The sequence below is a fragment of the Pseudophryne corroboree genome, chromosome 2 (assembly GCF_028390025.1).
Source record: "Pseudophryne corroboree isolate aPseCor3 chromosome 2, aPseCor3.hap2, whole genome shotgun sequence".
NCBI classification, from domain to species: Eukaryota; Metazoa; Chordata; class Amphibia; order Anura; family Myobatrachidae; genus Pseudophryne; species Pseudophryne corroboree.
In genome coordinates, this window is record NC_086445.1 from 41,549,955 (window position 1) to 41,694,133 (window position 144,179).

The following is a 144,179-nucleotide window of genomic DNA, read 5'->3' on the forward strand; positions in this document are numbered from 1 at the left end:
TTACGAGTAGAGTTGGCCTCAACAGAATTTGGACATGGCAATCCTGCCGTAGAATAAGCATGCTGGATAGTAAACCTGATCCAGCGAGAAATCATCTGCTTAGAAGCAGGACACCCAACCTTGTTGGGATCATAAGGAACAAACAGAGCGTCTGACTTCCTGTGACGAGAAGTTCTCATCACATAAATCTTCAAAGCCCTCACATCCAAGGACTTGGAAGTAATTGAGGAGTCAGTAGCCACTGGCACCACAATAGGTTGGTTGATATGAAAAGCTGACACAACCTTTGGAAGAAATTGCTGACGCATTCTGAGCTCAGCCCTATCTAGATCAGATGGAAAACAAGTAGGGGCTCTTGTAGGACAATGCCCCCAATTCTGACACACATCTAGCAGATGCTAATGCCAAACGTGTGACCGCCTTCCAAGTAAGAAACTTGACCTCTATCTCCTGTAAAGGCTAGGTCCAATCCGACTACAGGAACTGCAGCACCACAGTAAGATCCCACTGTGCCATAGGAGCCACAAAAGGTGGTTGGATGTGCTGAACCCCATTCAAGAAAGTCTAAACCTCAAGGAGAGCAGCCAATTGTTTCTGGAAGAAAATGGACAAGGCCGAAAACTGGACTTTTATGGAACCCAAGTGTAGGCCCACATCCACACCTGCTTGTAGAAAGAGGAGAAACCGTTCTAGTTGAAACTCCACCGTAGGAAACCTCTTGGATTCACACCAAGACACACACTTTTTCCAAATCCGATGGCAATGCTTAGACTTTACTCCCTTCCTAGCCTGAAGCAGAGTAGGAATTACCTTTTTTGGAATGCCCTTCCGAGCTAATATGAAGCGTCCAACCTCCATGCCATCAAATGTATAGCCGCGGGAAGTCTTGATAGGTGAACGGCCCCTGTTCCAGAAGGTCTTCACGAAGAGGAAAAGGCCTCGAATCCTCCAGCAATAAGTCCAGAAGATCCGCTTACCAAGCCCTTCTTGGCCAGTCCGGAACAATTAGGAATGCCTGAACTCTTGTTTCATGAGTTTGAGAATCCTTGGGATGAGTGGAAGTGGAGGGAACACATACACTGACTGGAACACCCTCTGAGTTACCAGGGCGTCCACCGCCACTGCATGTGGGTCTCTTGACCTGGAACAGTACCTCCGAAATCTCTTGTTGAGGCAAGAGGCCATCATGCCTATCTGAGGCACACCCCATCGGCTTGTGACCTCTACGAATATCTCCAGATGGAGGCCCCGTTCTCCTGGAAGGAGATCGTGTCTGCTGAGGAAGTCCGCATCCCAGTTGTCCACTACCGGAATGAAGATTGCTGACAGCACCACCGCGTGATTTTCTGTCCAGAGGAGGAATCTTATCACCTGTGACATTACAGCTCTGCTTTTCGTTCCACCCTGTCAGTTTATGTAGGAGACCGCGTACATTGTCCGACAGAACCTGAATGGCCTGATCTTGAATAAGATGTGCTGCTCATAGAAGGCCGTTGAACCCAGCCCTTAGCTCCAGAATGTTTATCGGAAGGATGGATTCCAGACTTGACCACATTCCTTAGACGTTTTCCCCTTGGCTGACAGCTCCCCATCCTCTGTCGAGAAGGTGAGAAGTTTGCAGCCACCAGAGGAATTAAATTCTGGCTTTCGGGCGTATTTGTTGGTGCATGTGAAGATGAGATCCCTACCATTTGACCAGGAGATCCAGTTGGAAAGACCATGCAAAGAACCTTCCGTACTGTCGAGCCTCGTAAGAGGCAACCATCTTCCCCATAAGGGGAATGCACTGATGAACCAATACCCGGGCTGGCTTCAGGACATCCTGGACCATGGATTGGCTCACCAACCCTTTCTCCACCGGTAGAAAAACCCTCTGCACTCCCATGTCGAGAATCATCTCCAGGAAGGAACGCCTCCTTGTCGGTTCCAAATGTGAAATTGGAAGCTTCAGGATCCACCCAAGATCCCAGGACAGTTGATTTGAGAGAGCAACACTCTGTAACAACATCTCCCTGGAGAATGTTAAGGTCATCCAGATATGGAATTATGTCCACTCCTGGACTGTGGAGTAGGAGCACAATCGCCACCACGGCGTACACCCCCGGTGTTACGTAGAAGCCAAGTGCAGTGTTTGGAACTGGAAGTGATATAATTGTAGTGCAACCTTAGATAGGTCTAGAAAGGCGGCCAGATTGCCTTGTGAAGGTACGCACCCCTGATATCCCGGGATACCAGGAATTCTCCTATATTTCGACCAGAGATCACCGTTCTCAGACTCCATCCTGAATTGAACACCCACCAGTAGAGGTTCAATGACCATAGGTTTGAATAGTAACCCCTGTTAAGTAAACGAGGTGGAACTGGAATACTGACATTTGTGTGTCAAAAGTTAGAATAGCTTCCAGACGTATTCTACTTTCAGCCTGAGAAGCTAGTAAGCCTGATTTGAAGAATCTGTGAGGCGGGAGTATTAGAAACTCCAGTCTGGACCCCTGGGCAGCCTAACGCTTCCCATGGGACCAGGCAGGATATCGCCTAGATGTTTTACTGAAATCTTTTTAGTCTCTCTCTCACCTGCTTGATTCCCAGGCAGTAAGGCCCACCATCAAAACGAAGGTTTTGAGAATACCGAACCTGAAATCCATTCCCCGGAACCTGGCGGTGCAGGTTTTCTGGAATTTCCCCAACGTCCTCTAAAGGAAGTGGAGGAACCCTTGGATTCATGTGTAAACTTTGCGGTTTGAAGGGATTGCGGGATAGGTGTAGGATCTAATTACCTGGTCTGTGCAGCTGCGGAAAGAAGATATGTCAACTTACCCACAGTTGGCTCGGATATTCACGTATCCCGAGCATCCCAACAGGGCCTCACCCGTGAAGGGCTGACTCACCATACCTTTCTTGGATTCTGTATCCGCAGTCCATTGGTGTAGCCACCGTCCCCTGCGTGTCAAAACTGCCAGAGCAGTGGTCCTTGCATTATGCAGGCCAGTCTCCTTCATGGCGTCCAGCCGTGAAGCCTGTAGAAACCTGTATGTGACATAGAAACAAGTACATGTAACTCCTACACATAGAATCTAAATCATCAAGTAAGAAGCCTGACCACGTTACAATAGCCCCAGAGATCTACGCAATAGTGGGTCTCCGAGTCACACCTGCAGCAGTGTACAGTATCAGAGATTAGTCTCAATCTGCTATCAGCTTTTATGGAGGTTGTACCAGGGACAGGTAACACAACCGTCTTTGACAATTTAGTAACTCTTTAGGGATGTGACAATGGATAACATCTCTGGGTGTTCTAAGGTTTTCCCAAATAAGGAGTTTAACGCCCTAAACAGTGGGAAGGCATGAGATATATATATATATATATATATAAAAATAATATTCCTTATCCCTAATAGCCTCAAACATATGTTGCCCCCCTCATGTGTTATGCAGTATATGGGCAAGTGTACGCTTATTAGGGTACGTAATTGGGGCGAGATTCACAGCTGTGGGATATTAATCCCAAGACTACTCAAAACTGCGGCTTCTTCCCAGTATGGGATATATGTGAAGAAATATACTTTAAAGCACACCCTATGGAGGTCACTGCAGGGGGATCTGCCACCGAAGCCTGAGATTTGTACAGTTTTGAGCATGGTATAGACTCCCCAGGAGAAGATATATATTCTGCAGTACAGGACAATGGGGGTCATTCTGAGTTGTTCGCTCGTTGACGATTTTCGCAACGGAGCGATTAAGACAAAAATGCGCATGCGCCAAGTATTTTAGCACAAAACTTAGTAGATTTACTCACGCCCGAACGAAGAAATTTCATAGTTGAAGTGATCGGAGTGTGATTGACAGGAAGTGGGTGTTTCTGGGCTTAAACTGCCGCTTTCAGGGAGTGTGCGGAAAAACGCAGGCGTGCCAGGATAAAACGCGGGAGTGTCTGGAGAAACGGGGGAGTGGCTGGCTGAACGCAGGGCGTGTTTGTGACGTCAAACCAGGAACGAAACGGGCTGAACTGATCGCAGTGTAGGAGTAAGTCTCGAGCTACTCAGAAACTGCTAAGAATTATTTATTCGCAATTCTGCTAATCTTTCGTTCGCAATTCTGCTAAGCTAAGATACACTCCCAGAGGGCGGCGGCCTAGCGTGTGCAATGCTGCTAAAAGCAGCTAGCGAGCGAACAACTCGGAATGAGGGACAAAATCCCTTAACATGGCAAAGTGAATTACACACACACAGGAAAAGAAGCCAGCCACAGCGCGCCCTAATGGGCTTTTATTATGATAACCCCACCCCCCCCACCCCCCTGCTGACTAGCTTAACCTTAACAGGGTAGCTAGTACATAAATTACACTCCCACTTGTTTATAACACCTTGTTACGGTAGTGTACTATGTGGAGGACAGCGCTTCCTGTCAGCGTATGTCTGCAGGGAGAAAATGGCGCTGGTGAGTGCTGGATCCGCTCTGAGGAGAAGCCCCGCCTCCTGTAATGGCGCGTCTTCCCGCACTTATTGTATTATACTGGCCTGAGGTAATTTGCAGCTAACAGTGGGATAAGTCCCTGGTAGCCATCTATGACCAGTGTAGGGTGATTGCGCTGGCTCAGGACGCCCCTCACAGAGTTGTACACAGTGTGCCTCTGAGCTCTCCGGAGCGCAGCCTGTCAGAGCTGCGCTCCCAACCTTGTGCCGCCATTCCCGCCGGTGACCCACTTTCCGAGCCGCCGGCGTTATACTCACCACTCTTCTTTCTTCTGGCTCTGTTAGGGGGTGGCGGCCGTGCTGCGGGAGTGAACGGTCGCCTCGTGGGCTTGCGATCAGCACCCTCAGGAGCTCAGTGTCCTGTCAGCGGAGATAGAGAACCATTAACTTCTAGAGTTGGTTCCTACTCTCCCCCTAAGTCCCACGAAGCAGGAAGGCTGTTGCCAGCAGCCTCCCAGTACCTAACACTCTTAGGAAAACAATAAAACTAGAAAAACTCCTAGGAGCTCCCCTAGCTGTGACCGGCTCCTCCGGGCACATTTTCTAAACTGAGTCTGGTAGGAGGGGCATAGAGGGAGGAGCCAGCCCACACTCTCAAACTCTTAAAGTACCCATGGCTCCCAAGGGACCCGTCTAACTCTATACCCCATGGTACTAAATGGAATCCCAGCATCCTCTAGGACGTAAGAGAAACATTTATCTCTGAATGTCGGGACTACATGGACCTCAAGACTATAATGTGTCTGTTCCCTGGCGGCTGCAGTACACGTGATCATGGTACTATAGACTAAGCACCAGGTCTCTCCCAGCACGTAGGATCACTGTACATGTGTTCATACATGAGCAGCCAGCTCCAAAATGGGACGACAGTCCCAGGGCCCTCCTTCATCTCTCCCCTCAGCAGAGGCCTGTACCTCAGGAAGCCAGCCTGCCAAAGACAAACACACTCATTTCCGACGTTACCTTTTACTTATGGCAGCCCGGTTCAATACTGCAACCAATAGCAACGTTATGACCTGATGATGAAATGCTATAATATGAGATTAATAATATCTTCTAAAACCATAAAACCAGCAGCAACTCCATACGTGCAATAATGTGTCTTGTCCATCGACAGAGCACACTTTCAATTAAATGGGCTTTCTGGGCGGTAACTGGTTGGCGATCATGTGGACGCAGGGAGCGGATCCTTCCTTGGGAGGGTCGTGGGTGCATAAGCTACTTCCATGCTTGATCGTAGTGTGCGGACGGAGATGGGACGCCATTTTCTGGCATGAGGTGGGTGAAGGCCAGAAACCAATCATGGCAGCTGCGGACGGAAAAACATGGGTCGGATGGCCTTCCACATGCAGACGCACAGATCTTTGTCACGCACGGGCGGGTTCACTCATTAGCATAATGAAGTAAGCAGCCTGCCGCGGCGGCATGGAAAAGCGACTGCGTATGCTTCCTAGTCATAGTCAGGTCTATAATTCAAAATAATGACTTATAACACATTACATAAATGCATTTACAGTATTGTGGGTTTGGTAAAGGGTGAAACGGGGCAGAGAATTTCATGTCATGGCCATCCAGCTCTAATACAGCATCATTTATTAAATAACATTCAGGCCTCAGCCATGCAGCTCTAATATATACGATTTCACTCCTGTTAATACTTTTACTGCACTGAAATATATCGTGAGTGTTAAAAGCGTCAGTTCTCGGGCTGTAAGTATGATAATGCTGAACGGGTGACAAATGTCAGAGGGAAGTGAAAGAATTGAAGTGTTTAATAAACGTCAGACTGCGAGAAGATAGAAAATGGGACATCACAGGGATAATTTACACTCAGCCTGTATTCCTGTCCTTGGGAGATGCACAGAGCTGTAACATGCAGCTCGTCCAGCAGATGCTCAGGGCTGCGTCACAGTAAATATTAAGCAAACTAGGAGATAAAAATAAAGAGACAGTCTTTCATTGTTCTCCTAGTTTGCTCATAAGTTGTAGAAAATATTTATGGGCAATTCCATGAAAATAAGGGCATTAGCCCTGGGTCAGATTTGTAAGTAAAGCAAAAAAGCAAGCAACTGAGAAAAACCATGGGGGGTAATTCAGATCTGATCGCTAGGGTGCGTTTTTTGCATCCTTGCGATCAGGTAATCGCCGCCTACAGGGGGAGGGGAATTTGCTGTGCAGGGGTGCGATCGCATGTGCAGGAGTGTGCAGTCTCTGCACAGCCCAGGACTTACTCAGCCGCTGCCATGATCAGGACCGGAGCTGATGTCACGAATACTCCCACAAATCGCCGGGTTCCTCCTGCGTTTTTTTTCCGGACGCTCCCTGAAAATGTTCAGTTGCCACCCACAAATGCCCTCTTCCTGTCAATCTTCTTGAGATTGCAGGTGCGATCGGATTTTTCGCACCATCCCGTCGCTCCCCGACGCTGTGGACCATCGCGCCTGCGCATTGCGGTGCATACGCATGCGCAGTTCAGACCTGATTGCCCGCAGCGCGAAAACGCACAGCAGTGATCATGTCTGAATTAGCCCCTATGTGCACTGCAGGGCAGATGTAACATGTGCAGAGAGATTTAGATTTGGGTGCAGTGTTCAAACTGAAATCTAAATTGCAGTATAAAGATAAAGCAGAATCAGCCAGTATTATTTACCCTGCACAGAAACAATATAACCCACCCAAATCTAACTCTCTCTGCACATGTTACATCTGCCCCACCTGTACTGCACATGGGGTGTCATTCAGATCTGATCGCTAGCCAGCAAATTTTGCCGTCCTGCGTTCAGATAGTCGCCACCTACAGGGGGAGTGTATTTTAGCTGTGCAAGTGTGCGATCGCATGTGTAGCCGAGCTGCACAAACTGATTTTGTGCAGTCTCTGCGCAGCCCAGGACTTACTCAGCCGCTGCGATCACCTCAGCCTGTTCGGGGCTGGAGCTGACGTCAGACACCCGCCTTGCAAACGCTTGAGCCCGCCTGCGTTTTTCCAGACACTCCCTGAAAACAGTCAGTTGCCGCCCACAAACGCCCTCTTCCTGTCAATCTCCTTGCGAACGCCCGTGCGAATGGATCCTTCACACAATACTGTCGCAGGGCGCTGATGCCCGTTGCAGCCGTACGAAGCACCGGTACAGTGCGGTGCATACGCAGTTGGGATTTGATCGCCCTCTGGGGGTCATTCCGAGTTGTTCGCTCGTTGTTATTTTTTTCTCGCAATGGAGCGAATAGTCGCTAATGCGCATGCGCAATGTCCGCAGTGCGACTGCGCCAAGTAAATTTGCTATGCAGTTAGGAATTTTACTCACGGCATTACGAGTTTTTTTCTTCGTTCTGGTGATCGGAATGTGATTGACAGGAAGTGGGTGTTTCTGGGCGGAAACTGGCCGTTTTATGGGTGTGTGCGAAAAAACGCTACCGTTTCTGGGAAAAACGCGGGAGTGTCTGAAGAAACGGAGGAGTGTCTGGGCGAACGCTGGGTGTGTTTGTGACGTCAAACCAGGAACGACAAGCACTGAACTGATCGCAGATGCCGAGCAAGTCTGGAGCTACTCAGAAACTGCTAAGAAGTGTCTATTCGCAATTCTGCTAATCTTTCGTTCGCAATTTTGATAAGCTAAGATTCACTCCCAGTAGGCGGCGGTTTAGCGTGTGCAATGCTGCTAAAAGCAGCTTGCGAGCGAACAATTCGGAATGACCCCCTTAATGCGATCAGGTCTGAACTAAGCCCTAGGTGCTTAATTAGGATCCAAACAGAGCTTTTCAGGTAAATAAATGAATAATGGTTTCCTGTCAGCATAAATGAAATGAAACAAAAACAACCTATCCCCCGTCCAGGGTACTGTTTCTTCATCCCTATCTAATTAGATGTCGTTTTCATCGGCTGATATTAGACCCGCGATCGTGCAAAAACACTCCGATCCCATAAGTTATCGTGGCTCCGGCGGGCCTGAGGTACCCGAAGCATAATCCACACTAAGTGCCGGCACCGGGGGGGGGTAGCGCGCTGCATTGGATTTAATAGGATAGACCCTGGCGATACAATTACCAGCGGCCATTGAGTGTGTACACGTCGGTGTGCAGAGCGTGCACATATAATGTATAACGGGAGACACAGATTACAGCTGTTTTACCACCATCCCCTGGAGGCTGCAGACTTCTAGAAGAATCCGTGGGAAAGATGATGCAAGAAGGGAAACGTCTTACAGTCCTCCAGCTAAAGGAAACCAGCTGCTCATTCCCCATCCTCCGGCCAACACAATAAGAGCCGGATGGGGACATGAGCCCAAAATAACGATTACATATGATATACAGTAATAAGTATCTTCTTGTGTTCCCTAAAAATAAAGGAATATTATTACAAAAATAACGTAAAAAAGAAACATAGGGGGTCATTCCGAGTTGTTCGCTAGCTGCTTTCATTCGCTGCGCAGTGATCAGTCAAAAAATAGGCACTTCTGCGCATGCAGATGCGGCGCAATGCGCACATGCGTCGTACTAATACAACGAACAATGTAATTTCACACAAGGTCTAGCAAAGCTTTTCAGTCACAGTGCTGACCGCAGAGTGATTGACAGGAAAGGGGTGTTTCTGGGTGTCAACTGGCCGTTTTCAGGGAGTGTGCGGAAAAACGCAGACGTGCCAGATAAAAACGCAGGCGTGGCTGGAGAAACGGAGGCGTCGTTGGCCGAACGCAGGGCGTGTTTGTGACGTCACAACAGGAACTGAATAGTCTGAAGTGATCGCAAGTGCTGAGTACGTCTGGAGCTACTCTGAAACTGCACAAAATTATTTTGTAGCCGCTCTGCGATCCTTTCGTTCGCACTTCTGCTAAGCTCCCAGAGGGCGGCGGCTTAGCGTTTGCACTGCTGCTAAAAGCAGCTAGCGAGCGATCAACTCTGAATGAGGGCCATAATGCGGCTGATGCAGATGTGGATGTAAATCGGACGCACATTACGCAGGTGATGCAGAAATAATGCGCATATCTGCTCATACACTGGGCTGTAGGTATCTGTGTCTGCTTTGTATGTGCCTGATGTATGTACCATCAGTGTATATGGGAACCTGCCCTATATTAGCTGCAATAGATAACAGGAGCATGGGCCTAATTCAGACCCAAACGCAGCCGCGCGTCTGTACGCAGTGGCTGCATTATGGTGGTCTCTGCACGCGCACTGGCCGAAGTGCGCATGTGCAACCTAACACATTCGACCGCATCCAGGAAGGAAGCGGGCGCAGTGTGATTGACAGCGACGGCTGTTCACGGGGTGGCGATACGGCATTGGTGGGGGAGGGCCGGCCAAATGGGGGCATGTCATGACCGTTTTCGGGGCAGCTGCATGATGTCACAAACAGCCACTCAGAGTAATAATATGGCGGCCAAACGCCTGACAGTTCAACCAGGCTGCGCTGTCAGGGGTCAACTTTAGTTCTGATGCGTCCGCAGTCTAATAATGCATCGGGAGGTGGCCTCACACATGCTGGGTGGGTAGCCTTGCCCTGAGGCCCCCAGCATATGGGTAGATGAACACAGATCTGGCTGCGTATACCCCCTATATCCAATGTGAGATTTGGGGAATAGAATGAGTGATGTCATGTGAGATTTGGAGAAAAAGGGATCAGCGATGTCATGTGAGATTTGGAGAAAAAGGGATCAGCGATGTCATGTGAGATTTGGAGAAAAAGGGATCAGTGATGTCATGTGAGATTTGGAGAAAAAGGGATCAGTGATGTCATATGAGATTTGGTGAATAGGATCAGTGATGTCATATGAGAGATGTGGATCAGGATCAGTGATGTCATGTCAGATTTGGGGAATAGAATCAGTGATGTCATGTGAGATATGGGGATCAGGATCAGTGATGTCATGTCAGATTTGAGGAACGGGATCAGTAATGTCATGTGAGATATGGGGAATAGGATCAGTGATGTCATGTGAGATTTGGGGAATGGGATCAGTGATGTCATGTCAGATATGGGGAATAGGATCAGTGATGTCATGTGAGATTTGGGGAATGGGATCAGTAATGTCATGTCAGATATGGGGAATAGGATCAGTGATGTCATGTCAGATTTGGGGAATGGGATCAGTGATGTCATGTCAGATATGGGGAATAGGATCAGTGATGTCATGTCAGATTTGGGAAATGGGATCAGTGATGTCATGTGAGATTTGGGGAACGGGATCAGTGATTGACATGTGAGATTTGGGGAACGAGATCAGTGATGTCTTGTGAGATTTGGGGAACGGGATCAGCAGAGCCGGCCTTAGGCATAGGCAAACTAGGCAAATGCCTAGGGCATTTGGTATGTTTAGGGGCACCAGCAGCTTCTGCTGATTAAAATGATATGCAGCATGCCTATATTCCTTGTGACTGCGGCTGTATCTGCATACGAAATGCTACGTTGCAGTGTATTCCTGGAAATCACTGTAATGTAGCATTTCATATGCAGATACAGCCGCAGTCGCACACAGAATATAGGCATGCAGCATATCATTTTAATCAGCAGAAACTGCTTGTGCATCCTAGCCACATAGTAATGCAAATAATGTGATGCATTTTCATAAACAAAAGGCACCTGACGTTAGCATAGCTGCCAGCTGACTCATGCCAGGCATCTCCTGCAGAACTAGCGGCGGTGCTAGGGGGCACCAGCCAAAATCTTGCCTAGGGCATCATATTGGTTAGGGCCGGCTCTGGGGATCAGTGATGTAATGTGAGATTTGGGGAATACGATCAGTGATGTCATGTGAGATTAGGAGAACGGGATCAGTGATGACATGTGAGATTAGGAGAATGGGATCGGTGATGTCATGTAAGATTTGGGGTATGTTCTATTACTATTACCCATCTCTCCCTGTAAATGCTGTAGGAGCACGGCTACGCTATCTTTAGGGTGAGGCTGCTGCACACTGACAGGCCCCAGCAATCTCACCCGGTACTTTATGTATACCCCATCTCTCGGTACCCCTGACTGAGATCAATACTGTGGTTAATATGGCATGTGTGGGGCTGGGTGGAGGAGATGGCTGGAGCAGGGCGGGCTGTGGAGATGGAACAGGACAGGTTATAGTGGGATATAAGCAGATGAGGAGAACTAATAAGGCACGCTATACGTGGCATGTTACACGTGGCATGTTGTATATGGTATAGTGAGAAGAGAAAATGGTGCACCTGTGAGAGTGGCGGTGCGGTGTAGTGCCTACTGCCGTCCAGATGTAGATTAACTACTTACCAGGCGCCGCACCCTCTCACCTTCATGTCGTGGAAACTCCGACAGACCTGGAACTCCAAATGGACCCGGAACCAATGACCTAGGGGGAAGGAGTTTGCTGAGTGCCAATCCTCCTAACTGCGGACCGAAACGCCCTCCGACAAGAGAAAAAGAATTTTCGGGCTAGGTGAAGGTCATCCTTGGCACTCGGCCTCAAAGCCCGAATTTCACCTATCGGTACTCTCGCACCAGGTGTAAATTCAAGCTTGCACCTGTGTGCAAGGTTCACCGTTCGCCCTGAAGGAAGGGAGACAGATAGGGACAAACACACGCAAAAGGAACACACGGACAGAGATGTTTCTCACCGTCACAAATCTTGCACTCTGATCTTCTCCACTTACAGGTCCCTGTAAGGAGGCAAAAAGAAAACAACAGCCGTGCAGGGCCAAGGACTAACCTAGTGTGCGTCCGCTACACTAGCTACATGAACAGAGCCCTAAAACTAGCTCAGGTGTGGGTGGTGCAACACAAACTCTATGCACAAACTTTAAAACAAACACTTTGCCCTGCACGGTAACAACACACATCACAATATCACAGTACAAGATTAACCGGTGCTGTCCCCTTAAATCCCCACCTGCCGCTGGCCAGCCCTTCCTTGTCCCTGAATACTATTGTGGCTATGAGTGTGGAGCTGGACCGCTCCTCCACACAGGGGAAAACCTACTTACTGTAGATTACTGGGGAGTGGGCGCCGTACAGCCTACTCACCTCCCCTACTGCTTAATTGGGCCTACTGCCCAGATCCTTGCAATGTGCACTGTAATATACTGGGCCTAATGCCCCTTAACTGCGCACAGGCCAGAGGCCTGACTTTTTCCCACGGGCCTAGCGTCCGCCTAACATGCGGCCGGTTGGGTGACTTGGGCCTAATGCCCAGGGTCACTTTATATACCTGACAGGGGAGTGGAGGGAGGGGGGGGGGTGTTACTGGAACTAGGGCCTAATGCCCTCCATCAGTCCCCTCGGGCCTATTGCCTGAATTATGGCCACGGGCCTAGTACCCGGGAATGAGGGCCATGGGCCTGGAAGGCCCGGCTAATGGGGGCCACGGGCCTGGAGGGCCCGACTATAAGTGGCCACGAGCCGAGAGGGCCGACTATATGCCCAAATGCCGAGAGGACCTGACTGTGCCTATGGGCCTAATGCCCGAACCCCGATGGTCTAGGGAGGAGGGGTGGGTGACAGGCGCCCTCACCGAGGGCCTACGTGTACCGGTGGGAGAGGCACCATGGGGGGAGCTTCGTCAGCTCTTTTCCTTTCCACCCCTGGTGTCTTCTCCGGTCCTCCTCTTCAGTCTTCTGCCGCTGGCCTGTCCTGGCCAGCGGCAGCGCCGCCGCTCTTCTGCGTCCAGCCGCCGCTGGACATCTTCTTCCTGGACTGCAGCGTCTTCTGGCCTCTTCCGCGTCCTCAGGAACTGCTCACCACTCTTCGGCGCGGCCTTCCGTCTTTTCCTGGTCCCGGCAGCGTCTGATGTCACTCACCGTGGGCGGGGCCTATGACGCGGCGAGCGCCGATTGGCTCGCCGCACCCACTTTCCATTGACCGGGGCCCCATGAGCTGCGATTGGCTCACGTACGGCGCCAGATTCAAAATCCCACCGCCGGCGCTTCCGATTAGCTGCCAAAATGGCGCCAAGTTTGAAGCGCCGCTGCAGCGGCGCTGTCCGTTGCCACTTCAGGTCCGGTGCAGGGAACCAATACGCAGTCCCTACACTGGACACCCGCCGCTGCACTGATGTGCCCTGTGATACAGGGCACATCTCCACACACCTAGCAGAGATAAAAGGTGTGTGATGAAGAACCTAGCAGAGATAAAAGGTGTGTGATGAAGAACCTAGCAGAGATAAAAGGTGTGTGATGAAGAACCTAGCAGAGATAAAAGGTGTGTGATGAAGAACCTAGCAGAGATAAAAGGTGTGTGATGAAGAACCTAGCAGAGATAAAAGGTGTGTGATGAAGAACCTAGCAGAGATAAAAGGTGTGTAATGAAGAACCTAGCAGAGATAAAAGGTGTGTGATGAAGAACCTAGCAGAGATAAAATTTGTGTGATGAAGAACCTAGCAGAGATAAAAGGTGTGTGATGAAGAACCTAGCAGAGATAAAAGGTGTGTGATGAAGAACCTAGCAGAGATAAAAGGTGTGTGATGAAAAACCTAGCAGAGATAAAAGGTGTGTGATGAAGAACCTAGCAGAGATAAAAGGTGTGTGATGAAGAACCTAGCAGAGATAAAAGGTGTGTGATGAAGAACCTAGCAGAGATAAAAGGTGTGTGATGAAGAACCTAGCAGAGATAAAAGGTGTGCGATGAAGAACCTAGCAGAGATAAAAGGTGTGCGATGAAGAACCTAGCAGAGATAAAAGGTGTGCGATGAAGAACCTAGCAGAGATAAAAGGTGTGTGATGAAGAACCTAGCAGAGATAAAAGGTGTGTGATGAAGAACCTAGCAGAGATAAAAGGTGTGTGATGAAGAACCTAGCAGAGATAAAAGGTGTGTGATGAAGAACCTAGCAGAAATAAAAGGTGTGTGATGAAGAACCTAGCAGAGATAAAAGGTGTGTGATGAAGAACCTAGCAGAGATAAAAGGTGTGTGATGAAGAACCTAGCAGAGATAAAAGGTTTGTGATGAAGAACCTAGCAGAGATAAAAGGTGTGTGATGAAGAACCTAGCAGAGATAAAAGGTGTGTGATGAAGAACCTAGCAGAGATAAAAGGTGTGTGATGAAGAACCTAGCAGAGATAAAAGGTTTGTGATGAAGAACCTAGCAGAGATAAAAGGTGTGTGATGAAGAACCTAGCAGAGATAAAAGGTGTGTGATGAAGAACCTAGCAGAGATAAAAGGTGTGTGATGAAGAACCTAGCAGAGATAAAAGGTGTGTGATGAAGAACCTAGCAGAGATAAAAGGTTTGTGGTGAAGAACCTAGCAGAGATAAAAGGTTTGTGATGAAGAACCTAGCAGAGATAAAAGGTGTGTGATGAAGAACCTAGCAGAGATAAAAGGTGTGTGATGAAGAACCTAGCAGAGATAAAAGGTGTGTGATGAAGAAAATCATTACTTTTGGCCGCAGATATAAATGAACGGAAGTATCCGAGCATAAAATAAAGTGCAGTAAATAAAATAACTCTGATCATTTAAAATTCTTTATGGGGATGTAGTTGAGCAGGATTATTTACTGAGATAGAGGAGTGGTGATTTCTAAGTGTTCCTGGCAGGGTGGGTTGGCGCTTGGGCATTTCCATTCTGCTGAAGGGCCTGATGCCTACTTTCAGGAATGTCTGAGAGACTCAAATGGTTTCTTGGAGCCCCCTGGAACTTTGCAGAGTAAACCTCCCGCATTTCACCCACTTCCTTAAATGGGGTGCATGATGCACTTTGAGGGTCCATGTGAGGGGGGCATATGCCACACAGCTGGTCGATATCAGGTCTTGCCCGGTCGTTTTATTAATAGGATGCATCTGGGGGGATCCGGTCTGAAGATCGACAGTGTCTAGGTCGACAATGTTTAGGTCGACCACTATAGGTCGCCAGTCACTAGGTCGACATGGATGGAAGGTCGACAGGGTTTCTAGGTCGACATGTGCTAGGTCGACAGGTCTAAAGGTCGACATGAGTTTTTCAAATTTTTTTTTGGGGGGGATTTTTTCATACTTTAACGATCCACGTGGACTACGATTGGAACGGTAAAGTGTGGCGAGCGAAGCGGTAGCAAAGCGAAGGCACCATGCCCGAAGCATGGCGAGCAAAGCGAGCCATGCGAGGGGATGCGGTGCACTAATTTGGGATCCCGGTCACTCTACGAAGAAAACGACACAACATCCCCCCCCCCTCATGTCGACCTTTAGACCTGTCGACCTAGCACATGTCGACCTAGAAACCCTGTCGACCTTCCATCCATGTCGACCTAGTGACTGTCGACCTATAGTGGTCGACCTAAACCTTGTCAACCTAGATACTGTCGATAAAAAGAACCACACCCGCATCTGGGGCCTTGTTGTGTTCCGCCTGCGCATCGTTTGGTGCAGTGTGAAAGTAAAAACCTCAAACGCGCCAGTCACATATGTAATAAAAGCAGCACTTATGTCTGTCCCCTCAATCTCATGTGTGACTAAAGCCAAGTTGGACTTTGACTAAACTTAGACAAATGTTAACATGTTATAAAGAGGAGGGCAGGGGTCTGACAGTGAGTGCGTTGGACTTTAATGTGACATTTACACTCTTGCACATAGCATATTATTATTATCCTATATATGGCACCACAAGGGATCCGCAGCGCCCATTACAATCAGTGACACATATGAATTATGCAGGTACTGTGGCTGATTATAACCAGAATTGTGGCTGAATAGGTGCACTCGTGCGAAATTGAGTCTGTATTCATTGCACATCCAGTGCCAGCTAAGAATGAGGTCCAGAGACTGGCGTACTGATCATTCCACGGATACTTGTGATGTTTTCAAGCATACAGTGAAAGGCTCTGCAAACACAATTCCACCTGCAGTAAACACTTTACTCCCTCTAGTGGCAGATAAGTGTCATGTCCGTCTCATGCTGATACCTACCTGCCGCTGGCCAGCCCTTCCTTGTCCCTGAATACTATTGTGGCTATGAGTGTGGAGCTGGACCGCTCCTCCACACAGGGGAAAACCTACTTACTGTAGATTACTGGGGAGTGGGCGCCGTACAGCCTACTCACCTCCCCTGCTGCTTAATTGGGCCTACTGCCCAGATCCTTGCAATGTGCACTGTAATATACTGGGCATAATGCCCCTTAACTGCGCACAGGACAGAGGCCTGACTTTTTCCCACGGGCCTAGCGTCCGCCTAACATGCGGCCGGTTGGGTGACTTGGGCCTAATGCCCAGGGTCACTTTATATACCTGACAGGGGAGTGGAGGGGGGGGGGGAGGTGTTACTGGAACTAGGGCGCCTAATGCCCTCCATCAGTCCCCTCGGGCCTATTGCCTGAATTATGGCCACGGGCCTAGTACCCGAGAATGAGGGCCATGGGCCTGGAAGGCACGGCTAATGGGGGCCAAGGGCCTGGAGGGCCCGACTATAAGTGGCCACGAGCCGAGAGGGCCGACTATATGCCCAAATGCCGAGAGGACCTGACTGTGCCTATGGGCCTAATGCCCGAACCCCGATGGTCTAGGGAGGAGGGGTGGGTGACAGGCGCCCTCACCGAGGGCCTACGTGTACCGGTGGGAGAGGCACCATGGGGGGAGCTTCGTCAGCTCTCTTCCTTTCCACCCCTGGTGTCTTCTCCGGTCCTCCTCTTCAGTCTTCTGCCGCTGGCCTGTCCTGGCCAGCGGCAGCGCCGCCGCTCTTCTGCGTCCAGCCGCCGCTGGACATCTTCTTCCTGGACTGCAGCGTCTTCTGGCCTCTTCCGCGTCCTCAGGAACTGCTCACCACTCTTCGGCGCGGCCTTCCGTCTTTTCCTGGTCCCGGCAGCGTCTGATGTCACTCACCGTGGGCGGGGCCTATGACGCGGCGAGCGCCGATTGGCTCGCCGCACCCACTTTCCATTGACCGGGGCCCCATGAGCTGCGATTGGCTCACGTACGGCGCCAGATTCAAAATCCCACCGCCGGCGCTTCCGATTAGCTGCCAAAATGGCGCCAAGTTTGAAGCGCCGCTGCAGCGGCGCTGTCCGTTGCCACTTCAGGTCCGGTGCAGGGAACCAATACGCAGTCCCTACACTGGACACCCGCCGCTGCACTGATGTGCCCTGTGATACAGGGCACATCTCCACACACCTAGCAGAGATAAAAGGTGTGTGATGAAGAACCTAGCAGAGATAAAAGGTGTGTGATGAAGAACCTAGCAGAGATAAAAGGTGTGTGATGAAGAACCTAGCAGAGATAAAAGGTGTGTGATGAAGAACCTAGCAGAGATAAAAGGTTTGTGATGAAGAACCTAGCAGAGATAAAAGGTGTGTGATGAAGAACCTAGCAGAGATAAAAGGTGTGTGATGAAGAACCTAGCAGAGATAAAAGGTGTGTGATGAAGAACCTAGCAGAGATAAAAGGTGTGTGATGAAGAACCTAGCAGAGATAAAAGGTGTGTGATGAAGAACCTAGCAGAGATAAAAGGTGTGTGATGAAGAACCTAGCAGAGATAAAAGGTGTGTGATGAAGAACCTAGCAGAGATAAAAGGTTTGTGATGAAGAACCTAGCAGAGAGAAAAGGTGTGTGATGAAGAACCTAGCAGAGATAAAAGGTGTGTGATGAAGAACCTAGCAGAGATAAAAGGTGTGTGATGAAGAACCTAGCAGAGATAAAAGGTGTGTGATGAAGAACCTAGCAGAGATAAAAGGTGTGTGATGAAGAACCTAGCAGAGATAAAAGGTGTGTGATGAAGAACCTAGCAGAGATAAAAGGTGTGTGATGAAGAACCTAGCAGAGATAAAAGGTTGTGTGATGAAGAACCTAGCAGAGATAAAATTTGTGTGATGAAGAACCTAGCAGAGATAAAATTTGTGTGATGAAGAACCTAGCAGAGATAAAAGGTGTGTGATGAAGAACCTAGCAGAGATAAAAGGTGTGTGATGAAGAACCTAGCAGAGATAAAAGGTGTGTGATGAAGAACCTAGCAGAGATAAAAGGTGTGTGATGAAGAACCTAGCAGAAATAAAAGGTGTGTGATGAAGAACCTAGCAGAGATAAAAGGTGTGTGATGAAGAACCTAGCAGAGATAAAAGGTGTGTGATGAAGAACCTAGCAGAAATAAAAGGTGTGTGATGAAGAACCTAGCAGAGATAAAAGGTGTGTGATGAAGAACCTAGCAGAGATAAAAGGTGTGTGATGAAGAACCTAGCAGAGATAAAAGGTTTGTGATGAAGAACCTAGCAGAGATAAAAGGTGTGTGATGAAGAACCTAGCAGAGATAAAAGGTGTGTGATGAAGAACCTAGCAGAGATAAAAGGTGTGTGATGAAGAACCTAGCAGAGATAAAAGGTTTGTGATGAAGAACCTAGCAGAGATAAAAGGTGTGTGATGAAGAACCTAGCAGAGATAAAAGGTGTGTGATGAAGAACCTAGCAGAGATAAAAGGTGTGTGATGAAGAACCTAGCAGAGATAAAAGGTTTGTGATGAAGAACCTAGCAGAGATAAAAGGTTTGTGATGAAGAACCTAGCAGAGATAAAAGGTTTGTGATGAAGAACCTAGCAGAGATAAAAGGTGTGTGATGAAGAACCTAGCAGAGATAAAAGGTGTGTGATGAAGAACCTAGCAGAGATAAAAGGTGTGTGATGAAGAAAATCATTACTTTTGGCCGCAGATATAAATGAACGGAAGTATCCGAGCATAAAATAAAGTGCAGTAAATAAAATAACTCTGATCATTTAAAATTCTTTATGGGGATGTAGTTGAGCAGGATTATTTACTGAGATAGAGGAGTGGTGATTTCTAAGTGTTCCTGGCAGGGTGGGTTGGCGCTTGGGCATTTCCATTCTGCTGAAGGGCCTGATGCCTACTTTCAGGAATGTCTGAGAGACTCAAATGGTTTCTTGGAGCCCCCTGGAACTTTGCAGAGTAAACCTCCCGCATTTCACCCACTTCCTTAAATGGGGTGCATGATGCACTTTGAGGGTCCATGTGAGGGGGGCATATGCCACACAGCTGGCCGATATCAGGTCTTGCCCGGTCGTTTTATTAATAGGATGCATCTGGGGGGATCCGGTCTGAAGATCGACAGTGTCTAGGTCGACAATGTTTAGGTCGACCACTATAGGTCGACAGTCACTAGGTCGACATGGATGGAAGGTCGACAGGGTTTCTAGGTCGACATGTCCTAGGTCGACAGGTCTAAAGGTCGACATGAGTTTTTCACATTTTTTGGGGGGGGGGATTTTTTCATACTTTAACGATCCACGTGGACTACGATTGGAACGGTAAAGTGTGGCGAGCGAAGCGGTAGCAAAGCGAAGGCACCATGCCCGAAGCATGGCGAGCGAAGCGAGCCATGCGAGGGGACGCGGTGCACTAATTTGGGATCCCGGTCACTCTACGAAGAAAACGACACAACATTCCCCCCCCCCATGTCGACCTTTAGACCTGTCGACCTAGCACATGTCGACCTAGAAACCCTGTCGACCTTCCATCCATGTCGACCTAGTGACTGTCGACCTATAGTGGTCGACCTAAACCTTGTCGACCTAGATACTGTCGATAAAACGAACCGCACCCGCATCTGGGGCCTTGTTGTGTTCCGCCTGCGCATCGTTTGGTGCAGTGTGAAAGTAAAAACCTCAAACGCGCCAGTCACATATGTAATAAAAGCAGCACTTATGTCTGTCCCCTCAATCTCATGTGTGACTAAAGCCAAGTAGGACTTTGACTAAACTTAGACAAATGTTAACATGTTATAAAGAGGAGGGCAGGGGTCTGACAGTGAGTGCGTTGGACTTTAATGTGACATTTACACTCTTGCACATAGCATATTATTATTATCCTATATATGGCACCACAAGGGATCCGCAGCGCCCATTACAATCAGCGACACATATGAATTATGCAGGTTCTGTGGCTGATTATAACCAGAATTGTGGCTGAATAGGTGCACTCGCGCGAAATTGAGTCTGTATTCATTGCACATCCAGTGCCAGCTAAGAATGAGGTCCAGAGACTGGCGTACTGATCATTCCACGGATACTTGTGATGTTTTCAAGCATACAGTGAAAGGCTCTGCAAACACAATTCCACCTGCAGTAAACACTTTACTCCCTCTAGTGGCAGATAAGTGTCATGTCCGTCTCATGCTGATACTGGAAGATGGACAAACACTGTGCAGGGACACTATGGGGGGAATTCAATTGTTCGTGTTAATTATTTGCAAGAAAAAATAGGTCTCTCTCTCAATTTTGGAGTCCAAAGTTTTTTTTCAGTAATTCAATTAATACCCAGTAGTTTTCGTACAAAAACACAACACATAGGGGGGTCATTCCGAGTTGTTCGCTCGCAAGCTGCTTTTAGCAGCTTTGCACACGCTAAGCCGCCGCCCTCTGGGAGTGTATCTCAGTTTAGCAGAATAGCGAATGAAAGATTAGCAGAACTGTTACTAAATAATTCCCTGCAGTTTCTGAGTAGCTCCAGACCTACTCCTACCGCCTACTGGGAGTGAATCTTAGCTTCTTAAAATTGCGAACGAAAGATTCGCAATTTTGCGATAAGACATCTCTGTGCAGTTTCTGAGTAACTCGAGACTTACTCGGCATCTGCGATCAGTTCAGTGCTTGTCGTTCCTGGTTTGACGTCACAAACACACCCAGCGTTCGGCCAGACACTCCTCCGTTTCTCCAGCCACTCCCGCGTTTTTCCCAGAAACGGTAGCGATTTTTCACACACTCCCATAAAACGGCCAGTTTCTGCCCAGAAACACCCACTTCCTGTCAACACATTACGATCACCAGAACGAAGAAAAAAACGCGAGTAAAATTCCTAACTGCATAGCAAATTTACTTGGCGCAGTCGCAGTGCGGACATTGCGCATGCGCACTTAGCGGAAAATCGCTGCGATGCGAAGAAATTTACCGAGCAAACAACTCGGAATGACCCCCAGGATGCGGGATAAGTTCCCGGACCTATATGTGTTTTTGCCATTGTGGTAGTGAAAAAACGGCACTTACTGTATAAGGGATTTTTTGGGGGTCATTAGCGGGTCCCCAAAAAAATGGCCAAAAAGTGCCATCGTCCGGTCTAATTGGATAGTCATAGGGGCGGGAACTCGTGGCACGTCCCCATTACCATGGCGACGCTGGATGGGGGTGAGGGCGCGCCGCAAGTCCAGGGGGCGTGGACTTATGGCATGCCCTCATTTCCATGGAGGCCGGTGGGGGAAGCTGAACCAGAGAGCCGGAGGCTGCACAGCGCGCGGCCTTCCCGGCTCTCTGAGAGGCCGGCCCACCTGCCCATCGGCCCAGTCCGGCCCTGTCACCAAGCCATACTTGCCTACATTTTGGCTGCTCCTCCGGGAGGGAGCAGCCAGATCACATAGTGAGGGGCATGGAGGAGGAGGTACAGTGGCGTGGTGACACCATCAATCATTGTAGCCCCGCCCCCTGCTTTACAATGCCCTCATTACCGCCATTGTAAATCGGGTGGCGGGGCTACGATGACGCGGCATGCAGGAGACTTGACCACTTCCACCCGGGGGGTCGGATGTGCCACACGATTTTTTTAATTGAAATTTTTTTTTTTTTTGGGGGGGGGGGGGAGGGGGGGTGTTTCAGGGCAGCAGTGGCATAACTAGGGCCCTGCAGCCCCTGTGGTCGCTTGGAGGCGCGCAGGGCTGCGGGGGCTCCACCGCCGCCACTGATTCTGTTTTGGGAAGGAGGCTCCGGCGGCAGCGGCATGTCTGTTAAATGGTGTTAAATCAAGTGCCCGTTCGTGAGCTTTGATTGGCTCACAAACCGGCACTTCATTTGACAGACACGCCGCTGCCGCCGGAGACGCAGGAGGGACACACAGGAGAGGCGCGCACTGTGCCCTTCGTGTCCTCCTTCCCAAAACGCACAGCAGCAGGGGAGTTGGGTGGAGGGAAGGGGGTGTACCTGGCACTGGGGGAGCATATTTGGCACTGGGGGGCATATTTGGTACTGGGGGTAGCATATTTGGCACGGAGGGGGGGGGCATATTTGTCAGTGGGGGGGCATATTTGGCACCGGGGGAGCATATTTGGCACGGGGGAAGGGGGCATATTTGGCACCGGGGAAGCATATTTGGCACTGGGGGGCATATTTGGCACGGGGGGGGGGGATATTTGGCACTGGGGGGGGCATATTTGGCACTGGGGGTATGTGTGTAGCTGGCACTGGGGGGGGGGGGGGCATATGGGGCACTGGGGGCATATGTGTACCTGGCACTGTGGGGGAATATCTGGCAAAGGGGGCATATGTGGCACTGGGATCACGGTCCTAGCAACAAGCATTACCCCCTGGTTACAAGCACAACACCCAGCTCATGAAATCCCTGTCAACAAGCATTACACCCTAGGAACGAGCGTGACACCCAGTGCATGAAACCCCTGGCAACAAGCTTGAAATCCAGCACATGATACCTCTGGCAACAAGCATAACACCTACCGCATGAAATCCCTGGCAACGAGCATGACACCCTGAGCATGAAAACCCCTGGCACCGTGCATGGAACCAAGAGCATGAAACCCCTGGCAACGAGCAGGTAATTTAAAAGTAATTAGAAGCCTTACTGTAGGACTTAATGTGTAATGGGCATTGCGGTGTGTGGCATAATGTATCACGGACATTGCGGTGTGTGGCATAATGTATCACGGACATTGCGTTGTGTGTCATAATGTGTCACAGGCATTATGGTGTGTGGCATACTATATCACGGGCATTGTGGTATGTGGTATAATATATCACGGACTTTGCAGTGTGTGGCATAATGTATCATGGACATTGCGGTGTGTGTTATAATGTGTCACAGGCATTGTATGTGCTATAATGTATCAGGGGCATTGCAGTGTGTAGCATAATCAGTAGCGGATCTTGCCACGGGCAAGCAGTACTTTTGCCCGGGGCGCCGCCTTCCGGAGGGCGCCGGTGCCATCCGGAGGGCGCTGCACCATGGCAAGATCCGCCACTGTGCCCCCTGCAGTGCCCGCCGCTGGTCCCCCGCTTTAAAGGGAACCAGACGCTAAGCGTCTAGTTTCTCTTCATGGAGAGGACCTTTGCTGTGCGGTGCGCGATGACGTCATCGCGCACCGCACAGCATAGTGGCACAGATACTAGGGGTCATAATTGACCTCTAGTGTCTATGCTGTGCTATGGGAGAGACGTAATGACGTCTCTCCCATAGATCCGAGGACAGACACAACCATCCGAGGACAGGAGAAGAGCAGCGCCGGCGGAGGAGGAGGTCTGGAATCAGGAGCGGGGATTGTAAGTATACTTTTATTTTTTTTTATTTTTTTTCCAGCTGCGCTACAGGGGGCAAAAATGGGGGCGTAACTGACCACGCCCCCATATGAAGCCACACCCCTATTTTTGCCCGGGGCGCCACAAGGGCAAGATCCGGCCCTGAGCATAATGTATAATGGGCATTGCGATGTGTGTCATAATGTGTCACAGGCATTACGGTGTGGCATAATGTGGCGGGGGCATTATGGTGTGTGGCATAATGTCTAAGGGCCATTGCAGTATGTGGCATAATGTATACTGGGCATTACTATAAGGAGGAAAAATTACAAATAATGTAAGGGGCATGAATCAGGATTATTATTTTTCCTGTGGTGGCTAACGTCTGGGTGTGCAGGTTGCAAAACTGGGGTATAAGGTAGTCTTTTCTGGCAATGCCACGCCCCTTTATGCAAAGCCACACCCATCTCATCAAGGCCACACCCTTTTTGTGGCGCGTGCAGATTCATCACTTTACTAGTGGCAATTTATGGGGGAGGGGGCGCCAGAAAATGTTTTGGCTTGGGGGAGAAAAATTTCTAGTCACGCCTCTGCAGGGCAGCTATGCTGGCCCATTCTGCTGTGCAGGGGCCCTGAAGCCATGATTGGGCTCTGCATTGACAGGAGATGATAGTGGCTGCAAGCAGCACCTACTGATGTCAAAACATATAGGGCAGATGTACTAAGCCTTGGAGAGATAAAGCGGATGGAGATAAAGTACCAGCTAATCAGCTCCTAACTGCCATGTTACAGGCTGTGTTTGAAAAATGACAATTATGAGCTGATTGGTTGGTACCATTGGCGTTTCTACAATGGGTGCAGTGTGTGCGGTGCACGCAGGACCCAGGGGTCCCACACTGCACCCATACATTATACTTACCCCTCTGGAGTCCCGCGACGGCCGCCGCGCCCATTTCTGAGTGATTTGCACATGCGCACTGAAGGTGTCCCCGGAAACAAGGCGCGGCCGCCATGTTCCCGGAGACCTGGCATTATGCTAGACTCTAACTATCAACGAAGCATACCACACCTGACATAATTACCCATGAAATAAGTCACTGGTAACAAGCATGTGATGGTGGCAAACTGCTTTAAAAATACGGCAGACTTGCCGGAATTTCCACAGAGCATGCAGCTTGCAGGCTTTTACATAAATCCCCTTGCGCAGGGAAAATAAGGATACTTGTGTGGGAGCCATTAGAACTGAACCTTACATGTGCAGTTTGAGTACTGTCCACTAGATGTCTCTATAATCCTTGTGAATATGCAATATTATGTCTGAACTAGTTTTGTTTTTTCCCAAGACCAGCCTGAGTGTTTTGTTTTGCAGTTTTTGAAAAAAAACACTCTCAAGTGTTTTGTTTTGGATTTGGTTTTGAATATCGGGAAAATTTGGTTTTGAATATGCTGAAAATCATGTAATTTAGATATATTTTGTCCCTACAATTTTAGTAACTTCAATGACATTAATTTCCAGTCATTTCCAATCAATGTCGACCACCTCACAGCTCACGATATTGGTGGTCATTCCGAGTTGTTCGCTCGTTGCCGATTTTCGCTATGCTGCGAATAGGTGGAAAATGCGCATGCGCTTAGTAATTTTACTAAGAACTTAGTAGATTTACTCACGAGCGAACTACGTTTTTTCCATGCTGAAGTGTTCGTAGTGTGATTGACAGGAAGTGGGTGTTTCTGGGCGGAAACTCAGCGTTTTCACGGCGTTTGCGGAAAAACGCAGGCGTGCCAAGGAAAAACGCGGGAGTGGCTGGAGAAACGGGGGAGTGGCTGGCCGAACGCAGGGCGTGTTTGTGACGTCAAACCAGGAACGAAACTGACTGAACTGATCGCAGATGCCGAGTAAGTCTGGAGCTACTGAGAAACTGCTAAGAATTACGTAGAAGCAATTCTGCTAATCTTTCGTTCGCTATTCTGCTAAGCTAAGATACACTCCCAGAGGGTGGCGGCCTAGCGTGTGCAATGCTGCTAAAATCAGCTAGCGAGCGAACAACTCGGAATGAGGGCCATTGTCCACCAATATTGGCCAAAGGCTGGCTGACGAATCGAAGCGACAGAGCAGCGGCACAAACACACGGCAGTCACTTTAAAAGAATATAGCACATCTAGGAATCATTGCGGCGCAGCAGTGGCATGCAGGATGGCATTTTAATAAACTATATGACCCCACAGAAAGAATATTTTAAATAATCAAGAGAGGCCCCAGGACAGCGCAGGGAATGAAGGTGGAGTCTGTGGTGGCTGACAGGTAAAGCTTTGATTGATTGATTGATTGATTGATTGATTGAAATTGATGAATTAATGAAATTAGAAAATTTAAATGAAAGAAAAATACAATGTTGATAGCCAAGTATTCCTGACAACAAGGGTTCAAAGAGAATCCAAGAAAACAATTAGTTGTACAGCAGAGCTGCAAATGTCAAATCAGCCTAACTTACTCTAATACAGGGCTGGCCAAACCAGTCCTCGAGATCTACCAACAGGTCACATTTTCCAGACCACCTAGCTGGTGCACAGGTGTAGTCATTACTAATTAAGATGTGCTGCATTCATTCCTAACTGACAATTCTACAGATCTCCAGGAGGCCTGGAAAACATGAACTGTTGGTAGATCTCGAGGACCGGTTTGGCCAGCCCTGCTCTAATAGATATTAGGAGGCTGACCTGCTGGTCATACCCCCCCCCCCCCCTTCCTGCTTCCTAATTGGGTAACAGACCCCTGTAGTACATTTATGAGGTGCACCAGAGAGTCTGACTACGAGGGACAGTACCATGTTTTTTCTCCTAAATCTAGTCCACAGAGAGATTTTCTGCTTATCCATGATCTACAAGCTTGCAAGTATTTCTGTTAACTGCTCTATAATTCTGTTAAGGTTGTTATGTTAGTGAGGCACCACATTATTTAAGGTTAAAAATGTGTTGCAAATTAGCAATGTATTGGAGCAATAACCAATAAAAATGTCTCTGCAAAAAAGACCGTCAGCAATGATCTGGTAAAGGATCGACTTGCGAGAGACAGAAGACCGTCACTAATGCCCCACACACACACACACACACACACACACACACACACACACACACACACACACACACACACACACACACACACACACACACACACACACACACACACACAAGTGGTGGAATTAGACCTGGCCCTTCTGCTACATGGGAGGCTGTTGTCCACCCTGTGGTAACCTTAGGACACCTGTCTTACGGTTTGACAGGTGTACTGCCTCAGTCAAACTCCCCACCTGCCACTGACCACTTCATTATCTGTATTATCGTCAGTGCCAATTTTGTTTATAACTCCACGGAAGCTTTCCAATGGGAAAGACAGATAGGATTTGCAGAAGATGGAATCTGGGAAATCGTACGATACCTCCTCACAACCGAATCTGAATTCATACCTGTTTATTTCCCACACTTCAGATACCACTGAGGCCCTATCTGAGACTGTCTCGACTTTTACTCCCACCATGGCTCATTCACCAACCCCAGGGGATCTTCATGCCTAAATGACCCAGCTGTGAGCCGAAATCACTGAGATACTTACACATGTCAGAACACTCACCTCAAAGCAGGACTTACAGGCTATTGCATCTTGGCTGCAGGAATCGATCCAGACTCAAATCTCTCTTGTACAAATGGATGCTGCACACCTGGGTATTTTTATTGTCGCCCTTGAGGAGGATCAGGGGAAGCCATGGACACTGTTGGTGACTCAGCTCCGTGATATCGTCTTGAGTCTATGGACTTAACAGCCATGCAAGGCAGGCTTATGATCTAGATAATTGGTATCTACAGAACAATATTTGCATCTGGGGCCTCCAAGAAGATGTTTCCGCCTCTGGTCTTCTGGACGCCCCCAAAAAATCTTCAGATGTTTGAATCTGGAGCCTAACGACTCCATTGAGTTTGACTGTGCACACAGAGCACTTTGGCTGAGGGACCCAGCAACAGACCAGCCTAGAGATGTGATCTGTAGACTCCATTACTTCTCCCAAATAGAAGAGATCTTTAGAAAGGTCCATGCCCTGAAGGGTGTAGAATTCAATGGTGTTCAGCTCCAGATCTTCCAGGATCTATCCTGGTGTACACTCCATCAATACATACTACTGAAACCTCTCGTGGAGGCGCTCCGCAAACAAAACCTTAAATATAGATGGGGCTTTCTGCTGTCTCTTAAAGTCTCCAATGCTCTCAAGTTGGTTCCCCTGCAGGCTCCTTCTGATCTTGATAACTTTTGTTCTGCCCTGTACCTCTACAAAATAGCTACTCTTGACTGGCTACACACAGAATTGCAGTCCTTTCTCATGGTTGGTCAGGTTGGTCTTTCTTAAAATTAACACTCTTCTCAAGATTCTCTACCTTCTCCAGACCCTCCCTATTAAAATACTAACCTGTTTTTTTTGGACATTCAGGCTCTCATTGGGGAGTTTGTGTGTGCGGGGGTAGGGGTTGGGGGTAAGAGGCCCTGGTTGCCGCTGGAACTGATGTAAAGGCAGAGCCACAGGGAAAGGGGGGTGTCCTCAGGCTTCCTAATATTTTGGGTTACTACCAAGCTTGCCTTCTCGATTGGATCTTAGAATGGTCCGGGGCAGATGTGGCAAAACAGTGGGTACAGATTGAGGAGAGGCACTGGCCAACCCTATTTGTCCCGTGGCTCCCTTACTGAACCTTGCATCCCCCTATAGGACCCCCCTTCTTTGCTGGATGTCCCTAATTCTGGCTTCTTTAAGTCGTTTTTATTGAATGACCATGTCTCTCCGGTTGCCGGAGTTTGATGTGGGTCTTTACCGGATTGGACAGCTGATGAGTGGGGGCAAAATAGCGTCCTTCGAGGTTGTGGGTGACAATTGGAACTTGCCTTCAAGTGAACATTGGCATTATTTACAGCTCCACCATTTTCTACAATCTCTCGGTTCCCTTGGCGTCCTAAGTGAGACTCTAACTCCTTTTGAACACTTGTGCGCCAGGTCTACTGCCCCAATCCACAGTATTTCCCTGATCTATGACCTTTTGTCGTTGGATGTTAGCCTATTTGAATTTTGGACTACGCTGCAGCCCCAACTCTGCAACTGCCACTGGTAATGGGTAATGTTGGAAGTTATGTGGGCCTGATTCTGCGTCTATTGGTGGTCACCCATATACAGGTTTATGCAAAGGTCCTACAAACTCCTTCCCTTGTGTACATCCATGTGGCTAAATGTGCAAGGGCTGAGACCAGTGCCGTAACTAGGCATTTTAGCGCTGTGTGCAAGAAACGACAGTGGCGCCCCCCCCCATGTAAGATAGGGGCAGTGTGCGCCGTAGGCGCGCAAAAAATGTATAGGGGCGTGGCTTCACGGGGAAGGGGCATAGCCACAAAATAATAGCAATTCATACTACGGTGCACAGTAGTCTACATTATTCAAATTACGCTGCACAGTAGCGCCACTACACCAGGTAGAGCCTCTTTTATACATTACAGCAGACAGTCTCCCTTTTAACACATTGCGGCAGCCAGTCCCCCTTTTTACACATTGCGGCAGACAGCGTCCCCTTTTTTACACATTACAGCAGACAGCGTCCCCTTTTTTAACATTACGGCAGACAGCGTCCCCTTTTTACAATTACAGCAGACAGCGTCCCCGGTTTTACACATTACAGCAGACGGTGTCCCCTTTTATACACATTGCGGCAGCCAGTCCCTCTTTTTACACATTACGGCAGCCAGTCCCCTTTTACACATTGCGGCAGCCAGGCCCCCTTTTTACACATTGCGGCAGCCAGTCCCCCTTTTTATACATTGTGGCAGCCAGTCCCATTTTATACACATTGCGGCAGCCAGTCCCCCTTTTTACACATTATGGCAGCCAGGACCCCTTTTTACACATTGCGGCAACCAGGACCCCTTTTTACACATTGCGGCAGCCTACCCCCTTTTTACACATTGCGGCAGCCAGGACCCCTTTATACACATTGCGGCAGCCAGGCCCCCTTTATACACATTGCGGCAGCCAGGACCCCTTTTTACACATTACGGCAGCCAGGACCCCTTTTTACACATTGCGGCAACCAGGACCCCTTTTTACACATTGCGGCAGCCATACCCCCTTTTTACACATTGCGGCAGCCAGGACCCCTTTTTACACATTGCGGCAGCCAGGCCCCCTTTTTACACATTGCGGCAGCCAGTCCCCCTTTTACACATTGTGGCAGCCAGGCCCCCTTTTACACATTGTGGCAGCCAGGCCCCCTTTTTACACATTGCGGCAGCCAGGCCCCCTTTTTACACATTGCGGCAGCCAGGCCCCCTCTTTACACATTGTGGCAGCCAGGCCCCCTTTTACACATTGCGGCAGCCAGGACCCCTTTTTACACATTATGGCAGACGGTGTCCCCCAGAGAGAGTGAGAGAGAGAGAGAGAGAGAGAGAGAGAGAGAGACATACTTACCATCTCCCCGCTAACAGGCTCCTCGTGCAGCTCCCTCGGTGCAGGCAGGTGAGAAGGAGGAGGAGGGAGGGGGACTGGAGCCGCAGCAGCGCTATGTTATTGGTAGTAAGCGCCGCTGCAGCATCCTCCTCTCCTTCTGTATTGGCTACGGAAGGAGAGGGGGATGCTGCAGAGGCGCTTACTACCAATGAAATAGCGCTGCTGCGGCTCCCTGCTCCCCCTCCCTTCTCCTTCTCCGCTGCCCGGCGCTGATGTCTTCTCTCTTCACAGCGCGGCGCACGGCGCAGACTTCAGAAGCGGCATGTAATGAGTCAATTTGACTCAGTACATGCCGCTGGCCGTGCGCCCTCAGGGCAACTGCGCTGTGTGCCAAGCCCACTTGGCACACACGTAGTTACGGCCCTGGCTGAGACACCCACTTTTAGCGCCGTAATACTGATTGGTGCATCCTTATATGCCACCATCAGTCTCGCCATTGAAACTTGTCCCAGCTCTATGGCACCACCGCCATAAGATTTTATTTACATAATTTAGCTGACCATTCAAATGGTGTTTCTACATGTAATACATACGCTGTAAACTCCATTGAAATGAATGGGCACATGAGACTACTAGTGGAAATTGTTCCAAGATTTTTTATGGTCGCTGTTTAAATCTACAGAGATAACTAAAAATTGCTGCTTTTTTGGGGCGTTCTATGTCAATTTTGACTGATTTTGAAAAGGTTGTAAAATCAACATTTATTAGATTTCATTTGAGAAATCGTTATGGTGGGGCCGCGCCAGTGAGATTCCCGAGTCTTTTATCTCACCTAAAAGTATGTGCGCAACGAGAAGCATAGGAGGAGACGGAGTAATGATGATGCTAATTTAGGGGGTAATTCAGACCCGATCGCTGCTGTGCGTTTTTGCACAGCGGTCGATCAGATCTGAACTGCGCATACGTATGCACCACATGGCGCAGGCGCGACGGACCGCAGCAACGGGGATTGCCGGTCAGCGACGGGATGGTGCGATAAATTCGATCGCACTGGCGTTCGCAAGGTGATAGACCGGAAGAGGCCGTTTGTGGGTGGCAACTGACCGTTTCCAGGGAGTGTCCGGATAAATGCAGGCGCGTGTCAAAGCGTTTGAAGGGCGGGTGTTTGACGTCAGCTCCGGCCCCGATCAGCAAGAAGGAATCGCATCGGCTGAGTAAGTCCTGGGATGAGCAGAGACTGCACAAAATCTGCTACACATCCAAACGCACATTTGCACGGCGAATTCACCCTCCCCCTGTAGCCGGCGACTATCTGATCGCAGGGCAGCAAAAAATGCAGCCCATGCGATCAGGTCGAATTACCCCCTTAGTGCCAGGGGCTTATGAATACAATCTGTAGTTAGACAGTAGTACAACTTTAATACCACTCTAATTAAAATAATAAGACATATTCATTTCTTACTACTACTAATTTATTATAAGGAACAAGGGCCCCAACTCTGCTCTTTTGAAAGCAAATATTGCAAGACAGCAGCGATTTCATGGGCGTGTGTGTGTGTTTGTGTGTTAACCACTGCACGCAATGTGTAATACAATGCGGGTGCCAAAATGTACGTGTACAGTTCTGTTCACTTACATTGTGTTGAGGTAACGTACCCTGCATTGCATACACAATATAAGCAGCCCTATATATCCGCCCATGAAATAAACAAGTAAATGGCACTCTGCATTAGATGTATATATTTTTATCTTGAGCTTGGTGTCACTTATCATATTTTATAGGGCTGACTAAAGGACTGAACAGAGAATGGGGAAATTAATATACAATGCGAGCGCGGATAACACAATGAATATTCATGTCTCGGCAGAGATTGGACGCGTCAGTCTTTATTTAGCTGCTGTCATTAAACAGTGAGATATTTGTCAGTGTCGCTGCGTTGTGCGTTACATGATCATCCATCAAGCTGTACAAGGCAAGTGTTTGATGGCTCAACCTTGAGTATTAAGTGTTTCTGCGACTTAAAGGTACCGTCAGGAGCCTTCGAGGCAACCATCAGACAATGCACAGGCTGGGGTGTGCGATGTATGATAATAAAGCACAAGTATTCATGCAAACATCTTGCACGGCATTTACATCTGCATTGGATGGGATTAATCTGTATGTAACAGGTGCGTTCTGTCTGCGGTTTTTAAATTGGGCCTGTGATAAAACAGGAAGGAATATAGGCAGTGGCGTAACTCCCAGAGTTCATTCTTGTCTTATGTCTTTTTTTTTTAAAGTCTTGTTTATAGCACTTTTATCGCTTTTACATTCCGCAACATCTAAACAGCAATTATACCCAGTGCATGTATTGCTTTGCAAGTGTGGGGGTACAAAGCACACAAATGGGCTGCCAAGCGATTGGAAATAGTTGAGAACCACTGGCCTAAAGCAGCACTCACATGGGTGGTCATTCCGAGTTGTTCGCTCGGTAATTTTCTTCGCATCGCAGCGATTTTCCGCTAATTGCGCATGCGCAATGTTCGCACTGCGACTGCGCCAAGTAAATTTGCTTTGAAGATTGGTATTTTACTCACGGCATTACGAGGTTTTTTCTTCGTTCTGGTGATCGTAATGTGATTGACAGGAAGTGGGTGTTTCTGGGCGGAAACTGGACGTTTTATGGGAGTGTGTGAAAAAACGCTACAGTTTCTGGGAAAAACGCGGGAGTGGCTGGAGAAACGGAGGAGTGTCTGAGCGAACGCTGGGTGTGTTTGTGACGTCAAACCAGGAACGAAACTGACTGAACTGATCGCAGTGGCAGAGTAAGTCTCGAGCTACTCAGAAACTGCACAGAGAAGTCTTTTCGCAATATTGCGAATCTTTCGTTCGCAATTTTGATAAGCTAAGATTCACTCCCAGTAGGCGGCGGCTTAGCGTGTGCAATGCTGCTAAAAGCAGCTTGCGAGCGAACAACTCGGAATGAGGGCCTGGGTGTGGTCATCAAGGCGGAAGTTATGTGATGGATGAGTGATAATCCCGAAATTGAAATGTTCATCTATGAATCCATGGTGGTAAAACACACTGTTCAGCGTAACCCTGACATTCTGCATTACCGACAGCTGAAGTTTTGGGATTATATACAGGTGAAGAATGCTGAAAATGCAGGCAGTTTAGTTGAAAAAGTTGAAACTGTAGACACAGAAGCATCACTGCCCGGTGTATGGAACTACTGCATGGCATGCCATACTTGTCGGGGTTCTCTGCAGCATCAGGTGCTCTGCCCTCCTTCTGCTTCTCCCAGACTCCCACACCCTTCATTGCTAATATTGCTTTGTCCTGTAATGCCTGCGTGGTCACCTGTTACTGCCCCAGCCTGCTCTTGATCACCCGTCCCCGTCCAGGCCCTACCTAACGTTTGCAGGCTTTCAGGATCATCACTGTTATAAATCTCAGGGCCGTTGAGAGCCACGCCGGGCCCCGGTAAAGGACTAGGGGTGTGGCTTATTGAGTGGGCGTGTCTGTGCCCTTTAGTGTAAAAATAAGTGAATAATAAAATAATTGTGGGGCCGCCGAGAGTGCTCCACAAGGGGGTATGCCATTTTAACATAGGGATGCAGGGGGGAGAGAACCCGCTTCCTACCTTACTTGATCTGGAAGCGGGTCTCTCCTCCCCGACCAGCTCCATCTTCCCAGTGATATTTGAGAAGATGACGCTGGCCACTAGAGAGCAAACACTTTCTAAGCTTTCTATGTGCGGCGCCATCTTCCTGAAGATATCACAGAGTGGATGGCACCGTCGCCTGCCGGTCAGAGTACTTATATCCTTGGGGGAGTGGTTAGCGGACCTGGGCCCCCACCCCGGGCCCCTCCAGCAGCCTGGCCCGGGTAATTTGTACCTGCTCCCCCTGCCTCTCGGCACCACTGATGAATCTCACTGTGTTTACAATGGCAGCCTGAGGTGAGAGGCAATCATTCACTGGTACTCAGAATGCCCCGTGGACTTAGATCCCAGTAGTGCCGACCTGCTTACCAATCCATGAGATAGAGATACGACAAGTAACACAATGGAGCAACACAAAGGGGCCTATTTATTAACATTATTTTTACTAAAATAATGTGAAAAACTGTGTTTTCTGTTTTCACACCCTTTTCACATTATTTTAGTATCACCTGAATGTATTAAAGGGCATTTGGGGCAGTTTTCATGAAAAACTGCTCCAAACGCTTTAATTCACTTTTTTTTAGTAACGCACATCGCATTCCCCATACTTATAATGGAAAATGTGATGTGGCCAAATTTACTAACAAAGACAAGGTGAAAAAATACCGCAGTGTGTGATAATCTCGCCAGATCAGGCTGGCGAGGTCACAGGGCAGCACTGTGATAATGTGGCATTTGCCCCTGGCAGAGAGAGCCGAGTGGGGACCCGGCTCCAGAGTTCAGCTATGTGTGTCCGATGGACACATAAGCTGATCACAGTGTAAAAAGTAAAAAAATAAAAATAACCCATACTCACCTGTCCACCAGGGAGCCGGTGCCCGCTGCTCCGGTGAGTGCTGCCGGGTCCCCCATGTGCTGCAATGTGACCCCGGTGCAGTAGAGGGACGCTGCAAAGCGTCGGCTCCAGAGATCAGCTATGTGTGTCCAATGGACACATAAGCTGATCACAGTGTAAACAGTAAAAAAATAAAAATAACCCATACTCACCTGTCCACCAGGGAGCCGGTGCCCGCTGCTCCGGTGAGTGCTGCCGGGTCCCCCATGTGCTGCAATGTGACCCCGGTGCAGTAGAGAGACGCTGCAAAGCGTCAGCGCAGTTTACAGCACCGGTGGTCACCGCAGTGCACAGGATCCGGCTCCAGAGATCAGCTATGTGTGTCCGATGGACACATAAGCTGATCACAGTGTAAAAAGTAAAAAAATAAAAATAACCCATACTCACCTGTCCACCAGGGAGCCGGTGCCCGCTGCTCCGGTGAGTGCTGCCGGGTCCCCCATGTGCAGCAATGTGACCCCGGTGCAGTAGAGGGACGCTGCAAAGCGTCAGCGCAGTTTACAGCACCGGTGGTCACCGCAGTGCACAGGATCCGGCGCCAGGCAGCCCAGCAGAAGCAGCGCGGACCGGCTCCCTGGACTGGTGAATATATTGATCTTCTTGGGAGGGGGTCCGCGGCGTGCGGGGGTAGTTGCGACGGGGGGGGGGTGTCGACCGGACAGGGGCGGGTAGCGGCGATGTCGGCGGGGGCGGCGTATGAGCAGCAGGACATCGGGGTATTTTTTCCGAAAAATACCCCGGTGATGCTGCGGAGTATCATCGCAGGGACAGAGCTTGACCGCAAGCTCTGTCCCTGCATGCGATAATTGATACATCCCTGTGATGTAATCAATTATCGCAGTGCGAGTTGGGGCAATTTTATCACCTGTCATCCGAATCCTGGATGCGGATGGTGATAAATAGGCCCCACAGACTGGACAGTAGTCAGAACAAACACAATCAGGATGGTCAGAGACTTGCTGGATCACTAGGCAAAAGATAACAGCAAGGTCAAGATTCAGACAATGGTTTTGGCAGGCAGAAATCCAGAAACCGTGGCCAGCAAACAGGCAAAAGGGTCAAAGGACAGACAGCGCTCAAACAGAGGTCCGGGAAATGTAGCAGCAGACGTCATACAGAGTAAAGTATAATGCAGGCTCTCACATGGCGCTCAGCACACCTAGCTGACAGGAAAACCCAGCAGAATGCACTGAGGGGATTTATGAAGGGATTACCCAATCGTCTGCTGGGATAGAGTCACATGAGCATCCACGTGAAACAGGGCGTGATTGATCAGCTGTGAAGCTGAAGCCCTGAGTACTGTATAATCAGGGCAGTGGCTGGCTAATTAACTGCTAAAGCTGTGCATACACTATGCAATTATCTGCCAGACCATCGGCCACATCCGGCTGGTCAGAATGAAAATCTGGTAATGGATGAGAGCAAAGGACAATCGACCATTTGCTCCCAAACACTGGATAATGGACAAAACCTGTCGTTCAGACAAATGGGTTGGGTATGGAATCCCAATGGTCAGAATACCGATGCCAGGATCTCGGCCGCCAGAATGCCGGCAGCGGGGCGAGCGCTAAATAATCCTTTGCGGGCTCGCTGTGTTCGTCACGCCTGGGACTTGGTGTCGTGGACACCCAGGAGTGGGAATAATCCTGTTTTGCTGGGATTCCGGCTGGCGGCATTGTCGTCTGTTGGGATTCTGGCGTAAGTATCCAGAGAAACCAATCAGCAATGGGCATTGAAATGTCTAAGTCAGCACCTCCTCTATGTTACATGTAGTCCCCACACACCGCAGAGCATCTCGCCATGTGTCATGGATGGTAAACCCCACTGATGGCTATCGGTAAAGTGAAATGGGCTCATGTGACTGATCTCTCCCCCCACAAGTAGCTATTCAGCAGATTAGCACTCTAGTGCAGGTAATGGGATGAGGGAAGTGGTGTCACAGCTGCAGAGACAATTAGGGGTAACGATTGCAGCTCCAGATTTATAATATTGTGCTCAATTTACCAAAGTACTGACACTTATTAATGAATGGGGATATGGAAATGGTGTCTATACACTCAGCAATTGCTGTACTCAGGGGGTAATTCAGAATTGATCGTAGATGTGCTAAATTTAGCACGATCATTTACTCTGACATGCGGGAAGACGCCCAGCACAGGGCTAGTCCGCCCCGCATGTCAGTCCTCCCCCCCCTCCTCCCAGCGACAATGCTTTTATACTTGACAAGTAGCTCCCTGCGCGCTGGCAGGGAGCTTCTTGTCGCATCTCGGGTCGCAGCAGCCGCCGCTACGGCCCCCTTCCCCCCCATGGTCCGGACACGCCTCCATTGTCCAGTCCGCGCAGCGCCAACGGCATTCTAATGCGCCCCCTCCCGCCAACGTGCCCCCTTCCTGCCCTGCAACTGCCTCTGGCTGTCAATCAGGCAGAGGCGATCCCACCAGTGAGTTGCTGATAGCATCTCACTGGCTGCACGTGCGCACTGCGCATAGTAATTCAGAGTGCGATCGCTGCCCCTGCAGTGAACCAGCCTGAATTACCCCCTCAGTCTCCATTCATTACTATAGACCCATGCCTCTTGCCCTGATTTAGGTGAGACCTTATGCTGGGTGATCAGGTCAGAACCGGCAGCCATGTATTCAGAGCGGCAGGACTGTCAGGAGGTATGTCCTGCGCGCCGGCACCTGGGTGGCGATGGGGTGGTGTCAGTGAATAGGAGGGAGTTACCTAGCGGCAGGAGGGCTCATTCTTGTTTAAGGGATGACATTTTGGGATTTATTTAATTGAAAAGTACTGAGGAGCGTAATTATCAACAAGTGATAAAACTCGTTGTGTATGATAAATGGTGGTCCAGCTAATCAGCTCCTAACTGTAATGTGTTTGAAAAATGACAGTTGGGAGCTGATTGGCTGGAGCACCATGTATCATACGCAACAAGTTTTATAATTCACACAAGTTTAATCAATCATTGATAAATGGGTCCCAAATACAGTATGCTAGTAATACTGACCACATTATTATCTTCGTCCTCCTACAAGCTATTATTAGAACTGCAGCACCCATCATAATTATCTTATTCAGCGTGAGAGCAACCTATGTGATGGCTCCATATTATACAATACACACTTTGCCCTTTCATCTATGTTGCCTGTCTTGTGCCATATGTGGTCCAGGGTGTGTGTGCCAGTACGTATATTTATTAAGCCCCACGCTAGCTGTGATCTAAGCAAAGAGTGCTGGATTGCCGGAAGAGTGGTGAGGGTGTTGCCCTGGGAGCAGAGCCAGCCATAGGCATATGCAAACTAGTCAATTGCCTAGGGCATTTGATATGCCTAGGGGCATCAGCAGCTTCTGCTGATTAAAATGATATGTGGCATGCCTATATTCTGTGTGTAGCATTTCATATGCAGATACAGCCACAGTCGCACACAGTATATAGGCATGCCGCATATCATTTTAATCAGCAGAAGCTGCTTGTGCATCCTAGCCACATAGCAATGCAAATAATTTTCATTAAAAAAAAAGGTGTGCCCGACGTTAGCATTGAGGCAAGATTTATGAGGACACATCTGTATCCAAGCAGAGGCAGAGGTCACAGTGTTAGTGGCAGTGTGAGTGCTGTGTGCATGTGAGTGGTTGTGCAGTAGTGTTCGGAATATGTGTAAGGAGCATTATGTGTGTCATGTAAAAATGCATTAATAATGTGCAACGTATGTGTAATGGGCACTATGTGTGTCATTATGTGTATAAGGGCATTAATAATGTGTGGCATATGTGTAAAAGGGTACTACTGTGTGTGTGTCATGTGTATAGGGGCACTAATAATGTGCAGCAAATGTGTAGGGGGGCACAGTTGTGTTTCATTATGTGTATAAGGGCATTAATAATGTGCGGCATATGTGTAAGGGACATTATGTGTAAAAGGGCATTAATTAAGGTTGGCATAATGTGTAAGGCACATTATGTTTATAAGGACATTAATAATGTGTCGCATATGTGTAAGGGGCATTACTGTGTGGAATTATGTGTATAAATGCATTACTAATGTGTAGCATTATGTGCATAAGGTGCTCTACTATGTGGCATTGCGTATAGAAAGGGCACTACTGTGTCGTCTTATGTGAAAAAAGAGCAATAGGGTGTGGTGTAATGTGAATAAGGAGCAATTCAGTGTGATGTAATGTGAATAAGGGGCTCTACTGTGAGGAGTAATGTTTATTAGAGATGAGCGCCGGAAATTTTTCGGGTTTTGTGTTTTGGTTTTGGGTTCGGTTCCGCGGCCGTGTTTTGGGTTCGACCGCGTTTTGGCAAAACCTCACCGAATTTTTTTTGTCGGATTCGGGTGTGTTTTGGATTCGGGTGTTTTTTTTAAAAAAACACTAAAAAAACAGCTTAAATCATAGAATTTGGGGGTCATTTTGATCCCAAAGTATTATTAACCTCAAAAACCATAATTTACACTCATTTTCAGTCTATTCTGAATACCTCACACCTCACAATATTATTTTTAGTCCTAAAATTTGCACCTAGGTCGCTGGATGACTAAGCTAAGCGACCCTAGTGGCCGACACAAACACCGGGCCCATCTAGGAGTGGCACTGCAGTGTCACGCAGGATGTCCCTTCCAAAAAACCCTCCCCAAACAGCACATGACGCAAAGAAAAAAAGAGGCGCAATGAGGTAGCTGTGTGAGTAAGATAAGCGACCCTAGTGGCCGACACAAACACCGGGCCCATCTAGGAGTGGCACTGCAGTGTCACGCAGGATGTCCCTTCCAAAAAACCCTCCCCAAACAGCACATGACGCAAAGAAAAAAAGAGGCGCAATGAGGTAGCTGTGTGAGTAAGATAAGCGACCCTAGTGGCCGACACAAACACCGGGCCCATCTAGGAGTGGCACTGCAGTGTCACGCAGGATGTCCCTTCCAAAAAACCCTCCCCAAACAGCACATGACGCAAAGAAAAAAAGAGGCGCAATGAGGTAGCTGTGTGAGTAAGATAAGCGACCCTAGTGGCCGACACAAACACCGGGCCCATCTAGGAGTGGCACTGCAGTGTCACGCAGGATGGCCCTTCCAAAAAACCCTCCCCAAACAGCACATGACGCAAAGAAAAAAAGAGGCGCAATGAGGTAGCTGTGTGAGTAAGATAAGCGACCCTAGTGGCCGACACAAACACCGGGCCCATCTAGGAGTGGCACTGCAGTGTCACGCAGGATGGTCCTTCCAAAAAACCCTCCCCAAACAGCACATGACGCAAAGAAAAAAAGAGGCGCAATGAGGTAGCTGTGTGAGTAAGATAAGCGACCCTAGTGGCCGACACAAACACCGGGCCCATCTAGGAGTGGCACTGCAGTGTCACGCAGGATGTCCCTTCCAAAAAACCCTCCCCAAACAGCACATGACGCAAAGAAAAAAAGAGGCGCAATGAGGTAGCTGTGTGAGTAAGATAAGCGACCCTAGTGGCCGACACAAACACCGGGCCCATCTAGGAGTGGCACTGCAGTGTCACGCAGGATGTCCCTTCCAAAAAACCCTCCCCAAACAGCACATGACGCAAAGAAAAAAAGAGGCGCAATGAGGTAGCTGTGTGAGTAAGATAAGCGACCCTAGTGGCCGACACAAACACCGGGCCCATCTAGGAGTGGCACTGCAGTGTCACGCAGGATGTCCCTTCCAAAAAACCCTCCCCAAACAGCACATGACGCAAAGAAAAAAAGAGGCGCAATGAGGTAGCTGTGTGAGTAAGATAAGCGACCCTAGTGGCCGACACAAACACCGGGCCCATCTAGGAGTGGCACTGCAGTGTCACGCAGGATGGTCCTTCCAAAAAACCCTCCCCAAACAGCACATGACGCAAAGAAAAAAAGAGGCGCAATGAGGTAGCTGTGTGAGTAAGATAAGCGACCCTAGTGGCCGACACAAACACCGGGCCCATCTAGGAGTGGCACTGCAGTGTCACGCAGGATGGCCCTTCCAAAAAACCCTCCCCAAACAGCACATGACGCAAAGAAAAAAAGAGGCGCAATGAGGTAGCTGTGTGAGTAAGATAAGCGACCCTAGTGGCCGACACAAACACCAGGCCCATCTAGGAGTGGCACTGCAGTGTCACGCAGGATGGCCCTTCCAAAAAACCCTCCCCAAACAGCACATGACGCAAAGAAAAAAAGAGGCGCAATGAGGTAGCTGTGTGAGTAAGATAAGCGACCCTAGTGGCCGACACAAACACCGGGCCCATCTAGGAGTGGCACTGCAGTGTCACGCAGGATGGTCCTTCCAAAAAACCCTCCCCAAACAGCACATGACGCAAAGAAAAAAAGAGGCGCAATGAGGTAGCTGTGTGAGTAAGATAAGCGACCCTAGTGGCCGACACAAACACCGGGCCCATCTAGGAGTGGCACTGCAGTGTCACGTAGGATGTCCCTTCCAAAAAACCCTCCCCAAACAGCACATGACGCAAAGAAAAAAAGAGGCGCAATGAGGTAGCTGTGTGAGTAAGATAAGCGACCCTAGTGGCCGACACAAACACCGGGCCCATCTAGGAGTGGCACTGCAGTGTCACGCAGGATGGTCCTTCCAAAAAACCCTCCCCAAACAGCACATGACGCAAAGAAAAAAAGAGGCGCAATGAGGTAGCTGTGTGAGTAAGATAAGCGACCCTAGTGGTCGACACAAACACCGGGCCCATCTAGGAGTGGCACTGCAGTGTCACGCAGGATGGCCCTTCCAAAAAACCCTCCCCAAACAGCACATGACGCAAAGAAAAAAAGAGGCGCAATGAGGTAGCTGTGTGAGTAAGATAAGCGACCCTAGTGGCCGACACAAACACCGGGCCCATCTAGGAGTGGCACTGCAGTGTCACGCAGGATGGCCCTTCCAAAAAACCCTCCCCAAACAGCACATGACGCAAAGAAAAAAAGAGGCGCAATGAGGTAGCTGTGTGAGTAAGATAAGCGACCCTAGTGGCCGACACAAACACCGGGCCCATCTAGGAGTGGCACTGCAGTGTCACGCAGGATGGCCCTTCCAAAAAACCCTCCCCAAACAGCACATGACGCAAAGAAAAAAAGAGGCGCAATGAGGTAGCTGTGTGAGTAAGATAAGCGACCCTAGTGGCCGACACAAACACCGGGCCCATCTAGGAGTGGCACTGCAGTGTCACGCAGGATGGCCCTTCCAAAAAACATTCCACAAACAGCACATGACGCAAAGAAAAATTAAAGAAAAAAGAGGTGCAAGATGGAATTGTCCTTGGGCCCTCCCACCCACCCTTATGTTGTATAAACAGGACATGCACACTTTAACCAACCCATCATTTCAGTGACAGGGTCTGCCACACGACTGTGACTGAAATGACGGGTTGGTTTGGACCCCCACCAAAAAAGAAGCAATTAATCTCTCCTTGCACAAACTGGCTCTACAGAGGCAAGATGTCCACCTCATCATCATCCTCCGATATATCACCGTGTACATCCCCCTCCTCACAGATTATCAATTCGTCCCCACTGGAATCCACCATCTCAGCTCCCTGTGTACTTTGTGGAGGCAATTGCTGCTGGTCAATGTCTCCACGGAGGAATTGATTATAATTCATTTTAATGAACATCATCTTCTCCACATTTTCTGGATGTAACCTCGTACGCCGATTGCTGACAAGGTGAGCGGCGGCACTAAACACTCTTTCGGAGTACACACTTGTGGGAGGGCAACTTAGGTAGAATAAAGCCAGTTTGTGCAAGGGCCTCCAAATTGCCTCTTTTTCCTGCCAGTATAAGTACGGACTGTGTGACGTGCCTACTTGGATGCGGTCACTCATATAATCCTCCACCATTCTTTCAATGTTGAGAGAATCATATGCAGTGACAGTAGACGACATGTCCGTAATCGTTGTCAGGTCCTTCAGTCCGGACCAGATGTCAGCATCAGCAGTCGCTCCAGACTGCCCTGCATCACCGCCAGCGGGTGGGCTCGGAATTCTGAGCCTTTTTCTCGCACCCCCAGTTGCGGGAGAATGTGAAGGAGGAGATGTTGACAGGTCGCGTTCCGCTTGACTTGACAATTTTCTCACCAGCAGGTCTTTCAACCCCAGCAGACTTGTGTCTGCCGGAAAGAGAGATCCAAGGTAGGCTTTAAATCTAGGATCGAGCACGGTGGCCAAAATGTAGTGCTCTGATTTCAACAGATTGACCACCCGTGAATCCTTGTTAAGCGAATTAAGGGCTCCATCCACAAGTCCCACATGCCTAGCGGAATCGCTCCGTGTTAGCTCCTCCTTCAATGTCTCCAGCTTCTTCTGCAAAAGCCTGATGAGGGGAATGACCTGACTCAGGCTGGCAGTGTCTGAACTGACTTCACGTGTGGCAAGTTCAAAGGGCATCAGAACCTTGCACAACGTTGAAATCATTCTCCACTGCGCTTGAGACAGGTGCATTCCACCTCCTATATCGTGCTCAATTGTATAGGCTTGAATGGCCTTTTGCTGCTCCTCCAACCTCTGAAGCATATAGAGGGTTGAATTCCACCTCGTTACCACTTCTTGCTTCAGATGATGGCAGGGCAGGTTCAGTAGTTTTTGGTGGTGCTCCAGTCTTCTGTACGTGGTGCCTGTACGCCGAAAGTGTCCCGCAATTCTTCTGGCCACCGACAGCATCTCTTGCACGCCCCTGTCGTTTTTTAAATAATTCTGCACCACCAAATTCAAGGTATGTGCAAAACATGGGACGTGCTGGAATTTGCCCATATTTAATGCACACACAATATTGCTGGCGTTGTCCGATGCCACAAATCCACAGGAGAGTCCAATTGGGGTAAGCCATTCCGCGATGATCTTCCTCAGTTGCCGTAAGAGGTTTTCAGCTGTGTGCGTATTCTGGAAACCGGTGATACAAAGCGTAGCCTGCCTAGGAAAGAGTTGGCGTTTGCGAGATGCTGCTACTGGTGCCGCCGCTGCTGTTCTTGCGGCGGGAGTCCATACATCTACCCAGTGGGCTGTCACAGTCATATAGTCCTGACCCTGCCCTGCTCCACTTGTCCACATGTCCGTGGTTAAGTGGACATTGGGTACAGCTGCATTTTTTAGGACACTGGTGACTCTTTTTTCTGAGGTCTGTGTACATTTTCGGTATCGCCTGCCTAGAGAAATGGAACCTAGATGGTATTTGGTACCGGGGACACAGTACCTCCAACAAGTCTCTAGTTGGCTCTGCAGTAATGATGGATACCGGAACCACGTTTCTCACCACCCAGGATGCCAAGGCCTCAGTTATCCGCTTTGCAGTAGGATGACTGCTGTGATATTTCATCTTCCTCGCAAAGGACTGTTGGACAGTCAATTGCTTGGTGGAAGTAGTAAAAGTGGTCTTACGACTTCCCCTCTGCGATGATCATCGACTCCCAGCAGCAACAACAGCAGCGCCAGCAGCAGTAGGCGTTACACGCAAGGATGCATCGGAGGAATCCCAGGCAGGAGAGGAATCGTCAGAATTGCCAGTGACATGGCCTGCAGGACTATTGGCATTCCTGGGGAAGGAGGAAATTGACACTGAGGGAGTTGGTGGGGTGGTTTGCGTGAGCTTGGTTACAAGAGGAACATATTTACTGGTCAGTGGACTGCTTCCGCTGTCACCCAAAGTTTTAGAACTTGTCACTGACTTATTATGAATGCGCTGCAGGTGACGTATAAGGGAGGATGTTCCGAGGTGGTTAACGTCCTTACCCCTACTTATTACAGCTTGACAAAGGCAACACACGGCTTGACACCTGTTGTCCGCATTTCTGTTGAAATACTTCCACACCGAAGAGCTGATTTTTTTGGTATTTTCACCAGGCATGTCAGTGGCCATATTCCTCCCACGGACAACAGGTGTCTCCCCGGGTGCCTGACTTAAACAAACCACCTCACCATCAGAATCCTCCTGGTCAATTTCCTCCCCAGCGCCAGCAACACCCATATCCTCCTCATCCTGGTGTACTTCAACACTGACATCTTCAATCTGACTATCAGGAACTGGACTGCGGGTGCTCCTTCCAGCACTTGCAGGGGGCGTGCAAATGGTGGAAGGCGCATGCTCTTCACGTCCAGTGTTGGGAAGGTCAGGCATCGCAACCGACACAATTGGAGTCGGACTCTCCTTGTGGATTTGGGATTTCGAAGAACGCACAGTTCTTTGCGGTGCTACTGCTTTTGCCAGCTTGAGTCTTTTCATTTTTCTAGCGAGAGGCTGAGTGCTTCCATCCTCATGTGAAGCTGAACCACTAGCCATGAACATAGGCCAGGGCCTCAGCCGTTCCTTGCCACTCCGTGTGGTAAATGGCATATTGGCAAGTTTACGCTTCTCCTCCGACAATTTTATTTTAGGTTTTGGAGTCCTTTTTTTACTGATATTTGGTGTTTTGGATTTGACATGCTCTGTACTATGACATTGGGCATCGGTCTTGGCAGACGACGTTGCTGGCATTTCATCGTCTCGGCCATGACTAGTGGCAGCAGCTTCAGCACGAGGTGGAAGTGGATCTTGATCTTTCCCTAATTTTGGAACCTCAACATTTTTGTTCTCCATATTTTAATAGGCACAACTAAAAGGCACCTCAGGTAAACAATGGAGATGGATGGATACTAGTATACTTATGGATGGACTGCCGAGTGCCGACACAGAGGTAGCTACAGCCGTGGACTACCGTACTGTGTCTGCTGCTAATATAGACTGGATGATAATGATATGAAATCAATATATATATGTATGTATATATAATATCACTAGTACTGCAGCCGGACAGGTAGATAATATATTTATTAGGTAATGATGACTGATGACGGACCTGCTGGACACTGTCAGCTCAGCAGCACCGCAGACTGCTACAGTAAGCTACTATACTATAGTAGTATGTACAAAGAAGAAAGAAAAAAAAAACCACGGGTAGGTGGTATACAATTATGGATGGACTGCCGAGTGCCGACACAGAGGTAGCTACAGCCGTGGACTACCGTACTGTGTCTGCTGCTAATATAGACTGGATGATAATGATATGAAATCAATATATATATGTATGTATATATAATATCACTAGTACTGCAGCCGGACAGGTAGATAATATATTTATTAGGTAATGATGACTGATGACGGACCTGCTGGACACTGTCAGCTCAGCAGCACCGCAGACTGCTACAGTAAGCTACTATACTATAGTAGTATGTACAAAGAAGAAAGAAAAAAAAAAACCACGGGTAGGTGGTATACAATTATGGATGGACTGCCGAGTGCCGACACAGAGGTAGCTACAGCCGTGGACTAACGTACTGTGTCTGCTGCTAATATAGAGTCTAGACTGGATGATAAATTATTGATAATGAGATGAAATCAATATAATATCACTAGTACTGCAGCCGGACAGGTACTATATATATTTATTATGTAATGACTGATGACGGACCTGCTGGACACTGTCAGGTCAGCACAGCACCGCAGACTGCTACAGTAAGCTACTATAGTAGTATGTATAAAGAAGAATGAAAAAAAAAAAAAAACACGGGTAGGTGGTATACAATATTAATTATATATATATATATATATATATATATATTAAACTGGTGGTGATTGATTATTAAACTGGTGGTCAGGTCACTCACGTTGCAACTTGCAACTAGTACTCCGAGTCCTAAGCAGACAATCACAAAATATATTATTATACTGGTGGTCAGTGTGGTCACAACAATGGAAGTGTGGCACTGACTCTGGCAGCAAAAGTGTGCACTGTACGTTATATGTACTCCTGAGTCCTGCTCTCAGACTCTAACTGCTCCCCACTGTCAGTGTCTCCCCCACAAGTCAGATAATACAATACACTTACAGTCACACTATCTAATCTATATCACTTCAGCAAGTAGTATAGTAGTATAGTAGTACTCCTCCTAATAATGCTCCCCAAAATTACTACTACTGTGTCTCTCTCGTCTCTACTGTGTCTCTCTCTTCTCTAAACGGAGAGGACGCCAGCCACGTCCTCTCCCTATGACTCTCAATGCACGTGTGAAAATGGCGGCGACGCGCGGCTCCTTATATAGAATCCGAGTCTCGCGATAGAATCCGAGCCTCGCGAGAATCCGACAGCGGGATGATGACGTTCGGGCGCGCTCGGGTTAACCGAGCAAGGCTGGAAGATCCGAGTCGCTCGGACCCGTGAAAAAAAACATGAAGTTCGGGCGGGTTCGGATTCAGAGGAACCGAACCCGCTCATCTCTAATGTTTATAAGGTAAAGTGATACTACTGTGGGATGTAATGTGAATTATGGGCACTATTGCATGATCAAATGTGAATAAAGTTGCAATACTGTGTGGCATAATTTGAATTGGGGTAACTATTGTGTGTCCATGCCCCTTGCCAGCAAAAACACACCCCTTTTTGGGCTGTGCGTCAAATGTGTGAACTGTTCCTATTTAAAATATAGGGGATACAAACTCCAAAATAAGGACTGCTATGGGTGAGGGGTGATGGTGCTGGGAAAGAGGTGCAAGGTCAGAGGCAGAACCAGCGGTGGTGCTAGGGGGCACCAGCCAAAATCTTGCCTAGGGCATCATATTGGTTAGGGCCGGCTCTGCCTGAGAGCACCCTTGACGTGGTGGAGCCCCCTCACAAGGTCTTGGTCACTTCCCGAGAACACTACCTCTGTCAGAATATGGCATGGAGAGCGGCTCTGAGGGGGACAGTTACTAAGCAGTGATAAGAGCAGAGTAGTGAGCCAGTGGAAAAGTTGCCCATGGCAACCAATCAGCTCTGAAGTAACATCTAGAATTTGCATACTATAAAATGACACAGAGCTGCTGATTGGTTGATGGGGCAACTTCTCAACAGGCTCACTTCTTCACTCTTATCACTGCTTAGTAAATGTCCCCCTTAGTCCCTAAAGTGTTACACCACAGCTACGATGCTTAAGGGAGAAGAGAGCTGCTGTGTCTGCATATAGCACAGCTGCATTACAAAGGAGCGATTAGTCAACAAGAGTTTGTCACACAGGGAGGTGGGTAGCAGTATGTGAACTGCATGATATGAACTGGGGACACTGTGTGGCATAATATGACCTGGGGGCACTGTGTGGCATAATGTGCTCTGGAGGCACTGTGTGGCATAATGTGACCTGGGGACACTACAGTGTGGCATAATGTGAACTGGTGGCACTGTGTGGCATAATGTGAACAGGGAAACTGTGGCATAATGTGAACTCGGGACACTGTGGCATGCGAAAAGGGGCACTGTGTGACATAATGTGAAAAGGAGCACTAGGCATAATGTGAACTGGGGACACTGTGGCATAATGTGAACTGGACACACTGGCATAATGTGAACTGGGGGCACTATGGCATAATGTGAACAGGGGCACTGTGTGACATAATGTGAACAGGAGCACTGGGCATAATGTGAACTGGGGACACTGTGGCATAATGTGAACTGGACACACGGGCATAATGTGAACTGGGGGCACTATGGCATAATGTGAACACAGGCACTGTGTTGCATAATGTGAACTGGGGTCAATGTGGCATAATGTAAACTGGGGACACTGGCATAATGTGAACTGGGGACACTGTGGAATAATGTGAACTGGGGGCACTATGGCATAATGTGAACAGGGACACTATGTTGCATAATGTGAACTGGGGACAATGTGGCATAATGTGAACTGGGGACACTGTGGCAAGATGTGAACTGGGGAAACTGAGGCATAATGTGAACTGGGGGCACTGCGAGGCATGTGACCTGAGGGTATTGTGTGGCATAATGTGATCTGAGGGAACTGTATGGCATAATGTGACCTGAGGACACAGTGTGGCATATTGTTACCTGAGGACACCATGTGGCATAATGTGAACTGGGGACACTGTGTGACATAATTTTTAACTAGGGGCACTATAGTATGGCATAATGTGAACTGGGGCATAATGTGAACTGGGGACACTGTGGCATAATTTGAACTGGGGACACTGTGGCATAATGTGCACCGGGATCACTATGGCATAATGTGAACAGGGACACTGCGTGGCATAATGTGAACTGGGGACACTGTGGCATAATATGAACTGGGAGCACTAAGGCATAATGTAAACTGGGGGCACTGTGAATCATGTGACCTGAGGACACAGTATGGCATAATGTGAACTGGGGGCACTGTGTGGCATAATGTGAACTGGGGACATTGTGTGACATAATTTTAAACTAGGGGCACTATAGTGTGGCATAATGTGAACTAGTGGGTACTTCTGTGTGTGGCACAATTACATTTTGTTTGTAGGTGATTCCACAAGTTTGTTGGTGCCCCCACAAACCTTAATCCAGCCCTGGACATTTTACAGCACCACTCTTGGGGGCAGGGGCATTTTAAGAGAGGAGGGGACCCGTGTGCTGCTCCGTTGCAGGCCCCCTCCTCTCCGGCAGCATGTACACTCTGGCATAATGCCAGAGCCTACTGCGCATGCGCAGGTCTCCGGGAACATGGCGCCCGCTATTTTCTTCTAGAAGCTGCTAGATAACTGCTAAGTAGAATCTGATTGGTTGCTAAGGGCAGCATCTCCACTTCTATAAACCCGCACTTTAGTAAATAAACCCCTAGATGCCTAGATACATCTGTACAGCACCTGCTACTTATTAGGTTACAACTTACAAGTAGTTAAAATAATGGAGCCCCTTATCCCCTTCACCTTTGAGTGTTTTATTTTAGGGAGACAAGCATGGGTTTCCTGAGTCGCCCCCTGGTGGACGCTGGTCGGACCTGTAACCTGAAGAGAGGGAGATTGCAAGTTGGGTGAAGGCGATGCATTGAGAAGTCAGGAAAAGGTGAGATGTCCCTAATGCTGGCCATACACTTGTGCGATTGCTTTCGACGCGAGATCGGGTCCGATTTCCCTTGAAGCTCACATTGAGACAAATCTCATCGAAAGTGCATTTTTACTGCGCATACAATCCTGAGATTTATCTCATGCCCCTTACGACCGGAAATCGACTGGTATCGTATGATTGAATTCGAGCGCATCTCATGCTGCGCAAAAGCACACCAGATTTATCTGCCAGATTAAGACAAATGTAAATAGAGGGCTGGCCTATATGGGGGATATATAAACCTTTGAGGACCTGAACTATGGGACCCGTATCTCTGTGCAGGCTTTGGGACACATCATGCCTGAAACCTGCAAGGCTATTATCAAAGTACTGCAAGAAATCTACACCACACATTGCTTGTCGTATAACAAAATATTTTATTTGGCAAACTGAGTTTGCGTAGAAAAATATATGCTTTTATTTCCAGACATAATTGTATATGCAGCCAACATGGCTGAACTTTTTAACAACAAAATAAACGTTTCATTATGCATCGTGCAGTCGGACATGATAACAAAAATAGGATTTTGGTACTTACCAGGTAAATCCTTTTCTTTGAATCCATAGGGGGCACTGGAGTACTCTTGGGATATGGACGGCCTCCATAGGAACAGGGCACTGAATATTTAAATTTAGAACACTCCACCCCTCCATATCCCAGAGTACCTCAGTGTTTTTTACTGAGCCGAACAGGAGCTATAGAGAGGTTGACCATGGAGTATTACATATAACATAACGGAAAACAATGAAGTTGACACATAACGTTACTGACAACTAAACAGTTGACACCATAACCGGCACTTGATAATTTGAACCAGTCGGTGAGAGTGTGTTACCATAGGATCCCCTGAACTAACCACAACCAGGTAAAACTGCTCTGGGTGGACGTCCAGTGCCCCTATGGATTCAAAGAAAAGAATTTACCTGGTAAGTACGAAAATCCTATTTTCTTTTTCATCCACTAGGGGTCACTGGAGTACTCTTGGGACATACCAAAGCTTCCCCCGTGGGCGGGAGAGCTGTTTGGCACCTGTAACACTAGGCGGTCAAAGCTAGATGCTGATGCCGCAAACGTATCAAACTTGTAAAAGCGCACAAACGTGTGCACTGAAGACCATGTAGCCGCATGGCAAAGCTGCGTCGTAGAAGCTCCACGACCAGCTGCCCATGAAGTTCCCACAGAACGTGTGGAATGAGCTGTTACTGATGTAGGCGGCTGTAACCTAGCATTAAGGTAAGCCTGACGTATGGTCAGTTTTATCCATCTGGATAAGGTCTGCTTAGACGCTGGCCAACCCATCTTGGCAGCATCATAGAGAACAAACAACGTATCCGTCTTACACACTGTAGACGTTCGGGATACATAAACGCGTAAAGCGCGTACCACATCCAGAGTTCCAGAATGTGCTGTTAACACAGGAACTACTATTGGTAGATTGATGTGAAAAGATGACACTACCTTTGGTAAGAAAGCGGGATTCGTCCGAAGTTCCGCTCTGTCATCATGAAACACCAAATACGGTGGCTTGCATGACAAGGCACCCAAATCTGAAACACGCCTTGCCGAAGCTAAGGCTAGAAGAAAAATTGTTTTCCAAGTGAGAAACTTTATATCCACTTGCTGTAAGGGTTCAAAATATGAAGACTGTAAGAAATCTTAAACCAGATTCAAGTCCCATGGTGCTGTAAGTGGAATGAATGGAGGCTGTACTCTGAGGACACCTTGCAGAAACGTGTGTACCGACGGCAATAGAGCCAATCGTCTTTGAAAATAAATTGACAACGCAGATACCTGCACCTTTAGTGTAGATAAACGCAGTTCTCCATCTAACCCCGTCTGGAGAAATAACAAAAGACGGGATAACTTGAAAGCTGATGTCGGAAACTTCCGAGCTTCACACCAACCTATATAGGCACGCCAAATTCTGTAATAATGAGCTGCCGTAACTGGCTTCCTAGCACGTAACATGGTTGGTATAACAGATTCCGGAATGCCCTCTCTTCTCAAGAGGGCGGTCTCAAGAGCCACCCCGTCAAACGCAGCCGCGCTAAATCGGGGTAAAGGAACGGACCCTGTTGTAACAAGTCCGGACGTAGAGGGAGCGGCCAAGGATCGTCTGCGAGTAGTCCGTGGAGATCCGAGAACCAAGCTCTTCGAGGCCAATGAGGGGCCACTAGTATGACTGTGACAGACTCTATTTTGATCCGTTTTAGCACCAGAGGGAGCAGCGGAAACGGTGGAAACAGATACACTAGGCTGTACGGCCACGCGATTGTGAGAGCATCCACCACCACTGCCTTTGGATCTCTCGTTCTGGACACATACTGGAGCGTTTGGTGATTGTGGCGAGACGCCATCAGGTCCACCTGAGGGTAACCCCACCGCTGAACCAACATGTGAAACACCTCTGGATTTAATGCCCATTCTCCTGGATGAAAATCCCGACGGCTGAGATAATCCGCCTCCTAGTTGTCCACTCCCGGAATGAACACTGCCGACAATATCACCTGGTGGTATTCTGCCCAATTGAGGATTCGAGCTACTTCCCGCATTGCCATACGGCTTCTCGTTCCTCCTTGTTTGTTGATGTATGCGACTGCCGTTGCGTTATCTGACTGCACTTGGACAGTCTGAGAGCGAAGCATGTGTACTGCTTGTCGTAGTGCATTGTAAATTGCGCGGAGTTCCAGGACATTTATAGACAGCAATCTTTCGTGATCCGCCCAGAGACCCTGGAGTTGACAATTTTGAACTACAGCTCCCCAACCTCTGAGACTCGCGTCCGTCGTTAGAATTATCCAATTCCAGCCGCCGAACAGTTTCCCTGCGGTTAAATTGTGTTCCTTGAGCCACCAGAGTAGAGACACCCTTGCCCTTGGCGACAACCTCACCCTGTGGTGAATCTGCAGATGCGAGCCCGACCACTGTGCGAGCACATCCAGTTGAAATGGATGTGAGTGAAATCTTCCGAACTGAAGCGCTTCGAAAGCCGCCACCATTGTTCCTAAGAGGCGAATGCACAAATGTACCGAGACTGTGCGTGGCTTGAGCACTAATTGTACCAGATGGCGAATAATCTGTACTTTCTGTTGTGGTAGGTAAATTCTTTGATTGACCGTATCGAAAATCATACCTAGGAATTGAAGGCGTTGAGACGGAATTAGATGTGATTTCTTGAAGTTGACAATCCAACCGTGGTGAACCAGTACATTGTACGTCAGCAGCGCATGTTGGAGAAGCATCTGTTGAGACGGAGCTTTGATGAGCAGATCGTCTAAATACGGAACTATTGTCACTCCCAGGGATCTGAGATGAGCTATCATCACAGACATCACTTTGGTGAATACCCGAGGCGCTGACGAAAGGCCAAACAGTAGAGCCTGAAACTGGTAATGGTTTTGGCGTATTGCAAACCGCAAGAACCTCTGATGAGGCTGCCAAATCGGAATGTGTAAGTACGCATCCTTGAGATCTAGCGCAATCATGAATTCCTTTGGCTCTATACCCGCAATCACTGAACGCAGAGATTCCATCTTGAATCTGTAGTAAGTTACGTACCGATCGAGACCCTTTAAGTTCAATATTGGCCTGACTGAGCCATCTGGCTTCGGTACCACAAACAGACTGGAATAATAACCCTGACCCTGTTGGTGTACAGGGACCGGAATCAAAACTGCTGAATCCAGTAGGGACTGAATGGCAATTTGCAGAACCGCCCTCTTGTCGTCCGACAGAGGCAGTCCTGTCTTGAAAAACCGCAGTGGCGGAAGACAGTCGAACTCTATTTTGTAACTTCTTAACACTAAATTGCGGATCCACCCATCCGCAGATGTCTGGAACCACGCCAAATGGAACGTCTGAAGGCGTGCTCCCACAATCGGAGAACTGAGATGGGCTGGTAGCCCGTCATGCCACTGGTTTGTCGGTGACCTTAGCGTCCTGACGACTTGTGTTGGTTTGTTGGAAACCACGTCCACGACCCTGTCTACCAGGCGTGGCTGTTTCTCTGCCACGTCCGCGAAAGGACTGAGGTCTAAAGGATTTGAACGCAGGTCCAGAGTACCTCCGTCTTGGTACCAGTGGAGGCAATGGTAAGAAAACCGACTTTCCTCCCGTGGCCTCAGAAATCAATGTGTCCAATTCAGGACCAATCAACTTCTTGCCACCGTAAGGTAACGCCTCTATACCTCTTTTGACCTCTGCCTCCGCTTGCCAAGAACGCAGCCAGAGTGCTCGTCGTGCCGTAACTAGCGACGATGAAAGGCGAGAAGTGAGCTGACAGACGTCAGTAGAAGCTGTACAGAGATACTCCGCAGCCTCACACATTTGATCAGCAAGAAGTATAAGGTGATCGTCATGTAGTGCAGACTTGAGTTCTGTTATCCATACTATGAGCGCCTTAGTGACCCAGATACCAACCAAGCCAGGTCTCAGCAGCACTCCTGCTGCTACATACATGGACTTTAGCATAGTTTCTATTTTGCGATCTGAAGGGTCTTTAAGCGTAGTAGCAGCTGGCACTGGTATGGTTAATTTCTTTGTAAGCTTCGACACTGACAAATCAACTATTGGTGGATTCTCCCATGTACATGTCACAGGGTCTGGAAACGGGTAACTAGACTTAAATCTGCGAGGTATAGAAAACTGTTTATCTGGAGTCTGTCGTGTTTCTACTAACATCTTATTAAGAGACTCTGAAACAGGAAAACACATTGGAGTTCTCTGTCGTTTAGTAAATACGACCTGATAATTTGTCAGAGGCTCCTAAGTTTCTGTAAACTTCAGAGACTGACGCACCGCTCTGATGAGATTATCAATGCCTGAGCTGTTAAAATACTCACTATCTGACTCCACTTCGCCCTCCTCACCCTCATCTTGCGCAGTGAGGTCTGGCATGGAATCGTCAGAATGCAACATAGCAGAAACTGGTAAATCATAAGACATATGAAATTTATCCCGTCTACCCAAAATGGATTTGGACCTTTCGCAAGGCTGAGACGCCTCCGGTAGTTCTGGCGGTCTCACCCTAGACTCAGATCTTGCCGCTTCCCGCTCTTGTCGAGCGGCGGTCAATTCTGATTGCAACCCAGCCAGTACATTGGCTAGCATTTCCCATGGAGGGTCCGGGGAGGAAATGGGCTTTAAAACCGGAGCAGAAATTGTATTCGGAACCGAATCCACAAAACATACTGTACATGTGGTAGATCCATCCGGTAACACACTGCTACAGACTTTGCAGTGATGCTTTTTAATTTTTGCTGGTGCCTTACTCATTATGGAGAAAGACAATACAATACACAAAAAACAGACACTTGCACGACTCAGTAAAATAGTACTAAGGTGTCTCTATATATATATATCTGGCCAAGTGCAGTACACGTGGCCAGTACTATGAAATGTGATCCCAAATTCCCACTAACACCCCTGCGCCTCCGGTGGAGTAGAGATGTAGTACTGGAACGTTCTGGAATCACAACAGGAAGACACAGGAAGCATGGTTAAAATGGCTGCCATGCTTAAAATCATAGTCACAGTACAGGTCACAAGCTTATAAACTGATATATAACTCTGTATGAAAATCCTGTGTAATCATCCCTGCAGCCTAGCATACTGCTGTTGCTGCAGTTTATCCCCCCTCGTGCCGCTGATTGTACCCTCTGCTTGCAGCCTGTAATGCCCCCCCCCCCCCCCTGTATGCTCCGTTGCGGATGCAGTATGCGGGGCGGGCAGCGGGCAGCGTGTGGGGTCGCCAGCGGGAGCCGGGTAGTGGTACGCGCTGGAAACAGACAGCGGGGAGCGCGTCCTGAAGCGCTCTGAGCAGCGGCGGCGGGCGGGCGGACTGTAGAGGGATCCCAGCGCCATCAGCGTTAAAGAAAACCTTGTCCCCACACAGCGGGGTGGCAGCGTGAGCTGACCGCACCGACCAACATACCTTGACTCCTGCTCCTGTGGTGAGGCTCCGACGGGGCTTCTCTGTAAGCGCCGGCTAGCCTGTCTGCAGGATGTCTGTATGGCTGTGAGGGTGCTCATTTAGTGAGGACCGACACGCCACAGCTGCTAGTAGCAGCTTGCACTATCCCTGACCCTGCCTTTTGGAAGGGGGAAAGGGATGTGTATGAAAAAGAAAAAATATTAACTTAAAAAATAAAAAAATATTCAAAATAATTGTGGAATAAGCCACAGACCTTGTTGCTACTTGAGCACAGAAAAAACACTGAGGTACTCTGGGATATGGAGGGGTGGAGTGTTCTAAATTTAAATATTCAGTGCCCTGTTCCTATGGAGGCCGTCCATATCCCAAGAGTACTCCAGTGACCCCTAGTGGATGAAAAAGAAATGCTATATATAGCAACAGATGTGGTGCATTGGGATACTACACCGTTGAGTGGCACCGCAGGCAGGGGCACAATGCACACATGTAACTTGGGGTAGGAAGATGGGTCCCCGGTTCCATCAACCTGCACCAAGTTGCATGTGTGCATTGTGCCCCTGCCTGCGGTGCCACTCAACGGTGTAGTATCACAATGCACCACATCTGTTGCTATATATATCAAGGTCAGCATTCCCATTTGAGAAAAGTATAAAAAAGCCTATAACTTTATTTTAAATATGTGGCCAACATGGCTGAACTTTTGCAAACAGTATAAAGTTTTCATGATGAAGCACATGAAATTGCTTTGAATAAATATGTTCTTTTTATTTCAAGACATATGTGGCCGACATGGCTAGATGTCAGCAAATATTAAGTTTTCATGATGCACCACATGTGCATCATTACATGTATAAAATGAAAAAAAAAAAATGCTATATATATATATATTGCAACAGATGTGGTGCATTTTGATACTGCAACGTTGAGTGGCACCGCAGGCAGGGGCACAATGCACACATGCAACTTGGTGCAGGTTGATGGGTCCCCGGTTCCATCAACCTGCACCAAGTTGCATGTGTGCATTGTGCCCCTGCCTGCGGTGCCACCCAACGCCGTAGTATCAAAATGCAGCACATCTGTTGCAATATATAAGTGCTGTATAATATACTGTGCATATGATATACATTGTTTTTAGAGTGGCAGCGCTTTCAGGGGCATAATGCGCACATGCAGGTAGGACCGTCTTCAGGCTCCCCGGCACCATCAACCGGATCCAAGCTGCATGTGTTCATTGTCCACCTGAAAGCGGCGCCACTAAAACGCAGTCTATCATAGTGCAACAGATCTATCACCGTATATACCAGGGCAGCAGGAATGTTATATATACCAACAGATGTGGTGCATTCTGATACTGCGGAGTTGAGTGGCACCGCAGCCAGGGGCTCAATGCACACATGCAGCTAGGGGCAGGAAGCTGGGTCCCCGGCACCATCAACCAGTCCCTAGCAGCATGTGTGCATTGTCCGCCTGAAAGCGTTGACACTCACCGTAGTATCAGACTGCACCACATCTGTTGGTATGTATAACAAGGACACCAGTAATTGAGAATCACCCTACATTTGAAAGAGACTTGTCTCCTCCTCCTCGTCCACTTGTCCCCCCTGTGACATCAAGGAGGTCATAATTGCAGAGGAGACGGTGGATGTGTGGCTGGCTTGGGAAGGGTAGCAGGTTTGAGGAGGAGATTGGAAAGTGGGGGAAGGGTGCGTGGATGGGGTTGGCGAAAACGGGAAGGGTGGATGATTTGCTGAGGAGGGGTTTGAGGAGGATGGAAAGTGGAGGAAGGGTAGTTGGATTGGGCCTGTGGTTGCGGATACCCGGAATGATAGCTTGGATGGGGAGTAGTAGATGTAGGGTAGGTGGGTGGTGGTGAACAAAATGACAATGGGAATTGAGTAGCAGGTGCTTTAGGTTCAGGGCCGTGGACTCTCCACTCCAGTGTCAGATGCCCTGATAGTGTTTCATACAACACCTGCGACGCCAGGCGCTGGCACTCGACCTGCTGCTGCGCAGAAACCTTCCGCATTGTTTTGCTGACATACGCAGCAAAGTCATCAAACTCGTCAGGTTTACGCAGCAGTTGGGAACGTGCCTCCGCTAGGAGAGGGTCCTCTACAAATTTTGTTTTCCGCGGCTTCCTCTTCCCAGTAGGTCGCGGCGGAGAGGTAGCTTCCTCAGGGGAGATGTTGATGAGGGCAGGGGTCCGGCTGAGGTCTTCTTCAGGTGTCTGTAGGGTAAAGAGAAACATATTTAGTGGATAGTCTAACTAATTTTTTTTTCTGCGCCAATTTCCTCCCTGGGACCACCTGATGCAACTATACGCGGCACTGCAAGGGGAAAAAAAGGCAACTTACCCCTTCGGCCTCATCCACGTCCAGACTTCCCTCCTCGAACTCGGCCATCACCACCATGGACTCCTTAGCAGACCTTTTCTCGAGGAGGAAGTTGAGATCCTTAAAGTACCACAACTGCGGCACATACACGTTGTCTGCGCCGGCCCCTGACCTCTTGGACTCCTCCACTTTGCGATTTTCCTTCACAAAGACTGTCCGTAGATTGGCGATCTTCTTACAGACCCAGGCCACCGAGGCAGCAGAGAAGGTGAGCTTGGAGTAGTCCACCATCCGTGTGTAAGCAGCCTCCCTCTTCTGCTTATTGCTGTAGTCCGGTGAGGACGTCAGCCACAGACACTTCTCCTCACGGTACAGGCTGATGAAGCCAGAGAGGAACTCACGGTTCTTATAGGACATCTACAGAATGCAAAAACAGGAAAATTAATAAACATGAAAAAAGTAAACTATTCTGGTTTTCTGAAATATGTAGTGAGAATACATTGGTGTACAGGATGCAGCAGCATAACGGTGGGATGTGGGTTGCAGTGGTGCAGTATAATGGCGTTTAGGGTGCGGCTGGCTAGGGCTTGCAGAAGTGCAGCATTTTGGGCAGGGGGGCCTGTATAATCCTGGGTAGAGCAGCAGAAACGGTGGCCAGTGGTGTTAAATAAGAACAATAAGCATTGGTGGTCAGTGGCACAGTATACAGTATAATGGCGTTTAGGGCGCGGCTGGCTGGGGCTTGCAGTGGCGCAGCATTTTGGGGAGGGGCCTATATAAATGTGGGTAGAGCAGCATAGAGGGTGACCAGTGTTGGCAAAGGGGAATAATCATTGGTGGCCAGTGGTATAGCCTACCTTGTGCGGTTTATAAGTGCGGAGCTCTGCAGCGTGCTTCCAGCCTCCTCTCCAGTCATGTGCGCAGTGAGGGGAAGAGGAGTGGCCAGGAAGTCGTCTCTTGTCTTCACATATCGCACATCGCGATGAGATAAATTGAAAGTGGTAAAAAAACAGCATGCGATCACGCCCCGATTCGATAAATATTAAGTGCAGCACATAATGGCCCTCATTCCGAGTTGTTCGCTCGCAAGGCGATTTTAGCAGAGTTACACACGCTAAGCCGCCGCCTACTGGGAGTGAATCTTAGCTTCTTAAAATTGCGAACGATGTATTCGCAATATTGCGATTACAAACTACTTAGCAGTTTCAGAGTAGCTCCAGACTTACTCGGCATCTGCGATCAGTTCACTGCTTGTCGTTCCTGGTTTGACGTCATAAACACACCCAGCGTTCGCCCAGACACTCCTCCGTTTCTCCAGCCACTCCCGCGTTTTTTCCGGAAACGGTAGCGTTTTTATCCACACGCCCATAAAACGCCGTGTTTCCGCCCAGTAACACCCATTTCCTGTCAATCACACTACGATCGCCGGAGCGAAGAAAAAGCCGTGAGTAAAAAAACTATCTTCATAGCAAAATTACTTGGCGCAGTCGCAGTGCGAACATTGCGCATGTGTACTAAGCAGAAAAACGCTGCGATGCGAAGAAAATTACCGAGCGAACGACTCGGAATGAGGGCCAATATCTTGAGACGCGAGATTCGACCGGCGTGCCCGCGCATCGCGTCGAAAGGTACCTTAAATGTGCATACAATCCCCCGATTTCTCTGACAGATGTGGTCGAAATCGAAGGCTAGTACCGATAATCTCACAAGTGTATGGGCACCATAACCGTGAGATTCACTAGCTCTTTCCCAGCCAGGTGTATCGTGAGCACCCTGTGGCCATACTTACCGACAATCTGGCTGCCCCCTCCGGGAGGAGGCAGCCAGGTCGGAGCAGCGGGGGTGTGGAGATGCGTCTTGATGACGCTTAGGAGCGGGGTGGGGGGCATGGCTGCACGATCACGTCATCGTGGCCCCACCCCCTGTCTAGCAATGCCGTTAATATTGACATTGCAAGGCAGGGGGCGGGGCCAGGATGACGCAAATCGCGTCATCTGACTCCCGGACCGCGCACTTTGAACTGCGCCGCCGGGGGTTATGCAGGTGATGCGGGTGGGTTGCGGGTGGTGGGCACTCGTCCGGGAGACTTGCCTTTTCTTTCGGGGGGCCGGGAGCGCCACCCGATTTTCGGGAGCCTCCCGGCCATTCCGGGAGAGTAGGCAAGTATGCCTGTGGCATGTGTTTTGAAGTGTTTACAGAGTACTATAAGCACACTTGCCAGCTCCCTAAACTAGCAGCAATCTCCCTGACTCCCTGAAGAGTGAAGAAATCTCCCTGATTGCACCTTATTCCACTTATGTAGCTATTAGATTTTGGGTAAGGAGGTCAAGGGTGCAAAAGGAGGCCAGGGAATCTGGGTTGTTGGAGGGTGTCGTGTTAGGACGTGAAGACCTGAATCCAGGAGAACGCTAGCTAAGTTAAATCCCTAATTTTGCTAAATTTTGCTAAAGGATTGGTCTGAATTGTCTCAGCGTATTCTCTCCCTCTTATACCACTTTGCACCTGTAAATGAGTCTGCATGTCATGGTGTATTACCTGTCCTTGTGTACACCATTACTGAATGTGGGACTACGTCTGGCACTTAATAATGTGAACACAGATACGTCACGTGGCACAGGCTACCGGTTTGCAGAATGTGCTGTTCGCTGTCAGATACGATGGAATCACAATGAGGATTTTCAACAAATCATCGAGGACCGGTATATTGGCAAAGGGAAACTGGCCAATGCACTAAGAGGATTATCTGACCGGGTGCGTATGCAGCGGGAACATCTGATACACTGACGTCTCCAGTCTGGGGGTTATGTAATGCTCGCACGTGCCAAGGTCTTGTATTTCATCCGCTCCAGTGCCAGACAAATAGCTTTATGTACACAGATATGTTTTTGGCATTTAATCCAGGTTACCAATTTATTATATTACAAAAAATTATTATTATTTTTTTTGTTCTTGTTTGTCTGCAGGATGTGACCGGATGAGCCCCGTCTCCACACAATACGGCAAACAAAATGGTACAGAAAGTCTGGAGAGTTAGGGGTAACTGCGCCTCTGAACAGCAGAGGGGAGGATTTTGTGACCCAAATGAACATTCAAGAGATTGCAGTCGATGGGGGCAGCTCTGTCCTCTGTTATGTGCCGCAGCAATGTTTGGCATTGTTGATAGCCGCATATTATCTCCTATATAATAGCCCAGATCTGTCACTCTGCGACTGTGTGGATAACGCTGGGCGTGGCTAGGAGCTCTCATTGGGTTAGCGGCAGGTCTATCACACCCAGTCCACAGCTGATTGGGCGAGAAACGCCCTCCCACACAGGTTACATCCAATGGGAGGCTCTGCCCTTTGGCTGCTTTGTGTTCCCAGAGTAGGATTAACAATGGGGCTGATGGAGCTGCAGCTCCAGGTCCACACCCCAAAATAGGCCCAATGCATCTGCGGCTACATACCCTCCAACAATTTACACATAAAAATCGCTACAAATTCGGAAAGGGGGCGTGGTCACGGGTACAGTGGCGTGGCCACACCCCTTTTCCTATACTTTCAATGGAAGTTTGGAGAGCCAAAAATCGGTACAGATCATAAAAAAGGTTCTGTACCTGCCAAAAAGGTACAGCTGGGGGGTATGCCACTGCATCTGCAGCAAGTCTCTGTGCTGTACATAGGGAAAAATAAAAATCCTTTTACTGCAGCATCCTATGTCCTGCTGCCAGTACACCTGCCCCCTCCGGCATCAACAATCCCCACTCCCTAGCCGCAGCGCAGGTGGAACAAAAGCTGCTGCGGCCACCGGCATAGATGTGTATGAAAGCGGCGCAGCGGAAGGCTTTCATAGCCGTCCCTGCGACGCATAGTCTCTGAGCCCCGGAGCCTCCTCTGCGCATGATGTCACAGAAGTACCTCCCCGCCACAGCCGCGCCCAGATCCCCGGAGGCCCTGACACCGCAACACAGTACCTGGACTACTGGCCTGGAAGCCCCGAGAGGTCTAATGTAACAGATAGAGTGGGTGATATCGCGGAGGGTAATGTCTGGACACTGAATCAATGTAAAAGGTGACAGTGCTGTGCAGTGCAGTGGGTGTGCAGTGTCACTGACACTGCACAGCACTCTCACCTTTTACATTGATTCAGCGAGTCAGTCAGTTCTGCCAGCCAGTCACTATTGTTAGCACTGGTGTCCCAACGCGCCGCATTACAGGGAAGTAGATGCACTAAATAAACTACAGCTCCCAGCAGCCCTTAGCGCATGAGCATTCCGGTGTTAAGGGCTGCTGGGAGCTGTAGTTTATTGAGTGTATCTTCTTCCCAGTAATGCGGCGCGTTGGGACACCGGCGCTAACAATAGTGACTAGCTAACAAACAATGGCAGTTGCTCGGTCATTCCTGGAGATAATTATATAACAGGTGCTAGAAAGGGGGAGGGGTCACAGACAAACAGCAGACAGAGAGGGGTGCCCCCCCCCAGCAAACTAAAAATTACCTGTAACCATACCTGAACCTACCTGGTTAGGGCCATGTAATTTGTCCACCCCCAGGATCTCCCATTAGCACTACAAGGAACAGCATGCCTTCCAAATACTGCTCCCATTCAATGCCTTTCTCACACAAGCAAGCAAACAATGGCAGTTGCTAGAGAAAGGACAAGAGGACTTGGGAGCCTATTTATGAAGCTATTTTACTGTGAAAGTTATGTTGCAGCTTTTGCATGAGGGAACTTTTAGGATCGGTGGAAACTTTTAGTAATAAAAATAATAATAATTTTTATTTATATAGTGCTCTTTCTGCAATAGGACTCAAGGAGCTCAACAGATAGAATGAACATAATACGGTACACAGGGACGGATCTAGACTTTTCCTTTAGGGGGGGCGGTGTACTGTTTGATTGTGACTCCTCCCATCTCCAGTCATGACTCCTCCCCTCTCCAATAATGACTCCTCCCCTTTCCATTCCCGACTCCTTCCCTCTCCCATCCTGACTGCGCTGGCAGGGGTCAACCTTAATTGCAGACGCATCATGAGACGGTGTTACACATGCTTAACGACGTTGCCCTGTGCTGGGCGGTCCCCAGCATGTGAAGAGATGAATGCAGATCTTGCTGCGTATGCAGCGATCTGCGTCCATCTCTGAATAACCCACTGTGTGTATAAGGTGTATATAAAACATAAATGCAATCTGTGTTTAGAGACTTGGGTCCCAAACAGTGGCAGATTTTCTCTATGGGCTCCAGGACTGGAGCCCCCCCAGTAAAATCCACCGCCTTAGCTAAGTGTCAGTGAGCCAAAAGTAGTAATGCTACCATTACACCATCTGTGCTGCTGCTGTTTGGAGATCACAACACAAAAGAGATCAACCTGGCTGGGTATAAGCGGATAGAGACACCCGCCTATTACAGACATGTACACAGCAAGACAATGGGTTTGATTTTTATTGCTACTAAAGTGTGCACGGGAATCAATGTTTTATTCTAGCATTGCTAGCAGCAGCAATATGGTCTGGTGACCCTATAAACAATAGGTCAAAATCTATTTTTTATTTTAGTGCCTAAAAAAATTCATTAACAGTCATGTATTTCTATGTTAATGCCACTAATTATGAGAACTAAATGTGGTGGAAAATAAAGGTCACACTCACTGGCATTTTAAATAATTTTTTAATATATCTGACGTGCTTGTACGAGTAGTATAGGTTTTTCAGTAAAGTAAGAAATGAACAGTAGTGAAATACAGTAAGTAATGTCCTGAAATCAGATACCCCAATTGAATGCAGGCAACATAAAAACTGCCCATGGGTCTTGTAAGAGGAGAATCTGTTTTTTTAGCAGACCCACTGGCATTTCACATAAATGGGTCTATGGGGAAAAAACAAATCTCTTCTCTCTCTACCCACACACCTGTATACCCCTGCTATATACCCGCACACCTGTATATCCCTGCTATGTTCCCGCACACCTGTATACCGCTGCTATATACCTGCACATCTGAATACCCCTGCTATATACCCACACACCTGTATACCCCTGCTATATACCCACACACCTATATATACCCCTTCTATGTTCCTGCACACCTGTATACCCCTGCTATATACCCACACTACTGTATACCCCTGCTATATTCCCGCACATTACAGTATATACCCACACACCTGTATACCCCTGCTATGTTCCTGCACACCTGTATACCCCTGCTATATACCCACACTACTGTATACCCCTGCTATATTCCCGCACATTACAGTATATACCCACACACCTGTATACCCCTGCTATGTACCCGCACACCTGTATACCCCTGCTATGTACCCACACACCTGTATACCACTGCTATGTTCCTGCATACCTACACCTCTGCAATATACCCACACCTTTATACCTCTGAAGCATACCTGCACTTACTTACACTAAGTTGCAGATTGCTGGTAGGTCTCTGGCTGGCAGGCAGTAGGTTGATCCTTGTCCTCTGGCCACAGCAGCAGGCTGGCCCTTGTCCCTCTGGCAGCAGCATCAGGCTGGTCTCACACTGCAGCCAAGGTAAGTTGAATCAAAGTAGAAATGGAACGCACAGCTCCTTCCTGCTTCCACTTCCTGTGTACATTGTACACTGTACACAGACATGTTCAGCCCACCCAACACTATAGTGTTTTTCATTTGTCGACTAGCCTGACTGTCAAGTAACTTTATCCCCGCCTCCAACAAGCAGCCAGTTCCCGGACGGATCTGCTTTGATCATCTGTGTGGAGACACTGGGGTGAGAATCCCACTCCACAGTCAACAAACTTATCTTTATTGCCTGCCCTATTAGCCAAAGGAGTGATTGGGAAGGAGGAGAGACGCTGCGTGTGAGAGCTCTGCAGCCTCTGCTCAGCAGGGAGTACACAAGCTGGGAGGAGGGAGCGGGATTGCTGAGACACTGTATCTCATCTCATCACACTGAAAGCTGCAGTGTGTTAGGGGGGGCGACCTCCCCCATCGCCCCCCTTTCTATCCGTGCCTGACGGTACAGAAACAATGTACTGAAAAAAATACATAGATGGTCATCCGTGAAGCTACAGTATCACATGAAATGTCTCTTGTTATACTACTAGTGGCCACTAGAGGGAAGCAGCTGTACCTCGGTTACTGGACTCCCGTGATATCTGTTGTACTGGGCTATTAACCATTTGTACACTCCGCAGCTCCTGGCCAGTGAATGGGCCTAATTCAGACCTGATCGCTCGCTAGCGTTTTTTGCAGCGATGCGGTCAGGTCCGAACTGCACATGCGTATGCACCGCAATGCGCAGGTGCGTTGTACGGGTGCAAAGCAGATCGTTGCCGAGCGATGGATTTTCAAAACAATCCATTCGCACAGCCGATCGCAAGGAGACTGACAGGAAGAGGGCGTTTGTGGGCGGCAACCGACCGTTTTCTGGGAGTGTTTGGAAAAACGCAGGCGTGTCCAGGCGTTTGCAGGGTAGGTGTCTGACGTCAATAACGGTCCCGGACAGGCTGAAGTGATCGCAGCAGTTGAGTAAGTCCTGGGCTACTCAGAAACTGCACAAAACTTTTTTGTACCACTCGGCTGCACATGCGATCGCACACTTGCAAAGCGAAAATACACTCCCCTATAGGCGGCGACTGTCTGATCGCAGCAGAGCAAAAAATAGCTAGTGGGCGACCGGGCCGGACTAAGGTCTGTGGGGCCCCCTGGGCAACAAATTTGTGGGGCCCCGACACACTGTCCTCACAGCTGAAAAAATGCATCGGAGTAGGAGTACAGCATTTACCTGTCCCCTCTCCATCCTCCTCGGCAGCTGAGCTGTTCCTTTACTGCTGCGGCCGCCGAGGAGCTTCACTCACAGCAGTGTCAAGTCTCGCGAGATAATGTCAAATCTCGCGAGACTTCACACTGCAGTGAGTGAAGCTCCTCGGCGGTCGCAGCTGTAATGGAACGTCTCAGCTGCCGAGGAGGACGGAGAGGAGACAGGTAAATGCTGTACTCCTACTCCGATGCATTTTTTCAGCTGTGAGGACAGTGTGTGGGGGCCCTTGGACGACCGCCCCTTCCGCCCCGCCGTTAATCCGGCTCTGGTGAGCGATCAGGTCTGAATGACCCCCAGTATACAGTATTTGCCACGCTTGCGTCTTTACAAACACACCCACAAAACACCATGTTTCCTCTAAACGCTGGCTACCTGTCAATCAAAGTGCAATTGCATTGAAGCACAATGCGTTCGCAGAAATAATCACAAATTGCGGGTGTGCACGTGCAATGCAAACGCTGTGCATGCGCAGTCGTTCGATAATCGGACGGACTGCATTATCTCAATTTTGCAATCCAATGTACTAAGGGGGTCATTCCAAGTTGAACGCTCGCCAGCAACTTTTTGCAGCGCTGCGATCAGGTTAACACTCGGCAAAACTGCGCATGCGTATGAGCCGCAATGCGCAGGCGTGTTGTACAGGTACACAGAGGACCGGTGCTGGGCGATGGATTTAACGAAGAATCCATTCGCACAGCCGATCGCAAGGGGATTGACAGAAAGAGGGCATTTATGGGTGTCAACTGAACGTTTTCTGGGAGTGTTTGGAAAAACGCAGGCGTGTCCAAGCGTTTGCAGAGGGGGTGTCTGACGTCAGTTCCGGGACCAAAAAGACTGAAGTGATCGCAGCGGCTGAGCAATTCTAGAGCCACTCAGAAACTGCAACAAACTTTTTTGTGCCGTCGGCTGCAAAAGTGATTGCACTACTTGCAAAGTGAAAATACACTCCCCCATAGGCGGTGACTATCTGATCGCAGCGCTGCAAAAAGTTGCTAGCGAGCGATCAACTCGGAATGACCCCCTAAGCCTTGGAGAGAGATAAAGTGGAATGAGATAAAGTACCAGGCAATCAGCTCCTAACTGTCATGTCACACACTGTGTTTAAAAAATGACAGTTAGGAGCTGGTTGGCTGGTACTTTGTCTCTCTCCACTTTACCTCTTTCCAAGGCTTAGTACATAGGGGGTCATTCCGAGTTGATCGCTAGCTGAATTTGTTCGCAGTGCAGCGATCAGGCTAAAAAACAGCAGTTCTGCGCATGCGTATGTGGCGCATTGCGCACGCGCGATGTACGGGCACAATGAACGATGTCGTTTTGCACAGGGTCTAGCGATGCATTTCAGTCGCACTGCTTGCCGCAGAGTGATTGACATGAAGTGGGCGTTTCTGGGTGTCAACTGACCGTTTTCAGGGAGTGTTCGGAAAAACGCAGGCGTGCCAGGAAAAACGCAGGCGTGGCTGGGCAAATGCTGGTTTTGAGCTACTCTGAAACTACACAAATTTTTTTTGCAGGCGCTCTGCGATACAACCGTTCGCACTTCTGCTAAGCTAAAATACACTCCCAGTGGGCGGCGGCATAGCGTTTGCACGGCTGCTAAAACTAGCTATCGAGCGATCATATTTACCAGTGGCGGGTAAGCCCTCATGTTACTTTATTAATTATACCATTTGATATGTTTTAGATGTGAGTGTAAATTATGGTATTTGGTAGGTAATTTTGGGTGATGCGAGACTCCCCCACTCACAATCCTCCAGGCTGCTGAGTGCTGACCTGGCCCGGGGACAGGAGGGGGGAGCGGTGTCCTGCATTCCGGTGCACAGCGGCAGCGGTATGACGAGCCATCCTGTAGGCACCGAAACTGTGACTTCCACTGTTTGTGCCAAGCATGACTTGCTCATTTAGATCGCACATTTGGCGGGGCAGGAGATGGTCGCATGCTCACAGAGCTCCCTTCCCCGGTGCGGCGGTGCCACACCTCACAACCAGCAGCTTCTGCTGCTATAGTACAGGCCCCAGCTCAACACGCTGCCGACCTCCCGAGATGTGCGCCTGGATAGCCGTGAGTTGCAAGACCCCGACAGTCAAGCTCACCTCTGGATACAGAGGAACAGGCGCTCAGGCGACGGACATCTCCCCCGAAGGCTGCTTCCTCAGGCAGTGACCTGTAATATCGCTATAAAGTGGGTTCGTACCTGAAGCTCTGTTGTTTTCGTGGTTCAGTGGCGCACACAGGGGGGGTTTCCGAGTACCTGGAAACCCCCCCTGATTACCCCAAAAAATGTTTTGAGACGGAGACACAGCTGTCTCCGTCTCAACAAAAGCAAAAGCCGCGACCGCGATCGCGGACGGAGCTGTAGCAAGAGCAGAGAGCTATGCAGCTCTCTGCTTAGAGAATGTCCCGGGTGCCGGGGGAGCTGCTGGCTGCGCATGCTCAGCCACAGCAGCTCCCTCCGTCCTCACTCTGCCTCACGCTGCCGTGGCCGCCCCTCTGTATATAAGTTTGAAATCATTGTTAAGTGTGTTTTTGTATGATATGAATGCATGTATGTATGTATGTATGTATGTGGGTTTGTGTGTGTGCTTGTATGTACAGTATGTATGTATGTATGTATGTATGTATGTGTGTTTACATGTGTAAGTGTATGTATGTGTGTTTACATGTGTGAGTTTGTGAATATATATATATATATATATATATATATATTTATTTTAAATGTGAGATATATAAAAAAAACGGTAATCCTCCTTGGGTCCTGTGATAGGACCTCTATTGAAGAAAAATAGGCGGCACTCCAGGGACTTAAATAAAGTCAAACTGTATTCAAAAAATAAAAATTTCATGGTGCAAAAAACAACGTTTCAAGGCTCTACGGCCTTTTCATCTGGTTATGCATTATAGGTGAGATCAATAAACAAAATACCTCTGTTTTTTTTCACCTCACCTATAATGCATAACCTGATGGAAAGGCTGTAGAGCCTTGAAACGTCGTTTTTTGATCCATGAAATTATTTTTTTTTAATACAATTTGACTTTATTTAAATCCTTGGAGTGCCACCTATTTTTCTTCAATAGAGGTCCTATCACAGGACCCAAGGAATATTACCAGATATATTAATTTCAGGAGGCCACCCTGGCATCTTTGCTTTTTATCATCCAGAGTGCCAGACGACCACACAAATATATATATATATATATATATATATATATATATATCTGCAAATGATGAATGACACGTCAGAATCAGATAAAATGTACGGAAGCAGGATGGCACTCATTGAGACTGGTAAACCATAGAAAATCAGCACAGAACGCTGTAGCTGTATGTCAACGTTTCAGAGTTAGACTCTTTTAAAGGAGTCTAACTCTGAAACGTTGACAAACAGCTTCAGCGTCCTGTGCTGATTTTCTATGGTTTACCAGTCTCAATGAGTGCCGTCCTGCCTACATACATATATATGTATGTATGTATGTATGTTTGTGTGTGTGTGTGTGTGTGTGTGTGTATATATATCTATATATATATATTTATTACACATACCTGCGCATATACATACACACCCACCCACCCACCCACCCACGGAAACCCCCCTCACTAAATCCTGCGTTTGCCACTGTGGTTGGCCGTATACACTCTTCTGCGATGTCGAGGCCAGCGACTATTCTTTTCGTCACCTGTGAGGCTGCGGAAGAAGGACCAGGAGGACCCCGGAAGGACAACCCAAACACAATGTACTCAAGGACCACTACACATGGAGGCGGTGACAACCATTTATTGCACTGAAAATATTAGTCACCGCTATAATTCAACTCTCATTTGGAACAATTGCCTAGGTTGAACATCATCACAATACCCTATATCTTTCCCTGTCTATAACAGTGTTCACAGTTTAGGTATCTCAAAAGTATAACTATGACTGGACCAAACAATCAAATATATCACATGCACGAACAATAATTTGAAAGGTAAGGTTATCTTAGGGTAAGGAGTGTCCTGGCAGTAACGTGGAATCGCTTCCTGAACTGTCCACAAATCGGCGTTGCACGCCGGGCACTAATGTTCAGTTCCTGCGCCTCAGGGGCCGTTTGCGGTCGGTGACTCTTTAACAGACCACTTGCACTCTAACAGTGAACTCCTGGGAAGACGTCAGTGGACGTAAGGTAAGTATCTGGAGGAAGGTGTGCAGAACTAACCGTTTGTAATACAACACAACCGCAAGGGTCAACGGTGCTAACCGTAATTGTATCCACAGAAGAGGTAAATCAGTTTCAACCTATACTTGATAATGCAGCTCAGTGAAGTCACAACCTGGGGCAGCGGTGAGATGCTGCTAACTGGAGGAGTCTTTGACCGGCATATCTGGGGTTAGGGGCGTCCCCCTTGTTTTCCCCTATATTGGATACAGCTGGTGACTGCTTCCCTCTATATTGATAGGACACAGTAGGGGCAGGAGAGTGTGGTAAGGGTTGAGGGAGATGAGTGAGTGTACCTGCAGTGCGCTGAGAATGGTCACTTTCCTTTTCGGTTGCAGCAGTCCCCTTTCTTTTCTGCGCGATGGTGCTTCCTGTCTGCACCCGTCGCGGCTCTCGTACACCTGCCTCGGACACCAGGTCCGCTCCCCGCTCTCCTCCGGAACCTCTGGCGGCGGCTGACGGGTGACCGCTCTCTGCTCCCCCTTGCCGCGTCTGGCGGCTCTTGCTTCCCTCCGCGGCGGCTGGCGGCTCGAAGCGGGACGGCTGCCACACTGGTGCGCTCTCCGCAGCGGCTTCTCCACCTCTAGGTGTGGCGGCCGGCAGCCCTCCTCCCGCGCAGCCACACCACCACCCAGGCTCTCCGCTCTCCTCAGCGCCAGAACTCACCGGTCTACTCCTCTCTCTGTTTCCCGCCTCCGGCTGTCCAATCCCGTCTCTCCTGGCTTCCCGCGCGCTGTCCTCATGCACGGGCTTTCCTGGGTCCTAATACTCCTCTCCTCGGCAAGGCGTTGCTAAGCAACGCAGGGGGGAGTTAACCCTCTTAACACCAGGGTTTGTGAAGGCAGCGTTGGCTGCAGTTATAGCTATAAGGTAAGGGGCTGCTATGGGTATCCCCAAACGTGGGTACCATAGACCTACCTCTCCAGGGGGTCTATTCATGAAGCAGTGAAAAGTGTGGAGAAGTAAGCCAGTGGAGAAGTTGCCCATGGCAACCAATCAGCATTGAAGTAACATTTAAAATTTGCATACTATACAACTATACGGAGCAGCTGATTGGTTGCCATGTACGACTTCTCCACAGGCTCACTTCTCCACACTTTTCACTGCTTCATGAATAGACATGGTGAGCTGCGACCCCCGGATTGGAGAGTGCAGGGAATGGGCCGTGGCTGCCATCATGCCACCTGAAATGCTGATCTGCTGACGAGGGGCTACCATCTTTTCGCCCACCCCCCGGGCCCTGTCGGTATTTGATCTATAGATCTACACTAAAAAGGGTACAGTCAATCGGTCGACCACTAATGGTTGACATGCATAAGGTCGACAGGGTCAAAATTCGACAGTCAAAAGGTCGACGGGGTCAAAAGGTCGATACATGTTTGTTTTTTTAGGTTTTTTTTACATTTTTACAACTTTTGCTGCATTTACTATCCATGTCAGAAACTATCACCTTTAGTAACCTTGTGGCAAGCGAGGTGAGCCTGCGAGGGGAAAATTGACTATCCATGTCACAAACTATCACCATAAGTAACTTTGCAGCGAGCGAAGTTGAGCAGAACGAGCCACCGCGCCCAAAGTGTGGCGAGCGAAGACGCATTTCAAAAATTGGGGTAAAAAAATGTTTAAAAACACAAAACAACATCCAATTTTTGGGTGTGTCGACCTTTTGACCCTGACGACCTTTTGACCCTGACGACCTTTTGACCCTGATGACCTTTTGACTGTCTTTTTAGTGTTTATTTTCTGTATCAGAACCGGCCCTGCCTGGCCGCTTTCCTGCTCCAGGACCACTCCACCAGCCCGCATCAGCCGCCGGCTCACCGAGGGGGGTATCAGATGGGCAGGTGCAAGATGCGCAAGGACGATCGTGGCACCAGCCGCATCTGGCAGCAAAGGCTGTGGTGCGACACCATGGGACTGGCAGCTTCTTCTGCAGAAGGCTGTCTTGTTTCACTTTATTTGTAATATTTCACCCCCCCTCCCCATATCTGCCCCCTTGTTATAATTATGATCAGTGTAACCTTCCCAAGTGCGCCCAACCTGGCTGCCTCATCTGGTACCTTGTGTGGGTGGAATATATAAAGCTTCTAAAACAGAGAATTGATGATGTTGCCAATAGCAACCAATCAGATGCTTTCTGTCATTTTCCAAAAGGCAATAGAGAAATGATAGACTCTGATTGGTTGCTATGGACATTATCACCAATTCTGTGTTTTAGAAGCTTTAGTACATTTACCCCCTGGTTTCTTCATATTTTCCCCATATATTGTGATACCATGTAAACAGGTTCGTAGCCGGAACTTTGTGGCATACTTACCTTCAGGATGCCAGCAGTCAGGACACCGGCAGGGCATTGTGATCCATTGTCGGCATCCCAACCCCCGGTATGGTAACTGGATCCCCCTGGCACATGTACATGCCACACATTCACACTAGTATATTTTTTGGGTTGTAGGAGGAGAGTGGAGTACCCGGAGGAAACCCACACAAGTACAGGGAGAATATACAAACTCCACACAGTTAGGGCCATGGTGGGAATCGAACCCACAACCTCAGTGCTGTGAGGCAGTAATGCTAACCATTACACCATCCGTGCTGCCCTATCAGCCTAAGGTGGTCATTCCGAGTTGATCGCTAGCTGCCGTTGTTCGCTGTGCAGCGATGAGGCAAAAAAAAACGGCACTTCTGCGCATGCGTATGCGGCGCAATGCGTACGCGCGACGTACTATTAGAACGAACAATGTAGTTTCACACAGGGTCTAGCGAAGCTTTTCAGTCGCACTGGTGGCCGCAGAGTGATTGACAGGAAGTGGGAGTTTCTGGGTATCAACTGACCATTTTCAGGGAGTGTTCGAAAAAACGCAGGCGTGCCATGAAAAACGCAGGCGTGCCAGGAAAAACGCAGGCGTGGCTGGGCGAACGCAGGGCGTGTTTGTGACGTCAAAACAGGAAGTGAACAGTCTGAAGTGATCGCAAGCGCTGACTAGGTTTTGAGCTACTCTAAAACTGCACAAAAAAAACTTTGTAGCCGCTTTGCGATCCTTTCGTTCGCACTTCTGCTAAGCTAAAATACACTCCCAGTGGGAGGCGGCTTAGCGTTTGCACGGCTGCTAAAAACCGCTAGCGAGCGATAATCTCGGAATGACCACCTTTGTACAGTGAGAGATGCGGGAAACATTCCCAAACCGTCTACAAACCAGCGCACAGTAAGAAGCATGTTCCGCTGAGAGCAGCTGCCACAAAGACAAACAGCCCCACATCATCACAATAAGTCACCGCGGACGCTGAAGATGACACTGGACTGATTCTTTCACATTTCCAGCCAAATATCTGACACTGAACGTGTTAGAGAATACAAGCTACCCATATTACTATGGCAAGCAATTAATAATACCCCAAAAGTTCGGACAAGACCTAAAATAGAAGCAATTAGATCAATTACACAATACCACTAAGCTGCTTCAAAACAAAGACAATCCTCCAGACGCATTGCAACATCCTAGGAAATTATGGCAGGGCCGGAGTAAGGGCCAAATGGGGCTGGGGCTGAAAGGGTTCAAGGGGCTAGTGTGAGAAGCGGAGGAGGTGTGACCATTCCAGTGTGGGAGTGGCCAGTGCTGTGTGGGCGTGTACATCCCGTACATTACCAGCCCCAATATCTCCCTAATTACTTAAAATTTTAAAAAAGGCATAAATTTGCAAGGAAAATGGAAATACAATCATAATACTTATGATATATAGCCGACCACGTGGCCAACTGGTGGCCGGTCATCTTCATTCTGTCATGAATGTGGGCCTAGACCAGTGGCGGAAGTACCGGAGGCAATGGAGTCGATTGCCGCGGGCTCCAGCGGTGAAGGGGGCACCTACTCCACTGCCTCTGGTGCACTTCAGTCACTGTGCATCACCAGCTTACAATGTATGAGCAAAGGGGATGTGAGGTTGGCTGTCAGTGTGCCCATCCTGACTGACGCCTCAGCTCCCGAGTCCCGCCCCCAGACACTGCGTGTTGCCGGGATTCCTCCCGCTGACTCCCATGCTGCCAGGCTCTCGCCCCATGACACTGCAGCAGCCCGGCTCCCAACACCGTGGGCGGCCGGCTCCCTCCCACAATACACCCAAGGCTCCCGCCCCGACACCGCAGCTGCCCACCTCCCTCCCGCAGACACCCAGGCTCCCGCTGACACCGCGGCTGGCCGGCTCCCTCCCACAGACACCCAGGCTCCCAACACCGCGGCTGGCCGCCTCCCTCCCGCAGACACCCAGGCTCCCTCTGACACCGCGGCTGTCCGGCTACCTTCTACGGAACCAACTAACTCCCTTCCCCTCCACTGTCCAGGAGCTGCTGCAATGTGGGGAGAAACTGGTCAGAAGAGGGCACTGTCAGGGGAGAGTGGTGTGTGTGTGTGTGTGTGTGTGTGTGTGTGTGTGTGTGTGTGTGTGTGTGTGTGTGTGTAAATGTATATGTGTTGGTGCATATGTATATATGTGGCTGTGTGTGTATGTGTGTATATATGGGATTGGGGTGTATGCGGCTGCGTGTGTATGTGTATATATGTGTGTGTGTATGTGGCTGTGTATGTATATGTGTGTGTGTGTGTGTGTGTGTATGGGTGTTTTTATATATGGCTGCTGGATGTGTATTTGTATATATGTGTGTGTATATGTGGCTGCGTTGGGGAAGGGGGGGGGGCACCATCATCTATTTCACCTCCGGGCATCTGCTATGAACTTACGCCCCTGGCCTAGACCAGTGCTGTGTGGGCATGGCCAGTGCATGTGTGGGCGTGGCCAGAGACATATGGGCGTGTTTACCCCTTCACTATCAGCTCCGCTGACATAAGGAGTGGAATTTTGAAAAATCCCTGCTTAGTTGGTCGCTGCAAATAACTGTCACAGTTTCACAGACCACCCAGCAGGTCACATGTTCCAGATGACCCAGCAGGTGCACAGGGTGAGTTCACTAACTGTCACATTTTCCATAGCACAATGGTGATGCATTGTAAATGGCAGGCAGACGTATCTTATAGGGTAGCCCACAAAAAAAAAATCATGGCCAAGGGGTGGAAGTTAAAACTCCACGAACATGCATCCACTCTTTATGCAGCGATAAGGAATATAATGTTATATGCTACAGGTAGAACGTGTTTCAAATCTAGCACATTGCCATTAATTCTATTTTCAGACCGTTCATCGGATCTCTCTGGGGACCTCATTGCCGCTCTTTATAAAAGGCTTCTTTTAAATGGCAAGTTAAAGGAGTTTTACTCTTCTAATGAGCCCATAGGAGGCCGCGGCTTGAGAGATTCTATCACAGCGCCGTTTCTGTGAGCATGAGACATAAAGGCAGTCACTTTTATACACATAATTAACCCATCAGTACCAAAAACACTACATCATACACATCAGCTAATAGGAAGCAGGCATGATACATAAGCAGCAGATAACTGGATATGCTGTAGGAGCACGATATATTTGTCTGTGTTGCCTTATTACTATTATATGAAAAGTGTATAAAGATATTTGTCTGAAAACTACTAAAGTTTGCAATTGGCATCATTACACCAAACTATGCCCCTTTTCCACTGCAGCAGTAGCCCAGCTCATTGCAGGTCATTGCAGGGCCAACCCAGGTTGCGGCTCAGAGGAAAAGGGTCCCCCCAAAAAATAACCCTGGTACAGTTACCCCAGGATTCCGACCAGACCCAGGTAAGGGTGCACTGTAAACCGGTGACCCGGGTCCTGTTACAAGCTTATCAAGAGCAAGATCACTGGTACTTGGTGATGATGTCATCTCAATGCACCGGCAGAAAAGAATGACTGCACATGGATACAGTGTAAACGGGGTCTGACCCGGGTTGGAACCATGTTCAAAAACCCGGTAGGTAGAAAGGATTGCAAAGTTTCCATTAAAACAGCTGATCATACACAGAAACAGCATAATGTTAATGTACATTGCTCAGTCTCTTCCTAATTTCCGGCAGCCACTGTTTGAAAATAGTTACAGTAACTGTGAAGTATTGTTCTCTCACTTTTCATAGCCAGTGGCATAGCACAGCAGTTACACAGGGCCTGCAAAGATACCGGTAGAGGATAAAAAGGTCAAATAGCAAAGCAAAGCTTGCCAGTTATTTCATGTAAAACTTGCCGTGACATCACTGGTCATGACTGTACTTGCCTAGAAAACTGCACACCTGTCCCTCAGACAGGTTGCTTTTGGCATGCCAACAGTCGGGTTGCTGGCTGTCATGTGACCATCGCCGGAACCCCGACAGCCGACATCCCGAAGGTAAGTATTGGGGTACAGGATAGGACCCTGGGGGGGGGGGAGGGCTTAGGGTTAGGCACTAGGGAGGTGGTTAGCCATAGCCAACACCCCCCGAAGGTTAACCGAAGCCGCCACCCTTGGAGAGTTAGGGTAGTGGAGGAGGCAGGGTTAAAATACTTACCCCATCCGGTGTCGGGGTCTTCAGTGTCGCGGTCATGTGACTGCCGGCATTCCAACTGCCGTTATTACATACGGAACCCGTGATCACTTTACTTTTACACATCGCGGGGGCGGTTGGCTCTCGGAGCCTCTGTCTCTGCTTGTGTTGTTTTATACCTCTTGGTGATACTTCTAATTACTTATTTCTGCAATAAGCGGAGCTAAGAACTATAAATATCGGCACCAGGTTCCTGATAATAAATATGCCCCCAGGAAATGTTAGTTCATCAGTTTCCCTTGAATGGGTCTTATAGAAAATGATTCATCTTAACACAATCTGCAGCACATCTCTTGTGCAGTAGTCTGCAGCACATCCCGCCGCTGGGCTTTGCAGTACATTACATCTGATGGAATGATATTGCTCACCCCGTTCCCGCGGGACCCATACAGCAGGCTTAATGCTGGTATAGACAGCTGCTCCTTATACACCCTCCGCATGGTTAATGGGTTTTGCGGTAGAAAACAGATAAAGTGGTAATTAAGAGACTGGGAAGAATAATAGACGTTAAATATAGACACCTTGTCCTTAAGTAAGAATCAGGGAGAGATGCTGCCGGAGAGGAATCTTACTGACAGCAGCCGCAGTTAGAATAAGCCGTTCCGGCTGCCGGATACAGGGACGCAGCTGCATTCATTATTTTCACAACACAATTTTTTTTATCTCGTGCTTATAAAAACTTTAAACCAAAAATCAAAGTGATCTATGTTGAAATAAAAGTGATAGAGGGGGTCATTCCGAGTTGATCGCTAGCTGCCGTTGTTCGCAGCGCAGCGATCAGTGTAAAAACGGCTAATCTGCGCATGCGTATGCACCGCAATGCGCACGCGCGACGTACGGGTACAAAGAGCTTTGTGGTTTTGCACAGGTTCTAGCGACGTTTTCATTCGCACTGGCGGCCGCACGAAGATTGACAGGAAAGGGGCGTTTCTGTGTGTCAACTGACCGTTTTCAGGGAGTGCTTAGGAAAAGGCAGGTGTGCCAGGGAAAACGCAGGCGTGGCTGGGCGAGCGTTGGGCGGGTGTGTGACGTCAAAAGCCAACCCTCCAACGTTAGCATCAACGCACACGAAGAGTAAGTCCTGGGATGGTCTTGTTTTGCACAAAATGTGTTTGCAGGCGCTCTGCTGCACAGGCGTTCGCACTTCTGCAAAGCGAAAATACACTCCCCCGTGGGCGGCGACAATGCGTTTGCACGGCTGCTAAAAACTGCTAGCGACTGATCAACTCGGAATGACCCCCAGAGTCACTTAGGGCCCGATTTATCACACTCCACATGTTTAATATGGACGCGATACAGTAAATTCGCAACTTGAAAATGACAATTGTCATGCAAATTTAGTAACGGATTCCAATAAGTGGGCGCCATGTTACCGAAGATGTACGCATCCGCACAATGCCAGAGTCTACTTTATAGCAGAGAAGAGAGGGCCCACAAGGAGTATGCAAATGGACCCCCCCCTACACACACCACCTTTAAACATTTATGTTTTGTTCTACACTTTTAGGACTATACCTTGGTGAAGTCATGGATTACAAACATAATGAAAGGTGCAATCATGCTGAGACTTGTAGTTCCACACAGAAGAAAAACTAATGCAGAGGCACACTCTATAGTATCAAGCACTGCTAATCAGAATAATTAAAATAAACTCATCTGGTCAATCCCCAACACTAACACCAAGGTTCAAGTCCGGGGTGCGGGACCCAGCCAAGTCAGCATAGGCCAGCCGCCCCAATCCACCACACTAGTGGGAAGCTAAGGTGTTAGTAAGTGTTAATAAGAAAGAAGCATAATCTACGTTAATGTAGCATTTAGCTATGTAAAGTGATACACTTTGTCAGTTTTAGGGATGAGTTTGGGGCGCGGGGACCCCTGAGTTTGTGCGGCCTTGCTGCTTTGGGACATCACATTGTAACATTTCATTCAGCACTTTTTTAGCAACTTGTTTTTTTTACTAATATAACACTTTTTAGCATTCTAATTAATACCTCTCGCCTACATAACACTCCTTAACACATAGCTTATGCTTCTTTCTTATTATCACTTACTACCACCTTAGCTTCTCATTTGTGTGGTGCCTTGGGGTGACTGGCCTTTGCTCACTTGGCTGGGTCCCATGCTCTGGACTTGAACCTTGGTGTTAGTGTTAGGGACAGATGAGGTCACCTGGACGCTGGTTGGTGGGCCAAAAAGTATGCCAAGCACCTCCATTTTTTCTTTGTTAGATTGCAGAGTTTATTATAATTATTATGAGTAGCAGTGATTGGTACTATAGAGTGTGCCTCTGCATTATCTCTTCTTTCTGACCTCATGGATAAATATTCTGGCTTTTAAACTGGGCCAGACTAAAGACAATTCTGAAAGTATAAACGTGCCAAGCAATACAATTTCCCACCGTTGCAGCACCCATCCAAGCAAACCCTGGGTAGCATCCTCAGAATTGCAATGAAATCAGAGGCACAGGCATGTAGAACGACTGCCATTTGCTCCTAAATTACAGGTACAGTCACAGGTTTTAAATCATTGTTTCTACATATGTTCTTCTTCATGCTCATTGCTCAATAGTAAAAATGTTTATGGAAATCATGTTAAAATGTCAGCGACTGTGTATTTGGAAGCTGCGCAGAGACTGAGCTCCGCCATGCAATGGGGAGATTCATTGTTGTGGCGCCATTCTCACCAGGGTGCATTGGAGGCTGCGTCCACACTGATCTCATTCTTCTTGCTTCAGGGTTCTTCTTCCTGCTGCCACAGCCTCTATTCTCTTTGGCTATCTCTTTACCATTTAGTCTTCACCAGAATGGACTTTTTTTGGAGTCTGTGTCCCGGCGATCCATCTCGGTAAATAGCAAATAGTCTATGAACTGTCAGAAGCTGTAGGCAACGTCTCAACTTTATCGCTGTGGACGGTTTGACACATATTCCCCCTGGTGAGGTGAGATGGTGGCCGCATCTGCATTTCTTCTGCGGCAATTCAGAGTCATAGAGAGGAGATCCAGTGATGAAAGAGTCCAGAATATAAGAACGGTAGTAAATAAAACAACGCATTTAGCCATGTATGCACCAACTTCTTCAGAGGATGTAGTCAGTCTAGTCTGGGATGAACTTCCTTATTATTGTATAATACAAGTGCACAGTCTGGAACCTGATCCCTAGAGGAAGGAGTGGGCCCTCTTGGCAGTGGAGCCTACCGGTGGTTTCCCTGGTACCCCTGTGGGCCAGTCCGACCCTCTTTACACATTATCATTATTACGTATTGCGGTTTGATTATAATATTTGGGGTTTTACCATACTGCCCCTGAACCACAATTTTCACTGGACAGTCTGGGCCTTGGCGTTATGAGAAAGGGTCTTTGAAAACTGTACTTGTCCTTTGCTCCGGGCACTGATAACCCAATAGCAACCCTAAATGGCTGTCTAGCTGAACTACAGGAGTGGATGAGCGCCAGTTGGCTGCGACTGAACCCGGATAAAACAGAGGTCTTTATGATACGACCGCAACATCAAAGGACAAGACTGCAGCATAGCCAACCAACTGGACTTACACTCGGGGATTCAGAATTACAGACCAGTGATCGTGTGCGGAATCTTGGCGTTGTCCTGGATGGTGGCTTGACACTTAAACATCAGATATCAGCCACAATCAAATCCTCATTCTTTCACCTGAGGAACATAGCCAGAATCAAGCACTTAATTCCCTCAGATGATATGCCAAAAGTCATACATGCATTTGTATCATCTCGTTTAGACTACTGTAATGCCCTCTACCTTGGTCTACCAGCAAAAGAATTGCAGCGCTTACAGCTGGTGCAAAACACAGCTGCCAGGCTATTAACCAACCAGCCCCGTTCTAGCCACATAACACCCATACTCTACTCCCTTCACTGGCTGCCTGTACGATGGCGAATCATCTTCAAGATTGGCTTACTGAGTTTCAAAGCATTACATGAACAAGGCCCAAGGTACCTGAAACAGCTTCTGACCCCATACTGCCCCACTCGATTACTGCGATCTGTAGATGAAGGACTTAGAGCAGTACCTAGAAACTACCGTAATTCATCTGGGGGTCGAGCTTTTAGTCATGCGGCTCCGACTCTATGGAACTCACTTCCCCGCACAGTGCGAGAGGCCCCAACTATAGAATCCTTCAAAAGTAGACTCAAGACTTTTCTGTTTACTCAAGCATTTCCATAGTGTCCCTTTTAGTATCTTCATGCTTCTGTATTTTATGAAAATGTACTTCATTATTTTCTGTACTATATTATGCTATGTATCTGTTAAGCGCCTTGGGTCCTATTGGAGAAAGAGCGCTATATAAATAAAATTATTATTATTATTATTATTATTATTATTATTAAAACATAGGGTCTTAGTTGGACCATTCCAGGCAGATAAGGCCTAACATTTGTATCAAATCCTAGCTCAGAATGTTGTAAGATTTAGGTTTGTCCAGCTTTACCCTGGAGTATAAGGTGATTAAAAAAAAAAAAGGTGCCTGGGGCTGCCACGGAGGGTACCGTGGTTTGGGTTAGACACATGGGTTAGCCTACATCAGGTCCTAGTTTAGGAGCTACAGATTGCTAAAGCTCAGATAGGCTTCTGCTGGTCGGGCATGCAGAGACAGGACATTAACCTGGTTTAAATATTCCAAACACATGGGAAAACTCTAATTACAGCTCTCCGCAATGGTGTAATTGCACAGGCTGCAGAACTGTTCTGCAAACCCCAGACGGCTGCGAGAAAACAAACATTAGTTTAAGCCGCTTCCTGTCTGCGGCAGCGCCGAGCTGTTACAGCAGGTGAGAGACCAGAGGAATGAGCACGTTTTTTTTATTTCATTTTTTGGGGGGGGTCTGAGCAAATATTAAATGTCTGACCACTACAATAATCAGCAGCTGATTACTCACAGCTCACAGGGATTTGTACTGGGCACAGAACATGAATAGTGTCATTATTATACAGGTGACATAAGATAAAAGGATTTACTAAGCCTCGGATGGAGATAGAGTGGAGAGATAAAGTACCAACTCCTAACATTCATTTTTCAAACCCAGCCTGTGACCTGGCAAGAGCTGACTGGCTGGTACTTTATCTCCATCCAAGGCTTAGTAAATAGACCCCTTATTTCTCCCCAAAAGGTGGGTGAGGATGTGCTATGAGCCCTCAGTGATCAGCGAGTATACAGGCGTGACGTGTGGTGTGGCAATTAGCGTAAGCATGCTTATTACCCCGCCCACCCGATTACACATTCAGCGACATCAAGCCACGCCCACCACCCTGAGCCTGTGATGAGATAAGGTGCGCTGACCTTGGCAGTGGGGGGAGTAGCTGCACTGCAATGGGGAGCACTTACATTATGAGGCGGCTAAATGCCTGGGTACTGCTGTCACAACTGAGGGCCTGAGCTGACGGGAGGCAGCCTCAGTTGTAGGGGCTGAGATGTAACGGACCCTGGGAGGTTGTATCAGACCCCTAGACATGTAAGTAACATGTAGAATAACTGCCCGAAGGCGTGACCACGACAACCAGGATAAAAGTCAATGATGTTTATTATGACAAACTCCGTAACACAGCAGCAGTAAAAGGAAACATAAAAGTCAACAGAGGATAAATACAATTCCTGGGTACTACAGGGTGGCAAGGGCCACAGGCACTGGTAGTGTGAGACAGTTCTTATAATCTTCTAGTTGGAAAGTCCTTACCAGGCCTGACTGTAGCAATGGAGAGAACCCAGGATCGTACCAGCTGATGTTCCAGGAAAGGCTGGGCTGCTGAAGGTAAAACGGCTGCTGTGGATACTGGCTGGAACCAGACTGTTGTTGGTACGGAGTGGATACTGGCTGGAACCAGTTAAATAATAAACGAACTTGAGAGCGATGAAATAATAATGAAGTTTGGAGTTTGAGAGCGGTGAAATAATAATACCGGTGGAGAGTGGTAAACTGCAGAAAAGGACACCGGCCCTTTAAGAGAAGCTATACACTGCTGGAAGCTGGGCTGGAAGCAGGTGATTGTTTGAGAGCTGGAAACAGGTGAGTCCAGAATGGATCGGAGAGTCAGGCTACACCGCAGATGGAATGCTGGTGCGGGTCTCTATAGCAGAAGTCTGGAGACAGGAGCTGGAACCTGGAAGACAACCACAGGAGAGAGACAAACTGGAACTAGGTTAGACAACCAAAGCACTGACGACTTCCTTGCTCAGGCACAGCTTACTTATACCTGCAGCAAGGAAGGGGTTGGCTAGGCAATTATGCAAATCAACAATACAGACAGCAGATTGGTGGAAATGATCAGATGACAAAATCCAAGATGGCTGCGCCCATGCAGACACTTGGAGGGAAGTTTGGTTTGTAATCCATGTGAGAATTGAAACAGTAATGGCGACGCCGGCCACAGGAGACAGGAGACGCCAGACTGACAAGCGCACATTTAACCACGCGGGCACAGCGGAGGCCGCGGCTGATGAAATCACCACTCTGACATTCTGCATGTGGAAACTCAGGAACAGCGGGATTCGGTCCTGGAACGCTGAGCCAGCCTTAGGAGGCATCTGAAGGGTAAGTAATGGCGTCCAGATACCCGGATCGTGACAGCACCCCCCCTTTAGGAGTGGCCCCAGGACACTTCTTAGGCTTTAAAGGAAACTTTGCGTGGAAATTTCGGACCAAGGCAGGAGCATGGACGTCTGAGGCATTGGTCCAAGAGCGTTCTTCAGGACCATAGCCCTTCCAGTCAATGAGGTATTGTAACTGACCGTAACGGAAACGTGAGTCCAAAATCTTGGCCACCTCGTACTCGACTCCCCGTTGAGTCTGAACTTTGGGAGCTGGAGGAAGTGCGGAATGAAACCGATTCAGGATCAACGGTTTCAACAAAGAAACATGAAATGTCCTGGGTATTTTCAAGAAGGATGGTAACTGTAACCTGTAGGCAACAGGATTGATGACTTGTTCAATCTTGAAGGGTCCGATGTAGCGAGGTGCAAATTTCATGCTGGGAACTCTCAACCTCAAATTCTTCGTGGACAGCCACACACGATCACCCACCTTGAGAGCAGGAACCGCTCTACGCTTCCTATCGGCAAACTTCTTATACCTGAATGAGGCTTTAAGCAGGGCTGCGCGGACGTTCCTCCAGTTATTTGAAAACTGACGCAAGGTGACATCCACTGCTGGAACAGAAGTTGCGGGAAGCGGTTGGAATTCTGGGACTTTAGGGTGGAATCCATAATTAATGAAGAATGGTGTAGAAGAAGATGAGGAATGGTATTGATTGTTGTGGCTGAACTCGGCCCAAGGAAGAAGTTGAACCCAGTCATCTTGAGAGGAAGACACATATATACGGAGGAAGGCCTCCAAGTCCTGATTCACCCTCTCGGTTTGACCATTGGTCTGAGGATGGTAAGCCGTGGAAAACTTTAACTTGACTTGGAGGGCTTGACACAAACTTCGCCAAAATTTGGCTACAAATTGTACTCCACGATCCGAGATGATCTCTTCAGGAAGACCGTGAAGTCGGAAGATCTCTTGTATAAACACTTGAGCCAACTTGGAAGCTGACGGAAGACCGGTGAGAGGGATGAAATGTGCCATCTTGGTGAACCGGTCAACTACCACCCAGATGGTATTAAACTTGTTGCAGATAGGTAGATCGGAAACAAAGTCCATCGACAAATGGGTCCAAGGTCGACGGGGAACAGATAATGGAACCAGTTGCCCCGCAGGCGACTGGCGGGAGACTTTGTGTTGGGCACACTTTGGGCAGGAGGCAATAAATTCCATAACGTCCTTCTTCAGAGTTGGCCACCAGTAGGACCTAGAAATAAATTCAAGGGTTTTCTGAATGCCTGTATGTCCAGCAAAACGGGAAGCATGGGCCCAATGCATGAGCTTCTTCCTTAGAACTGGCTTAACAAAACTTTTCCCTGGTGGAGGCGTAGAGTCCATCCCTACCGTGGAGAATGCCAACGGATTAATAATAGGATGCTTGTCTGCAGACTCGGACTCATTTTCTTGCTCCCATGAGCGGGAAAGGGCATCGGCCTTACGATTTTGAGAACCCGGACAGAACTGGAGTTTAAAGTCAAACCTAGAGAAGAAAAGTGCCCATCTGGCCTGACGAGGATTCAGACATTGTGCGCCTTTGAGATATAAAAGATTTTTGTGGTCGGTAAGTATGGTGATTGAGTGGGAAGCTCCCTCCAACAGGTATCTCCACTCCTCCAGAGCGAGCTTGATGGCTAGCAACTCCTGATCGCCAATGGCATAGTTGCGCTCAGCTGGGGAGAACTTCCGGGAGAAGAAACTGCAAGGATGTAGATGTCCATCTTTGGCCCTCTGGGATAACACTGCTCCTACTCCAACGGAGGAGGCATCTACCTCTAAGATAAAAGGAGAGTCGGTGTCGGGCTGTTTCAGAACTGGTGCAGAGATGAACCGTTGCTTCAGAAGGTGAAAGGCTTGTGTAGCTTCCTCGGACCACTTGGACGGATTAGCACCTTTCTTGGTTAATGCAGTGATAGGCGCCACAATGGTGGAAAAGTCTCGTATAAATTTTCTATAATAATTGGCGAACCCTAAGAACCTCTGGACCCCTTTGAGGCTTAAGGGTATAGGCCAATTCTGGATTGCTTGGAGTTTCTCAGGATCCATCTCTAGTCCGGAACCGGACACAATGTAACCTAGAAACGGAATGGTTTTAACTTCAAACACACACTTCTCCAATTTACAATAGAGGTGATTGACACGGAGACGGGAAAGAACCTCTTTTACCCAGAAACGATGATCTTCGAGATTATTAGCAAAGATGAGGATGTCGTCTAGATAAACCACGACATGGCGGTACAAGATGTCCCTGAAAATCTCATTCACGAAGTGCTGGAAGACTGCTGGAGCGTTGCTCAATCCGAAGGGCATGACGAGGTACTCATAATGTCCGTCACGGGTGTTAAAGGCGGTCTTCCACTCGTCACCCTCACGGATTCGGATGAGATTGTAGGCACCCCTCAAGTCCAGCTTTGAGAAAATAGTTGCACCACTAACTCTATCAAAGAGCTCGGTAATCAGGGGTAAAGGGTATCGGTTCTTGACGGTAATGTCGTTCAGACCTCTGTAGTCGATGCACGGACGCAGACCACCGTCTTTCTTCTTAACGAAGAAGAAGCCTGCGCCGGCTGGAGAAGAAGATGGTCGGATGAAACCCTTCGCCAGGTTCTCTTTGATGTACTCTTCCATGGAGTGTGTCTCAGGCAGAGACAACGGATAAGTTCGGCCTCGCGGTGGAACCTTCCCTGGAATGAGGTCGATTGGGCAGTCCCATTCTCTATGAGGAGGAAGGATATCAGCAGAGGCTTTACTGAACACGTCCGTGAAGTCTTGATATGGAGAAGGCGGAACATCAGATGACCTGGGGAAGGAAGAACAAACAGGAAGAACTTTGGCTAAACAAGTCTCAGCACAGGAGGGACCCCATGCCAGTATTTGCGTAGTCGTCCAGTCAATTGATGGGTTGTGGAGACGGAGCCATGGAAGGCCTAAAACCACTGGATGTGTGGCTCTTGGAATCACTAAAAAAGAAATATACTCAGAATGAAGAACTCCCACTCTCAGACGAACTGGAAGAGTCCTTAAGGAAATGACTGCGTCAAAAATCTTGCTGCCATCCACGGCAGTCAAAGAGATGGACGAGGACAGTCTCTCGGTGGGTAGGGACCACCGTTTAACATAAGCTTCGGTTATGAAATTCCCAGCTGCTCCGGAATCAAGGAGGGCAATGACGTTTCTGTAACGTTGAGCAATTTGGAGCGACACTGGGAGGTTACAGTCATGAGGAGATGGAGAGGAGATCATTACTCCTAGCCGGCCCTCTCCTTGGCGAGCTAGGATCTGGAGTTTCCCGGACGTTTGGGACAGGCATTGATAGTGTGCGACGGAGCTGCACAGTAGAGACAGAGAGACTCAGAGAGACGTCTTCGGCGCTCAGCGGGAGATAGACGGGAACGACTAATTTGCATAGGCTCATCCTTGGATGGAGATGGTTGACGAGGAGGAGGAGCAGAAGATTTAGGAGTAGATGATCTTCCTCGCTCGGTTGCTCTCTCTCTGAAACGTAGATCAACCTTCGTGCAAAGAGAAATTAGCTCATCCAACTTAGAGGGCAAGTCTCTGGTAGCTAACTCATCCTTGATGCGTTCTGATAAGCCATGCCAGAATGCAGCATACAGGGCCTCGTCGTTCCATGCCAGTTCGGATGCCAGGATTTTAAACTGTATAAGATACTGTCCCACAGTACGTGTTCCCTGGCGTAAACGGAGAATCTCAGATGAAGCAGATGTTATCCGGCCTGGCTCATCGAAGATGCGCCTGAATGTAGCTACAAAGTCAGTATAGGAGGATAGCAGGGGGATCAGACTTCTCCCATAAAGGTGATGCCCAGTCAAGGGCTGAGCCACTGAGAAGGGAGATGATATAGGCAATTTTGGTACGGTCACTGAAGAAATTGCCAGGTAGAAGCTCAAAGTGGATTTCACATTGATTGAGAAATCCCCTGCAGAACCTTGGAGATCCATCAAATTTTGCTGGCGTTGGAAGATGAAGATGTGGACTGGAAATGGGTAAGGAGGGTGGGGTTACAGCTGGTGTCACTGTAGTGGACGCACCGGACGTGCCAGGTCCACGGAGGGTCGTTTGAATCCCATCCAGCCGTGTAGAGAGATCCTGGAGACAGCGGATGATGTGGCCCTGTGCAGCCTCCTGATGTTCAAGTCGGGCTGCCAGTTCTTGCATCGGCCTGGCCGCTTGATCCTGGTCTCCGGCTGGATTCATTAGGTCAGTGCTTACTGTCACAACTGAGGGCCTGAGCTGACGGGAGGCAGCCTCAGTTGTAGGGGCTGAGATGTAACGGAACCTGGGAGGTTGTATCAGACCCCTAGACATGTAAGTAACATGTAGAATAACTGCCCGAAGGCGTGACCACGACAACCAGGATAAAAGTCAATGATGTTTATTATGACAAACTCCGTAACACAGCAGCAGTAAAAGGAAACATAAAAGTCAACAGAGGATAAATACAATTCCTGGGTACTACAGGGTGGCAAGGGCCACAGGCACTGGTAGTGTGAGACAGTTCTTATAATCTTCTAGTTGGAAAGTCCTTACCAGGCCTGACTGTAGCAATGGAGAGAACCCAGGATCGTACCAGCTGATGTTCCAGGAAAGGCTGGGCTGCTGAAGGTAAAACGGCTGCTGTGGATACTGGCTGGAACCAGACTGTTGTTGGTACGGAGTGGATACTGGCTGGAACCAGTTAAATAATAAACGAACTTGAGAGCGATGAAATAATAATGAAGTTTGGAGTTTGAGAGCGGTGAAATAATAATACCGGTGGAGAGTGGTAAACTGCAGAAAAGGACACCGGCCCTTTAAGAGAAGCTATACACTGCTGGAAGCTGGGCTGGAAGCAGGTGATTGTTTGAGAGCTGGAAACAGGTGAGTCCAGAATGGATCGGAGAGTCAGGCTACACCGCAGATGGAATGCTGGTGCGGGTCTCTATAGCAGAAGTCTGGAGACAGGAGCTGGAACCTGGAAGACAACCACAGGAGAGAGACAAACTGGAACTAGGTTAGACAACCAAAGCACTGACGACTTCCTTGCTCAGGCACAGCTTACTTATACCTGCAGCAAGGAAGGGGTTGGCTAGGCAATTATGCAAATCAACAATACAGACAGCAGATTGGTGGAAATGATCAGATGACAAAATCCAAGATGGCTGCGCCCATGCAGACACTTGGAGGGAAGTTTGGTTTGTAATCCATGTGAGAATTGAAACAGTAATGGCGACGCCGGCCACAGGAGACAGGAGACGCCAGACTGACAAGCGCACATTTAACCACGCGGGCACAGCGGAGGCCGCGGCTGATGAAATCACCACTCTGACATTCTGCATGTGGAAACTCAGGAACAGCGGGATCCGGTCCTGGAACGCTGAGCCAGCCTTAGGAGGCATCTGAAGGGTAAGTAATGGCGTCCAGATACCCGGATCGTGACAACTGCCTGACAATCTGGAGACCTCCTGTCAGAGCCGGCCCTAGGCATAGGCAAACTAGGCAATTGCCTAGGGCATCTGGTAAGCCTATGGGCACCAGCAGCTTCTGCTGATTAAAATGATATGCGGCATGCCTATATTCTGTGTGTAGCATTTCGTATGCAGATACAGCCACAGTCGCACACAGTATATAGGCATGCTGCATATCATTTAAATCAGCAGAAGCTGCTTGTGCGTCCTAGCCACATAGCAATGCAAATAAGATGCATTTTCATAAAAAATAGGCACCCGACATTAGCAGAGCTGCCAGTTGACTCACGCAAGGTACTATGGCCCTCATTCCGAGTTGTTCGCTCGGTATTTTTCATCGCATCGCAGTGAAAATCCGCTTAGTACGCATGCGCAATGTTCGCACTGCGACTGCGCCAAGTAACTTTACTATGATGAAAGTATTTTTACTCACGGCTTTTTCTTCGCTCCGGCGATCGTAATGTGATTGACAGGAAATGGGTGTTACTGGGCGGAAACACGGCGTTTCAGGGGCGTGAGGCTGAAAACGCTACCGTTTCCGGAAAAAACGCAGGAGTGGCCGGTGAAACGGTGGGAGTGCCTGGGCGAACGCTGGGTGTGTTTGTGACGTCAACCAGGAACGACAAGCACTGAAATGATCGCACAGGCAGAGTAAGTCTGGAGCTACTCAGAAACTGCTAACTCGTTTGTAATCGCAATATTGCGCGTACGTCGGTCGCAATTTTAAGAAGCTAAGATTCACTCCCAGTAGGCGGCGGCTTAGCGTGTGTAACTCTGCTACATTCGCCTTGCGAGCGAACAACTCGGAATGAGGGCCTATATGTGTCATTATGTGTATAAGGGCATTAATAATGTGCAACATATGAGTAAGGGGCACTATGTGTGTCATTATGTGTATAAGGGCATTAATAATGTGCGGCATATGTGTAAGGGACATTACATGTATAAGGGCATTAATAAAGGTTGGCATAATGTGTAAGGCGCATTATGTTTATAAGGACATTAATAAAGTGTGTCATATGTGTAAAGGGCATTACTGTGTGGTATTATGTATATAATGCATTACCAATGTGTGGCATTATGTGTATAAGGTGCTCTACTGTGTGGCCACGGCGTAACGTATAGAAAGGGCACTACTGTGTGGTCTAATGTGAATAAAGAGCAATATGTGAGGTATAATGTGAATAAGGAGCAATATGGTGTGGTGTAATGAAAATAAAGAGCAATATGGTGTGGTGTAACGTGAATAAGGAGCAATTCAGTATGATGTTATGTGAATTAGGGGCACTACTGTGTGGAGTATCGTATATAAGGTAAAGTGGTACTACTGTGTGATGTAATGTGAATAAGGGACACTCGCATGATAAATTGTGAATAAAGTTGCACTACTATGAGGCATAATTTGAATTGGGAGTACTATTGTGTGGCCATGCCCCTTGCCAGCAAAAACACATACCTTTTTGGGCTGTGCGCCGAATGTGCACACTGTTCTTATTTAAATTACAGGGGGTAGGAAAACAAAAAAAAAGGACTGCTTTGGGTGGGGGGTGATGGTGCTGGGAAAGGGGTGCAGGGTCAGAGGCGGAACTAGCGGTGGTGCTAGGGGGCACCAGCCAAAATCTTGCCTAGGGCATCATATTGGTTAGGGCCGGCTCTGCCTCCTGTAGACAAAATACCCCCCCCTCACCCAGAGCAATGGTGCCCTAGGCATTCGCCTCTATGGCTTATGCCCAGGGCTGGCAGAAAGGTTCATGTGTATTGGCCATATATATGGGATAAGGACATATAGCATCTATTCAGACGCGATTACATACACAATCAGGCAACGGCGATTCACTCCCGTTCATATATATGGGATAGTGCCCAGAATGCTACTGGAGTTGGGGGCTTGGTTTCAGTGTGAAAGCTAAACAATGCAGCACACTATGCAGACACGGTATATTCAATTCCTGTATAGCACAGTTAATAAGCACCTAAATGCCTCGGAGCATCTGCAATGCTAAGCGGACAAGACGTAACTATATATATATATATATATATATATATATATACTGCAGAAGTACCGGCTCTCCCTTAAACTGTTCCAGTATTGCGCCGGGTGCCCGTGCTATAAAAGTAATACACTGGTCCTCAATGGCATAGCACTCCAGACGGCTTGTCAGAACAAATAATACACGGCAATTTGATCAGCAACGTTTCAATGTATTGCACATTGTCCTCAGGCTTACAAATCAAACATAAAACATACTTACATATATAGAGACCTCACCAGGTGTGAAACGCCGTTGATCCGGAAACGGGACAGCAAACCCGCCCAGCGGCGTGTCCGTCAGTGATGACGTCATCCATGTGCTCCCCATCACCATGACAACCTTATACACTATGCTTAAACACCAGGTTCTGTAATGCAACTGATTCTGTAATGCATAAAGTGAAGAACATCACATAATAAGCTTGCTACTAGGACACACAGCATTCATATTATTGTAATCTGAACTTCATAGCCAACTTTTGCACGATCACAGCGTGGTGTTAGTCTATCTAAAGTGACTCAAGCCTAAATATTCATTTAGGCCTCTAGGTGACACAGTGTCCAATCGTTGGATCCACTGTGCCTCTCTCTGCAGTAGTTTTAATCCCCGATTGCCCCCTCTTAATGAAGGCACAATATGATCAATCATGCGGTAGCGGACTGTCGTAAGGGGATGACGCGCAGTACTAAAATGCCGTGCAACCGGTTGCTCACTTTTACCTGTATTGATCGCTGCCTTGATGGCCGACCTGTGGGCTGCCATACGTTCTTTGAAAGTTCTCTCTGTCTTTCCAATGTATGACAGCCCACAGGGGCAGATCAATTGGTACACCACAAAACGAGACCCACATGTTAAACGATGTTGGATTTGATATGTTTTCCCTGTGTGCGGATGTTGGAATTTATCACCTACTATTAAAAACTGGCATGTAGTGCATGTACATCTGTAGCACCCTTTCCTCATGCCAAAAAATACTGATTGTGGTATAGGGTCAAAGATGTCTGTTCTAACTAGAATATCTCGAAGGTTTCTAGTTCTTTTGTAGCAGGGCATAATCCTGGTATCTACCAATTTTAAATCAGGGTCTGTCTGTATAAGCTCCCAATGTTTTTTAACTGAGCTTTTGATGGAATTACTTGCTGAATTAAATTCCTGTACCCAGGGTATATTAGAATTTCGTGACCGGTTCTTATGTGAGTATAGTAGTTGTTGTCTATCTAAGGCAAGTGCTTTACTTCTGGCTTCCTCTAATAACTTGGGACAGTACCCTCGTTCCAAAAAATTTTTTGCTATGATATCAATCTGCTTAGCTGCCAGCACAGGGTCTGATGTAATACGTTTGGCCCTAAGAAACTGGGAATACGGGAGCCCCCGTTTAAGGGGTAAAGGATGGCAACTTTTAAAATGTAACAGATTGTTTCTATCTGTGGGTTTTGAAAATAGGGATGTAGTAATTTTCCCTTCGCAGATAGTTAACTGTACATCAAGAAATTGAATGGTATTAGCGTCAATGGAATGTGTGAGCTTAATAGGATGTTCTCTATTATTGTGTGCATCTATAATGGCAGTGAGGGATTCTCTAGCCCCCTGCCAGATGACTAGCAAGTCATCTATATATCTGCAAAAGAAAATAACATTTTTTGATATCTCCATATCTGCAAAAAACAGTTCTTCCTCTACGTCAAACATGTAAATGTTAGAGTACGATGGGGCCACATTGGACCCCATCGCACAACCCCGACGCTGCAAATAAAATTTGCCGTCGTACAGAAAATAATTTTTGCTAAGTGTCATTTCCAATAAACGCAAACACAAAGTAATATCAGGTCCACTAAAATCTTTTTGATTTTTTAAGAACTTCTCCACCGCTAGCAAACCTCCCTCATGGGGGATAGATGTATACAAGCTCTGCACATCTATAGTGCAGAGTAAGGTATTGGCTGGTAGGGTGGGTAAGCTCTCCATATGTCTCAAAAGGGTACTCGTATCCAGTAGATATCTGGGCATGCGCTGTATATACGGCTGGAATATTTCATCTAAAAAGATGGCTACCGGCTGGAATAATGACCCTCTTGCGGAGATGATTGGTCGCCCAGGGGGTTTGACCAAATTTTTATGGACCTTGGGAGTAGTGTATAAAATAGGGACCAATGGATATGAGGGAATCAGCGCATTCCGGACATCTACTGGAATGAGGTTAGCCTGTACTGCTGTATCTAAACAATCAGTCAAATCTTTGGAGAATTGAACTGTGGGGTCACTAGTTAGTCGACAGTACGTGCAACTGTCAGCCAACTGTGACTCAATTTCATGTTTATAGTCTCTAAGATTTTGCACCACTAAGGCACCCCCTTTGTCAGCAGGTCGAAATATTAAGTCTCTGTTTGCAGCCAACTGTATCAGGGCCTCTCTCTGGCCTTTAGTAAGATTGTCTCTCACATAAGGTGGTTTGTCCACTAATTGATCACAATCTTGTTCAATCAATCGCATGAAAGTACGTATAGAAGCGTTAGTCGATTGTGGATCGAATGTTGATTTTGGCAACAACTTCTTTACTTTATCAGGGACTTCCATAGTTACCGGAGTCGGGTTGGGGGTAGCTTTAGGTGGCTGTTTTGCAAAAAACTCTTTCAATCTTAAAGTTCTATTCAAATTGTACTTTTCAATCTTCCATTGTAACTGCTGTGGTTTAGATAATGGAACAAACGAGAGTCCTTTAGATAGAACCTGCAATTCGACTTCATTAAATGTATAGTCAGAGAGATTGATTATGGGGCTTTCTTCGCCTTGTTCACCTTGGGTGGTTTTGGAGCTCTGCCTCGGCCTCTGCCTCTTCCATTGTTGGCCTCGTCGCGTATGGGCTCTCCATCGTGGTCGCTTCGTTCTTTGGCCCTTGTCGTTGCCCCTAAAGGGACATTCGTTTTAGAAGATGAGGCATATGTGTCCGATTCACTTGCAGTTGAATTATATTCAGTGGATGATTCTGGATTCCGTCTATTGCCTTGACGGCGACGAAAAAATGGTTTTCTTTGGCCATACTGCGGCTGGTTATCATTCCACCGATATACATTATTATTTTCATAATCCTGCTCCACCTTACTTTTTTTCTCCGCTTTAAATTTAATCAAATCTCTCTTGTAAGTCTGCAGTTGGGTATTTAGTTTCTCATACCATTTCGTTTCTTCATCAGCTTCCATAGCAGGTTTATATGTGGCTTCAATTTCTGCAATTTTTTCTTTAATTGAATTCATCTCTTTTGTGCTTTGTTCAATTATAAGCAACATGAGATCCATAGAGCATCGGTTCATGATGCCTACCCACTTCCTACAAAAGGAAGGATCATGTCGGCCAATTGTTGGCGCATTTCTCATTCTGAGACCGCGGGGTATCTTCTTAGACCTATAATATTCGCTAAGGGATATTCCAGCCGTATATACAGCGCATGCCCAGATATCTACTGGATACGAGTACCCTTTTGAGACATATGGAGAGCTTACCCACCCTACCAGCCAATACCTTACTCTGCACTATAGATGTGCAGAGCTTGTATACATCTATCCCCCATGAGGGAGGTTTGCTAGCGGTGGAGAAGTTCTTAAAAAATCAAAAAGATTTTAGTGGACCTGATATTACTTTGTGTTTGCGTTTATTGGAAATGACACTTAGCAAAAATTATTTTCTGTACGACGGCAAATTTTATTTGCAGCGTCGGGGTTGTGCGATGGGGTCCAATGTGGCCCCATCGTACTCTAACATTTACATGTTTGACGTAGAGGAAGAACTGTTTTTTGCAGATATGGAGATATCAAAAAATGTTATTTTCTTTTGCAGATATATAGATGACTTGCTAGTCATCTGGCAGGGGGCTAGAGAATCCCTCACTGCCATTATAGATGCACACAATAATAGAGAACATCCTATTAAGCTCACACATTCCATTGACGCTAATACCATTCAATTTCTTGATGTACAGTTAACTATCTGCGAAGGGAAAATTACTACATCCCTATTTTCAAAACCCACAGATAGAAACAATCTGTTACATTTTAAAAGTTGCCATCCTTTACCCCTTAAACGGGGGCTCCCGTATTCCCAGTTTCTTAGGGCCAAACGTATTACATCAGACCCTGTGCTGGCAGCTAAGCAGATTGATATCATAGCAAAAAAATTTTTGGAACGAGGGTACTGTCCCAAGTTATTAGAGGAAGCCAGAAGTAAAGCACTTGCCTTAGATAGACAACAACTACTATACTCACATAAGAACCGGTCACGAAATTCTAATATACCCTGGGTACAGGAATTTAATTCAGCAAGTAATTCCATCAAAAGCTCAGTTAAAAAACATTGGGAGCTTATACAGACAGACCCTGATTTAAAATTGGTAGATACCAGGATTATGCCCTGCTACAAAAGAACTAGAAACCTTCGAGATATTCTAGTTAGAACAGACATCTTTGACCCTATACCACAATCAGTATTTTTTGGCATGAGGAAAGGGTGCTACAGATGTACATGCACTACATGCCAGTTTTATATAGTAGGTGATAAATTCCAACATCCGCACACAGGGAAAACATATCAAATCCAACATCGTTTAACATGTGGGTCTCGTTTTGTGGTGTACCAATTGATCTGCCCCTGTGGGCTGTCATACATTGGAAAGACAGAGAGAACTTTCAAAGAACGTATGGCAGCCCACAGGTCGGCCATCAAGGCAGCGATCAATACAGGTAAAAGTGAGCAACCGGTTGCACGGCATTTTAGTACTGCGCGTCATCCCCTTACGACAGTCCGCTACCGCATGATTGATCATATTGTGCCTTCATTAAGAGGGGGCAATCGGGGATTAAAACTACTGCAGAGAGAGGCACAGTGGATCCAACGATTGGACACTGTGTCACCTAGAGGCCTAAATGAATATTTAGGCTTGAGTCACTTTAGATAGACTAACACCACGCTGTGATCGTGCAAAAGTTGGCTATGAAGTTCAGATTACAATAATATGAATGCTGTGTGTCCTAGTAGCAAGCTTATTATGTGATGTTCTTCACTTTATGCATTACAGAATCAGTTGCATTACAGAACCTGGTGTTTAAGCATAGTGTATAAGGTTGTCATGGTGATGGGGAGCACATGGATGACGTCATCACTGACGGACACGCCGCTGGGCGGGTTTGCTGTCCCGTTTCCGGATCAACGGCGTTTCACACCTGGTGAGGTCTCTATATATGTAAGTATGTTTTATGTTTGATTTGTAAGCCTGAGGACAATGTGCAATACATTGAAACGTTGCTGATCAAATTGCCGTGTATTATTTGTTCTGACAAGCCGTCTGGAGTGCTATGCCATTGAGGACCAGTATATATATATATATATATATATACACACATTTTATATAATAACACTCATAAACGTTTGTGCAGCCTCCTATTCAGTGAATTCGCAAATTGAGCGATAATTGACCGACTGCGCATGTGTAGCATTCGCATTGCGCATATATACGTGAGGGGTAATAGCGACAGAAAATGCGTACAGATTGTAATCACAATGCCGCTGTTTGACTGACAGGAAGCCGGCGTTTCTGGGCGGAAACCTGACGTTTTCTGTGTGTGTTAGAAAAAACGCAGGCGTGCCGAGGCATATATGGGAAGAGTCTCTGACGTCAGTGCAGACCACTTCCAGGCCGTCTCAGTCGCAGATTAGTTGCAGCCTTAGACCTACTTACATTTGCTCAGACGGCAAAAAATCTTTGATGTTCCGGAAATTGCGTATGCATCTGCGAGTGGATAGCGATCTGCAAAGCATTCGCAAACTTGCAGGGGGCGTATTTTCTTCCTGTCGGACGGCGCCTTTCTAATCGCAGACAACTGCAAATTCTCAGAGTAACGATCCATGCTGATGTAGTCCCGTTGTACGCTGTAGAGTGATCGTTTTGCCACTGCGGATGCGTATAAGTCCCACTGCACATGTGCCACATCAGGCCCTGGCAGCGATGAGGCAAAAAAACGGCACTTCTGCGCATGCGTATGCAGCGCAATGCACACGCGTGGCGTGCTATTAGAACGAACAATGGAGTTTTGCACAGGGTCTAGCGATGCTTTCAAATCGCACAGGCAGCCGCAGAGTGATTGACAGGAAGAGGGCATTTCTGGGTGTCAACTGACCGTTTTCAGGGAGTATTCAGAAAAACGCAGGCGTGGCTGGGCGAACGCAGGGCGTGTTTGTGATGTCAAATCAGGAAGTGAATTGTCTGGAAGTGATCGCAAGCGCTGAGTAGGTCTGGAGCTACTCTGAAACTGCACAAAATTATTTTGTAGCCGCTCTGCGATCCCTTCGTTCGCACTTCTGCTAAGCTAAGATACACTCCCAGTGGGCAGCGGCATAGCGTTTGCACGGCTGCTAAAAACTGCTAGCGAGCGAACAACTCGGAATGACCACCCGTCCTGTGACTTTGAAACCACAGTTGCAGCAGTTTCATGCTATTTGCAGTAATGGGTGTGTCATCCATATATTTTTACTTATCCCTATGAACTTATCCACACACATGGGTTATAGGTAGATATTGGCTATTACATCCAGCACGCAGAAGGACGGTAGCCGTGTTTCTCCGTATTGGAAGGCTCGGACTCTCTCAGGCGCAGCTAGCTGTCAGCACAACGGGCCGCCCCTGTAATCAGAGACAGTTGGCTACTATCGCACCATTGTGCGTTCACTGAAGATAAAGCCAGATAATATAAAACCAGCCATTTCTTCCTTCCTGGTAGAGGCACCTGAATTATTAACAAATAAATACGTGTCATGGCTTCTCTAAAGGTCAATGCTGCCGTTCTTCCCGGGGCGATGAGACTTATTACGTGTAATATAATCTCCTGGCATTGTTACCTAAAATATTGTTCTGCGTGAAAAATACTCTGCAGCTTTAGAAACGTCGCTGTGATTACAGATATTTATATATAAGACGTCAGCTCTGTGCCTTTTTTTATCTCCTTGTATTGATTTTGTAAATTAATATTACCATGGAGGTTATCTGAGGCCACATAAGCTCCTGCCGGAGTCTCCTGGACCAGCCCAGATGCGGTTTCCTGGTGCCGTAAACCCAACGCTTTTATCTCTTTAAGGGGCCTATCTATCATAAAATGGGATTAGGCTGAGCTAGTTTAGTGGGATGCGGTTCTGTGACCGTCGGTCACTATACTGACGCAGGAATCCCGCACGGTGGAAACCGAAAACTTGCTGTCCGGCCAACCCTAACACTCACACTTTAATAGCAGCACCAAAATTTTATACCGACGGTTCCCGTTCTGGCAGTGTTACTGTGCAGGCCCCAATTGAGGTTGGACAAGTGCACGGAGAGAGACGGAGGGATCCAAATGGATAACGACGGTGATGTTATGGCATTTGCGGCCATTTTCACAAAACGTACATCTCCGGGTGGTCCATTAATAGGGGTTAGGTAGGATGGGTACCTGCTTCCTATGCCCGAGCCTCCCTTTGGGGTCCAGCTGTGGCAACAGATAATGGCTCCAACACCATCTGACCATTCTCCATCAAATATGGGTTGTGGGCAGGGGAAGTGTCTGCATGGACCAATAGCTGGTCAGTGTGGTGACAGACAATCTTGGGGGCCCGAAGAATCAGCCGCATCGGTGCCTGGGGAGAGGTGATCAGCATAAGTGACCATTGACCATTGCCAGAAAAGACTAAGTGGGGAGATAATGGGGGAGGGGACCAGTCAGTGTGTATCACCCAGATCAGTATTTAAAAGATGATGAAACTAAATTGTGGTTAAAGGAGGTTCGGCCTCAAAGTGATTTCTCCATGGAGATCATGGGGGTCATTCCAAGTTGATCGCTCGCTAGCTATTTTTTGCAGCGCTGCGATCAGATAGTCACCGCCTATAGGGGAGTGTGTGTTTGCTTTGCAAGTGTGCGATCGCATGTGCAGCCGAGCGGTACAAAAACATTTTGTGCAGTTTCTGAGTAGCTCATAGCCTCATAACTTACTCAGCCACTGTGATCACTTCACGTCGGAATTGACGTCAGACACCCGCCCTGCAAACGCTTGGACACGCCTGCGTTTTTCCAACCACTCCCAGAAAACGGTCAGTTGACACCCACAAACGCCTTCTTCCTGTCAGTCTCCTTGCGAAAGCCCGTGCGAATGGATTCTTCGTAAAATCCATCGCTCAGCAACGATCCGCTTTGTAGCCGTATGATGCGCCTGCGTATTGCGGTGCATACACATGCGCAGTTTTGACCTGTTCGCAGCGAAAAGTCCTAGCGTGTGATCAGGTCGGAATGACCCCCCCATGGCCGAAATGCATCAATGCCAGTTTTGCAATCAAATCCCTAAATATGCAGTTTTCGGTGGTTTGAACACTTTCCGCTTCTGCGCCAAGCTCCGGAATGCGATATGTTCCGGAGCGTGGATGTGGTGGGTAACACCAGCTGTGGATTATGAAGCCTATGGGGTTCTTTCCATCTTTCCCCCTGAGAAGGTGCGTGTGTCACTCTACACATGCTCAGGCAGACTCCCAGGTCCTAAGCCTGGAAGTCCACACATAGCAAAGGACAGTTCTCATTGGGAGAGCTGTCCTTTGCTAAAATATTCATGCATACAGCGCAGTGACGTGCGGTGAGGTGAGGCAGGTGAGGAAGAGCCTTTCCTGTCATACTAATGTATAAACCAGAGTTGTGACAGTATAAAGTATATGAAAAATACAAAGAATATATTAAAAATATCTTCGTTGTATTATTCTAATCATTTGTATAGTCAAAACTCTGGCCTACTTTGTCTGCACTTCTCTGATCAAAACTCACCAAATTTCCAGCAGTATATACTGCTGCACTTGTGCATAATGCCCACATGTATATACTGCTGCACCTGTGTATAATGCCCACAGGTATATACTGCTACATCTGTGTATATTGCCATCATGTATATACTGCTGCACCTGTGTATAATGCCCACATGTATATACTGCTGCATCTGTGTATAATGCCATCATGTATATACTGCTGCACCTGTGTATAATGCCCACATGTATATACTGCTGCACCTGTGTATAATGCCCACATGTATATACCGCTGCACCTGTGTATGTCAGGTCCGGGTGTTTTTGTGAATCCGTTAACCCGGGACCAACCACAGGTGTAGGTGCTGGGGTATGAAGAAAGCAGGGAGGACCAAGAAAGTTCCATTCCATATATTTATTGAAATTAACAATTCCAGTAAAGAGTTAAATGACAAGTTGTTAATCATCATATCATACTGAAGTATTGCAGGAATGGCAGAAATAATATGCAGGATAAATCTCAAAGACAAATAAAAGAAATGTTCATGGTACTGTATATAAAACAAGCTGATGAATAAATGTTGAATTGTCCAAATATAAACAAGCTTTGATGCTGAACTGCAGAATGTGATTAACTGGATAATGCAGACATGAAGAAATAACTGTAAGGATTTGCAATGGAGTTTTGAGAGTTAACTGAGACTGTGAAGAATTATCCTTGTTATGACAACATAGCAAATATAAAGTACTGAATAGGGTTACTTGCGGGTTCCGGAGATCACTGTGAAACTGTAGTAGATGACAAGGTGAAGAATGGGTTAAATGCAGAGTTGAACAAACGAACAGCTGAGGGAAATGGAATCCTCCAAACTTTGAATGGTAGGCCGACAAGGTAACCTCATGCAAGACTCTGGGAATTCAACTGTTTCCAGTAGGTGAGCAATTAACTGACAGCACAGCGGAGAGCCGGTGGATCTTTCAGCAGTGAAGGCTGCAGATGGACCTCTGGGAACGGAGGCGATATCTGGACCACGGGAATCACACAGGAATGCACGGAGAGAGCTCAGAGCTAGAGCACAGCGTTGATACAACAAAGCACTGGCCCAGAGTAACATAATCCCAGCCTACTTAAAGGCAGCACAAGCACGGGATTGGCTTACACCTGCCCACAGGTGTTTTCACAAGTGCTCTGTATTACCTATTTGGTCTCCAACATGGCCACCTCCTATACAGCAGACACACCGCAGTGCCTTAGGCCATTTGGTCCCCGCACTCACAGTTCCCAGATTCTGCATTACCTGTGCCACCGATCACGCCGCGTCCCCACACGGGCGCACAGCACCGCGAGCAACCGCACTGGCAACGGATGAACCCCAGAACCCGCAAAGGTAAGAGACCGGTTCGTGACAGTACCCCCTCTTCTACGGGTGGTCTCCGAACACCTTTGAACCTTATCAGGATTTTTGGAGAAGTATTTCTGTACCAGTCTTGGAGCATGAACATCTTCAGAGAAAACCCAGGATCTCTCCTCCGGACCGTAACCCTTCCAGTCGACCAGAAACTGTAAACGTCTATATCGGGAACGTGAGTCCACAATCTCTTTAACTTCAAATTCCTCATTCTGCAAAGAGTGAACTTTAGGAGATTTGGACTGGGTAGTACGGAACTTATTGAGAATCAAAGGCTTCAGTAAAGATGTATGAAAGGCGTTAGGAATTCTCAAAGACGGTGGCAACTTGACTTTGTATGACACAGGGTTGAGTACTTTTACAATGGGAAATGGACCAATAAACTTGGGAGCAAATTTCTTAGAAGGAACTTTGAACCTGAGATTGCGCGTAGAAATCCAAACTTGGTCTCCCACCTTGTAATTCGGTACAGCTTTACGTTTTCTATCTGCAAAAGATTTATAACGAGCGGAAGTTTTGACCAACGACTTACGCACACAACTCCAGATTCTGGATAGACGTTGAAGCTCTTGATCTGCTGCTGGAACCTCTAGGGCTGGCAATGGATGGAACTCTGGCACACGAGGATGAAAGCCGAAGTTAATATAAAAGGGCGTAGATTCTGAAGACGAATGGAAGAGATTATTATGAGCAAATTCTGCCAATGGAAGGTAGTCAACCCAGTCATCCTGTGAGGACGATATATATAGCCGGAGAAATGTTTCAAGGTCTTGGTTTACTCTCTCAGTTTGTCCATCTGTCTGAGGATGATATGCAGAAGAAAAGTTCAACTTGACATTTAAAGATGAACAAAGCGACCTCCAAAACTTGGCCACAAACTGTGTTCCCCGATCAGAGATGATCTCTCGAGGAAGGCCATGTAACTTGAAGATTTCAGAGATGAACAATCTGGCTAATAAAGGGGCTGATGGTAACCCAGTTAATGGAATGAAATGTGCCATTTTCGAAAATCGATCCACTATCACCCAAATGGTATTTCGCCCTTTTGATGGAGGTAGATCGGTCACGAAATCCATTGAGATATGAGTCCATGGTTGTTTGGGTATGGATAATGGATGTAATAAACCTGGTGGAGAACTTCTTGGATTCTTATGTTGGGCACATTTAGGACATGCTGCAATAAACTCTTGGACATCGGCTTTGAGACGTGGCCACCAATAAGACTGCTGAATAAACTTGAGAGTCTTTAGAACCCCAGGATGACCCATGAAGGCAGAGGAGTGAGCCCAGGTAAGCAGCCGCTTTCGAAGACTTGTGGCGACAAAGGTCTTGCCAGGCGGAGGAACTGGAGAGGTTCGAGTCATTAAAAAGGACGTAGGATTCACAATGGCTTGATTCGTGGTAGCATCATTTAATTCAGAAGAAGCAAAGGACCGGGAAAGGGCATCTGCCTTTTTGTTCTGAGACCCTGGACGATAGGTGAGCTTGAAATCAAATCGTGTGAAGAAAAGCGCCCATCGAGCTTGTCGTGGATTCAAACACTGAGCTGACTGCAGATACAGAAGATTCTTATGATCAGTATAAACTGTAATGCGATGTTGTGCTCCTTCTAGAAGGTATCTCCACTCCTCAAATGCCAACTTGATGGCAAGTAATTCTTGCTCACCAATTGCATAATTACGTTCGGCCGGGAGGAACTTACGGGAGAAATATCCGCAGGGATGGACCTTTTTATCTTCAAAGACTTGTGATAACACAGCTCCTACTGCTTCTGTAGATGCATCCACCTCTAGTAGAAAGGGACGATTCAAATCAGGCTGTCGAAGAATGGGGGCTGACACAAAGGCTTGCTTTAAATCAGAGAAGGCTTTGATTGCTTCTGAAGACCAGTTCGTAGGATTTGCTCCCTTGCGAGTTAGGGCTGTGATGGGAGCAGCTAACGTAGAATAATTCTTAATGAATCTCCTATAGAAATTAGCAAAGCCGAGAAATCGCTGAATCCCCTTGAGAGTTGTAGGAGTGGACCAATCTCGGATAACTTGCACCTTACCGGGATCCATACATAGCTCTGATCCAGAAATGATGTAACCGAGGAACGGTATGGAAGATACTTCAAAAGTGCACTTCTCTAACTTACAATAAAGTTGATTTTTCCTCAGACGTGTCAGTACCTCTTTAACTTGGTGACGGTGAGACTTTATATCCCTAGAGAATATTAGGATATCATCCAGGTACACTACTAGACACTTGTAGAGAAGATCACGAAAAAGTTCATTCACATAGCTTTGAAAAACTGCAGGTGCATTACAAAGACCAAAAGGCATTACAAGGTATTCGTAATGCCCATCCCGGGTATTAAAAGCAGTCTTCCACTCGTCCCCTGCCCGGATGCGGATTAAATAGTAGGCCCCTCGGAGATCCAGTTTTGTAAACACAGTAGCTCCTTTTACCCGGTCAAATAATTCTGGAATTAAGGGTAATGGATACTTGTTTTTCACAGTGATCTCATTGAGTCCACGGTAATCTATGCATGGTCGTAACCCACCGTCCTTCTTCTTAACGAAAAAGAATCCGGCTCCTGCAGGTGAAGAAGATGGTCTGATAAATCCTTTGGTTAGATTTTCCTGTATATAATCAGACATAGCTTGCGTCTCTGGGATGGATAGCGGATAAATTCGTCCCCTAGGAGGTGTTTTACCCGGAACCAGGACAATTGGGCAGTCCCATTCGCGATGAGGAGGTAGAGAGTCTGCTGCTTGTTTACTGAAAACATCCGCAAAGGATTGATACACCGGAGGTAGGTCGGGAAGGCTAATTGACCGGAGAGGTACAATTGAGGCTAAACAGTCCTTGGTACAAGATGTACCCCATAAAAGGACTTCCATGGTTTGCCAATTAAGTCGAGGATTATGTTTCTGCAGCCAAGGTAAACCAAGTATCACATCTTGAGAGGCTTTGGGAATCACGTAGAAGGAGAGGTATTCGGAATGGAGCACACCAACTTTCATCTTGAGACATACGGTTCGATGAGTAATTATACCATCTGGAATTCGACTTCCATCCACTGCTGTAACGGCAACTGCTGCTTCCAGAGGCATGGTTTGAACTTTAGACCGTATGACAAAGGCTGAGGAGATGAAGTTCTCGGCTGCCCCGGAATCTAGGAGAGCTGAAACTTTCACTGTAGAACTTGGAACTTCTAATTGAATAGACAAGGTCGGCTCTTTCCCAGAACGTGATTCTAAAGTAACTCCTAGCTTAACCTCCCTTGAATAAGCTAGGAGCGAGAGTTTTCCAGGCCGGAGTTTGCAGGATTTAACCAAATGTTCGGAGGACCCACAGTACATGCAGAGGTTACCCTGTCGACGACGAAGTCGTTCTTCCTCTGTGAGGCGAGAGCGCCCAATCTGCATAGGTTCTTCTGTTGTTACCGGCGACTGTGATGAAGAATCTTGTCGAGGCCTAGGATGATAACGTGGACTGGATCGCTCTGTCCTGGATTTCTCTAAACATCGCTCTCTCTAGCGTAGGTCAAGTTTGTTACAGAGAGAAATCAATTCATCCAGTTTAGTAGGCACATCCCGGATGGTTAAATCATCCTTGATTTTCTCTGAAAGTCCATTCCAAAACGCGGCGATCAGGGCCTCCTCATTCCAATTTAACTCTGAAGACAACGTGCGAAACTGAATACTATATTGACCGACAGGACGTAAACCTTGACGTAGACGGAGAATCTCCAAAGATGCTGAGGTGGTTCTGCCTGGTTCGTCAAAGATTCTCCGGAAGGATGATACGAACTCCTTGTAATTAGAGAGGATAGGATCACCTCTTTCCCATAATGGTGATGCCCACTCCAGAGCCTGACAGGAGAGGAGGGCAATAATATATGCAACCTTAGCACGAGCTGATGGGAAACTGGCGGACAACAGTTCGAACTGGATCTCGCATTGATTCAGGAATCCTCTGCAAAGTTTTGGAGTTCCGTCAAACTTACTCGGAGAGGGTAACTGCAAGCGGTACGTAGGCAACGTCACAGGAGAAACTGTAGTGGTAACTGGGACAACCGGAGTTGGAATCTGGACTTGAGACATTTTAATAGCCGTATGAAGAGTCTCTAAACGGTCTGCCATAGTTTGCATAAACTGCACTATTTGTGTCTGTATAGACTCCTGGTTTTCCAGACGGGAAAGGATATCTGACGTAGCACCGCCTCCTGCGAATTGGTCACTTGACGGATCCATGTGGCCAGTGCTTACTGTCAGGTCCGGGTGTTTTTGTGAATCCGTTAACCCGGGACCAACCACAGGTGTAGGTGCTGGGGTATGAAGAAAGCAGGGAGGACGAAGAAAGTTCCATTCCATATATTTATTGAAATTAACAATTCCAGTAAAGAGTTAAATGACAAGTTGTTAATCATCATATCATACTGAAGTATTGCAGGAATGGCAGAAATAATATGCAGGATAAATCTCAAAGACAAATAAAAGAAATGTTCATGGTACTGTATATAAAACAAGCTGATGAATAAATGTTGAATTGTCCAAATATAAACAAGCTTTGATGCTGAACTGCAGAATGTGATTAACTGGATAATGCAGACATGAAGAAATAACTGTAAGGATTTGCAATGGAGTTTTGAGAGTTAACTGAGAGACTGTGAAGAATTATCCTTGTTATGACAACATAGCAAATATAAAGTACTGAATAGGGTTACTTGCGGGTTCCGGAGATCACTGTGAAACTGTAGTAGATGACAAGGTGAAGAATGGGTTAAATGCAGAGTTGAACAAACGAACAGCTGAGGGAAATGGAATCCTCCAAACTTTGAATGGTAGGCCGGCAAGGTAACCTCATGCAAGACTCTGGGAATTCAACTGTTTCCAGTAGGTGAGCAATTAACTGACAGCACAGCGGAGAGCCGGTGGATCTTTCAGCAGTGAAGGCTGCAGACGGACCTCTGGGAACGGAGGCGATATCTGGACCACGGGAATCACACAGGAATGCACGGAGAGAGCTCAGAGCTAGAGCACAGCGTTGATACAACAAAGCACTGGCCCAGAGTAACATAATCCCAGCCTACTTAAAGGCAGCACCAGCACGGGATTGGCTTACACCTGCCCACAGGTGTTTTCACAAGTGCTCTGTATTACCTATTTGGTCTCCAACATGGCCACCTCCTATACAGCAGACACACCGCAGTGCCTTAGGCCATTTGGTCCCCGCACTCACAGTTCCCAGATTCTGCATTACCTGTGCCACCGATCACGCCGCGTCCCCACACGGGCGCACAGCACCGCGAGCAACCGCACTGCCAACGGATGAACCCCAGAACCCGCAAAGGTAAGAGACCGGTTCGTGACAGTGTATAATGCCCACATGTGTATACTGCTGCACCTGTGTATAATGCCCACATGTATATACTGCTGCACCTGTGTATAATGCCCACATGTATATACTGCTGCATCTGTGTATAATGCCATCATGTATATACTGCTGCGCCTGTGTATAATGCCCACATGTATATACTGCTGCACCTGTGTATAATGCCCACATGTATATACCGCTGCACCTGTGTATAATGCCCACATGTGTATACTGCTGCACTTGTGTATAATGCCCACATGTATATACTGCTGCACCTGTGTATAATGCCCACATGTATATACTGCTGCACCTGTGTATAATGGTGGTCATTCCGAGTTGTTCGCTCGTTGCCGATTTTCGCTATATTGCGATCAGTTGCTTACTGCGCATGCGCAAGGTTCGCAGAGCACATGCGGTTAGTTATTTTACACAAAAGTTAGGTATTTTACTCACGGCATAACAAGGATTTTTCATCGTTCTGGTGATCGCAGTGTGATTGACAGGAAGTGGGTGTTTCTTGGCGGAAACTGGCCGTTTTATGGGAGTGTATGAAAAAACGCTGGCGTTTCTGGGAAAAACGCAGGAATGTCTGAAGAAACGGGGGAGTGTCTGGGCGAATGCTGGGTGTGTTTGTGACGTCAAACCAGAAACGAAACTGACTGAACTGATCGCAATGGCTGAGTAAGTCTGGAGCTACTCAGAAACTGCTAAGTAATTTCTATTCGCAATTCTGCGAATCTTTCGTTCGCAATTCTGCTAAGCTAAGATACACTCCCAGAGGGCGGCGGCTTAGCGTGTGCAATGCTGCTAAAAGCAGCTAGCGAGCGAACAACTCGGAATGAGGGCCAACGTCCACATGTATATACTGCTGCACCTGTGTATAATGCCCACATGAACCCTTTGGCTCATATATTGGGGTAGATGTATTAACCTGGAGAAGGCATAAGGAAGTGATAAACCAGTGTTAAGTGCAAGGTGATAATGCACCAGCCAATCAGCTCCTAACTGTTAATTTTCATATGGGAGCTGATTGGCTGGTGCCTTTATCACCTTGCATTTATCACTGGTTTATCACTTCCTTATGCCTTCTGCAGGTTAATACATCTGCCCCACTGTGTGTAAATATGGCTCCCGTTCTACCCAGTGCCTCCTCAGCCATTTACCTCACCGCATGTCCCTGATACAGCGTTAGTAAATGCCGATATGCATGGCATGAGTGGCGGGATGCATTGCGCGTCATGCATCCTGCCCTATATGTGGACCAGATAATGTTAATTGTGGCTGACAGAGAAGGGGACGTAAATGATTTCCATTGTGACGCAAGGTGACATTTGGCCACACTTAGTACTTTGGCATTTATATAATGGGTGCAATGTGTACCTATGCGCAGTAGTGAAATTGGTCTCCAGAACATGACGGGTGCCATGTTTCCGGAGTCCTGCGCATGCGCAGTCAACTCTGGCACAATGCCGGTGACTACTGCGCCCTACAGAGGAGGGGGCCCACCTGGAGTCTGCACAGGCCCCCCCCCCCCCCCCCCTCCTGTGTTAAATCGCCCCTGGCTTAGTATATGTATGATTATGTTCTGCAATGGGATAGGTTGAGATAGCAAGGAATATAGAGTATCTGGAATATCTGGGGGCAGATGTATTAACATGGAGAAGGCATAAGGAAGTGATAAACCAGTGATATGTACAAGGTGATAAAGGCACCAGCCAATCAGATCCTAACTGTTAATTTACATATTGGAGCTGATTGGTTGCTGCCTTTATCACCTTGCAGATATCACTGGCTTATCACTTCCTTATGCCTTCTCCAGGTTAATACATCTGCCCCCTGGTATCTGTAGACCAGTGAAAGATTTATTTATGTTGTGGACCTTTTTCCAAAAGTGCTGGATACAAGGATAGGACCACCGAATGTGCAAGAGGGCTCCTCACTGGCCACAAGTTCTCCATCATAACTCAGTGGCGGTAGGGTAAATTGAATGGGCGCAAGTGGGTGTAACTCCACCTTATATGAAACTTCAGTGGTTTCCGAAGCCTTCAGTATTGTGCAGGGTGGGGGGTTTCGCAATGGGGATGGGGAGAGAGATAAAGTGGAGTAAAATACCAGCCAATCAGCTCCTAACTGCCATGTCACAGACTGGTTTGAAAAAATAACAGGAGCTGATTGGTTGGTGCTTTATCTCTCTCCATTACTACAAAGACCCCCAAATCACTCACATTGCCACGGTGACAGCAAAAGACACTAAAGTGAGCAGCAGCGTGCGACCCAAAATTAGCTCCCCAGAGTACTTCCAATATTCGGGAATGGACAAGTATGAGATCTGGGATCTTTGTCTCGCCAATGGTTTCTTTTTGTGAATAATTTTCGTACTGTGGAGAGAGTCACACATCTGCAGAGCGATATTACAGATACAGCAATAATTATTACATGGTAATTACATGGTAAATAGATGTGTGATTCTCAGGGCACAAAGCCCAATTACCATCTGTCCCACTCCCTTTGTACCACCTGGTAATGGGAATTCTGTATCGCAGTGCGGAGCCGTGGATCCCATCTATCACCTGAATGTATTCCTCTCCTTCCCCCCACAGAAGACTCTCAGACCTGAATCCATCAGTCAGCGAGGAGAGAGGGAGATCCGCTGTGCCATCAGCTGGAGACAGATAGCTTGAGTCCAGTACGTACAGTAGCTTATATACTAAAAAAATATCTACAAGTATTTTTTTTTTTTAAAGGAAAGTGTATTTGTCTAATCAGTAGAGCCTATTTATCCTAAAAGCGGAATAATTGTGGCACGACGCCAGCTGCCATGTTGGCGATACAATAGACAATTCTGTTTGGTGGCTCCTGAGCGCATGCAGCCAAGAAGGCAATCGCAGATTGCGCAAGCGCCGCACCATGCATACGCACCTTCACGGAGGATATGAGATGCTTTGCTCCGTGTATGCCGTGAAAAGGGCGTTTCTGGGCCGCAACTAGGCGGTTACCACTTGGACTCACAGATCAGATCGGTTTCGTGGGAATGTCGTTGGGGTGTGGCACAACGTCTGTACTTGTTTAAGGCCTGCGGACGGCGATGGGACAGATCTTTTGCACCCAGCAGGGGGCATGTGCGAGGTCTGACGCTAATGGCGGTGGCTGCAGCCGAATGACATATACGCATGAAGCCACACAGACGGGCAGAAACTCGCATTAGTATAATGTAAATCAACTTCAGGAGTTTGCATGTGTTGGCACTTTGCGTCAAACCTCCGAATCGGGCCCAGTGGGAGATCTATCAAATCTTGGAGAGAGATAAAGTGGAGATGTTGCCATAGCAACTAATCAGCGTGTGACATTTCGCAGACTGTGCTAGATAAATGACCGTTAAGTTGGTTGCTGTGGGCATCCTCTCCATTTTATCTCTATTCAAGATTTGATATCTCCTCTCAAATGTGCAGACAGTCGACGGAACAGTAAATTGCAGATATCTCTGTGGTTAAACTCTGCGGGATACTACATAGGGCCGTTCCAGAGGGTTGAAGGGCTCTATCACACCCGGTAGAGCAAGTATTCCCAACCATGGTCCTCAAGGCACACTAAGGGCTGTAACACACTCGCCGGCTTTTGCCGGCTTTTTCCCGTGCCGGTATTGTAATTAACAGTGTAAGGGGTAGGGTCCTTTCACACCGCACGGCCGCGGCCCGGCTGCCGGCTTGCAGCCGGAAATATCCACTGGAAGGTACGGCTGCCGGGCCGGGGCCGTGCCGTCTATGAAGGCAGAGAACCGTGTGTGTGAAGGGGAGCTTTCACACATGTTTTTTTTTCAAGCCGTGTCTGCTGCTGCGCAATGCGCACAGCATTACACACGGCTCAAAGCCGTTGTGTGTGAAAGACTCTGCCGGATGGCAAAAAGCCAGACAAAGTTTGTCCGGCTTTTTGTCATCCGGTGTAAACCGGGTAGTGTGTTACAGCCCAAACAGTGCCAGGTTTTAGTGATATCCAGGCTTCACAGGTGACTTAATTAGTAGCTCAGTTATTTTGATTTAACCATCTGTGCTGCAGTCTGGATATCACTAAAACCTGCACTGTTGGTGTGCCTTGAGGACCGTGGTTGGGAATGCCTGCGGTAGAGGAAAGACATATCCGTGTCAAACGTTGGAATGGCGGAAGGGTCATTTATTTTCCTCTCAGCCGTCAGTCTTTGGGGAAATTGGAAAAAGATGACTTGTTATTTGTACCAACTCTGCCTCTGCTCCTAATAAATGGGTACGATGGATAATGCTACTTGAAGTATTGATGGTTTCTCAGAGTATTCTTTCCAAGTATCAGAGGGCAGCTGGCAGTACTCCCAGAGACAGGGATATCCTTGCTGAATAAACAGAGGGGAGAAGATATATTTCCCCTGCAAACAGTCAGGACAAAGGGTATGAAAAGGGCAAATAAGGCCGCAGCCCGTGAGGTCTCACGCACCAATGCCCCCATTTTTACGGGGAAGGTTTTGATCTGCGTATCCCCGTGGCTGTAAGGGGTGATTACGTTTCCTTGTGCGCTTTATAATGCGCCTATTTACAAAAGGGAAATGACGTGTTGCAGAACACGAATACATAAACGAGCAAGGATATCCTGCGTTTACCAAACTATTGATCTGCTTGTCACTGGTGCTGCGGGGATCTGGATATTCGGCAAGATTCTGTACTTTCGATGGAACGCCTTTCGTATTAAGCAGTCGGTTAACCACGTAATAAACACAATAACATCTACAGAAGCGACACAGGAAATAAAGACTGACCTAATGACCCCTGACTAAGATACGATAATACAGTTGGCGCAGTGGTTAGTAAAACTGTCTCACAGCACCGAGGTCATGGGGTAGATTTACTATTCAGCAGTTTGTTAAGGCCACTGATGATCGGCCATCTTGACCGATCGATTTAAAGTGGGAACAGAAATATGTGCTGGATCAGCGTGGTTTAGTCGTCGGCAACGGAAACTCAGGGGCTCATTTATCATTAATTACATTTTCAGTGCAATATTACCGGTATATGATAATACCGCCAGAATGTATCATATACCACATGCAGGGACTCGAGCTTCGCATTCTGGAGCTTGGTAAATCTAACAGCTTCACAGCCCCCATAGGGAGTTGCAGCTACTGATGGTAATGGAGGATCCGCAGCCGAAATCGGAGACATGTGTCCCTCCTTCATTCATGTGGGTGATAATTAATATTTACGGGTACTCATTTTCGGGGAATAGGCCGAAAATATTTAATAACTCCTAAATGTATTAGTAAAGCTAGCCTTATGAGTTTAAAACCTGGTTGTCATCAATCTGTGTGGAATTTGTATGTCCTCTCTATGTTTAAGTGGGTTTCCTTCGGCTGCTCTGGTTTCCTCTCACACTCAAAAACACACTGGTAGGTTAATTGTCTGCTTACAGCAACAACAAAGAAGTAATCCTAGTGTATATGTGCATGTGGTTGGTAATATAGATTGTAAGCTCCACTGGGACAGGGACTGGAAAGTTCTCTGTACAACTCTGTGGAATATGTAAGCGCTATATAAATAGCTGGTAATAGATAAATGATAAATGGCATTGTAGAAGAAACAAGTATAAATAAGTGAGTACTTCACTGGCACACACCTAGATATTAGTGTAGGCGCACTTGCGCATAATGAAAATTTGAGGCTTGTTGGCTTTTTGGGTGGTCAGTAAATGACCTTTTTCATGTTCCAAGAATATATATCTCCAGCTCAGCCCTGCATTGTCCATCCCGAACCTGCGACTCCCCTGTACTTAGCCGGATAATTGATATCATTGTACTTTATTAATGCCCACTCTGCGGTTTGTGATGCCTCACACAGGAACAGAGCCAACATCTGAATGAAGAAATCAGGTCACCCATGCTGAAGACCAGCACAGAACAGCCAGAGGCGGATCATTACTCTCGCTGTGCCATCCTATTTATAGCGTTCTCTCCGCCAGGAAGCCATTCATTGTCTGAGGCAGTGCTGGGGCTTATGCTGCTGGCTGTGAGATAACAAACCAGGGGGAGGGAGATGAGACCCTGCTGAGCAGCGTCCCCTATGGGGTTAAGATAGGAAGCTGTGCTGCAGCTTCCTGGTTTAAAGGGGACCTCCAACCACAAGGAGTTCTGCCTCCCAGGCGGCCACTTTTATTTCCTTTTTAGACACAACCTGCTCAATAGATTCTGCTGTACCCAATCAATGCACTGACCTGAGATGATGAGGGTCACCCAAGCGTGACAAACAAATACACACTTTTGGCTGGGTGACAGGAGTTCCCCTTTAAATTCAGTACCCAGGAACCTTGTTCAGGACGATTTGTATTGTACCAGTGTGACGCACATCTATCTGATCACTTTGTGATCCAGGACACGTCCATTCACTTTCTGTGTGTGTGTCATTATCCCAGAATGGGGCCATAGACAGAAAAAGCGACAAGGACACTACAATGCTATGATGACACTAGATTATATACATTTCATAAAAAGCGAAAACTTGATAAAAAAATAAAAGAAATCTGCAGAATTCACACAAACGAGACATATATTTAAAAAAATATTTTTTGCAGGATATCCGCAAATATTAAGCATCCCCAGGATGTATGTATAGGGGACAGCAGCAGATAGTGCAGATATCCAATCCCCATAACTCCCAACATTGCCAGATGCAAAGGAGGGACATACTGGCGCGGCAAAGCCGTGCCTGCCAGAAAAGGGGTGTGGCCTTGGCCTATATGGAAGGGGGTGTGGCATTGCGGGAGTGCCGCGATCGCGAGCCACGCCCCCGTATTTCATCATTGAGGGGGCATGCCCAGCGCTCTGTGAGCTGCTGGCATGCCCTCTCTCCCCCTGTCACCCGTGAATAGACGCTGTGCGCATGCTAGGCAGAGCAGTGACTACAGGAGCCTCACAACTGCCCCCCCCCCGCCCCCACCCCCACGAGACACTGCGGGTGTGGTATAAAAGATAGACAGTGTCTAGTTAGACAGTCAATAGATAGACACCATATGTTAGACAGACATTAGAACGACAGGGTCAAAAGGTCGACATGAAAAAAGGTAGACAGTGCAAAAGGTCGACATGGTGAAAAGGTCGACATGAAAATGGTCGACATGAAAAAGGTAGACACCATGTTTTTTGCATTTTTGTGGTTTGGGTGAATAGTTTTGTCATCTGGGACCCCCAATTGTAGAAAGGCATACCCGCGCGGATCTCGCTTCGCTCACCACGCTTCGGGCACGGTGGCTCGCTGCGCTCACCACAAGGTTTATAACCAACTCTACGCAGACATGGATAGAGAAGGTATGAAAAAGTCCAAAAACATGTTAAATGTAAAAAAAAACAACAACACATTTGTCTATCTTTTTTTATGTCGACCATTTTCATGTCGACATTTTGATCCTGTCGACCTTTTGCACTGTCTTCCTTTTTTATGTCGACCTTTTGGCACTGTCGACCTAATGTCTGTCTAACATATGATGTCTATCTATGGACTGTCTAACTAGACACTGTCTATCTATCATCCAGATACCGGACACTGCGGCCCGCGTGTCGGACAGCGGGACAGTCCCAAAAAAACGGGACTGTCCCGCGGACAGTTGGGAGGTATGTACCTGGGGATAATAATTCATACAAAGACAGTGGGGCCTGGGTGAGATGTACCAAACTCTCTAAAGAGGAGGTGTTGCCCATAGCAAGCCAATCAGCTTCTAACTATCATTTATCTTGCACAGGCTAAAAAATGATAACTAGAATGTGATTGGTTGCTATGGGCAAAGTTTCCATTGTCCCTTCTAGAAGGTTTGATCCATCTCAGTGTGAGAACATATTTCCCAACGTCCCTAATAAATACAAGCCCCCTCCTCTTCTGTATAGTAATCCCCACCCTGCTGTCCATCCAGATACATCACTGCCGCATACACTAAGGCAGAGGTTCTCAAACTCGGTCCTCAGGACCCCACACAGTGCATGTTTTGCAGGTAACCCAGCAGGTGCACAGGTGTTATAATTACTCACTGACACATTTTAAAAGGTCCACAGGTGGAGCTAATTATTTCACTTGCGATTCTGTGAGGAGACCTGCAAAACATGCACTGTTTGGGCCCCCGAGGACCGAGTTTGAGAACCTCTGCACTAAGGGGTTGACGGGAAACACGTCCTTTCAGTATTTGGGGGAGATGTATCAAACCTTGGAGAGAGATAACGTTGAGAAGTTTCCCATAGCAACCAATAAACCATCATTTATCTAGCACAGTCTATAAAATGGCAGTTAGAATCTGGTTGCTATAGGCAACTTCCCCACTGATACGTCTCTGTCTTTATGCGCCTCTTAATCCATTTTCCTCATTTTCAGGCCTCGATTTTGCCTTCTTCGTGGCGTCTTTTTTCCTGAGACAGGTAAGTAGCTGTGGAAGGTATCACAGGGCAGTCCGGCTCAGGAATGTCCCGCAGGGGGCTGATGCACAGTCCCCAGAAGCGGGTCAACACGCAGTTGCACCTTAGGCAGTTTTCGGGGGACCCCTTCACTGATTTCTAGCCACATACACCCAACATGCAGCAGTGAGTAAAACCTAACCGTTATACCCCACTGTCACTGACACTGCACAGCTCCAGAACTGGCCCCAGTGCATGGACCCCGGCCTTGCTGCGCAGACGCAGGGCCTCAGAAATATGTCTGCTTCCACAGCAAGTAACAGCCGTGCTCTGCCAATAACCCCCAGCCAGGGACGGATCTAGACTTTTCTTTGGGGGGGGCGGTTTACTGTTTAATCTTGACTCCTCCCTCTACAGTCCCAACTCCTCCCATCTGCAATCCTAACTCCTCCTCCTCTCAATTCTGACTGAACTTTTTGAGTGAGACTGAGATAGAGCTTTGTGATTGTTCTATGTATATGTGACTGTGCTATGGGGTAATTGTATTTATTAGCCCTAGTACCCACACACCAGCAAGTGAGGGGCAAATGCTCTGTAACCCTTGCTCTCCTTGCTCCTCTGTGCTGCTGTGGTATAAGCTGCAGCACATCGTTCTGCCTCAGGCTCTCCCCGGAGAGCTCTCTTCTGCTCAAAAGTGGGCATGGCTATGACTGTGTTAGGGGGGGCGATCGCCCCCTTCGCCCCCCCCCCCCCCCCCCCCCAGATCCGGCCCTGCCCCCAGCTCCATATCTGTGGCTCCTGGTTATATAACATACAGATAGGCACAGATGTCTGTGTGCTGGAATCTAGGTTATACTCAGCGTTAGTATCAGGTCCTGTGTGTCTCCAGCCACTTTCTATTTATATGATGAGTTATTTCCCTGCCCTTGGTTGTGCTCTGGGCTTGTCAGTGTGCTTCAGCTGGGGGCACTGATGTACAGGATATTACCATGTGGGAGAGACCTGATACTGTACCATGAATAAAAGGCAGATCATTCATCCATGAATCTTATGTCCAGTTGCTGCCGGAACTGGAACTTTTCTCACGACCTTGATGAGGAGATCTGGGATCTGACAGTCTTCCCGTAACAGACACAATTCTACGCTGCTGGAAACAGGGGGGCTCTGAGGGACTAGCGGGTTCTTTCTCCCCCATTGTGTCTAGGGCTCGCATGCGGCACTAATTGGGTTTTGAGACCCTGGGGGTCAGGGATTCCTCAATGAAAATTTTGTATGCACTGAGGGGCTGATTTATTAAAGGAAAAGCACTTTGATAAATCAATATTATTTTTATTTGCTTTAAAAGGTTACCGCAGGCGATAATGCTGCTATCACTGGGGTATGCCACACAAAGATTGCCCTGTCTAGCAGTGGCAGTGACTGCACATAGGGGGCGCTCCCTGCTAATTACAGCCAGATAGGCAGTCCCAAGTGTAGGTGTCTTCTCCCCCTGGGGACTGCCAGTCTATCTGGGATAGCAGAGGCAGCGCTTCCCATAGGAAGCCACTCCCCTGCTATACCATCAGCTCTATCTGGCTTCTATGGGCTGCAGCTGATGCAGTCCATAGAAACCAGCCTGTTTAGTAGCGCCGGACCTATGCCCCGCCCCTGGTCCTAAGCCCCATCCCCCACTACCGCCAGACCTAAGACCTAAGATCAGCCATTATTAAGCGGGAGTGCAGGGTGGAGAAATCTGTAGACCGGCCTGGCCAGACAGGTAACGAGTTGCTTGCTGCTCCAACTCGTTACCTGTCTGGCCCGTCCCTCCAGTGTCACCCCTGTTTGCCATACTAAGCAGGGTACCAGTGCTAAATGACAGCCTAGACTTCTGCCGATCACTGGCCCACAGCGCACACCCTACCTGCACCCATTCAACACTGCAGGTATCACCAGAAACAAGGCACAGACACCATGTTTCCGGAGATCTGTGCATGCGCACTATGGATGTCACATGACCATAGTGAGAGAGCGGGGGTCCAGCACATGGGCCCCTCCCCTCTCTTGATCCACCCCTGCTGCAGCAGCAAAGATCCAAGGCAGAGTTAATAATGAAAACTGGCTGCTGATTGGAGGAGAACCAAGGAGAGGAACACCCACCAAGATATTCTTATAGGGAAGTGGGATGGTCGTTAAATTCAACATTACTTTTAAGAATGGGCTAGATAAATTGCGAATGGATAAGGATATACAGGGTTAAGGTGGGTAAATCATGCACTATAGAAATAAAATAATCTAAAAAAAAAGAAAAGAAAAGACAACGGCTAACATTCACCACATATTTAATATTAGTCTTAAAAATATTACAGTGTAGGCGGGTATCCGGTCTCTTGGTCGACAAAACTTAAGTCGACAGTGTCTAGGTCAACCACTATTGGTCGACAGTAACTATGTTGACATGGGTTCTAGGTCGACATGTTCTGGGTCGACGGGTCAAAAGGTCGACATGAGTTTTTCCAATTTTTTTTTTCTTTTTTGGAACTTTTTAATTCTTTACGATCCACGTGGACTATGATTGGGAATAGTAACCTGTGCTGAGCAGAGCGGTAGCGGAGCGAAGCACCTTGTCTGAAGCATGGCGAGAGAACATGAGGGGACATGGTGCACTCATTGGGGTTCCCGGTCACTTTACAGTGAAAACTACACAATTTAGACAAAAAAACAACTCATGTCGACCTTTTGACCTGTCGACCTAGAGATCCTGTCAACCTAGAATCCCAGTCGACCTAGCTACTGTCGACGAATAGTGGTCGACCTTCAATATCACACCTGTGTAGGAGATCACTAAGAGGTTGAACTCGATGGACAAATTGTCTCTTTTCAACCTCAGAAACTATGTTACTATGTAATATTATACTGAAAAGTCCATTTACAGGAATTGGATTTTCAGAATAGCTACAGTATAGGCTGGGGCACGCGTTGTTGGCTGCCGGGATCCCGAGCGCCGGTCACATGACCGCATCCCCCTTCAGTTTATGGCAAACATATTCCATAACGTTGGCAGCATCAGACATAAAATGTGATATTTTGTCCATGCTCTACCGTCATACTGACCGTATTCACATCTGTGCTTGGTAATGCAAACTACATGACGCGCTCCCCTTTATCTGCGTAGAAGAGGCCTGCTGTAGATGTTCTGTCGCGTTGCAATACATGGAAGCTTTGAAGGGGTCAATGAATAAGTCTTTCTGCAAATACGTAACCCAGTAAGAAGTAATGTGATTGCTGTGCGGGCTGATGCAGCCAGATACACTGGCAAATTAAATGAGAGCGCACTTCATTTCAGTAATTGTGTTTCTGTGGCAGGAGGAAATGTGCCCGCTCCCCTGCAATACATTGGATTCCACGTAATTGGTACATCTGCTGCTCAGAGGTCTATAGTTAGCTGCCAGAGCAAGAGTACATTACATATTACTGAACAGGTTCCTGAGGGATCATAATTGAGGGTCTGAAGCACAACAGGTCATTACCATCGCTTACTGACACTCCCAAGGAGGGAAGCTGTCTATATTATTGCTATATCGGCACAGGAGCATGGCGTCCCTTGGCTGGGTCTACTGCAAAAGTGTGTTGCTCCATTTGGATGAGGAGGAGAGTCTTCTCCAAAGGTCTCCTACCAGTAGATAAGGCCCTGGCCAATGTGCCATGGTCACGGTGAGGGTCGTATCTAGGGGACCGGGGCACCCCTGGGCGGTGACGGACTAAAAACTTTGTCTCACCTGTGTCATGAATCACAAATTCATGATATCACGACGTCGCATTAGTTGCATTTTCGGGCCGCAACATAATGGAGGCTGAGAGCCAGAACCCATAGCCAAAAACTAAGAGAAACAGGCAAGGTTGGCGGTAATTTACGTCAGATGGCCACGGCGTCCCAGGGGATAAAATTAATGGGTGGCTGAGCCAGGTGGTGCCCTCAACTGGAATCTTGGACCACCTATAGCTACGGGCCTGTTGATGATTTCTATGATACCTGACGTAGTGGAATAGAAGTAACAGGTCTGCACTGCTGTATTGCCACCATGTCTGACAGCCATAACCACTGGCTATGCCCCAGCACCATGGAAACTCTTAATTAAGGCTATGGGCCTTTCTCCTTTATTCCATACAGTATATTCCATATTTGCCAGACTACAGGTCTTATTCTATGGCAAAACAAGTGGGTATAAGCAGGGGTTAAAGTGGTGGTGGTAGTGGGGAACGGTCACCTGTAATGGTAGGTGGAACTAGTTTCACCTCCGCCATGGCCCTACATAGTAATTCCAACAGAAGAGCCTGCCACGTCAATAGATGATGTGGGCGGTGCTAGTGGCAGCTCCATGATCCTCTGCCGGCAGACCGCTTCTCTGGGTACTCACACATGCTGTGTCTTTCGGATGGCGTTCATCCCCTCCCCAGGTCCCAGTGGCTTCCTTTTCTGACACGGCATATGTGATATCATGCCGTCACCGCTGCTGAAGTGAAGAAGAGCTATGAAGAAGAGCAGGCTCTGTGCATACTGAAGACAAGATGAGAGGGGGCTGGAGGGACACAGAACACAGAGAGGCAGTGAAAAAGCTGGAGGAACACAAGGCAGGAAGCTGCTGGAAAGACACAGACGGTGAGCTGCTGGAGTGACAGAGGCAGAGGTGTGTATAGAGGTTACTGCTGTGGGCATTATGTGTATAAGGGGCATTACTACTGTGGGCATTATGTGTATAAGGGGCCCTACTACTGTGGGCATTATGTGTATAAAAGGTAATTCTGTGGGCATTATGTGTATAAGAGACACTACTGTGGGCATTATGTGTAAGGGGCACTACTATTGTGGGCGTTATGTGTAAGGGACACCGCTGAGTGACGTAATGTGAATAAGGGGCACTACTGTTTGTCGTAACGTTAATAAGGGGCACTACTATGCAGTGTAATATGAATCAGGGCACTACGTGCGGTGCAATTTGAATAAGATTGTTCTACTGTATGGCGTAAATTGAATTGGGGGTACCATTGTACCTATTATTATTACAGGTGGTGTATAATATACTGGATATGGGAGGTGTGTAATATCTAGGACATGGGAGGTATATAATGTTCCTAGACATACAGTAGGGGGTGGGGGGGGGGTAATATGCTGGTCATGGGAGGTGTGTAATATGCTGGATATGGGCGGTATATAATATACCTGGACATGGGCGAGGTCAGGTGTAATATGCCTGGACACGAGAAGTATATTTTTCTTACGTCCTAGAGGATACAGGGGTCCATTTAGTACCATGGGGTATAGACGGATCCACTGGGAGCCATGGGCACTTTAAGAAATCAATAGTGTGCACTGTCTCCCCCCTCTATGCCCCTCCTACCAGACTCAGTTTAGAAAATGTGCCCGGAGGAGCCGGTCACGCTTATAGAAGCTCCTGAACAGTTTTCTGCATTTACTTTATCTGTATGTTATTTTCAGGCAGGACTGGTTGGCACCAGCCTGCCTGCTTTGTGGGAGTTAGGGGGGGATGGGGGGGACAGCCCAACCTCTTGAAGGGTTAATGGTCCCGTTCCTCGCTGACAGGACACTGAGCTCCTGAGGGACCTATTCGCATGCCCACCACTGCGAGCGTACAGTCCCGCAGCACGCCGCCACCCCTAACAGAGCCAGAAGAATGAAAAGTACACAACTGCATCCTCGAACAATGTACACAGTACCCATACTGGTACAACAGTCTTATAACGGTTTTCTCCATTTTAAGCACCAGTTTCCTCAGCCAGTATAAAAAAGGTGGGAAGACCGCGTGCCATTGAAGTGGTGGGGCTTCACTGTGAGAGGATCCAGCAGCTCACCAGCGCCATTTTCCCTCTGCAGTGGACACAGACCCTGACAGGACAGGGACACGCAGCTCCTCCAGTGTGACTCCAGATTACCTCAGCGGTACCAGCGGGGGGGGAGCGATTATTGGTGTACGAAGTCCCCTATCAGGGTACATAGTCTGCGACACAGCTAAGCGTGGCATTAGCGGTAAGCGTGCGGTGGGGGCTGGCTCCAAACAACTCCGTGTCTCCCGAAGGGCTCTTTGTGGGTTAATTGTGCTTAACCTTTCTCGTGTGTGTGTGTGTGTGTGTGTGTGTGTGTGTGTGTTTGTACTGTCACATTATATTATGGCCCTCATTCCGAGTTGATCGCTCGCTGACGATTTTCGCAGCGCAGCGATCAGGTGGAAGAATGGCAATTCTGCGCATGCGCATGGTACGCAACGCGCATGCGCTAAGTACTTTCACACAAAACTTTGTAGTTTTACACAAGCTCGAGCTACGCTTTTCAGTCGCTCCAGTGTTCGTTGTTTGACGGGAAGTGGGTGTTTCTGGGCGGCAACTCAGCGTTTTCAGGGAGTGTGCTAAAAAACACAGGCGTGCCAGGTAAAAACGCAGGAGTGGCTGGAGAAACGGGGGAGTGGCTGGTCGAACGCAGGGCGTGTTTATGACATCAAACCAGGAACTAAACAGACTGCAGTCATCGCAAGCTAGGAGTAAGTCTTTAGCCACTCTGAAACTGCATGAGATTTTTAAGTAGCAGAAATGCTAACCTTTCGTCGCACTTCTGCTAAGCTAAGATACACTCCCAGAGGGCGACGGCCTAGCGTTTGGTTTGCACTGCTGCTAAAAGCAGCTAGCGAGCGATCAACTCGGAATGAGGGCCAATGTCAGGCAGAGAGTGCGTGTCTTGTACGTAGAGTGTTCCTCTTCACCGGGGAACTAACTACTGGGTACTCAGGGTTCACAGGCTAGCGGGACTGAACCGGAATGGGTTAATTCTCTTAAGGGAATGATCTCATCTCTTTCTACAAAATTGTCCCGCAATGAGAAAAAGACACAATACTTAAAACAGACTGTGAATGAGTTTATGAACTGAGACTCAGTCCCCAAAACAGCGTCTCAGTCCCCTCCAATTTGTCCGCAAAAGTGAAGAATCTTATTTTAATGTAAAAAAGAAGTCCTCAGTCACTTTTCCTGTGTCAAAGGAATTGAATACCCTGTTCGAAGAATCATGGGTTAATCCTGATAAGAAGTTCAAATCCCTAAAAGGTTACTCTCATCTTTTCCTTTTCCTCTGGAAAATAGTAAAAAAATGTGAAAATTCACCGATAGTGGACACATCAGTCTCTAGGCTGTCATGTAAAATTGTATTGCCTGTTCCTGGTGCTGCCTCCCTAAAAGACAAGGCTGATCGTAAAATTGAGACTACACTCAAATCATTATACACAGCTGCTGGGGTGGCCCAAAGACCCACTACTGAATGTGCGTGGATCACTAAAGCCATTGCTAAATGGTCAGGTAACCTAATTGAGGGGTTAGATTCCTTGTCTAGGGGGGATGTTGTCTTACTCCTGCAGCATATACAGGACTCTGTGAACTTTATGGTGGAAGCCATAAAGGAAATAGGAGTGCTTAACGCATGCACCACCGCTATGGCAGTGTCGGCACGCAGGGGCTTATGGCTACGCCAGTGGACTGCTGATGCGGATTCCAGGAAAGCCATGGAAGGCCTACCATTCATAGGAGAGGCCTTGTTTGGAGTTGAATTAGACAAATGGATCTCAACAGCTACTGCGGGTAAGTCTACGTATCTTCCTTCCGCAGCTCCCCCAACCAAGAAGACTTATTCAGCTTCTAAGTGACAGTCCTTTCAGACGGCCAAGATCAAGGGCAAATCCAGAAGTGCTTCTACGTACTCCAGCGGCGAAAGAGGTAAACCACACAAACCAGCAACAGCAGGTGCTCAGGAACAGAGCTCAGGCTCTGCTTCCTCAAAGACTTCAGCATAACGGTGGACCGCAATGCCTGGAAGGCTGTCAGGTGGGAGCACACCTACAATTATTCAGTCAGATCGGGTCAAATTCGTGCCAGGATCCCTGGGTCATAAACCTTATTTCTCTGACGTCCTAGTGGATGCTGGGGACTCCGTAAGGACCATGGGGAATAGACGGGCTCCGCAGGAGACTGGGCACTCTATAGAAAGATTTAGGACTATCTGGTGTGCACTGGCTCCTCCCCCTATGACCCTCCTCCAAGCCCCAGTTAGATTTCTGTGCCCGGCCGAGCTGGATGCACACTAGGGGCTCTCCTGAGCTCCTAGAAGAAAGTATAGTTTAGGTTTTTTATTTTACAGTGAGACCTGCTGGCAACAGACTCACTGCAACGAGGGACTAAGGGGAGAAGAAGCTAACCTACCTAACTGGTGGTAGCTTGGGCTTCTTAGGCTACTGGAAACCATTAGCTCCAGAAGGATCGAACACAGGACCCGACCTCGTCGTCCGTTCCCGGTGCCGCGCCGCCGTCCCCCTTACAGAGCCAGAAGCAAGAAGGTGGTCCGGAAAATCGGCGGCTGAAGACTTCTGTCTTCTCCAAGGTAGCGCACAGCACTGCAGCTGTGCGCCATTGCTCCTCATGCACACCACACACTGCGGTCACTGATGGGTGCAGGGCGCTGGGGGGGGGCGCCCTGAGCAGCAATATTAACACCTTGGCTGGCAAAACTAACACCATATATAGCCCCAGGGGCTATATAGGTGTATATTAACCCCTGCCAGAAACGATAAAATAGCGGGAGAAAGCCCGCCGAAAAAGGGGCGGAGCCATCTCCCTCAGCACACTGGCGCCATTTTTCCCTCACAGCTCCGCTGGAAGGAAGCTCCCTGGCTCTCCCCTGCAGTCCTGCACTACAGAAAGGGTAAAAAAGAGATGGGGGGCACAATTTAGGCGCAGTATATATATTATATAGGCAGCTATAAGGGAAAACACTCTGTATAGTGATATCCCTGTGTTATATAGCGCCCTGGTGTGTGCTGGCATACTCTCCCTCTGCCTCCCCAAAGGGCTTTGTGGGGTCCTGTCCTCTGTAGGAGCATTCCCTGTGTGTCTGCTGGGTGTCGGTACTGCTGTGTCGACATGTATGATGAGGATAATGATGTGGAGGCGGAGCAAATGCCTGTGAATGTGATGTCACCCCCTGCGGGGTCGACACCAGTGTGGATGGACTTATGGAAGGAATTACGTGACAGTGTCAGCTCCTTACATAAAAGGTTTGACGACATAGGACAGCCGGCTACTCAGCTTGTGCCTGTCCAAGCGTCTCAAATGTCATCAGGGGCTATTAAACGCCCGCTACCTCAGATGACAGATACAGATGTCGACACGGATACCGACTCCAGTGTCGACGATGGTGAGACGAGTGTACCCTCCAATAGATCCACCCGTTACATGATTGAGGCAGTGAAAAATGTATTACACATTTCTGATGATACCCCAGGTACCACAAAAAAGGGTATTATGTTTGGTGAGAAAAAACTACCAGTAGTTTTTCCTGCATCTGACGAATTAAATGAGGTGTGTGAGGAAGCGTGGACTTCCCCAGATAAGAAATTGATAATTTCTAAACGGTTAATGGCTGCGTACCCTTTCCCGCCAGAGGATAGGTCACGCTGGGAAACACCCCCTAGGGTAGATAAAGCGCTGACACGCTTATCAAAGAAGGTGGCACTACCATCTCCGGATACGGCCGCCCTAAAAGAACCTGCTGATAGAAAGCAGGAAAGTACCCTAAAAGCTATATACACACACACTGGCATTATATTGAGACCCGCTATTGCATCAGCTTGGATGTGCAGTGCTGCAGCTGCGTGGTCAGACTCCCTGTCGGAAAACATTGATACCATGGATAGGGACAATATTTTGCTAACGATTGACCATATAAAAGACGCGGTCTTATACATGTGTGATGCACAGAGGGATATCTGCCGGCTGGCATCAAAAATAAGCGCTATGTCCATTGCCGCCAGACGGGGGTTATGGACTAGGCAATGGTCAGGTGATACCGACTCCAAGCGGCACATGGAAGTTTTACCCTATAAAGGGGTGGAACTTTTTGAGGAAGGTCTTTCAGACCTCGTTTTCACAGCTACTGCTGGGAAATCGACTTTTTTGCCACAGGCTACCCCACAGCAAAAGAAAGCACCGTATTATCAGGTACAGTCCTTTCGGCCCCAGAAAAATAAGAGGGCTAGAGGCTCATCCTTTCTGCCGAGGGGCAGAGGAAGGGGGAAAAAGCTGCAGCACTGTTATGCACACCAGTGCCTGCAGGAATGTACTGGTGTTTGAACTGTTATGCACACCAGTGCCTGCAGGAATGTACTGGTGTCTGAACAGAGAGGGATGCAAAACAAATGAACTCACAGACAGACTGGGAAATATGACATAACGTACACAGAAGGTGATAGGGTAACAAAACCAACACAGAGTGAACAGAGAAGCCCAGAGGCTAAGAAACTGGGTGTCTCCCTAGTATTAGAAATGCTCAGATGGAAAAAGCAAGATGTTGTGTTTTAATACGTAGAGAACCCGAAATGCTGTTGCTAAGGGCAACAGCAAAACCCTAAAGGGTTACCAACGGGTGTGGCAGTAAACTCCTTGGTCAGAGATGGAATAATAGACACAAGGAGAGTCTTCACAATCCTAATTCTCACTTGCAGGGCCCAGGTTCAGCTTACTGCCACTAAACTGACACATGGACGCCCTGCACAGTGAGAGTGGATTATGCAGGCAGGTCTGAAAGTACAGCCACAAACCTGCTGGGTTCACAGAATAGCAAAAGAACCTCAGCAGGCTAAATGACTGACTCCAGTCTTACTGCTAGGTCTGGATTGGCAGAGTGTAGTACCAAACCCCCAGGCCTATTTGCAGTAAGCAACAACAAATACAAAGCTACACAGTACTGGCTAACTTTCAGGAACTGACTAACCAACAAAGATTCAGCAGCATCTGCTTAACCTGAGAAGAGGCCTTATAAAGCAGGTGCTGTCCACGCCCCCCTCAGACCTCACAGACTGTGAGCACAAAAACCAGCACCGGATCCCCTGCCTGTAACCACTGCATAGCAAAAGACCCGAACCGGAGTATCAGCTGCGCTCAGGTTACTCCGCTAGCACTTGTGTCCCGGTTGCCATGACGACGTGGCAGCACAGGGCAGGAGACCCTAACAGTACCCCCCCTCTGACGAGGGGTCAAAGAACCCCTACCACCGGGTTTATCGGGGAACTGCGAGAAGAAAGAGCGTATCAGTCTGGGGGCATGAAGATCACAACTGCGCACCCACGACCGCTCCTCCGGGCTATACCCCTTCCAGTGCACCAAAAATGACAGCCGACCCCGAACCATCTTGGAGTCAAGAATCCTTTCAACAACAAACTCCCTCTGGCCACGTATCAGAAGAGGGGAAGGTCTTCCTCTGGAAGAAGGATTACTAATCGCCCGTTTTAAAAGGGAACAATGAAATGTTTTATTGATACCCAAAGAACGGGGCAGATCTAACTGAAATGCCACCGGATTGATAACCCTGGTGATCTTATAAGGGCCGATGAACCGGGGGCCTAACTTATGAGATGGCTGTCTCAACTTCAAATTCTTGGTAGACAACCAGACGAAGTCTCCTAATTTGAAGCTGCAGGGTCTTTTCCGCTTATCAAAAACCCTTTTGGTCACTAATGACACAGACACAAGGGCTTTCTTCACTTTCCTCCAAATACCTCTAAGGACCGAAACGACAGAGGAACCACCAGGCGTGGAGTCCAGGGGGTCAAAAGAATTGGCCTTAGGATGATGACCATACACACAAAGGAAGGGAGAGATCCCTGTAGCAGAGTGAGCCGCGTTGTTATAGGCAAACTCCGCCATTGACAGATGAGCAACCCAGTCAGTCTGACACTTGGAGACATAACACCTGAGGAACTGCTCCAAGGACTGGTTCACCCTTTCAGTCTGACCATTAGACTGCGGATGGTAGCCTGACGACAAGCTGACAGAAATCTGGAGATCGGAACAAAATGCCCTCCAGAATTTGGCCACAAACTGGGATCCGCGGTCAGAGACCACATCAAGTGCAACCCGTGGAGACGCACAACATGCAGCATAAATAATTCAGACAGGCGTCTGGCCGATGGCAGCCCAACCAGTGGAACGAAGTGCGCCATCTTCGAAAACCAGTCAACGACAACCCAGATGGCTGTCATCCCCGAGGATTTGGGCAAGTCCACAACAAAATCCATTGAAATGTGGGTCCATGGCTTAGATGGAATAGAGAGTGGATGTAATGGGCCAACAGGAACCCCTCTAGGAGTCTTATTTCGGGCACAGATGTCACATGCCCGAACCCACTGATCCACATCCTTAGCCACCGAGGGCCACCACACCGCCCTAGATAGCAACTCCCGAGTTCTGGCAATACCCGGGTGACCTGCCGACTTCTTGGCATGGAATTCCAGGAACACTCGCTGTCTTAACCTAGGAGGCACAAACAAAAGACCTACCGGAAGGTCTGGAGGAGCCTGCTCCTGTGCTCTAAGGACTAATGACAAGAGGTCCTGGGTAATGCCCACTTTAATACATGATGGGGACACAATGGGCAACGGCTCCTCGGTGGTCTCCTGGATTGGAGCAAAACTCAGCGAGAGCGCATCAGCCTTGATGTTTTTTGACCCAGGGCGATATGTTATCAAAAAATTAAAGCGAGCAAAAAACAAAGCCCATCGTGCCTGCCTGGCATTGAGACGCTTCGCTGACTCTAAATATGCCAAATTCTTATGGTCGGTGAGAATTGAGACCACAAACTTAGCCCCCTCAAGCCAGTGTCTCCACTCCTCGAGTGCATCCTTAATAGCCAACAATTCCCGGTTACCCACGTCATAATTCATCTCGGCAGGCGAAAATTTACGGGAAAAGTAAGCACAGGGATGAAGGCGATTATCAGACACTCCCATCTGAGAGAGCACTGCCCCAATACCCATCTCAGAGGCATCCACCTCCACCACAAAAGGACGCTCTGGATCTGGGTGTCGCAGCACCTTGGCCGAGACAAATGTCCTTTTGAGACGGGCAAAAGCCGCTTTGGCCTCACGAGACCAGTGAGCAACATCCGCCCCTTTCTTAGTGAGTGCCACCAAGGGCGCCACTATAGACGAAAATCCAGCGATAAATCGTCTATAAAAATTTGCATAGCCCAGGAAACGCTGAAGCGCCTTCAAACTAGTGGGCTGCACCCAATCCAGGACTGCCTGTACCTTGGAACCCTCCATTTGGAAACCTTCTGGGGAGATAATATATCCTAGAAATGCGATTTGCTGAACTTCAAATTCGCACTTCTCCAGCTTCGCCCCAAGCCGGTGGTCTCTGAGTTTCTGGAGGACTAAGCGTACATGCTTCCGATGTTCCTCCAGGGAATGGGAGAAGATTAGGATGTCATCTAAGTATACAACTAAGAATCTATCCAAATATTCCCTGAGCACATCGTTCATGAAATCCTGGAAGACTGCCGGGGCATTACAGAGCCCAAAAGGCATCACCAAATATTCATAATGCCCTGAGTGGGTATTAAAGGCAGTCTTCCATTCATCCCCCTCTCTTATTCGGATTAGATTGTACGCACCGCGTTTGTCAATCTTAGAAAAAATGGTGGCAGTACGAAGCTGGTCAAACAAGACCGAAATGAGAGGCAGTGGGTATGAGTTTTTAATCGTGATACGGTTCAATTCCCTGAAGTCGATGCAGGGTCGCAATGAACCGTCCTTTTTACCCACGAAGAAGAACCCCGACCCAACTGGAGACTGTGAAGGTCTGATAAATCCTTTAGCCAAGTTCTCCTGAATGTACTCTGCCATAGCCTGAGTCTCAGGACGTGACAGGGAGTACTACCTGCTCTTGGGAAGCTTAGCATTCGGCAACAAATCAATGGCACAGTCATAGGGGCGATGGGGAGGTAGTACCTCTGCAACTTTTTTGGAGAACACGTCCGCAAAATCTGCATAACACCCTGGCAATCCTGGCAAACTTAGCTGCGAGAGCCTGACTGGAAGGCTCAAGCAACTCCTGAAACAATCAGTACCCCAACTAAGAATCTCCCCAGAGACCCAGTCAAATTGAGGATTGTGGGCCCTTAACCAGGGTAACCCCAACACCAATGGGGCAAAAGTACAGACAGTCACATAAAAGGACAATTTTTCAGAGTGTGTGGCTCCAATAAACAAAGAAATCTGGCTAGTGCAAGAGGTAATTTTACCCTGGGATAATGGTTCCCCGTTTAACCCACAAATCTTAATTTCCGACGCCAAGGGTACTAAGGAAACAGAGTGTTTCAGGGCGAATTGGCGGTCCATAAAAACCCCGTCGGCCCCACTGTCCACAAAGGCCTCAGTCTTGACAGTTTGACCGAGGATCTTCAAGGTCACCGGAATGATAAAAGTCTTCTTGGGAAATTCTGACTTCTGGCCTGACAGGATATTTCCCATCACCCTCAGGCCCTGAAGTTTTCCGGCTTTTCTGGGCATGATACTACCACATGGCCCTTATTCCCACAGTACAAACACAACCCCTGCTGTCTCCTCCGCGTCTTCTCACGCGAGGAGAGGCGGGTAGCCCCAATCTGCATAGGCTCCTCGGAAAATTCCTCAGAGTCTGAGGTTCCCTTGGGAAAGAAGGAAACCTCGGTCTCCCTTTCAAGCCTACGCTCTCTCAGCCGTCTATCCACCCGGATGGATAACTGCATGAGCTGATCCAAGCTATCAGGCAAGGGATATTGTACCAGTTGGTCTTTTATCTGGTTAGAAAGACCTCTTCGGTACTGGTGTCTCAGGGCTGGGTCATTCCACTGGGTATCATGGGCCAACCTCCGAAACTCCGTACAGTAAACCTCAACTGGCCTTCGCCCTTGCTTAAGGATCGAAATCTGAGCCTCGGCTGAGGCCGTCTTGTCAGGGTCATCATACAACATGCCCAGTGCCGTAAAAAAAGCATCAACACTTTTAAGCGACGGACAGTCAGGCTGCAACCCATATGCCCAGACCTGTGGGTCTCCTTGTAGCAAGGAAATCACTATACCCACCCGCTGAATCTCTGACCCAGAAGACTGAGGCCTAAGCTGGAAATATAACTTGCAGCTCTCCTTGAAACAAAAGAACTGCGAGCGATCTCCAGAAAAACGATCCGGAAGATTTACTTTCGGCTCCTTAACCCCTGAAGGTGCTGCTGCTGCGGGAGCTCCGCCAGCGGCCTGGAAGGTGTGCATTTTAATGGACAAATCATTAAATTGACGAGACAGGACCTGCACCTGATCGACCACCTGTTGCAACGTATTTTGAGGGGTATGCTCCATATTCCCACAAAATTTCAACAGGAGTATTGGGCTGCTGAATATGTTATGCACACCAGTGCCTGCAGGAATGTACTGGTGTTTGAACTGTTATGCACACCAGTGCCTGCAGGAATGTACTGGTGTCTGAACAGAGAGGGATGCAAAACAAATGAACTCACAGACAGACTGGGAAATATGACATAACGTACACAGAAGGTGATAGGGTAACAAAACCAACACAGAGTGAACAGAGAAGCCCAGAGGCTAAGAAACTGGGTGTCTCCCTAGTATTAGAAATGCTCAGATGGAAAAAGCAAGATGTTGTGTTTTAATACGTAGAGAACCCGAAATGCTGTTGCTAAGGGCAACAGCAAAACCCTAAAGGGTTACCAACGGGTGTGGCAGTAAACTCCTTGGTCAGAGATGGAATAATAGACACAAGGAGAGTCTCCACAATCCTAATTCTCACTTGCAGGGCCCAGGTTCAGCTTACTGCCACTAAACTGACACATGGACGCCCTGCACAGTGAGAGTGGATTATGCAGGCAGGTCTGAAAGTACAGCCACAAACCTGCTGGGTTCACAGAATAGCAAAAGAACCTCAGCAGGCTAAATGACTGACTCCAGTCTTACTGCTAGGTCTGGATTGGCAGAGTGTAGTACCAAACCCCCAGGCCTATTTGCAGTAAGCAACAACAAATACAAAGCTACACAGTACTGGCTAACTTTCAGGAACTGACTAACAAACAAAGATTCAGCAGCATCTGCTTAACCTGAGAAGAGGCCTTATAAAGCAGGTGCTGTCCACGCCCCCCTCAGACCTCACAGACTGTGAGCACAAAAACCAGCACCGGATCCCCTGCCTGTAACCACTGCATAGCAAAAGACCCGAACCGGAGTATCAGCTGCGCTCAGGTTACTCCGCTAGCACTTGTCTCCCGGTTGCCATGACGACGTGGCAGCACAAGGCAGGAGACCCTAACAAGCACACAGCTAGTTCCCAGGAGCAGAAGTCCTCCCCTGCGTCCGGTAAGTCCACAACATGACGTTGGGGCTGCTCAGGCGGAACCAGGAACGGTGGGGGCACGTCTCAGGTTTTTCAGCACACAGTGGGCTCTCTCACAAGTGGATCCCTCGGTCCTTCAAGTAGTATCTCAGGGGTACAGGCTGGAATTCGAGACGTCTCCCCCCCGCCGTTTCCTAAAATCTGCCTTGTCGGCTACTCCCTCTGCCAGGGAGGCAGTGTTGGTGGCTATTCAAAAACTGTATTCACAGAAAGTGATTGTCAAGGTACCCCTCCTTCAGCAAGGAAAGGGTTACTACTCCACAATGTTTGTGGTACCGAAACCGGACGGTTCGGTGAGACCCATCTTAAATTTAAAAGACTTGAACACTTATATCAAAAGGTTCAAGTTCAAGATGGAATCGCTCAGGGCGGTTATTGCGAGCCTGGAGGAGGGGGATTACATGGTCTCCCTGGACATCAAGGATGCGTACCTGCATGTCCCCATTTACCCTCCGCACCAGGAGTACCTCAGATTTGTGGTACAAGACTGTCATTATCAGTTCCAGACACTGCCGTTTGGGTTATCCACGGCACTGAGGGTCTTTACCAAGGTAATGGCCGAAATGATGATACTCCTTCGCAAGAAGGGAGTTTTAATTATCCCGTACTTGGACGATCTCCTGATAAAGGCGAGGTCCAAAGAACAGTTGATAGTGGGGGTGGCACTTTCTCGGGAAGTGCTACAACAGCACGGCTGGATTCTCAATATTCCAAAGTCACAGCTGGTCCCGACGACACGTCTTCTGTTCCTGGGAATGATTCTGGACACAGACCAGAAAAGAGTGTTTCTTCCACTGGAAAAAGCCGAGGAATTGTCATCTCTGGTCAGAGACATCCTAAAACCAGGAAAAGTGTCGGTACATCAATGCACACGAGTCCTGGGAAAAATGGTAGCTTCATACGAAGCAATTCCATTCGGAAGGTTCCACGCAAGGACGTTCCAGTGGGACCTGTTGGACAAATGGTCCGGGTCCCATCTCCAGATGCAACAGCGGATAACCCTATCGTCCAGAACCAGGGTGTCGCTGCTGTGGTGGCTGCAGAGGGCTCATCTACTAGAGGGCCACAGATTCGGAATACAGGACTGGGTCCTGGTGACCACGGATGCCAGCCTTCGGGGCTGGGGGGCAGTCACAAAGGGAAGAAATTTCCAAGGACTGTGGTCAAATCAGGAGATTTCTCTTCACATAAATATCCTGGAGCTAAGGGCCATTTACAATGCCCTAAGCCAGGCAAGACCCCTGCTTCAAAACCAGCCGGTACTGATCCAGTCAGACAACATCACGGCGGTCGCCCATGTAAACAGACAGGGCGGCACGAGAAGCAGGATGGCTATGGCAGAAGCCACAAGGATTCTCAGATGGGCAGAGAATCATGTGTTAGCACTGACAGCAGTGTTCATTCCGGGAGTGGACAACTGGGAAGCAGACTTCCTCAGCAGGCACGACCTCCACCCGGGAGAATGGGGACTTCATCCAGAAGTCTTCCAAATGCTGGTCAACCGGTGGGAAAAACCACAGGTAGACATGATGGCGTCCCGCCTCAACAAGAAGTTGAAAAGATATTGCGCCCGGTCAAGAGACCCTCAGGCGATAGCGGTGGACGCTCTAGTGACACCATGGGTGTACAAGTTGGTTTATGTGTTTCCTTCTCTACCTCTCATACCAAAGGTACTGAGAATAATAAGAAGGCAAGGAGTGAAAACCATACTCGTGGTTCCGGATTGGCCAAGAAGAGCTTGGTACCCGGAACTTCAAGAGATGCTTGCAGGGGACCCTTGGCCTCTGCCGCTCAGACAAGACCCGCTGCAGCAGGGACCCTGTCTGTTCCAAGACTTACCGCGGCTGCGTTTGACGGCATGGCGGTTGAACACCGGATCCTGAAGGAAAAGGGTATTCCGGAGGAAGTCATCCCTACCCTGATCAAAGCCAGGAAGGATGTCACCGCAAGACATTATCACCGCATTTGGCGGAAATATGTTGCTTGGTGTGAGGCCATGAAGGCCCCGACGGAGGAATTTCAACTGGGTCGATTCCTGCACTTCCTGCAAGCAGGGGTGACGTTGGGCCTCAAATTGGGGTCCATAAAGGTCCAGATTTCGGCTCTGTCGATTTTCTTCCAGAAAGAACTGGCTTCACTGCCTGAAGTTCAGACTTTTGTCAAAGGAGTTCTGCATATTCAGCCTCCTTTTGTGCCCCCAGTGGCACCTTGGGATCTCAATGTGGTTTTGGCATACCTGAAATCACATTGGTTCGAACCACTTAAGACTGTGGATTTAAAATATCTCACGTGGAAAGTGGTCATGCTGTTGGCCCTGGCGCCGGCCAGGCGGGTTTCAGAATTGGCGGCTTTGTCTTGTAAAAGCCCTTATCTGATTTTCCATATGGATAGGGCAGAATTGAGGACTCGTCCTCAGTTTCTCCAAAAGGTGGTCTCAGCTTTTCACTTGAACCAACCTATTGTGGTGCCTGCGGCTACTAGGGACTTGGAGGATTCCAAGTTGCTGGACGTAGTCAGGGCCCTGAAAATTTATGTTTCCAGGACGGCTGGAGTCAGAAAAACTGACTCGCTGTTTATTCTGTATGCACCCACCAAGCTGGGTGTTCCTGCTTCTAAGCAGTCTATTGCGCGCTGGATTTGCAGCACTATTCAGCTGGCGCATTCTGCGGTAGGCTTACCGCAGCCTAAATCTGTAAAAGCCCATTCCACACGGAAGGTGGGCTCATCTTGGGCGGCGGCCCGAGGGGTCTCGGCTTTACAACTTTGCCGAGCAGCTACTTGGTCAGGGGCAAACACGTTTGCAAAATTCTACAAATTTGATACCCTGGCTGAGGAGGACCTGGAGTTCTCTCATTCGGTGCTGCAGAGTCATCCGCACTCTCCCGCCCGTTTGGGAGCTTTGGTATAATCCCCATGGTCCTTACGGAGTCCCCAGCATCCACTAGGACGTCAGAGAAAATAAGAATTTACTCACCGGTAATTCTATTTCTCGTAGTCCGTAGTGGATGCTGCAGTGGCGCACCCAGGGGGGGGTTCCGAGTACCCAGAAACCCCCCTCCACTAAAAAAAATATATATATATATATATATATATTTTTTTTTTTTAGCTGCATGAGTATTATTAATGACTGTCTAGCGTCCTCTGCAGCCTGCTGTCTTCCTGGTGGCACTTGCAAGTGCAATAAAAGTTTACTTTATTTTAATTATAGTACATATATATCCATGTGCATACATATATACACATACATACATACATACATACATACAAACACACACACACATATGATATACATATATACATATATATATACATGTGTATATATATATATATGTGTACTGTATGTGTGTGTACATATATATATATATATATATATACATATGTATGCATGTTTAATATGCTATGTATATGTGTATATGGGTTCACTACGATCTCCCGGCGACCAGCATACCTGCGCCGGGAGGCCGGCCGCCGGCTTACCGACAGTGTGGCGAGCGCAAATGAGCCCCTTGCGGGCTCGCTGCGCTCGCCGCGCTACGCGCGCCACACTATTCTATTCTCCCTCCAGGGAAATCGTGGACCCCCACGAGGGAGAATAAGTGTCGGTATGCCGGCAGTAGGGCTCCCGGCGCCGGTATGCTGGTAGCCGGGAGCCCGACCGCCGGCATACTGAAGACCACCCATGTATATGTATGTGTGTGTGTATGTATATATATATATATGTGTAGATATGTATGTATATAAATATATATATATATATACACATACACACACACACACACACACACACACACACTAGTTTTACGGACCCAGCATATACTGGGTCACCTCAGTCCCCACCCCCGTGATTGGCTCCGCCCAGTCCTGGAAACCCCCCCTTGCAAATCCTGCGTTTGCCACTGTGCTGGGCGCCCATCCCAAGTGCGGAGTGTCTGCAATACCTGTACATAGTTATTGTTACAAACATCGAGTTTTGTGGTGAGCCATCTCTTCAGAGGCTCCATTTGTTATCATACTGTTAACCGGGGTTCCTATCACGTGTTATATGGTGTGATTGGTGTGGCTGGTATGAGTCTTACCCGGGATTCAATAATCCTTCCTTATTGTGTCAGCTCTTCCGGGCACAGTTCCTAACTGAGGCTTGGAGGAGGGTCATAGGGGGAGGAGCCAGTGCACACCAGATAGTCCTAAATCTTTCTATAGAGTGCCCAGTCTCCAGCGGAGCCCGTCTATTCCCCATGGTCCTTACGGAGTCCCCAGCATCCACTACGGACTACGAGAAATAGAATTACCGGTGAGTAAATTCTTATTTTCCCATGGCTACAGACTGGAGTTCCAAGAGTTCCCACCTCACAGATTCTTCAAATCAGGCTTGCCAGTTTCACAAGAGGCAAGTATAACCTTACAACATGCCATCCAAAAACTGGTACAGACTAACGTCATTGTTTCAGTTCCACGTCATCAGTTAAACAAGGGGTACTATTTCAACTTGTTTGTAGTGCCGAAACTGGACGGTTCGGTAAGACCAATTTTGAACCTCAAGTCATTGAACCCGTACTTACGGGTGTTCAAATTCAAGATAGAGTCTCTGAGAGCGGTGATCTCAGGTCTGGAGGAAGGGGAATTCCTAGTGTCTCTAGATATCAAGAATGAGTACCTTCATATTCGGATCTGGCCACCTCATCAGGCTTATCTATGGTTTACACTGCAGGACTGTCACTACCAGTTCCAGGCCCGGCCATTTGGCCTCTCCACGGCACCGAGGGTGTTCACCACGGTGATGGCAGGGATGATGTTTCTACTCCACAAATAGGGAGTGTACCTGTTTCCTCCACTTCCTTTGATCCCAAGAATTCTAAAAAGAATAAAAAGGAAAAAGGTTCAAGCAATTCTAATTGCTCCAGACTGGCCAAGAAGGGCCTGGTACGCGGACCTTCTGGAGATGCTCCTCGAAGATCCGTGGCCTCTACCTCTTCACGAGGATCTACTGCAACAGGGCCCTTTCGCCTATCAGGGCTTACCGTGGCTACGTTTGACAGCATGGAAGTTGAACATCTGATTCTAGCCAGGAGAGGGATCCCTAGCAAGGTTATCCCGACTATGATCCAAGCCAGGAGAGGGGTAACATCTAAGCGTTACCATCGTATTTGGAAGAAATACGTCTCCTGGTGTTAGAGCAGAAAATTTTCTGCGGTGGAATTCCATCTGGGACGTTTTTTTTTTTCCTACAAGCTGGAGTGCATGTGGGCCTACATCTGGGCTCCATAAAAGTCCAGATTTTGGCCTTGTTCGTTTTCTTTCAGAAACAGTTGGCTTCTCTCCCTGAGGTCCAGACGTTCTTGAAAGGTGTTCTACACATCCAACCTCCCTTTGTGCCTCCCACTGCACCTTGGGATCTCGATGTGCTGCATTTCCTCCAATCGGACTGGTTTGAGCCATTACAGGAAGTGGACGTAAAATATCTTATGTGGAAGACTGTCACACTGTTGGCCTTGGTTTCAGCAAGACGTGTGTCGGAGCTGGGAGCTTAGTCTCACAAAAGTTCCTATTTGATTTTCCTTGTGGACAGAGCTGAACTCAGAGCTCGTCAGCATTTTCTTCTTAAGGTGGTGTCTGCGTTTCACATCAACCAACCTTTTGTGGTTCCGGTTATCACCAACACCTCTGCTACTTCAAAGTCTTTGGATGTTGTGAGGGCTTTGAAGGTGTATGTAAAAAGAACAGCTCGTCACAGAAAGACGGACTCGCTGTTTGTTCTTTATGTTCCCAATAAGACTGGGTGTTCTTCTTCTAAGCAGACTGGATCAAACTTACTATCCAGCATGCTTATTCCATGGAAGTTTGCTATGTCCAAAATCTGTATAGGCCCACTCTACTTGGTCGGTGGGTTCTTTCTGGGCACCTGCCCGGGGGTGTCTCGGCTTTACAGCTCTGCCGAGCAGCTACTTGGTCAGGTTCGAACACGTTTGCTAAGTTCTACAAGTTCGATACTTTGGCCTCTGAGGACCTTCAGTTTGGTCAATCAGTTCTGCAGGAACCTCAGCACTCCTCCACCCAATTTTGGGCTTTGGTAAATCCCCATGGTACTAAATGGACCCCAGTATCCTCTAGGACGTAAAAGAAAATAGGATTTTAATTACCTACCAGTATATCCCTTTCTTGTAGTCCGTAGAGGATACTGGGCACCCGCCCAGTGCTTCGTTCTTCCTGCACTGTTCCTTGGTTAAGTATTGCTGGTTCAGCAGTTGCTGTTCCTGTTCCAAGTTTGGTTAGCTTGGCTTTCCTCTTGTTGTGTGTGCTGGTTCGGAGTCTCACCACTATCCTTATCTATCCTTCTCTCGAAGTATGTCCGTCTCCTCGTGCACAGACTGAGACTGAGTCTCCTAGACTGAGTCTGGTGGGAGGGACATAGATGGAGGAGCCAGTCCACACTATCAAATTCTTAAAGTGCCCATGGCTCCTAGTGGACCCGTCTATACCCCATGGTACTAAATGGACCCCAGTATTCTCTACGGACTACGAGAAAAGGATTTACCGGTAGCTAATTAAAATCCTATTATACCTATGGGAAATATAAAGTCAATAAGAATATTTAGCTAAATGTTACTTTTCTACAGTCTCACCCTTGTGGCCCGGCCAAGACCACTTTGGATCACTTCCTACTGTTATACTGAGCTCTTCATGGTCAGGCCCGGTACTGCACGGGGCTTGTTCTCAGCAAACCTTTATATCAAATATATGGTCCCGTCAAGAGATGGCTATTGCTATTTCCTCTTGTAGTAACTGTGATAATGGTGGTCTTTCCAAGTTGATTGCTAGCTGCATTCATTCACTGTGCAGCGATAAGGCTAAAACCCGGCACTTCTGCACATGCGTATGCGGCGCAATGCGCACGCGCGTCGTACTATTGCAACGAACGATGTAGATTCACACATGGTCTAGCGAAGCATTTCAGTTGCACTGGTGGCCGCAGAGTGATTGACATGAAGTTGGTGTTTCTGGGTGTCAACTGACCATTTTCAGGGAGTGTTTGAAAAAACGCAGGCGTGCCAGGAAAAAACGCAGGCATGGCAGGAAAAATGCAGGCGTGGCTGGCCGAACGCAGGGCGTGTTTGTGACGTCAAAACAGGAACTGAGCAGTCTGAAGTGATCGCAAGCGCTGAGTAGGTTTTGAGGTACTCTGAAACTGCACAAAATAAATTTGTAGCCACTCTGCGATAGAACCGTTTGCACTTCTGCTAAGCTAAAATACACTCCCAGTGGTTTGCACGGCTGCTAAAAACAGCTAGCGATCGATCAACTCGGAATGACCACCAATATGACAGAGCCCAGACCTGGCTCGCATTACATGAGGCATCCTTCAGATGATAGAAATAAGAAAACGAGAAAGACCAATCAGCACGTTCACACGGCCTCATTCAGCCATCTGTCCTGGTAGAGGGGATCACAACGTCACCCCTGTCACTCTGTGTCATTGCGTAACTCCAGCCCAATACTAGTACAATGCTAGGTTACATCCCGGATTAATAATAATTATATTAAAAAAGTGTATAAAGTCCACAAGGGACAAAGTGTAGGGTCTCCCAGAGGTTGTCTGGTTCATTTGGTTTCGCTGCCAGACTCCATAACTTCAGGGGACTGTCCCGCTGCCCTAATAACCGCCACTTCATCTGAACTCACTTGAACTTCGGCGTCATGCCCCCATTCACCAGGAGTGGGGACAATATTACATAAGCGAGCAGCAATTTATCGGGGTGATGAGGTGGGCGATTGCTGCCAAAATGTATTGTGGCAACTTCCGGACAATGGCCCTCATTCCGAGTTGTTCGCTCGCAAGCTGCTTTTAGCAGCATTGCACACGCTAAGCCGCCGCCTACTGGGAGTGAATCTTTGCTTCTTATAATTGCGAACGAAAGATTCTCAAAATTGCGATTACACACCTCTTAGCAGTTTCTGAGTAGCTCCAGACTTACTCTGCATCTGCGATCAGTTCAGTGCTTGTCGTTCCTGGTTTGACGTCATAAACACACCCAGCGTTCGCCCAGACACTCCTCCGTTTCTCCAGCCACTCCCGCGTTTTTCCCAGAAACGGTAGCGTTTTTCCGCACACACCCATAAAACTGCCGAACATTGCGCATGCGCATTAGCGACTAATTGCTCCGTTGCGAGAAAAAAATAACGAGCGAACAACTCGGAATGACCCCCAATGTTGGGATCCCGACAGCCGGTATATTAACTACATCCTGTCTGCAGTTGTCAGAAGATAAAATGGTATGGCATGGTAAATAGGGGGTGCTTCCTAACTTCTACAAAGGTTTTTTTCTTTTAATGAAGTTACAAACCGCCCATGCCCAGCGCCCAAACTAATCCCGGTTGAGCCTCTGGCTGCCAGTGAGTATATGTAATGCGCTAAAACATTTATAGCGTGTTCTATTAAACATCTTCTTTAAAAAAAAAAAGAAAGATCACAAGCTGAAAACATCTCCTGCTCTTTGTAAAGGACAACATTACTGTACATGGTTAGGCTTCATGCATGGCTGAGCCCTAACGTAAGCCGTCTCCCAGTTATATCAGAGATGGTCGGCTCCTGTTCATCCGATGAATTTTGATTACACTTAAACGTTGATGAAAATGCCAGCAGACATACAGTAATACGGCCGGGGACCGCCGAGACGGGAAATGCCTGCAAGAAACACAAACTCTCAATTAGTCTCCAAGCTGAATGGTTGGGAGCGTCTTGATTAAAGAACAATAGATGTATAGAAGAAGATAAAATAAAATCAATCTAACCTGCTGTTTGTAGAGTAGGGTCAGCTAGCCTTTGGTTCTCCAGCGGTAGTGGAACTAGAAGTCCCAGAATTCCATGCCACTATGCCTCCTCACCTGTCATGGTTCCAGTAAAATTGGCATGGATGTCTAAAATAGGAACATCTACAGGTGTGCAACATGTGACATAGCGCGTTCGTAGAAGCTCCGCACAAATACTGCCCTGGGCAGTATATTTGTCTGAGTAGAATGGCTCTGTTGCTGGAGTTCATGCTGGTATTTCCATGTCACCTCCCTGTGGTTACCGAGGCGCTTGGTTTTACCATGCAGGAGGTGAAACGTGTGGTTAAGGGCTTCACAAGTTCCAGGTCCACAAGTTTGAGAAATAATCTTTCTGGTGCATTCTTTCAATCACAGATGGAATAGGTTATGTACAGGAACTGGCACCAGAGTATAAACTTAGTTGCTTGAAGCATCTATGGACAATAGACCATAGCTGCCAGAACGGTGGTGGAGCACGCCCTTGATGGTGGTGGAGCATGCCCTTGGCCCCCTACGATATAGAAGAGCTATCCCTGTTTAGGAGAGCTGTGTTTGGAAGGGGGGGGGGGGGGATGGAGATGTTTAGCTGGTACAGACGAAGAGGAGACAAAAGAGGATCTAATGCTATTGTATTTAAAGGAATTTGGGGGGAGGGGTATGTTGGTGGCCATCAGTTGCGGCCAGCAGCCAAAGTTTTCCTTTTTTCTGAAGAAAACTTAAGGCTTGAGTTGCACTTCCACTGGCAGAACAACTTGAGATCCAAGATTTGGAAGGTTTATCTCATAAATTAGAGTTAATAACTTTCATTAATCTTTATTTCTCTGACGTCCTAAGTGGATGCTGGGGACTCCGTCAGGACCATGGGGATTAGCGGCTCCGCAGGAGACAGGGCACAAAACTAAAGCTTTAGGATCAGGTGGTGTGTACTGGCTCCTCCCCCTATGACCCTCCTCCAAGCCTCAGTTAGGTTTTTGTGCCCGTCCGAGCAGGGTGCAATCTAGGTGGCTCTCTTAAGGAGCTGCTAAGAAAAAGTTTTTAGGTTTCTTATTTTCAGTGAGTCCTGCTGGCAACAGGCTCACTGCATCGAGGGACTTAGGGGAGAGAAGTTCAACTCACCTGCGTGCAGGATGGATTGGCTTCTTAGGCTACTGGACACCATTAGCTCCAGAGGGAGTCGGAACACAGGTCTCACCCTGGGGTTCGTCCCGGAGCCGCGCCGCCGACCCCCCTTGCAGATGCTGAAGATTGAAGGTCCAGAAACCGGCGGCAGAAGGCTTTTCAGTCTTCATGAAGGTAGCGCACAGCACTGCAGCTGTGCGCCATTGTTGTCACACACTTCACACCAACGGTCACGGAGGGTGCAGGGCGTTGCTGGGGGCGCCCTGGGCAGCAATGTATAATACCTTATTCTGGCTAAAAATACATCACATATAGCCCCTGGAGGCTATATGGATGTATTTAACCCCTGCCAGGTCTCAGAAAAACGGGAGAAGAAGCCAGCCGAAAAGGGGGCGGGGCCTATTCTCCTCAGCACACAGCGCCATTTTCCCTCACAGAAAGGCTGGTGGGAAGGCTCCCAGGCTCTCCCCTGCACTGCACTACAGAAACAGGGTTAACTTAAAACAGAGGGGGGGGGCACTTATTTGGCGATATGACTATATATATTAAAATGCTATAAGGGAAAAACACTTATATAAAGGTTGTCCCTGTATAATATAGCGTTTTTGGTGTGTGCTGGCAAACTCTCCCTCTGTCTCCCCAAAGGGCTAGTGGGGTCCTGTCCTCTATCAGAGCATTCCCTGTGTGTGTGCTGTGTGTCGGTACTTGTGTGTCGACATGTATGAGGACGATGTTGGTGAGGAGGCGGAGCAATTGCCGGTAATGGTGATGTCACTCTCTAGGGAGTCGACACCGGAATGGATGGCTTATTTAAGGAATTACGTGATAATGTCAACACGCTGCAAGGTCGGTTGACGACATGAGACGGCCGGCAAACCAATTAGTACCTGTCCAGGCGTCTAAAACACCGTCAGGGGCGTTAAAACGTCCTTTTACCTCAGTCGGTCGACACAGACACAGACACGGACACTGACTCCAGTGTCGACGGTGAAGAAACAAACGTATTTTCCTTTAGGGCCACACGTTACTTGTTAAGGGCAATGAAGGAGATGTTACATATTTCTGATACTACAAGTACCACAAAAAAGGGTATTATGTGGAGTGTGAAAAAACTACATGTGGTTTTTCCTGAATCAGATAAATTAAATGAAGTGGGTGATGATGCGTGGGTTTCCCCCGATAGAAAATTATTGGCGGTATACCCTTTCCCGCCAGAAGTTATGGCGCGTTGGGAAACACACCTTAGGGTGGATAAGGCGCTCACACGCTTATAAAAACAGATACGGACGCCCTCAAGGAGCCAACTGATAGGAGGTTGGAAAATATCCTAAAAAGTATATACACACATACTGGTGTTATACTGCGACCAGCGATCGCCTCAGCCTGGATGGGCAGCGCTGGGGTGGCTTGGTCGGATTCCCTGACTGGAAATATTGATACCCTTGACAGGGACAGTATTTTATTGACTATAGAGCATTTAAAAGATGCATTTCTATATATGCGAAACTCTGGCATCAAGAGTAAGTGCGATGTCCATATCTGCCAGACGATGTTTCTGGACACGACAGTGGTCAGGTGATGCAGATTCCAAACGGCACATGGAAGTATTGCCGTATAAAGGGGAGGAGTTATTTGGGGTCGGTCCATCGGACCTGGTGGCCACGGCAACAGCTAGAAAATCCACCTTTTTTACCCCAAGTCACATCTCAGCAGAAAAAGACATAGTCTTTTCAGCCTCAGTCCTTTCGTCCCCATAATATCTGCCCAGGGATAGAGGTAAGGGAAGAAGACTGCAGCAGGCAGCCCATTCCCAGGAACAGAAGCCTTCCACCGCTTCTGCCAAGTCCTCAGCATGACGCTGGGGCCGTACAAACAGGTGCGGTGGGGGGTCGTCTCAAGAGTTTCAGCACGCAGTGGGCTCACTCGCAAGTGGACCCCTGGATCCTACAAGTAGTATCCCAGGGGTACAGATTGGAAATTCGAGACGTCTCCCCCTCGCAGGTTCCTGAAGTTTGCTTTACCAACGTCTACCTCCGACAGGGAGGCAGTATTGGAAACAATTCACAAGCTGTATTCCCAGCAGGTGATAATCAAAGTACCCCTCCTACAACAAGTAAAGGGGTATTATTCCACACTATATTGTGGTACTGAAGCCAGACGGCTCGGTGAGACCTATTCTAAATGGAGTCACTCAGAGCAGTGATAGCGAACCAGGAAGAAGGGGACTATATGGTGTCCCTGGACATCAAGGATGCTTACCTCCATGTCCAAATTTGCCCTTCTCACAAAGGGTACCTCAGGTTCGTGGTACAAAACTGTCACTATCAGTTTCAGACTGTCAAAGTCAGAAAAATGTCTCAATGCACGTTGCCATATTTGCACCGCACACTGGTCCGCGCTGCGTGTGCGTGCGCTCTCCCGTGGATTCGCATGCCCGCAATAACGTGCACTCGCAGGCGCGGTATGCGTATTTACGGTAGAGTTTATGTAGTCGTAGCGTGCGACTCATTCGTTACAAATGTTCACAATTAATGTAGTTTATAGATCATGGTCCCTTTGATAGATTCTGAAAGTTTGGTTAAAATACAATGTCCCAGAGCTGAGGAATCCCTCTTTATATCGTACGAAGGGTCTAACAGGAATCATACAGCAGTGTTTGGTACCCATCGGAAGAGTATTTAATTAGCAATATTCCGGTGTTGGTTTGGAGCGTATTAATCGCTCGTGCGAATAGTTATGGACATAAGAAGTTTATGTCCATTTCTATTAATTACACATACTCAGGTATGCGGCGGGAAACCCAGTTTCCCACCCACCTGAGCTGTTGGAAATCGTCACAGCCCACCTGTATGAATCACCCTATGACCTTTTGTTATGATACAGGGCCGAATTCCTTCGGCCAATGGACAATGGGATTGTAGGACCAGGAGATTGCATTGTGTGTGGGGCATAAATAGGCAGGCCGACCACATCCAGCTCTCACTCTCTCATCAACGGTTATCTGCTGATAGCCGGGAGCTGGATATCGAGGCGCAGGCGATCATACCCTTTGTGCGTAAGTTTCTCTCCGTTATCATTGTCTTTCTGTGAGCCAATCTCTCTCTCTCTCTCTCTCTCTCTCTCTCTCTCTCTCTCTCTCTCTCTCTCTGTTCTGTTCTCTCATATCTCCCCTAGACTAGGCTAGTATTGTATTGTATTAGATAGTATTGTATTGTATTGCATTTAGGTCAGTGTAGTATTGTCTTTTTTGTATTTATTGTTTAGTTCTGTGGTTAAGAAGTCTCTGTTATATTGTAGTGTATCATTTGTACTGTTATCCCCTTTTACAAGTATATTAGATATAATACAGTTAATAGGCTTTGGAACCTAAACCAGCATCTGTGTATTTCCTATAGTGTTAAGTGTTCACTTGAGCGTCGGTGACGCTCAAGCAGCTTTGTAGTTAGTCAGGTTACACAAGGTTGCACTTACACCCTGTACTCACATTAAGGTATTCAGTGTATTTCATTGGTATAAGGTTTTATCATAAAGGTATAGTGTTGTAAGCGTCTGCATCGCTGGTGACCTCCTCGTGGTCTCGAGCGTATGCTACGCTACAGCGAATCATTCCCCTAGACATAACCAATAACGTGTCCTGTGATCACTGGGCCGTGAGCGAACGTGACGCTTGGGCGTCTCGCCTACGGCTGAGCGATCGCTACGCAAC

At 48.0% G+C, this 144,179-nt stretch overlaps 1 protein-coding gene across 1 annotated transcript; it reads right to left on the reverse strand.

Annotated features, from left to right (window-relative positions):
* Nucleotides 1–56,513: 56,513 nt before the first annotated feature.
* Nucleotides 56,514–92,923, reverse strand: LOC134989974 (uncharacterized). The gene is made up of 3 exons (XM_063950641.1): nucleotides 92,789–92,923; nucleotides 57,788–58,183; nucleotides 56,514–57,660 (listed from the first exon to the last, which is right to left on the reverse strand). Exons 1-3 carry the CDS (start codon nucleotides 92,921–92,923, stop codon nucleotides 57,052–57,054), a joined length of 1,140 nt encoding a protein of 379 aa, XP_063806711.1. The 3' UTR covers nucleotides 56,514–57,051.
* Nucleotides 92,924–144,179: the final 51,256 nt, after the last annotated feature.

Coding starts and splice junctions, on each gene's coding strand:
- LOC134989974 (XM_063950641.1), bottom strand. CDS start 92,923: ATGGAAGTCCCTGATAAAGTAAAGAAGTTGTTGCCAAAATCAACATTC. Junction 58,184..92,788: donor TAGTGGACAAACCACCTTAT/GTGAGAGACAAT, acceptor TGCATTCTGTAG/ATGTCCTATAAGAACCGTGA. Junction 57,661..57,787: donor ACGTGGATGAGGCCGAAGGG/GTAAGTTGCCTT, acceptor TTTACCCTACAG/ACACCTGAAGAAGACCTCAG.